The 121348-nt window shown below is 39.8% G+C and overlaps 5 protein-coding genes and 1 pseudogene across 22 annotated transcripts; all 6 read right to left on the reverse strand.

Moving 5' to 3' along the window:
* Nucleotides 1-46066: 46066 nt before the first annotated feature.
* Nucleotides 46067-108341, reverse strand: LOC114276329 (arginine--tRNA ligase, cytoplasmic-like). Of its 17 annotated transcripts, none has more exons than XM_082915597.1 (18): nucleotides 108202-108341; nucleotides 107725-107903; nucleotides 105870-105996; nucleotides 103668-103731; nucleotides 99518-103534; nucleotides 99310-99386; nucleotides 98162-98209; nucleotides 60191-60227; nucleotides 55692-55767; nucleotides 55450-55551; nucleotides 55121-55336; nucleotides 54590-54670; nucleotides 54251-54334; nucleotides 53893-53997; nucleotides 51420-51606; nucleotides 51187-51256; nucleotides 50327-50440; nucleotides 46067-46519 (listed from the first exon to the last, which is right to left on the reverse strand). In XM_082915597.1, the coding sequence occupies exons 9-17, from the start codon at nucleotides 55755-55757 to the stop codon at nucleotides 50401-50403; spliced, it is 951 nt and encodes a 316-aa protein (XP_082771723.1). In that variant the 5' UTR covers nucleotides 55758-55767; nucleotides 60191-60227; nucleotides 98162-98209; nucleotides 99310-99386; nucleotides 99518-103534; nucleotides 103668-103731; nucleotides 105870-105996; nucleotides 107725-107903; nucleotides 108202-108341; the 3' UTR covers nucleotides 46067-46519; nucleotides 50327-50400. The 17 variants fall into 17 exon arrangements, with proteins under 17 accessions (XP_082771723.1, XP_082771721.1, XP_082771724.1 ...); XM_082915595.1 differs by lacking the exon at nucleotides 50327-50440 and adding an exon at nucleotides 52175-52353; XM_082915598.1 differs by lacking the exon at nucleotides 50327-50440.
* Nucleotides 56786-63044, reverse strand: LOC145819034 (fatty acid elongase 3-like; annotated as a pseudogene).
* LOC145819035 (uncharacterized) lies at nucleotides 69553-70050 on the reverse strand. Its single transcript, XM_082913016.1, has one exon. It carries the CDS (start codon nucleotides 70048-70050, stop codon nucleotides 69553-69555), a length of 498 nt encoding a protein of 165 aa, XP_082769142.1.
* Nucleotides 78817-79404, reverse strand: LOC145819036 (uncharacterized). Its single transcript, XM_082913017.1, has one exon. It carries the CDS (start codon nucleotides 79402-79404, stop codon nucleotides 78817-78819), a length of 588 nt encoding a protein of 195 aa, XP_082769143.1.
* LOC145819037 (uncharacterized) lies at nucleotides 80328-81011 on the reverse strand. The gene has a single exon (XM_082913018.1). The coding sequence runs from the start codon at nucleotides 81009-81011 to the stop codon at nucleotides 80328-80330; it is 684 nt and encodes a 227-aa protein (XP_082769144.1).
* Nucleotides 108342-109464: 1123 nt separating the features above from the next.
* On the reverse strand, nucleotides 109465-112456 carry LOC145820331 (uncharacterized). 2 transcript variants are annotated; one of them, XM_082915608.1, is made up of 4 exons: nucleotides 111448-112456; nucleotides 110399-110547; nucleotides 109703-109848; nucleotides 109465-109603 (listed from the first exon to the last, which is right to left on the reverse strand). In XM_082915608.1, exons 1-2 carry the CDS (start codon nucleotides 111809-111811, stop codon nucleotides 110462-110464), a joined length of 450 nt encoding a protein of 149 aa, XP_082771734.1. In that variant the 5' UTR covers nucleotides 111812-112456; the 3' UTR covers nucleotides 109465-109603; nucleotides 109703-109848; nucleotides 110399-110461. The 2 variants fall into 2 exon arrangements, with proteins under 2 accessions (XP_082771734.1, XP_082771733.1); XM_082915607.1 differs by having other exon boundaries at nucleotides 110292-110547; nucleotides 111448-112455.
* Between the last annotated feature and the right edge of the window lie 8892 nt (nucleotides 112457-121348).

A 121348-nucleotide genomic window follows, 5' to 3' on the forward strand; every position in this document is an offset into this window, starting at 1 on the left:
AGGAACTTTTTTTTTGGGTGAATAAGTTCCAGGAACTTCGCCTTCCTTCTTTCTTTTGTTCTAGGAACTAATTTGCTTAGGCAACTAATTGTTTCATAAGCTTAAGTGGCCAAGTTTAACTTCAACTAATCTTGCTTGGCCTCTAATAAAGAGATTTTTCTGAGTAATTCTAGTTTAACGATATTAGTTTAATCTAAGCACCTCATTTAAGGTTTCCAAAATCATCTAAGTCTTCAATTCTCAAGTCCAAAAGGATGAATTTGAATTTCTTTTGATTTTCTTCCTCTTTCTCTTCCATTTCCCTGACTTTCTCTTCTAGCTCTCAAGAAGAAATTTTTTTTTTTTGGGTGAATAAGACATAAAACAAAAAAACAGAGATTACATAGCTACAAGGGGCATACCCCAGGACCTAACGAAACTATACAAGAACAAATGAAATAAGCCAAAACACCCAACCAGCAAATAGAGCCGAAATAAATACAGGACAAGAACAGCTATCAAGACTCAAAAGAAAAGGAGAAAGGAAAACATAACATGGGAAAAATTATAAGCCCCCAAAAATATGTTCATAAGCCACATACGTGCGAATGAGGACCATGAACACATCCAATCAACAGCCCATATTTGAAACATAACCAAACAGCCCACAACACGAGCAAACTAGTAGAAATCACAAAGCTAAAAAAAAAACATGTACATCCCACACGATTAGGCCAAAAGAAATGACAGCCAAACAAAACATCCATAGTCCAAACACAGTGCTTTAAAATAAAAATAAAATAAAGACAAGCATCCACAAAGGCGCTACAAGCAGCCATCACCAAGTGCCAGTAAACTCGCAAACCCAAACTGTCCAACATCTTAGTGCCATCAAACCCGCAGCAAGCAAGGAAGGTACGAATCTGTCTTGTAAACCCAGTGGGCATCAAACACAATCTGCCCAGTAATGGAGTTCCAACACAGCACCAGCCATCAAACGAATAACAAATATCCCTTTCCATGCAACCATCGCAGAGCTTAAACATTGTAGTAAACCCTGTAGAAACAGTGATGAATGAGTATTTCCAGCAATAACAACAAGGACATAACATAGAAATAGTGCACTCAATGTAGGGTCTCTCATCACTCGGCCCATAATTTAGGGGCTCACACCACTCAAAAAAAGCATCCTTAACCTGCACATAAAAATTTACAATATATATAGGCATTAGCAAAAATATGATGGCTAAAATCACTCGACCCACATGTAAACTGAAAGATATGATAATAACTCTCATCACTCAACCCTCAAATATAGATAGCTCCACATAAACCACTGGATTACACCTGCAAAAAACCAAATACATTAAAACCCTCCTTTAAGCTCACCATCACCCAACCCACTTATAGTGAACTCACATCACTCAGCAGCCCTCCCATATTTGATGCTATGGGGCTTCAAAATTGTCTCTGGCAAATTCCATTGAGCTAGAAACCAGCTGTCACCAGTGGATCTAGGAATATTCTTAACAGACAACATTCTATTTCTAACCATTTGGATAACAGATTTAATGACCACCTCTTCAGGTTTAAATTCTTTGTTAAAAATTCTGTTATTTCTTTCAATCTAGATAAAGTAAACAGAACATAAGAATGCATTACTAATGATGTTGACCCTCAATGAGTTACCCTTGGTCTCCTTAGTAGCATAAGTGACAATGTCAGGCCAACCTAAAACAGGCCACTTAATGTTACAAATAGCTTCAATGGCACACCAAACTCTGCTAGAGAAGATGCACTTAAAGAATAGATGCGAATGGCTTTCCTCAGGGATGAGGCAAAAAGGACATTGAGAGCTTGTGGCCAGGCCAAACATACGAAGTCTATCACCAGTATAAAGTCTATTGTGAAGAGCAACCCAGACAATAAAACTGACTTTAGGAATCCTATTAGGGCCCCACACAAGCTTATGCCAAGTCACTTTATCAAATTTCTTGCGCCAATGATTCCAAGCTGATTGAATGGAAAACTGACCATCAGTAGTAAGTTTCCAAAGAGCTGTATCACTACTAGAAGGGTTGGGTTTACAGCCCACAGGAGTAGAGGATATTAACTCCTGAATTTCCCAAGAATTGGGAATAGGCCACTTCCAGGAAGAACCATCAATGATTTGACTGACTTTTGTTTCATTATTAAGGGCAAAATCATAAATAATTCTATCCCCGAATTTACTCCACAGCGGACCAAGAGGATGCCAATTATCATACCAAAGGAAAGTAGCATCCCCACAACCAATTTTATGATTGATCAAAGGGGAAACCCAATCTCTAAGAGACAATAATTTCCTCTACACCCAAGAGGGATCATTTGGAACCTTGACTTTCCAAAAACTCTTTCCCTTTAATAAGTAGGATTTGACCCATTGACACCACATCGAACCCTCGCCCCCAGAGAACAAAAACCAAATGTGTTTAGCAATGGCCGCTCTATTCCAAATATCTAAAGATTTAAAGCCCATGCCCCCCTCATTTTTAGGAGCACAAACAGAATCCCAAGCAATCTTGGCACTATGTGTTTTAAGATCAGTACCAGACCAAAGAAAAGCTCTAAGAATACTATCAATCTCCCTAATAACCTTCTTAGGAAGAATAAAGAGGGAAGACCAATATACTTGCATAGAGAAGAGAATGGATTGAATGAGCTGACTTCTACCAGCGTAAGTCAATGCTCTATTGGTCCAATTCTTCACTCTTTTGGTGATCCTATCAATGAGAGGGACACAATCAAATGCCCTCAACTTAGTGGTAATCAGGCGGACACCAAGATACTTAACAGGAAGAGTACCTTCCGTAAATTTAGCAATCTCAAGAATAGAAGCTCTCAACCCATAGAAGCTCTATAAATTTAGCAACCTGTTAAATGAGAGTAGTATTTGTGTTAAATGTTTTGGTCAATGGTCTATGCTCTCTAATTCACAACCAACTAAAACTGGTAGAGTCTGGGTGTGCTGGAACAATGATTTTTGTGATGTTCAAATGCTTTCTATGTCTAATCAGCATATTTTGTGTAAAGTTGTTGAATTGGCTTCCAATGAAATATTTTATGCAACTTTTGTCTATGCTGAAAATAAGCACACTCTGAGAAAGGTTTTTTTTGAATCTATGTATGATATCTCCCGTGTTAAATCCAAAGCTCCTTGTGTTTTTCTGGGTGATTTTAATGCCATTAGATACCAGTAGGAAAAAATTGGGGGGTCTTCTAATTGGACAAATGAAAATGAGGAATTTAATTCTTATGTGAATGCCTCTGAGTTGGCTGACCTATCTTATGGTGGTTGCCAATTCACCTGGGCTAACAAGAGAAGCTAGGGGGCTTATATTGCTACTAAAATTGATAGAGTCATGGTTAATGAGGCTTGGCTGGACAAATTTCCAGAGGCTACTGCCAATTTTCTTCCTTCTGGCATTTCTGATCATTCCCCTGCTGTGGTCAATATCAGTGCTACCAAGAGTTCCTTTAAGAAACCTTTCAAATATTTTGATTTCTGGTCTCAACATCCAGATTTTCTGAGTACTGTTTCTAACACTTGGGGCCAGTATATTCGGGGCGTTCCTATGTTTAGGGCCTGTCAAAAACTTAGGCAACTTAAAGTTAGCCTTAAGCTTTTGAACAAGAAGGATTTTAGTGACATATCTACTCGTGTTCAAATTGCTAAGGCTAATTTGGATCTTATTCAATATAAGCTGGATAAAGATCCTGTCAGGAGAGAGAGGATTTGAAAAAATACATTGAGCTTAGTAAATTAGAAGAAAGTCTTGCTCTTCAAAAATCCAGAGTGCAATGGCTTGGCCTTGGGGACAGAAATAGCAAATTTTTTTTTAGGTCTGTGAAGAGTAATATCAATAGAGGGAAAATTTTGAGTGTTGACATGGGTGATGGTACTAGGTCTACCAATAGTTCTGATATCCACACCTCTTTTATCAATTTTTATACCAATTTATTTGGTACACCCTCTGTGGATCAGTATAATGGTTTTGAGAGAATCCAATCTTTGGTGCATAAAAAAGTCTCTCTTTCTCAATATGCTTTGATGTCCCAACCTGTTTCTGAGACTGAAATTAAGGAGGTTTTTTGGTCTTTGAAGGCCAACAAAGCCCCTGGTCCTGATGGGTATTCAGCTGGTTTCTTTAAAAGTTCTTGGGATATAGTTGGTAAGGATGTCATCTTAGCCATTAAGTCATTCTTTGACACTGGTAAACTTCTTTCTGAGGTCAATAGTAGCTCTCATTCCTAAAGTTCCCAATCCTACGCATGTTGGTGACTACAGACCCATTTCTTGTTGTAATACCATCTACAAATGTATTGCTAAGATCATAGCTAATAGACTTAAATTGGCTCTCCCTGATCTGATTGATTCTGTGCAATCTGCATTTGTCCAAGGTAGAAGGATCTCGGACAATATTTTCCTGTCCCAAGAAATTATGAGAGGTTACCATAGAAGTTCTCTTACTCCTAAGTGTGCCATGAAAGTGGACATTATGAAGGCTTATGATACTGTGAGGTGGGATTTTATCATTGATATTCGTACAGCTATGGCTTTCCCTCCTTGCATGATCACCTGGATAAAGGCTTGTATCACAAGCCCTTCTTTTTCGATCTGTATTAATGGGAGCCTTCAGGGGTATTTTAAAGGGGCTCGGGGGTTAAGACAAGGGGACCCCTTGTCCCCGTATCTTTTTGTGGTGGCTATGGAGATCCTTGCTAGGATATTGGCTAAGAAATCTAGGAGTCCTTTGTTCAAATTCCACTGGAGATGTGAGAAAACTAAAATTGTCAATTTATGTTTTGCTAATGATCTGATGATCTTTAGCAAAGGGGACCCTGGTACTGTTACTCTTATCATGCAGGGTTTGGAGGAATTTAGGAATCTGTCGGGCCTAACTCCTAATCCTAGTAAGAGTAACATTTTTTTCTCGGGGTGTAGTATAGAGCTTAGAGAGGAAATCCTTCAGATTGCAAATTTTCTGAGGGCTCCCTCCCGGTGAGATACCTTGGTGTGCCTTTAATCATTACTAAGCTCAAAGTGTCTGATTGCCATATTCTGGTTGAGAGAATTACCATGAGGATTAAAAGTTGGACCAATAAACTGCTCTCTTATGCTAGTAGAGTCCAACTCATCAAGTCTATCCTGTTTTCAATGCAGGTGTATTGGTCCTCTCTTTTTATCCTTCCTAAGAAGATCATTAGCGACATTGAGAGTATTCTTAGATCTTTTCTTAGGTCTGGGGATGAGCTGAAAAAAACATAGTGCTAAGATTGCTTGGAAGTATATCTGCAGACATAAAAATGAAGGTGACCTTGGCTTTAAGGACTTGGAAATCTGGAACAAGGCTGCTATAGCCAAACATGTTTGGTATTTGTTTTCGGGTGGGGATTGCTCTATGTGGTGCCAATGGGTTAAGTCTTACTTGCTCAAAGGCAGAAGTTTTTGGTCCGTTAAGACTCCTAGTGATCCTTCTTGGGTTTGGAAGAAACTCTTGTCACTCAGGAACTTAATCTATCCTCTCATCAAATTCAAGATTGGTAATGGGGAAAATGTGTTTCTTTGGCATGACAATTGGCACCCTCTTGGTTCGCTTTGGCATAGGTTTGGGCCTAGGATCCTTTATGATACTAATCTTCCTGACAGTTCCAAGGTTAGCTCTATAGTCTCTAATTGTTCTTGGAAGTGGCCTATTTCTAACTCTTGGGAGATAAAGGAGTGGATCTCTTCCACTCCCTCATCTCTTTTACTTTCCCCTGGCTCTTCTGATACTCCGGTGTGGAGCTTGACTGCTAATGGTACCTTTTCTATCCAGTCAGTTTGGGATTGGTGGAGGGAAAAGGGGCCAAAAGTCCCTTGGTCCAAACTTATCTGGGGGCCCCCTTTAATCCCTAGGGTTAGCTTTATTGTTTGGTTGGCCATTAATGAGAGACTTAATACTGGTGATAGACTTCGAACTTTTGGTCTTGTCCCTAATCCTTGTTGCCCTTTCTGTCAAACACCTGAGGAGAATCACTCCCATTTCTTTTTTAGGTGTATATTTTCTTCTAGGATTTGGGGTGGCATGCTTGCCAAATGTAATGCTATCTGGCCTTCTTTGCCTTGGTTGGATACTGTTGAGTTTGCTATTAGATCTACCAGTGGTAATTCTTTGAAAATGGTGATTCTGAAGTTTTTTTTTTTTTTTTTGATTGAATATGATTCTGAAGTTGTTTTTTCTCTGCACTATCTACCACATTTGGATGGAGAGGAATAGTAGAATTTTTAGTAAGGTCCATAAACCTGAAGAGGTTGTTACTAACTCTATTATCCAAATGGTTAGGGGGAGGCTTCTTTCTATGGAAAATATTAAATCTTCTGCAGGTGATAATTGGCTTTTGGAGAAATGGAATCTACCTTACAAAATCATGCAGCAGACCCATGCTGTTGCAGATGGCAGAAGAATGAGTGGTGTGAGCTTACCTACAATTAGGGTCGAGTGATGGTGAGCATATACTGTGGGGTTTTACTAATTGGGTGTTCTTTTGTAGGTTCTTCCCTCTCTTATCAAGTTATGATGGATCCTATATCATCTCCCAAATTGAAGTGGTCGAATGGAGGGTTGAGTGATGTGAGCAAGCAAAATATATTCTGCCATTGTGGATTGAGTGATGAGAGACAGTATACATGTTTTGTTCTAACATTTATTATATATTATATATGTTTTGTGCAGGTTTATGGAGCTTTCCAGTATACTGTCTATCTTGTTCTCTTGAGAAATCATGTGAGGTGTGGGTCAAGTGATGTGAGGTTCTATATGGAGTGGAATGACTTGCTTTATTGTGGGCTGAGTGTGGGGAGGTCCTATACTGTCACGCCCCACTTTTTATTACTCGAAGTATTACCAATTTCATATACTTAATTCCATTTCAGAGATAACATGCGGAAATAAATTCGTATATTCAACTTGTAGAAGTGAATAACATTGCTCTCATTCGTATGCAAGTAAATACAACATGAGAACACTAAATAAATTGCCCTTGGGCTTACATCATTAAAAGTCAAGAAGAAGGGTATAACCCTTTTACATAAATGGCATTCCGCCAACACAAAAGAGGCCCCGTGGCCAACAAATAAGAAGATCCAAAACCTTGTAGCACATCCTAGCTATCACCTGAAAAAGATTCAACAACATGCGATGAACATATAGTCCAGTAGAGATCTCAACATGATCCTCAACAATAACAACTTACAGATAGCTATGATCATGAATGTTCAATCTCATACTAGAATAGTAATGTGGCAGTTTATACAAAATATACATAAGTATGAACTTTTCTCGAAAACAGCCATTTCATTCGACGCTATAAGCGACCTTTTTTTCCTTTCCTTTTTATTACCCATTTTTCCAAACTTTCATGACTATAACAGTTTTAGAAAAAACAATTTCACCAAGCCCATTACTCTTCCCCCATTTTCTGTACCTACAACAAAATGACCTTTTTTGAAAACATGTTCACAAATACCCCATTTTCCTTCACACTTTCCAAAATCTCAAAATGGCATTTTGGTTTGTTCCCAATACATTCATATCAATACATGCATGCCTTAAATAAAAGGGAAATAACAAATCATCAACATGTATATAATCCACAAATGATGCAGCTCGGCCTTTCAACACTGTAACCATCGCAACCCATAACATACTTAGATACACTGACGATAACAATTAAAACTCTGCTTTACCGGCTATATGCACAGTAAGCTAAGGATATGCCAAAGCGATAAGCGAGATAATAACTCATTTTAAACATTTCATACCTCATAATAGATACACATTTTAGTACTGTATCAATCTCAGACAAAAACACTTCCATACTTCACAAATGATACACATTTTAGTGTTGTATCAATATCAAACAAAAACACTTCTATACTTCACAAATGATACACATTGTAGTGCTGTATCAATATCAAACAGTTTCCGGTTTAGAGGTCCATCCCCTATCTTCCCCTAAACCGTGGAGTACATCCCCTATCTCCTCCCACACAACACAATGTATATAAACAATTATCATATACAAATTCCTCAATACAACAAAGCATCAATAACAAGTGTAATACATACACATAAACTATTCAATAATGTTTAACCAACACAAGTGTAACGCATACATCACAATTCAACACACCAATATCACAATAGTGAATGACTGGTGCTGTTCTGGCCAGCTTGTTTAGCTCCTCTACCCAGATTCTGCGGGTGAGTGAGTTTGATTATGATCTATTAAGCCCTGGTTTTGGGTCTTGAGGATCTATGTTCATGGTTTTTAATTTTGTTTGGAGTTCTTCGGTTGTTTCTGGAGGTATTCTTGTCCCAGTTAACTTCGGCCTCCATGGATGAGTTTCTTTTGCCATAGTTGGGTTCTATCTAGCTGTGGTGAAATGTATCCTTGTTGTCAACATGTGCACTATTTCGTTTGTGTTTCCGGTGACTGTATTCTGGATTCTAGCCTGATTTCCGGCGTAGTCCTCTGGTTTTGCGTTGCCGGGGTCGTGGTCATCTCTGGCTTTTTCAAATGTGTAGTTGCATGGGTTGTAAGTTTTCAGAGTGGATGCCTTCTGGATTGCTTGTGTAGATGGTGCTGGTTTCATTTTCCGGAGCTGGGTCTACCACTTGCTGGCAAGTCCGTTTGGTTATATTGGTGTGTTGTTTGTGGTTGGTACTCCAAGTTCTGGGAGTCCAACGACGGTGGCGGAGCTAGCCTAGCTTTTGTTGTTAATGTTGGCTCCTGCCAGACCTGTGTATTTGCTACATCTGTTTGTAGCTGGGTGTATCGTGTGCTCTCGTCGGCGATGGCTTATTCGGCGTGTGCTGGTTCTTTTCTGGTCCACCGATGATGGTTTACTCCGGCGTGAGATGGTTTATTCCGATGCAGGTCTTCATTTCCGGCGTCGTTGCTACTGTGTGTAAGGAGGTGATTTTCTGTCCGTGAGCGTGTGTTTCTTTGGTTCTGCAGTTGGCGCGTTTACCTCACAGTATGGAAGACGCGTTGGTGCAATTTTGAGGCCCTGCAAAAGATGTGTTCATCGGCATGGGCTGCACAGACCTAGTGAAAGGTGATAGTGCATGATGTGTATTGGGAAGGTAATTGCTTGATTAGCATTATATATTTTATATATATATTTTGGTTTGAGTTGTGTTTTTGCCGCAAATTTGGAAATTGGTGGTGTTGGTGGGCCCCGCGTGGTTCTCTTTTCTATCACCTATGTTTGGCAGCACATGGGCATGTGGGACCGTGGGCTGTCTTTGTTAGCCGTTGGTCTTTCTGTAGCCTTCTACATATATAAATATCTTAATATATATTAATATATTGGCTGGGCATGTTTAAGTGGCTTTTGATGATGTCATTCGGTGAGAAGCATGTGGGATGGCCAACTTTTCAGTGGCTTTTCGTTGACTTGGGCTGGCTATTATCTTGCTAATGGGCGGTGGGCCCCTTGGTTCCCACTATGGGCAGTCCGTGGCCTTCTCTTGGGCGATATTAGTGGCCATTTTTGGGCTACTATATTTGGGGCAGATGCGCTCTATTATTGGGTTAATTTTGGTTATTATTTTGTTTAGACTCTTGGCAGCGAATCATTTATAGTTCGTGATTTTATGATGATTGATTGTGTGATCTTCATGTGACTCGATATGAGGGTGGTTTTGAGCCATCTCCGCCAAGAGTGATTGGGGAGTCACTGCTATGGGGAACAGTGGTTTGATAACCAACCGAGTTAGAGACTGGGAAATGAGCGGGAGGATAGCTACCGGTTTTCTGGTTGCTTCTTATTTTCATGTGACCCGTCCTAATTGATCGTACTGCCACGCCTGACATGGAGTGTGGGCCCACTGCCGTGGGGTTTGAGGCTTGTGATCTACTAAGGATGGGACTGGGGGATGTGATGATTGATCTCATGATTTTGCTGGCTGTGTATTGGTTTTGTTGCTGAGGGGCTACTGTCTTTTCACTTCAACTCCCTGGTCCGTGGCTTATGGTTTTTATGATCGTGCTAGTTTCATGTGACTCTGCTGGGATGTCTCATGGGGTAGATCTTATCCTCCGTCATGGCTTGGGATTAGTGGCTTGGATGTCACGGCTGTGAGGAGTGGGTTGCTTATTGGATTCCATGTTTTATCTGCAACAGAGACTGGGGGCTTGTGGGGTTGATTATTATCTTTGACTCGGCTTGAGGGTTGTTGTTTGGTCTATATCTGCTTTTGTTTATTAGCTTAGTGGTGTTATTTTGTGTGTATCTCTGCCCATATATCCACCTCAAGTTCCCATCTATTATCTCTGATGGTAGGGGTTACTTGAGGATAAAGAGGATATATGGGCAGAGTTGGGGTTTTTTCTGTATTTTTATTGTTCTTGCTTGTCCTCCCTATTTTTAGGGGTTGCAGTGGTAGTTTATATTGGTTATATTTGTTTTTTTTATTTGTTGTTGGGCGTGCCTGGGGTATGCCCCTTGTAAACGTGTAAATTTCATTGTCTTTATTTTATGACTTACTTACCCAAAAAAAAAAAAAAAAAAATCCTCCACCGATGACCAAGGACAAAACCTCTAGATGCATGTATTCAGTACACCCAATAAAAGAGACTCAACTCTCAAGCAAACCTTAAACCCAACAACGACACTAGTACGATAGGTAAGGATAAAACCCCCAAATATGTGTATTCGACCCTCATGATACAATAGTTTAATTCTCAAATTTATTCTCCGAGACTCACATAGAGTTAACATTTCATTTACCATTTTCAAGATCAACTACATAATTTTCTTAAGTCAACATGTTCCATCACTTATTCCAAAAACACTTTTCCCTTTTCACAAAACCAATTACATTTTCTTCATTTTACAAAATCAATTCCATGGATAATAAGCCATAACCCAACTTGATTCAATACGTTCATTTCAAAATAATCCCAATACCATAATTACTCCCTTAACTGTTAACACCTTCTACACAACTCATATTAACAATAGAAATTTACCAACATTGTTCAACCGTAAATCCTTTTTATTTTACCAAATCAAAATCCGTAAATCCTTTTTATTTTACCAAATCAAAATATAATTTAGGGCTTTCTCTTCTTTCAACAATAACATACTAATTTTATTCTCTAATTAGTCCAAACCACAATCAATGATAACAAAACCATTCTCAAACAACCAACCCTAGGTTCCCCTTATGATTTTCAAACAAATCCAACACGGATATGATTTTCATGCAATACAAAATTACCACATGTCTATCTATAGACGGAGTATTGAAAAGGAACAAAGAAATCCCTACCTCAAATGGTGAAGATGATGGCCAAAAACCAAAGTGCTCCAAATCGCCAAACTTTCAGATTAAAATGAAGCCCTCAACCCACTCTACCTTTCTTACAAAGGACTTAGTCTAGATTTACACTAGAGGGAGATGAAAACCTAGAGAGAAGGTGTGTAGAGAGAGAAGATGGTTCTAGGGTTTTGAAATCAAAAGGGAGATGAACAAGTGATATTGAAAGGTTGTTATTAAAGCCCATTAATTGGAAAATGAAAGGACAAGTTAGAATTAAATGAACACTAACTAGCATTAAATGAACACTAACTAGAATTAAATGAACACAAGTTACAAATATGAATGGACCACTAATAAGGGTAGTAACTGAACTACTAATAAGGATATTAAATGAACAAGTTTGTAACCACTAATAAGGATATTAAATGAACCATTATGAAAATTTAATGGACACTAACCCTTGGTTTCCAAACACAACCAACGTGTTTTAAACCTACCCAACACGACCCAAGACTCATATACAAAGAGTAAAGGATGGAAACTAGAAAAAAACAACAACACATCCACGGAACCGAGTCTAAAATACCATTAAACAATGAAGGGAAAACTGGGATCGCTATATATACAGTGTGCTTGTTATTTCTGCTCCTTTACGATCTTCGTTACGGTGGTGGTACTTCCAATCCATGGCTGGTAGTGGCTTACGTAATGGTGCGGAGGTGTGGTGATTCCTTAATTCGCAGTTACATGAGGCTGTTGCCAGTGCATTCATATCACGCAGTGGAGGGGTGGTGGCTGATTGCTGCACAGATTCGGGTGGCAGTTGGCAGGGTGTGTGTGTACCATAGCGATGGCTGCTTCAAGCGCCTTGCTATGCTACATAAGAGGGATAATCAGTGGTTTTTCTTATTATTTTTACATAGTTTTAGTATGCATTTTGCCTACCCCTACGGGCTGTGTAGGAGGTTTTGTGTGCATTTTGGTGTATCGTGTACTATTTTGAGCAACTTCGGTAGGATGGGCCTCTCTTGGCTCCTCCTTACGGTCCTTTTTGGGATGTTATTTTTGTATGATATTTATTTTGTTACAGGTACCTATCCCTACGGGTTGTGTAGGGAGGTTTTTGTTGTTGTGGTGGTGCTATTTTGGCTGCTAGCTTTGTCATTTGTACAAAGCCCCTATCCATCATAGGATATGGCTTTTGTACAGACTGATTGGCTAGTAATCAACTTGCTCCCTTGATCTCCAGATGTAGCTTCCTAGGCTTGGTATAGTGTTTATTTTTCTTGTGCTTTCTTGGGCTTTGGTGGCTTTGTGCCGAGGTTCGTGCTGTTGTTTTGTTGTTAGGGCCTGGGGTATGCCCCTTGTATTCTTGTAAATCTTTCTGTTTTATTTATTTCTTATTCACCCAAAAAAAAAAAAAAAAAAAGCTCTCAACCCCATATCACAACCCGAAAAGTAGATGTTACTTTTGCTGGGATTAGGAATTAGGCCAGACAGGGATGAAAATTCCTCAAGGCCTTCCATAATAAGCTTAACAGTAGAGGCATCTCCTCTGCTAAAGATCATGAGATCATCAGCAAAGCAAAGATTGATGATTTTTGTTTTCTCACACTTCCAATGAAACTTAAAGAGTGGATGCTTAGCTTTCTCAGCCAAGATTTTGGCCAGAATTTCCATGGCCAAAACGAATAAATAAGGGGACATAAGATCACCTTGTCTTAAACCTCTAGCCCTTTTAAAATAGCCATGAAGGCTCCCATTGATGCAAATTGAAAATGAAGGGCTGGTGATGCAGGCCTTGATCCAAGAGACCATGACAGGAGGAAAGGCCATAGCCTTGAGAATATCGATGATAAATTCCCATCTCACACTATCATAAGCTTTCATGATATCCACTTTCATGGCACACTTCAGATTAGCGGACTTTCTATGATACCCCTTCATGAGCTCTTGGGATAGGAAAATATTGTCAGAAATTCTCCTACCCTGAACAAAGCTGACTGGACAGGGTCTATAAGATCAAGGAGAACAGATTTAATCCTGTTAGCTATGATCTTGGCAATGCATTTGTAAATAGTGTTGCAGCAGGAAATGGGTCTAAAATCACCCACTCTGACAGGGTTAGGGACTTTGGGGATGAGAGCAATAATGGTACTATTGACTTCAGACAAAAGCTTACCAGACTCAAAAAAAGTTTTAATGGCTTGAATGACATCTCTCCCCACAATATCCCAGGATGTCTTAAAAAAACCAGTAGAGAAGCCATCAGGGCCAGGGGCCTTATTAGCTTTAAGAGACCAAAAGGTGTCCTTGATCTCTTTATCAGTCACAGGGCTAGCAAGAACTAGAGATTGATCAGGAGAGATTTTGGACTTAACAAAGGACTGAATTCTGTCATAACCATTATACTGGTCATCCAAAGAGGTACCAAATAAGCCTGAGAAAAAGCTAGTGAAAGCAGTCTGGATGTCCTCAGATTTAGAAGATTTTTGGCCATCCATCATCTCAAGATTTAAAATTTTACCCCTATTGATATTACCCTTAATAGTTTTGAAGAAAAAACTGTTATTTCTATCCCACTGACTAAGCCACTGGACCCTAGATTTCTGGTGAGCCAAACTCTCTTCAACAGCCAGGAGGTCAACATGCTGTTTATAGATATTGCGCTCAAGTTTTTGCAAATCATTATTACTAGGGTCCTTGTCCAACTTACACTGAGCAGAGAAGAGCTCAGATTTTGAAGTTTGGACTCTAGTAGTAATATCACTAAAGTCTTTCTTGTTCAGAGCCTTGAAGGCTTCAAATATTTCAATTTTTGACACACCCTGAACATAGGAACACCATGAATATACTGATTCCACACTCTAGAAACCATAGAGCTAAAGTCCTTATAGTCAGCCCAAAAGTCAAAATATTTAAAGGGTTTCTTAAAAGAAGTCACCTTATTAGAGACATTGACCACAGCAGGAGAGTGATCAGATATACCAGAGGGTAAAAAGGTAGCAAAAGAGGCAGGAAAGGTATCCAGCCAAGCCTCATTAACCAACACTCTATCTATTTTGGTTGCAATATAGTCCCCACTAGTCCTCTTATTAGCCCAAGTAAATTGGCAACCCCCATAGGAGAGATCAACCAGTTCAGATTTCAAAATGTATGAATTGAACTCCTCTTTATCCTTAGACCAGCTAACAGAACCCCCAAATTTCTCATAAGGGTATCTGATAGCATTAAAATCCCCAAGTATCACAATAGGAGTTTTGTACTACAAAAGGGATATAGTAGCCATATACTCAAAAAGGCATTTTCGAATATCAGGTTTATTATCAGCATAAACAAAACAGACTTTTAACATATTGTCGAAAGGTCATGAACTTCACAAAAAATATATTGATCAGAGGCAGATAACAAAGTAACCTTACAAAAAGCTGGGTCCCAGCAGACACAGATCTGCCCAGATTTAGGAGGTTGTGAGTTTGTCAAAAAGGGCCAATTGTTTATACCAGAAAAAATCTGCTGTTCATTTAAAGCTTTTATTTTCGTTTCCAAAATGCCCAAAATTTTAATGTCTTCATTCAACAAAAATTTCCGAACTTCTTTATGTCTATGAGGATTATTAAAACCTCTGACATTCCAAGATGCAATTTTTAAAGACATTAGAAATAACAAAAATTTTGAAACCCAAAAACCAGCTAAACTGGGATTTACCTGCATTTCTTCCTCGGGCTTTTGTTACCTTTGCCAGAGGAGTTACCTTTTGCCTTAGTGCCAAGTTGGGCCTGCATGGTGGCTGAACTACTAGGAGTGGTTTCCACTAGTTTCTCCACTTTAGCCATCAATTCTGCATCATTGGGAAGAACTCCAAACCATCCATTTTGGGGACCTCTATCTCCCCCCCAGTTGGACTAGACGCTGCTATAAGGACTGGATTAGCCAAGTTTTCCTCAGGCTCCTCCTGAAGAGACTCTTGCTGTTGACTCTGCCCCATATCAGGCTCCTGCAGACCATCCTCCTTCGAAGTTGCAAAATTTTCTGTCACTGTAGGGGTTTCTGGGACATCCACCTTCCTCTTGCCCTTGGCCTTGACAGTTTCCCATCCAGGATCTGGGTTGTCTTCTGTTTGTTTCTGGAGATTGATCAAGGCAGCCACTTGAGTTTTAACGCATTTAGTAGTGTCATGCCCAAAGACTACATAGTGGTCACACTTAGGGGGTAAACCTTGATATTCAACCCTAACTACAGCAACTTCATCCTCACAATTGACACTGAACATCGATGGAAGGTTAGATGTTGCTTCAACCTCCACACAGACCCTAGCAAAGGACACTTTACTACCCTGTTCAGTAAGTTGGTCCATAAATAACGGAGTACCTACAGCACTTGCAATCCGGCTGAGCCCATCACTATCCCAATACTCAAAAGGCACATTGAAAAACTTAGCCCATACTGGAACCGTAGTAGCCTTTTCCTTTGACAGCTTCATCATCCGAGTCCATTTTTTCAGAAATAGGTTTGAACCACCAATGTACCAGGGCCCTCCTTCAAGGACGGAACTACAACAATCAGGGCTCTCAAAAATGAAGAAGCTAAAGCCTTCTGCATTTGCTAGGACTTCCTTCAAACCCTTGTTTTTCCATAAAGCAAAAGCACTATTTTTCAGGTAGTTATAAGATACCCCCTTATCCAGAAAATACCCTACCAAACATGAGTCCCACTTCTCTAAGGGGTTGGGCCTTGGGGGAAGACTCACGCTAACATAGCCATCACTACAAATAGGTGGAACATACCTCAAAGGAATGGTAGATCGAGATGAGGACGCTGCAATATCAGCCCAAGATTTCGTATTGCCCTACCTCCCCCTGATCCTCTACCACCTCTAGCACCTCTGAAATTTGAAAGCCCTCCCCTTCGAGAAGCCAAATCCTCGCGACCAACATCACCGAAGTCAGACGTCTACAAAGGGGTCTCTTCAGTACCTTGAGCAACCTCTACAGAGACAGGATTCCCTTCCTTCTCTGTTTCTATAGGTAGATCTAACGGGTTAACGCCATGACGCTTACCATCCAACCTGTTTCGAGCAACCAGGATACTATCAGAGAGGTTTTGAAACATAGGAGTTTCAAAATCCGTACGCTCAAACCATCGCGTTGAGGATATAGAATCATCGATAGATGGCGATGTCATTATCGATGAAGATGGGTCTTTTAATCTCGCCAAACGATCTACTACTCTCTGAAGATCTGCGGGTTGTACCATTAGAGTCCTCGGTTCTACCTGATTCAGGGCTTTCCCCACAACATCAGTGTCGTTAGAGTGCCCTAGATTCAAAACAACCTCGTCGATGTTATCCGTAATCGGATCCATGTTAGCTTCACTCAAAATTCCAAATCTATTACTCACAAACCCTAATTTATCACTCACTTTTCCCACCTTAGGGACTACCACATCTGTAACCCTTTCCCGTGAACCCAAAGGACTCTCAGGATTAGGCAACGCATTAACTCTGAGCATCATTATCAATGAGGAATTGAAACCCTAGAAACACAGGTTTTTAGAGAGATGCGGGAGCTTCTCACTCTAACCCAAGAAAGTTTCTCTATAACTTTCTCCGTCCTTCTCTCTTTTGTTCTAGAAACTAATCAGCTTAGCTAACTAATTGTTTTATAAGCTTAAGTGGCCAAGTTTAACTCAGACTAACCTTGCTTAGCCTCTAAGAAATAGAATTTTATGTGTAATTGTAGCTTAACGATATTTAAGGTTTTCTAAATAACCTAAGTGTTCAATTCTCAAGTCAAAAATGATGAAGTTGAATTTCCTTTGTTTTTTTCCTATTTCTCTTTCTTTTCTCTAACTCTCTCTTCTAGCTCTCAAGAACAAAGTTTCGCTGTAACTTTCTCTGTCCTTCTTTCTTTTTTTCTAGAAACTAATTAGCTTAGGTCACTAATTGTTTCGTAAGCTTAATAATTGGCCAAGTTTAACTCAAACTAATCTTGCCTAGCCTGTAAGAAAGGGAATCTTCTGTGTAACTATAGCTTAATCATGTTAGTTTAGCTTAAGCAACCCATTAAATATTTTCTAAATCACCTTAGTGTTCAATTCTCACGTCCAAAATGATGAATTTGAATTCCCTTTGATTCTTTTTTGTTTTCTTTTCCTTTTTTTTTCTCATTCTTTTCGCTAACTTTCTCTTCTAGCTCTCAAGAAGACAGTTTATCTGTATCTTTCTCTGTCCATCTTCTTCCTTCTCCCTTTTGTTCTAGAAACTAATTAGCTTACGTAACTAACTGTTTCATCAGCTTATGTGGCCAAGTTTAAATCAAACTAATTTTCCTTAGCCTCTAACGAAGAGAATTGTCTGAGTAATTGTAGGAACCTACTCCCTATGTTTTGTCATTCCTATAAGGAAATTGTTATGGGCTTGGTAGGGATCTCCCGTAAGGCTCATGGAAGATTTCTATTTTTGTATGCTACAGGCTTAGGAACCTACTCCTACGGGTTGTGTAGGAAGAATCCTAGAAGGCTCTGCACGTTTGCTTTATATTGGTCTAGGCTGGCTGCTGATTTTATCTATTGTACAAGATCCCTATCTTTTTTTTTGGGTGAATAAGAAATAATATAAAACAGAAAGATTTACAAAAATACAAGGGGCATACCCCAGGCCCTAACAACAGAAAACAACACGAGCCTCAGCCCACAGACACCGAAGCCCAAAAACACAACAAAGAACTAGACCAAACCTAGGAGCTACATCCGAAAATTAGGAGAGCCAAAAGAAACTTAGCCAATAAAATTGTACAAAGGCCATATCCTATGATGAATAGGGACCTTGTACAAAATAAAAAACCAGCAGCCAACAAGCACCACAACACAGTCAGAAAACCCCCTACACAACCTGTAGGGATGGGCACCATCACACCCACAAAACCTCCCTACACAGCCCGTAGGGATAGGCACAACAAGAACAAGATCCCTATCTATTATAGGATATGGCTTTTGTACAATCAGTTGGATTATTACCACCCTTTGACTCTTGTTTTGTTTGTAGCTTCGTTTCTTGTGGTCTTGTTGTTGTTAGGGCCTAGGGCATTCCCCTTGTAATCGTGTAAATTCTTTGTCTTTTATATATTTCTTACTCACCCAAAAAAAAAAAATTGTAGTTCAACGATATTAATTTATAACTTAAACACCTCATTTAAGGCTTTCTAAATCACCTAAGTGTTCAATTGTCAAGTCCGAAAGGATGATTTTGAATTCCGGTTGATTTTCTTCCAATTTCTCTTTCTTTTCTATGACTTTCTCTTCTTGCTCTCAAGAAGAAAGCTTCTCTGTAACTTCCTCCGTCCCACTCCTTCTTTCTCTCTTTTGTTCTAAGAACTAATTAGGCATGGTAAATAATTGTTTCATAAGCTTAAGTGACCGAGTTTAACTGAAACTAATCTTGCTTAGCTTCTAAGATACAGAATTTTCTAAGCAATTGTAACTTAACGATACTCGTTTAAGTTAAGTACCTCATTTATGGTTTTCTAAATCAACTGAGTGTTCAATTCTCAAGTCAGAAGGACGAATTTGAATTTCTTTCGATTTTCTTCATATTTCCCCTTCTTTGCACTAACATTTTTTTTTTTCCCAGCTCCGAAGAAGGAAGTTTCTCTGTAACTTTCTCCGTCCCTCTCCTTCCTCCTCTCTTTTGTTCTACGTACTCATTAGCTTAGGTAACAAATTGTTTCATAAGCTTAAGTGGCCAAGTTTAACTCAAGCTAATCTTGCTTAGCCATTAAGATAGCGAACTTTCTGAATAATTGTAGCTTAACGATATTAGTTTAACATAAGCACCTCATTTAAGATTTTCTAAATCACCAAGGTATTCAATTCTCAATTTCACAAAAATTGAATTTGAATTCTCTTTGAATTTCCTCCTATTTCTCTTTCTTTTCTCTAACTTCTCTTCTAGCTCTCAAGAAGGAAAGTTTCTCTGTAACTCTCTCCGTCCTTCTGCTTCCTTCTCTCTTTTGTCCTAGAAACTAATTAGCTTAGGTGAGTAATTGTTTCATAACCCTAAGTGGCGAAGTTTAACTCAAACTATCCTTACTTGGGCACTAAGAAAGAGAATTTTCTGAGTAATTGTAGCTCAACGATATTAGTTTAATATAAGAACTTCATTTAAGGTTTTTGAAATCGCCTAAGTGTTTAATTCTCGAGTCCAAAAGGTTGAATTTGAATTCTTTTTTTGGGGGAATAATGAATTTGAATTCCCTTTGATTTTCTTTCTATTTCTCTTTCTTTGCTCTAACTTTCTTTTCGACCTCTCAAGAAGAAAGTTTCTCTGTAACTCTTTCCTCCCTTCTCCTTCTTTCTCCTTTGGTTCCAGAAACAAATTAGTTGTGGTAACTAATTGTTTCATAAGCTTAAGTGGCCAAGTTTAACACAAACTAATCTTGCTTACCCTCTAAGAAAGAGAATTTTCTTAGTAATTTTAGCTTGACGATATTAGTTTTACTTCAGAAACTCATTTAACGATTTCTAAATCACCTGAGTGTTCAATTCTCAAGTCCAAAAGGTTGAATTTGAATTTCCATTTTATTCTAATTTCTCTTTCTTTGCTCTTACTTTCTCTTCTGGCTCTCAAGAAAATAGTTTCTCCGTAACTTTCTCCGTCCTTCTCCTTCATTCTCTCTTTTGTTCTAGAAACTAATTAGCTTAGGTAACTAATTGTTTCATAAGATTAAGTGGCCAATTTTAACTCAAACTAAGGCCTCTAAGAAATGGAATTTTTTGAGTAATTGTAGTTTAACGATACTAGTTTCACTTAAGCACCACATATAAGGTTTTCTAAATCACCTACGTGTTCAAATCTCAAGCCAGAAAATGATGAATTTGAATTCCTTTTGATTTTCTTCATATTTCTCTTTCTTTTCTATAACTTTCTCTACTAGCCCACAAGAAGAAATTTCTCTGCAACTTTCTCCGTCCTTCTCCTACCTTCTTTCTTTTGTTCTACAAACTAATTAGGTTTGGTAACTAATTGTTTCATAAGCTTAAGTGGCCAAGTTTAACTCAAACTAATCTTGCTTAGCCTCTAAGAAAGTTTCTCTGTACCATACTCTTTGATAAAGAATAATGCATTCAACATGTAGAAAAGTAAAGGTCTTCTTGAGGTCCTAATGAATGGCAACGGTTTTGTCTTCTTTATTTTTGAAAATCAAGACTGTTGCCGTAATGTGTTGGATGGAGGTCCATGGTATATTGGGGGTTTTCTGATCATCCTCAAATTATGGCACCAGATGATGAAATTATCCAAAGAAGATATGAAAACCATTCCAATTTGGGTGAAATTCTTTAATGTCCCCATGGAATACTGTGATGGTAATGGTCTTAGTAGGATAGCAAGTGCAGTTGGTGTACCTTTGTTTATGGACCAATTGACTTCTTCAGGAGACAGAAGCTCCTTTGCTAGAGTTTGTGTTAACATTGAAGCTGATTCTTATCTTCCTGAGAGTTTTAGGATTACAAGTGAAGGAGAATGTGTGGATATCAGAGTTGAATATCAAGGAGTCCCAACGAGATGTGCACATTGCAATGTTTTTGGCCACGAGACCAAGAGTTGTTTGTCTGCTTAGGTGACCAAACTTATTGAACTACAAAAGATCACGGAGGAGAAATCTGTTGAGGATGATGGATAGACTAAAGTGAAAGATAAGGGTAAAAGGAAAGTTGGAGAACCTCTTCGTGAGAGTGACCATGTTGAAGTGACAGAGGTTTCTAGCTCCTCTGTTGAAGGGGCAGCTAAAGTTAGGGTAGAAGTAGTGGGTGATATCATCACCAAAGCTACTGATCAAGTGGCTAATTTCCATTCTGAAGTGCTGGATATTGTGCAACTTATTCACCCGGAAGCTGAGGAAACCATCAAAGAAGCAAAATTGGGTGGCGAAAGGGAGGCAGAGTCACCTCCAGTTGCTGGGAACATCTTGAAAAGTAATGTTGAATCTAGGAGTTCTGCAAAAAATAAGTCTTCTGGCAAATCAGCTAGGTAGAGGAAGAAAAAGAAGTAAGTTTTGTCGGGATCTGGTTGTGTTTTATTTTGTAATTTCTTATGTCTATTAAAATTGCATCTTGGAATGTTCGAGGGTTCAATGACCCTTCGAAACACAAAGAGATTTTTGGTCTTGTGCATAAAGTGGACATCAAAATCATGAGTATTTTGGAGACAAAAATTAAAGCTGAAAAGAAGGAAAGCACTTTTGCAAATTGTTTTAAAATTTGGAATTTTTTGTCTAATTCACAACCAAATTTACATGCTAGGATATGGGTCTACTGGGACCCAAATTTTTGTGAAATCCTTTGTATTAAGATGTCTAATTAGTTTTTGTTTTGTAAAATAACTGTGTTTGAGGATACTGTGTTTTTGCCATCTTTGTTTATGCTGAAAATAAAAATGAGTTAAGAGTCCCTTTTTTTGATGAGATGAGTACCATTGCTAAACTTCACCACAGATCCCCTGTTATCTCTTTAGGGGATTTTAATGCTATTAGGCTTTCCCATGAAAAAATAGGGGGTAGCTCTGTCTGGAATAATTCTAAGGAAATCTTCAATGTGAAGATTCTGGATGCTGAGTTGGACGATTTGTCATATAAAGGCTGTCAATTTACTTGGTCCAACAAAAGAGGGGAAGGAGATTACATCTCCTCTAAATTGGATAGGGTTTTGGTCAATGAATCTTGGCTTGAGTTTTATCCTAATTCTTTTGCTAATTTCCTGCCTTCTGGTGTGTCTGATCATTCTCCTGCTATCGTGACTCTGAGTCCTAATCTCCCAAGCTCCAAAAAACCTTTAAAATTTTTTGATTTCTAGGCTGACCATGGGGATTTTATTCCTAAGGTTGATGAGGTTTGGAGACAATATATAAAGGGCTCTCCCATGTTTAGAATTTGTCAGAAGTTGAAAATGCTGAAACCTATCCTCAAAGGTCTTAATAAGAGAGATTTTAGTGACATCTCTACCAGAGTTGCTCACGCTAAATCTCATTTAGAGTCCACCCAAACCAAACTTGATAGAAATCCTTTGAATCCTGGTCTTCAGGGTGAGGAGAGGATTGCCTATGCTAAGTGGCCGAGTTTAACTCAAACAAATCTTGCTTAGCCTCTAAGAAAGAGAAGTTATTGAGTAATTGTAGCTGAATGATATTAGTTTAACTTAAACACCTCATTTATGATTTTCGAAATCACCTAAGTGTTCAATTCTCAAATCGAAAATGATTTTTTTTTTCCTGTTTCTCTTTCTTTTCTCTAACTATCTCTTCTATCTCTCAAGAAAAAAGTTTCTCTCTAACTTTCTCTGCGCTTCTCCATCCTTCTCTCTTTTATTCCAGGAACTAATTAGCTTGAGCCCCTAATTGTTCCATTAGTTTAAGTGGCCAAGTTTAACTCAAACTAATATTGCTTAGCCTTTGAGAAAGAGAATTTACTAAGTAACTGTAGCTAAACGATATTAGTTTAACTTAAACACCTCATTTATGATTTTCGAAATCACCTAAGTGTTCAATTCTCAACTCCAAAAGGATGAATGTGAATTCCCTTCCTACTTCTCTTTCTTTTCTCTAACTTTCTCTTCTTCTAGCTCTCAAGATAAAAGTGTCTCTCAAACTTTCTCTGTGCTTCTCCATCCTTCTCTCTTTCGTTCAAGGAACTAATTAGCTTGGGACCCTAATTGTTCCATTAGCTTAAGTGGCCAAATTTAAGTCAAACTAATCTTTCTTAGCCTCAAAATAGAGAATTTACTGAGTAATTATCGATATTAGTTTGACTTAAGCACCTCATTTAAGGTTTTCTAAATCACCTAAGTGTTCAATTCTCAAATCCAAAAGGATGAATTTGAATTCCCATTGATTTTCTTCCTCTTTCTGTTTATTTTCTTTAACTGTCTCTTCTAGCTCTCAAGAAAAAGGTTTCTCTCTAATTTCTCGGCGCTTGTCCATCCTTCTCTCTTTTTTGTTCTAGAAACTAATTAGCCTTGGCCCCCTAATTGTTTCATTTGTTCAAGTGGCGAAGTTTAAATCAAACTAATCTTGCTTAGCCTCTAACAAAGAGAATTTACTGAGTAATTGTAACTTAACAACATTAGTTTAACTTAAACACCTCATTTAAGGTTTTTGAAATCTCCTAAGTGTTCAATTCTGATGTCCAAAAAGTTGAATTTGAATTCCGATTGACTTTCTTCCTATTTCTCTTTCTTTTCTCTAACTTTCTTGTCTAACTCTCAAGAAGATAGTTTCTCTCTAACTTTCTCTGTGTTTCTCCATCCTTCTCTCTTTCGTTCTAGAAACTAATTAGCTTGGGCCCCCTAATTGTTTCATTTGTTCAAGTGGCGAAGTTTAAATCAAACTAATCTTGCTTAGCCTCTAACAAAGAGAACTTACTGAGTAATTGTAACTTAACAATATTAGTTTAACTTAAACACCTCATTTAAGGATTTTGAAATCTCCTAAGTGTTCAATTCTCATGTCCAAAAGGTTGAATTTGAATTTTGTTTGATTTTCTTCCTATTTCTCTTTCTTTTCTCTAACTTCTTGTCTAGCTCTCAAGAAGATAGTTTCTCTCTAACTTTCTCTGTGCTTCTCCATCCTTCCCTCTTTCGTTCTAGGAACTAATTAGCTTGGGCCCCTAATTGTTTCATTAGCTTAAGTGGCCAGGTTTAAATCAAATTAATCTTGCTTAGCCTCTAAGAAAACGAATTTACGGAGTAACTGTAGCTTAAAGATATTAGTTCAATTTAAACATCTCATCTGAGGTTTTCAAAATCACCTTAGTGTTCAATTCTCAAGTCCAAAAGGATTAATTTGAATTTCCTGTAATTTTCTTCGTATTTCTCTTTCATTTTCTCTAACTTTGTCTTCTAGCTCTCAAGAATAAAGTTTCTCTCTAACTTTATCTGTGCTTCTCCATGCTTCTCCATTCTGTTCTAGTAACTAATTAGCTTGGGTCCCGTAAATGTGTCATTCGCTTAATTGGCTAAGTTTTACTCAACCTAATCTTGCATAGCCACTAAGCAATAGAATTTGCTGAATATTTGTAGCTTAACGATATCAGTCTAACTTAAGCACCACATTTATGGTTTCTTAAATCATTTAAGTGTTAAATTCTCAAGCCCAGAAGGATGAATTTGAATTCCCTTTTACTTTCTTCCAATTCCTCTTTCTTTTCTCTTACTTTCTCTTCTGGCTTTCAAAGCAGAAAGTTTCTATCTTTCTCTGTGCCTCTCCATCCTTCTCTCTTTTGTTTCAGGAGCAAATTAGCTTACGCCCCTAATTGTTTCATTTGCTAAAGTGGCCAAGTTTAACTTAAACTAATCTTGCTTAGCCTCTTAGAAAAAGAATTTACTGAGTCATTATAGCATAACGATCTTAGTTTAACATTAAACACCTCATTTAAGTTTTCTAAAATCACTTAAGCGTTCAATTCTCAAGTCTAAAATGATGAATTTGAATTTTCCTTTAATTTTCTTCCTATTTCTCTTTATTTTCTTTTAACTTTCTCGTCTAGCTCTTAGGAAAATAGTTTCTCTCCAACTCTCTCTGCGCTTCTCCATCCTTCTATCTTTTGTTCTAGAAAACTAATTCGCTTGGGACCCTAATTGTTCCATTAGCTTAAGTGGCCAAGTTTAACTCAAACAAATCTTGCTTAGCATCTAAGAAAGAGAATTTACTGAGTAATTGCAACTTAACGATATTAGTTTAAAGTAATAAAATACTACAAGTATGCCCAATCACTCAATGCGTAGAACAAAAGATTACCATGCGTAAGCAAGTTGTGACTCCTTATATTCGTTCTGAACATCAATTGGCTGATATTCTCACCAAACCTTTGGCTCGGTCTTTATTTCATCGCTTATCTGTTAAGCTTGGCATGTTTGATCTCTATGCTCCAGCTTGAGGGGAAGTGTTAGAATAGTTATTTATGTTTTTTTTTTTTTTTTGGGTAAGTAAGTCATAAAATAAAGACAATGAAATTTACAAGTTTACAAGGGGCATACCCCAGGCACTGGGTAAGTAAGTCATAAAATAAAGACAATGAAATTTACAAGTTTACAAGGGGCATACCCCAGGCACTGGGTAAGTAAGTCATAAAATAAAGACAATGAAATTTACAAGTTTACAAGGGGCATACCCCAGGCACACCCAACAACAAATAATTAAACGAATACATAAACGACCATAAACTACCACTGCACCCCCTTAAGATAGGAGGAGAAACACAAAAAACAACAGGAAACAAAATAGCCCAACTTTGCCCATATATCCTTTTGTCCCCAAGTAACCCCTACCATCATAAATAATAGATGGAAACTTGGGATGGATATATGGGCAAATATACAAACAAACACCAAGAAGCTTAAAAAACCACAACAAACATTCTCACAAAGCAACCACCCTCAAGACAAATCAAAAAATGATAACCAACCACATTCGCCCCCAGTCTCTATCGTAGATCAACACATGGAATCCAGTAAGCATCCCACTCCTCACAGCCGTGACATCCTAGCCACTCAACAAAAGCCATGACAGAGGAAAAAAATTACCCCATGAGAAATCCCGACAGAGTCACATGAAGCTAACACGATCAGTAACCATAAGCAACAGTCTTGTGAGTCATAGCGAAATCCCGGTTATTTATGTTCTGTTGTTAATATTTACTTAAGTTGAGGGTACGACGATCATATTGCAATATTAGGGTTTGTATATATATTTTGCTAATGTATTAATGTAAGATATATAAAAATTCCTTCCTCTTCTCTTTTCTCTTATTCTTCCTAATCCTAATAAATTTCCTCATTTTACATTCTAACTACAGTGTTTACATTCAGCTCGACCATTTTAGGTAAGTGTATCAGTACTAGAAGTTTGGTGAATGGTACCCAAATTGGCTAAATATTTACAAAACTCAAGTGTAACGGGTGCAGTCATCAACAAATGAAACATAGTATGCAGAACCCCGTTCAGTGAGAATAGGAGAAGGATCCCAGACATCAGTATGAACTAAAGAAAATGATGTATCAGATATAAAGGTACTTTTACGGAAAGGTAAGGATGTCATTTTGGCAAGTTTACGCCTTCGACACTCGGTAAGTTGACTAGAAGAGCGTTTACCCAATACACCTGACTGAGCTAAAGACTGTAACCGGTCAGCAGACAAATGCCCCAATCTGGAATGCCACAAATAGAAAGGACTTGACGAAGAATCTAACTGAAAAGAGAAAAAAGCAGTCGGAGAGGTAGTCATAGGCAGATGTAGGCTCTCTCCACCGCATACAGGTCTCTAACTCCATAACCAGTCCCAATCCGCTTCTTGGACATCCAATCCTGCATAGAATAGATAGAAGAAGATAAGATAAAGACGAAATCATAGGCATCAAGCTGACTGATAGGTAATAAACTAAAAGATAATTAAGGAACATAAAGGACAGATGGAATAGAAACATTAGACATAGCAGACAGCAAGACAAACCCAACAGATATAACAAACATACCAGACCAGACCTTTTACCCACCCAAAAAAAAAAACAAACATACCAGACCTATTAGCAGCATTAACAGTACTAGGAAAGGGAGGGGGAGTACAATTTTAAAGTAAGGAGAGATGGGGAGTCATATGATGAGAAGCACTAGAGTCAAAAACCCTGATAGACGAAGAGATGCCTGAAGAAGACCCAAGCAAACTTGAATGAAAAGAGAAAACAATGGAGGCAGATGGAGATGGTTGTGAGGTAGACAATATATGCTGAAGCAGACTAATATGAGCATTCAATGAAGCCAAGTCAAGATCAGAAGCCAGAGCAAATGCAACATCAGCAGCGGGAGGAGCTCGGAATTGGTTCTAAGACTGCTAAAAAGATGAGGCAGACAGACATCCCTTCTTGGGACAGTGGTACTTCCCATGGCCCCACTGATGGCAAAATGCACACTCGTCAAAAGCCAGAGACATCGTAATAACCAGAAAGTTGAGGCCTAAGTGTACTAAAGCAAAATAGCCAAACCAGATATCAAAGGCTAATAACTAGAAAACTGAGGGGTTCAAACTATAATAAACCCAAAATAGACCACAATAACCAACCCAGGTGTCAGAGTATACTAAACAGGAAACTAAGGGGAATCTAGTGTAATGAACCTGAAAGGGTTTTAAGTGTAAATACCTAAGAAGTAAAATCACAGAACCAGCCACGTAACAAATAACCAGTGATATGAGGCTCGGACGAAAGAGATCAAAGAACCTCGTGAGCGAGAAAGAATCGAACTAGAGAAAGAGATCGACGGACGGAGACGAGAGACTCTTCGCAATCGCGATCAAACTAAGACTAGAATGTCACGACTTTAGACCACCAGTTAGAGGACCTTCGCTACTTCAAACCAGATAACCAGAGAGAGAGACAGAGAGATCACAAACTAGAGTTAGCGAGAATGAACCAGAGCCACACAAAGCCTTGCGAGCCGAAAATCGAACCAGATAAGGGGCGAAATAACGATCGTGAATAAACGAACCAGATGAGAGAGAAAGATTTGATCGAATCAGACAAGAGAACCAGTTGAGTTCGAGAGACAGAGGAATTGTTCGAACCAGACAGGTCGACAGATCAACTTTGAACGAGATGGGTTGATGTCGAACCTAGGGTTTTGAACCAAGCTCTGATACCATGTACGTTTTTTGAGAGAATTCGTACATTCCGTTGTGTTTTTTATACAAGAATACATCAGTATATATAACAATCCAAACCCTAGAACTAAGAAAGGAAACAAAATTATATGCTTAATCCCTAATATATACAGAATATATACTACTATATATACACATACCTAATATTCTCATAGGTCAACCTTAATAGGTGAATCAACTGGTTTGTAGCCTAACATGCCTATTTCTTCAAGAAGATCTATAACATACTTCCTTTGAGAAATAAAGATGTCTTTGTCAGATACGGCAACTTTAATTCCAAGAATATACCTCAACGGGCCGAGATCTTTGATCTGAAAGTCCTTGGCCAACTGCATCTTCAGATGTGTCATATCATCTTCATTATTCCGTATCACAACTTTATCATCCACATATACAATAAGCATAGTTACCTTATTTGCATTGTCTTTGACAAACATGGTATGATCTGCATTGCTTTGCTTATACCCAAACCTCAACATTGCTTTCACAAATCTGTCAAACCAAGCCTGAGGAGACAGTTTCAAACCATATAACACTTTCTTCAACTTGCAGACTTTCCCAACTGTAGATTGAGAGGAGAATCTTGGTGGCACATCCATATAAACCTCCTCCTCTAAGAAAGGCATTCTGCACATCTAGTTGTTGCAAAGGCCACTCCAGGTTAGCTGCACATGAAAGGATGGCTCGAATGAAATTCATCTTTGCTACAGGAGCAAAGGTTTCTTGATAATCCATTTCATATGTCTGAGTATATCCCTTGGCCCCTAGTCTTGTTTTGCCTTCTGCTTAATGGTGAACACCCACTTACATCCCACTGATTTTTTTTCCACTTGGAAGAGAGACTAACTCCCAGGTATTATTCTTGCTTAGGGCTTGCATCTCTTCTACCATAGCTCCTTTCCACTTAGGATCATTTACAACTTCCTTCCAACCCCATGGGATACGCACAGAAGATAGAGACAAAACAAAAGCACGATATACACAGGAGACAATGAATCATAGGAAACAAATTTAGAAATAGCGTGTTGAGTACAAGCCTTAACCCCATTTCTAATAGCAATAGGAAGACTCAAATCATCAATAACAGGATTGTCAACTACTGATGAAGAAATAGAATGAGGTAAATTACCTGTAGAATCAGTGATGGTGATTGAATTGGTGGCACAAGGGATGGTTGCTTTTTCTGGCGTCGTGAATAAGTCTTAAAATCAACCTTGTCCAAATGGCCCCCAATGTCAAGCTTAACACCAAAACCACTCTTAGGCTTCCCCTTACCACAAATAACAGCTCGCTGACTAGGAGTGAAAAAAGATAACTCATGTTGATATGACATCATTTCATTCGTAATCTCATCTATAACACTCTCCCCCGGAGGAGATGGCAGAGAATAAGTAAAAAATGACTCAAATTCACAGAAGGTGACATCCATACTGACATACACTTTTTGAGTGTGAGGTGCATAGCATTTGTAATCCTTCTGAGTAGCAGAATAGCTAAGAAAGGCACAATACACAGCTTTAGGATCAAGCTTTCCACGAGTACAAGGTTGCAAATGAACAAAACAGACACACCCAAAAACCCGAGGGGGAAAGGAAGACGTGAGATAATAAAGAAGTGTAAGAGGAATTTGGAATTGGAGGACACTGGAAGGCATACGATTGATGAGACAAGCATCAGTAAGAACAACATCATCACAAAAACAATTAGGAACTTTCATGGTAAACAAAAGGGAGCGAGTAACTTCAAGAAGATGCCCATTCTTGCGTTCAACAACTTCATTCTGCTCAGGAGTGCCAACACAACTAGTCTGAAAAAGAATGCCATGCTTCTCATGGCATGCTCGGAAAGCTCCATCAACATACTCAATCTCATTATCACTCTTAAGAATTTTAATGGTAGCATTAAAGAGATTGCGTACCATTTATGAAAAAGGCTAAAACTAGAAGGAAAAAAAAAACCTCACTTTTAGTTCGAAGAAGATAGACCCAAGTCACACGGGAATAACAATCAATAAAAGTGACAAACCAACGATATCGAGATATAGACACTACGGGAGAAAGCCCCGACACATCAGTATGAACAAGCATAAAAGGAAAGGTACTACTTTTATTAACTGAAGGATAACAAGCACGTTTATGCTTAGCAAGTTCACAAGCATCACAAACTTTCCTAGAACAATCTCGAACTAAGAAAGGAAAAAGTCTTTTCTAAAATACTAAAGGATGGATGACCTAAACAACAATGCCATTGATGAAGGAGGGGAAGAGGAGAACCAGTAGTGCACTGAATAGCATGAGTGTTGGACAATGGTAATGGAGAAGGAACAACATCCAGAAAGTATAATCCACCATTTGCTTTACCACTGCCAATCGTTTTTCCTGTAGCCAATTCCTGAAAGACACAATAAGTAGGAAAAAAATGTCATTGAGCAGTTTAGGGAAATAGTAAGGTTACTAACAGAAAGTAAGTTGGTAGAAAAATTAGGAACATGAAGTACAGATTATAACGCCCTCAAAATAATAACAATAAACCCATCTAATAAGACATACATTTACATTTAAACTAACCGCATTCCTTTCATTCATTAGAATTCCATTACATAAGTATTACATGTTAACCTCATAACAAAATGCCCTACGGGCTTACAGCTTTCCAAGTTAACACTTGGTTACAACAAAGAGTTCTAACTCGTTTACACATTAAGCCCTTGGCTTGAAATTACACGTAATACATCAAAAGTAAAACGACAAAACTATGCCCGCCACTAGCCTCCCAGCTAAGTCCTTGGAGGTGGCATGCTTCCTGTACCTGAAAATGATATTCCCATATAGGGTGAGCCACAGCCCAGTAGAAATACACTAAACCAACCATGGACAATGACTAAAACATTAGCAATTGATAGTTGGTCAACACTGATACAATCACATAAATTACATATTTATGTCAACGACTTACAAGTCCCAATTACTTTTCATTTTCCCTTTTTCAACAGATAAGCATGCTAGCTCTATCATTATTTCCACAGATATGTATAAAAACTATATCTCACATTCAGATAAGCATAAAAGTTATATCCACATTCTCAACAGATATGTATATCAACAATATCCACAGATAAGCATACAAGCTGTATCCACATTCTACAACAGATATGTATATCAACAATATCCACAGATAAGCATACAAGCTGTACCCACACTTCACAAAGATAAGCATATGAGCTCTATCTTCACTTCTCTAGACAAGCATATGAGCTCTGTCTACGGAGTTCATCCCCTATCTCCTCCCAATACCTATCCGGTTTAGAGGTACATCCCCTATCTTCCCCTAAACCGCGAAGTACATCCCCTATCTCCTCCTCTACACATAACGTATATAAACACATTGGTTCTATATACAATCACACAATACATACAATTAATGTATTCAATTAACCGTCAAGTTCCATGACACATTTCATTGATTAGTTTCAGTTTACCTAATCATCATGCATTGTCTACAACAATCACGACCATCCTCCACCGATAGCCCAAAGCAGTTATTTCTAAACAGAAAATAAACGCACAATGGATATTCAATCAACATTTCATTCTTCATTCTTCTCAATTAATTATCCCAATTAATTAAACAATGTAATTAGGTCAATTCCCATAATTAACATTTCAACCCTTAGGTTCCATTTTCATCAATGATTCAACAATCATTCCATTTTTCTATGCCAAACATGCATCTAGGTTTATTATGAATAAAACCCCAACTTTTGTAAAATTACACAAAAGCCCCAAACTTTTACAAAATTACCAAACCAAGCCCAACATCTCAAAATACCAAAATTTAAAGACAAAACCCATAGAGAGGAGTAGGATATCCCTACCTTGAAGTTTAAGCCACAAAGGAGATGAAGACTCCAAGATCAACTTGCTCCAAATCCAAACTTTTTCAGATTAAATTGAAGCTCTCAACACCCTCTATCTTTTTAACAAAGGCCCTAGGCTAGATTCACACTCTAGGGAGATGAAATCTTAGAGAGAGTGTAAGTTTAGAGTGAGAGAGGCTCGGATTTAGGTTTTGCTCAAAGAAAAGAGGTGAAAAAGTGATGTTTTAGACGCTGCTGTCCGCTGATATAAAACACTCTCGCTCGAGCGAAGGATTGGTCGCTCGAGCGACCAGACACAGAAAACTCTCGCTCGAGCCAAGAAGTTCTCGATCGAGCGAAGAAAAACCCAGACCGCTCGAGCCACGAAAAGCTCGCTCGAGCCAGAAACTACAACTCTCAGGTCCAGAACCGGGGCAGCACTACTCTCGCTCGAGCGACAAACTCCTCGCTCGAGCGAAGGACCAGAAATCTGGGCAGCAACACTAGGCTCCCAAGCACAACCAACCTGTAACAAACCTGCCCAACACATCCCATAACTCAAAATACAAAGTAAAGAGGATGCAAACTAGGAAAGAAACAACTACCAACATTCACGGACACATGTCCGGATCACTGTACAACAAGGGTAAACCCGGGATCGCTATAACCTCCCCCCCTTAAAGAATTTCGCCCCCGAAATTAAGCACAAGTTTTCAAAAACAGGTTTTCCTCCATTTTAAACAATGTTACAATTTAACATTCAACAATTCGACCCATTACTGGTCATCCCATCCCTTTAACAAGAGACATATCACAATATGTAAACAATATATGTATTATTAACATGCATCAACATTATGCACTAACTTTCCAATGTCAACAATATACTAAACACCTATAATGTTACATTCAACTTCCATATGAGGCAAGTTCCAAACATACTTCCAATAACCAAAACATTTTCAATGTTTCACAACTTAAGACATATATAAAAGCTCTTAAGTTCAACAAAATGTAAAATTTAAATACAAAATTACATATCAATAAACAAGTCCGGATATTTCTCTCGGACTTCCAACTCACGTTCCCAAGTGGCTTCCTCCACTCCGTGATGTTTCCACAAGACTTTCACCAAAGGAATGGTCTTGCCACGCAGGACCTGATCCCGCCTATCCAAGACCCGAACCGGTCTCTCCTCATACGAGGCATCCTCATCTACCTCTAAATCGGTCCAATCCAACACATGTGATGGATCTGGCTCATACTTCCGAAGCATACTCACATGAAACACGTCATGTACTCCGGACAACTGCGGCGGTAAGGCTAACCGATAAGCAACCTCACCTATCCTCTCAAGGATCTCAAAAGGACCAATAAACCGAGGGGATAACTTCCCACTCTTCCCAAACCTCATCAAGCCTCGCCTAGGTGATATCTTCAGAAAGACATGATCACCTACCTCAACGCCAAAGGCCTCCTCCTACGGTCGGCATAACTCTTTTGTCGACTCTGGGCTGTAACAAGCCTCCTACGGATAAGTTCAACTTTCTCCGTCGTCTCCCTCACCAACTCCGGACCCAACAAAGGTGCATCACCCACCTCGGCCCAACAAACTGGAGACCTACACGGTCGGCCATACAAGGCCTCAAACGGTGCCATACCGATGCTAGACTGAAAACTGTTGTTGTAGGCAAACTCTACCAATGGCAAGTGCCTCTCCCACGTCCCACAGAAGTCCAGGACACAACCCCGAAGCATATCCTCGAGGATCTGAATAGTACGCTCGGACTGCCCGTCAGTCTGAGGATGATAAGCCGTACTAAAGGTCAACTTAGTGCCCAAGGCACTCTGCAAACTCTGCCACAACCTAGCAGTAAAACGAGGATCTCTATCTGAGACGATCGTCACTGGGACCCCGTGCAATCTCACTACGTCCCGAATATACAAATCGGCAAGATGATCTACCGAATCTCTCACACGCATAGGAATAAAGTGCGCCGACTTAGTCAACCGGTCTACAACCACCCAAATAGCATCACTACCCCGTTGAGTCCTCGGAAGACCTACAACGAAGTCCATAGTGACATGCTCCCATTTCCACTCGGCAATAGGCAAGGGTTGCAACAAACCCGCTGGCCTCTGATGCTCGGCCTTCACCTGCTGGCAAGTAAGGCATTTCGATACGAAAACAGCCACATCTCTTTTCATACCCCGCCACCAAAACTGGCGACCCAAATCCTGATACATCTTAGTACCTCCCGGATGCACCGCAAGGCGCGAATGGTGAAACTCTCGGAGTACTTCCTCTCGGCAAGCCTCCGGTACAAACAAACGGTCTCGGTATCTCACACTCAGGTCGGGATACACCGTCAAACCCTTCTCAACTTTCCCACTGGAGATCTTCTCGCGGAGGGATTCTACCTCAAGGTCACCTCTCTGTGCCTCTAACACTCTAGTCACAAGTGTAGGCTGCGCAACAACAGAAAATAAGGCCGCAGCCTCAACAGATTCGCCCAGTAGCAAATCGAACTCGCCAAGTGCTCCCAACATCTCCCATTCCCGGATGGCTATACAAGCTACATCACTAATGGTTTTCCTACTAAGGGCATCGGCCACAACATTGGCCTTTCCCGGATGATAATGCAACTCAAAATCATAATCCTCGATGAACTCCATCCATCTCCTCTGCCTCAGATTCAAGTCTCTCTGTGTAAACAGATACTTCAAACTCTTGTGGTCCGAGAACACCTCGAACTTCTCACCATAAAGGTAGTGCCTCCAGATTTTCAAGGCAAAGATCACAGCCGCTAATTCTAGGTCGTGTGTGGGGTAATTCTTCTCGTGTATTTTCAACTGACGTGAGCCATAAGCTACCACTTTCCCCTCTTGCATCAACACACAACCCAAACCCTCTCGTGAGGCATCACAATAAACCGCATAACCCAACCCTCTTTCCGGAATAATCAACACCGGAGCGGTGGTCAATCTAACTTTCAGCTCTTGGAACGACTTTTCACAAGTCTCACTCCACACAAACTTGACTCCCTTCCTAGTCAGTCTAGTCAATGGTGACGCTAACCTGGAGAAATCTTTCACAAACCGACGGTAATACCCAGCTAACCCCAGAAAACTGCGGATCTCAAACACACTCTTAGGCTGTGCCCAATCTTGCACTGCCTCAACCTTGGATGTATCAACAGACACCCCTTCCCCGGATACCACGTGGCCTAAGAATTTGACTTCCCTCAGCCAGAACTCACACTTCCCAAACTTGGCATACAGCCTATGGGCTCTAAGTAACTCAAGCACCACTCTCAAGTGTGCCTCGTGCTCCTCCTCAGAAGACGAATAGATAAGAATGTCGTCCACGAAGACAACCACAAATCGGTCTAAGAACTCCCGGAAAATCCGGTTCATCAAGTCCATAAAGACTGCCGGTGCATTGGTAAGCCCAAATGGCATCACCAGAAACTCATAATGGCCATACCGCGTACGGAATGCTGTCTTAGAAACATCCTCCTCCCTGACCCTCAACTGATGGTAACCCGATCTCAAGTCTATCTTAGAGAAACAACGGGAACCCTTCAACTGGTCAAACAAATCATCTATACGGGGCATAGGATACTTATTCTTAACCGTAGCCCGATTCAACTTCCGATAGTCAATACACAGTCTCAAGGCACCATCTTTCTTTTTAACAAAGAGGGCCGGTGCTCCCCACGGCGAAACACTAGGGCAAACAAAACCCTTATCTAGCAATTCCTGGAGCTGAACTTTCAACTCAACCAACTCTGCTGGAGCAAAACGGTAAGGTGCCATAGAAATCGGCGCCGTACCAGGCACTAAATCAATAGAGAACTCTATCTCTCGGTGAGGTGGCAAACTAACAAGATCTTCGGGAAAGACATCTGAATACTCACAAACCACCCTCGGTAACACAACCAGGGTCTCACCACACTCGCTACTCTCAAGGCTAGCAAGTAAACCACTAAGCTCACTTCGCCCTCGCGAATCATACCCCGGTGGCAAAACACTACCAACCCGGTCTCCCAAGAAATGGAACCACTCCCCGCTCAAGGTACATAACGTGACCCTCTGGCGGTAGCAATCAATAACAGCCCGGTATGACGATAACCAGTCCATACCCAAAATAACATCAAAGCCCTTCATGGGCATGACAACAAATGGAAAAGGAAGCCTATAGTCGGCGACCTCTATATCACATCCTCTAACACCCTGTTTCAGGATCAACTCACCACCCAAAGGCGATACCACACAAATAGGAGATGCTAACTGTGCTAACTCCAATTTCAAAACAGATGTAAATGCAGCAGATACAAAGGAATGAGAGGCACCTGTGTCTATCAACACATTAGCAACCGAGTTGCAAAACAGAAAAGTACCTCTCACTACTGATGGAGCCGGTACTAAATCCTGCGCGGTAACGGCATACACGCGCCCTGTAGGCCCCTGGTCTACCTGCTCACCTCTCGGAGCAAAAGACTGCTGCACAGACTGGGATGACGAAACTCCCGGATTGGCCCTCGAGGCCTGCACAGACTGAGCTGGCTGAAAACCCTGCGTCTGCCTAGAACCAGACGCTCCCGAAGTGGCACTCAACTGTGGGCAAAACCTTTTTAGGTGCCCAGGTTGTCCACACTAATAACAAGTCAAGAGCTGCCCCCTGCCCAAACTCTGACTCTGCGGTCTAGCTGAAGAAGAAGCAGCTTTCTGACCCCCACCCTTCTGCGGGCAAACAGATACCTTGTGACCCAGCTGGCCACACTTGTAACAGGTGAAATCCCCCTGACCACCTCTCCCGGAGCCTGCACTCGGCACTGGGAAGGTCGATCTAGCAACACCACCCTGCGACTGCTGAGGGTTAGAACCCCTCTGCCTCCTGCCATCACTCTGACTATCTTGGCTCCTCTTGGAGCCTCTCTGCCCCTCATCCTCCTCCTGCATCATAAGCTCCATATGAGCTGCAGCATCTACCAAGTGTCTATACTCCCGGATATAGGACCCACCAACTCTCAACTTGAGGCCCCGCCTCAACTTCCGCTCAAACTCATAACAACGGCGTTCCTCAGACACCACCAGTTCAGGTGCAAACCTAGACAGACTGGTAAAAGTAGCCTCAAACTCGGCCACTGACAAGCCCTGCTGATTAAGCCGGCTAAACTGATCCCTCAGCTTCTCCCTAGCTACTGCAGACAAAAACCTCTCCTGAAAAGCATTTATAAACGCCTCCCAAGTACCACCAACACGAGCTTTCTCGTACTTCCACCATTGACCCGCATCTCCCTTCAGCTGGAAGGATGCCAAGGTCACTTTCAATGCTCCGTCCTCGATGCCAAGCATCTCAAACGTCTTCGTTGTCTGTTCGAGCCATTCATCTGCCTTAAGCGGCTCTTTAGGATCCCCGATAAACTCGTCCGGATTACACCGGAAGAACTCCCTCTTCAAGAAAGAAGGCCCTGCCTCAGCTGCCTGATTCCCAGCTCTAAGAATACCCAAAGCTCCTGCTATCTCTCTGGCCAAGGCACCCATAGCCTGCTGACCCACTGGTTCGGCCACATTGGCCTGACCAACTCCCTCCTGCACTGCTGGAACCTCACCCTGTGACGGTACTTCCTGCCTCGCAGGTCTACCACGCCTAGCACCTCTTCCTCGTCCTGACATCCTAATAAAGGTAACACAGAACGTTAGCACATTCATAGGTGTGCCGAAACTAAACACTCACATCCTAATGCATGGACAAGTGTAATTCACTCCACATAAGCACATAAACACATAAGCACTTACGAATTTCATTTCCGGATAATGATAGTCCCAAGACGTTACTAGAGTTCCGGTTAGAAACAGCATTGATCAAGTGCTTTTCCAACAAGACTCCCAGAAACTCAAGGATCCAATCAACATCCCAGAAATTAAATCCCATACCCACATAGTCACATAAGCATGTTATCACTTAAGCACATAGCATATGATACCACATCTAAGTCTCTATCAAGCGAGACAAACCCATTGTGATCCTAATCACTTCCCACGTACCCAAAGTATTCGAACCCGGTAAGCTCTGATACCAAGTTGTAACGCCCTCAAAATAATAACAATAAACCCATCTAATAAGACATACATTTACATTTAAACTAACCGCATTCCTTTCATTCATTAGAATTCCATTACATAAGTATTACATGTTAACCTCATAACAAAATGCCCTACGGGCTTACAGCTTTCCAAGTTAACACTTGGTTACAACAAAGAGTTCTAACTCGTTTACACATTAAGCCCTTGGCTTGAAATTACACGTAATACATCAAAAGTAAAACGACATAACTATGCCCGCCACTAGCCTCCCAGCTAAGTCCTTGGAGGTGGCATGCTTCCTGTACCTGAAAATGATATTCCCATATAGGGTGAGCCACAGCCCAGTAGAAATACACTAAACCAACCATGGACAATGACTAAAACATTAGCAATTGATAGTTGGTCAACACTGATACAATCACATAAATTACATATTTATGTCAACGACTTACAAGTCCCAATTACTTTTCATTTTCCCTTTTTCAACAGATAAGCATGCTAGCTCTATCATTATTTCCACAGATATGTATAAAAACTATATCTCACATTCAGATAAGCATAAAAGTTATATCCACATTCTCAACAGATATGTATATCAACAATATCCACAGATAAGCATACAAGCTGTATCCACATTCTACAACAGATATGTATATCAACAATATCCACAGATAAGCATACAAGCTGTACCCACACTTCACAAAGATAAGCATATGAGCTCTATCTTCACTTCTCTAGACAAGCATATGAGCTCTGTCTACGGAGTTCATCCCCTATCTCCTCCCAATACCTATCCGGTTTAGAGGTACATCCCCTATCTTCCCCTAAACCGCGGAGTACATCCCCTATCTCCTCCTCTACACATAACGTATATAAACACATTGGTTCTATATACAATCACACAATACATACAATTAATGTATTCAATTAACCGTCAAGTTCCATGACACATTTCATTGATTAATTTCAGTTTACCTAATCATCATGCATTGTCTACAACAATCACGACCATCCTCCACCGATAGCCCAAAGCAGTTATTTCTAAATAGAAAATAAACGCACAATGGATATTCAATCAACATTTCATTCTTCATTCTTCTCAATTAATTATCCCAATTAATTAAACAATGTAATTAGGTCAATTCCCATAATTAACATTTCAACCCTTAGGTTCCATTTTCATCAATGATTCAACAATCATTCCATTTTTCTATGCCAAACATGCATCTAGGTTTATTATGAATAAAACCCCAACTTTTGTAAAATTACACAAAAGCCCCAAACTTTTACAAAATTACCAAACCAAGCCCAACATCTCAAAATACCAAAATTTAAAGACAAAACCCATAGAGAGGAGTAGGATATCCCTACCTTGAAGTTTAAGCCACAAAGGAGATGAAGACTCCAAGATCAACTTGCTCCAAATCCAAACTTTTTCAGATTAAATTGAAGCTCTCAACACCCTCTATCTTTTTAACAAAGGCCCTAGGCTAGATTCACACTCTAGGGAGATGAAATCTTAGAGAGAGTGTAAGTTTAGAGTGAGAGAGGCTCGGATTTAGGTTTTGCTCAAAGAAAAGAGGTGAAAAAGTGATGTTTTAGACGCTGCTGTCCGCTGATATAAAACACTCTCGCTCGAGCGAAGGATTGGTCGCTCGAGCGACCAGACACAGAAAACTCTCGCTCGAGCCAAGAAGTTCTCGATCGAGCGAAGAAAAACCCAGACCGCTCGAGCCACGAAAAGCTCGCTCGAGCCAGAAACTACAACTCTCAGGTCCAGAACCGGGGCAGCACTACTCTCGCTCGAGCGACAAACTCCTCGCTCGAGCGAAGGACCAGAAATCTGGGCAGCAACACTAGGCTCCCAAGCACAACCAACCTGTAACAAACCTGCCCAACACATCCCATAACTCAAAATACAAAGTAAAGAGGATGCAAACTAGGAAAGAAACAACTACCAACATTCACGGACACATGTCCGGATCACTGTACAACAAGGGTAAACCCGGGATCGCTATACAGATGAAAGAGAAAGTAAAGATGAGCAATGAACAAAACCCTTGCAGAATACAGAAGATAAAGTGTCATTGGCCACTCTAACCTTATCCCGTCCAGAACAAGGAGAATAAGTAGAGAAAAGACTAGTAGCACCTGTCATGTGGTCTGTAGCACCATAATCAATAATCCAAGAAGGCGACAAGGATGTACTAAGAGCACTAGCAGGAGTACCTGTGCAGGAAAAATTAGAAGAAGCAGGAGTCGAAGGAACTGTAACAGATGGAGAATCAAGCTGAGCCATCAAACGCCTGAGAGTGTAACTCATCCTGGGAAAGAGTACTGGGCACACAGGAAGTACTAGTTGCAATCTCGACACACATGCTTGTGGACGAGCTGTACTACCACGGCCACGACCCCGTGTAGGGCGACCATTCAATTTTTAACAATGCTCACAATCATGTCGATCTTTTCCATAATAATCACACTTCAAATGATCCTGATCACCTATGATACCCTTACTACCAAATTGAATTGAACTAGGCTTAGTATCATGAGTGGTAGGAGCCACAACCAAAGTAGATCGATCTTGAATAGAGGGATGTACCTATGTTACCTAGAACGTGGATCGTTCCAATACATGGAACGGAACGGGAACGTGGTATGCCATATGTTCTAAAATATGGTGCGATAGGAGTAGGCTTATATATATTACATTTAAGAATTTAAGATACTTCTAGAGTAATTTTCTTTTAACTATTAGGTATCCAAATTTTTTATTTTATTTTATTTTATTTTTTTTATTTTTTTGTGTAGCAAACCCATTTCTATGAAAATTATGACTAATTTTTTATTTTTTTTGTCTTGTCAAAACTTAACTCACCTTAGATTTTAGTTCATATATTTGATTGTATTTTCTCCGAAAGTAACATTTAAAGAAATAGATAGGAAAAAACTTTTAGGATCGCTTCAGATCACTAAATTTACTGTTTTGGAACGAAAGTGTACCATGTTTCGATACCATGTCAAAATATAGATAAAGAAGAAGAAGAAGAGAGAGAGAGAGAGAGAGAAGATTTTATTGATATACAGAATTGTGTTTTACAATGAGATGACGTAGCAGTAGATCAAGGCTTATGTCATGGATTACATCATAAAATAGGGTTGATGTCACGGATAACATTAGGATAGAGCTGATGTCATGGATGACATCAGAGTAGGGCTGATGTCATGGTGTGTCACTGATGACATAGACACTAACACTTAACAGTTACCAGAAATGAAAATATGTTATTAGATTAGGCCTGGTGGCAAAACATAATTTTCAATATATTTTGTCGTATATTAGGTCTGTAACCAACCTATCTCTCCCAGACTCCCCAATTCAATGGAGATTAAATTGGGCGCTAGTTTTTTTTTTCTCCATGTATCCTTTTTGATGTTGTGATGCAGAGCTTGATGCTTTGGAGCACATAGGCATAGAGACAAAAGGTGATGGGGGTGCCTGCATATCCTCAACCTGATCTGGAAACAGAGCTCATCTTGCCTCCAACACCAATAGGGTATGCAGCACTAGCAGTCCGGCTGGCGGAGTCAACAAACCTTAATCTGGAAACAGAGCTCGCCTTGCCTCTGGCACCAATAGGGCATGTAGCACCAGCTGTCCAGTTGGTAGAGTCAACAACTAGGTATTTTTTTATTCTCAGTTATCGGGAGGAAGTATAACATAAGCAAACGCTTCCTAAAGGGAATGGAGAACATCCATCCCAAGGACATAACTTCGAACAGGATCAAACTCCACATTGAGACCCTCCAAAAATTTGAAGACCCTCTCCACTCAATAAATTTGTGGTACCCCACAGAATCGATCGAGCAGACTAGTTTGTAGTCTTAAAGGTGATCTAAGTGTTTCCAGCCATTATTGAGGGAGGTAAAGTACTGAAGGATGGTCATCTCGCTCTATACTTAGCGCTTAATTGAGCGGCACAACTCAAAGGTTTGCGAAAAAATGCTTTTCTGGGAAAAGGTAGCAGCCACAGCATCCTAAATTTCCTGAGTTGTAGCGATAGATAAGTTACCCTTACCAATATCAGGAACCATTGAGTAGATGAACCACCCCATAATCAAAGAAATTGTAATCTCCCATCATAACTTGGATCAGTGGTACTAGGTGCTTGGATTCACCCATCAACACAATCCATCTTTCCTCGGCTTTTCAAGAAGAGTGTCAAACACTACGACCATGGAGATATACAATCAGTCAAGGCTGAGTATTAAGGCCATATATTGACTCAAAAAATTAAACAAAAAAATAGAGAAAAGGTACCGTCAATCAGAATAGAGATTGAAATACTCTCAGTAATAAAGTGAAGACTTGTAGCAAGAGAGAAACAAAAAACAAGATGGGTCAATCAAAACATAGACTGGAATGAAGAGAGGCTGTCAAAACCCTAATCTAGCATCAAGGGAGGTGCCAAAATTGTCCTGTTCAAGTCATGAGGCCTAGACAAGGTTGTAGAAGAGTCGAAATAGGCTCTGGTGGTGTCAGCTCGTCTTGGTGGCTGTTGACTGGATCTAGGTGGCTTAGTGGTGTGTCATGGTTCAACGATGTAACGTGGTGGTACTATGGTGGTTGGGTATAGGTGGATGATGACCGTAGCTCTGTTACCATGTTTATTTTAGGAGAAATCAAACTTAGGGAATGATGAGACTATCACAACTAATGACAGCTAAGTAGAATCACAATCACAAAGATATTATTCTAACACAATCACAAAGATTTTATTCTAACATAAAACTGGTCTATGCAATTGGAGGATGATATATTTAAGGTTTTTTTTTTAATGACTCCACTGTTTATTGATGACAATCAAAAGATTGGGGTGAGAAGCTAGAGGTAATGAATATTGCATTACCAAATTATCTTTGCTTTTTCCTGAATTCATTTGACTACTTAGAATATTGGTTTTGCAGTTGGACTGTAACATTTTCTTGTTTTCACAGGGTTATGATGGTATCCCAAAGGAGGTTCTAGATCCTGATGCCAAGAAGGTTATCATTTAAAATTTTCTAGCTATACTTTGCATTCAGATTTTCTTTTACTTTGTTTATTAGCAAAATGCTATCAAATTGGTCTATGCATTTGGAGGATGATATATTTAAGGTTGATCAATCAAAGGACTTTTTTTTTTTTTTTTTACTTTCTCTATTGGTATTATGGGTGAGTACTTCTACTTATAGTTTCTTGGAAGACCTATGAATCCTTTCTGGATTTATGCTCTTGTTCTCAATTTAAAGCCCTCAATTCCAATCATTTTGGTAGAATCGTTATTGATTTTATGCTTTTAGTTTTTAGAGTTTTTTAGTTTGATAGAATCTATTTTTTTTTAATAAAAAAAATCATTAAAAGAAAGCAATTGTCACAACTCAAATTCAAACATGACCATAAAAGAAAGGCTGTCAAGTTGGCAGAGATGGTAATTGGAGATGTGTTATGCATGTGTATATATAGGCATGAATTTTAGTTTGATAAATTGTTTTGTGTTGTCTTGGCCATGGTTTGAACTTAATTAACTACTATGGTCTATAATCAAATACATGTAAACTTGGAGGCCAATCATGATTTTATTTTATTTTTTTATATTAACAAGCTTTCATGGTCTGTGGTTTGCTTGATTAGCAATCTACCAGAGCTGTTACAAGAGTAACAAGTCTTCCAATTGCAATAGTAGACCACCAATTCATGGTCACTTCAGATTTTTAATCGTCTCCCTGTCCTTTCTTTATGAATCCCCCAAACCTCTCCCCCTCTCTCCTTGTTTGAGAGAAGGAACAAACAACCTCAGTTATACACTTCCCTAAGATTTTATTCTTCAAATAGAATCAACATATCGCTTTCAGAGCTTGTGATGCACTCTCTCTCTCTCTCTCCCATTTTTTTGTTGTTGTTCCATGAATAATTGCTTTTTAATTATTTGGTTTTATTGTGTTCACAGAGTTAGTTAATAAGCAATCCTCTAGTTATATCAACTGTTAATAATTATAATTCTTATGAATGTGTCTATGTATGTTTGAGATATTTGTCTGTATAGAAAGGTCTATAGTATAGAATCAGGTGTTATCCTTGTTGGGCGAACTTAGCGAAATCATTCCAAACCACCTTCTTTCAAGAACTGGATTGGCTAATAATGAGTTTGCTCAGTTCATCACTTTAGTCAAATATCTGTAATAATTTCTGCAATTGTTAGGGTTAATTTTGAAATTTTTCAAACCCTTTTGTGGGTCAATAACAACAAATTTTGGTATGCTTTTGCAGCCTAGCATGTGAATCCAAGATTTAAACTTTAAGAAGAACCATTGAAGTTAATTGTTGGAAGAATTGTATAAAATGGAAACCGACAATCTATACCCCTCCTCCAATTTTCTCACATTCCAAAGCATAATTGGTTTTTATGGCGTTAACAACATAATCAATCATTAGATATTGACCATACTTGTTCCGCTGAGCTCGATTATTCATTGTTATTTTATTTTATTTTATTTTTATTTTACTATGGATCTATTTGATTCCCTTGAAAATTGCTTTCTAGTAAAGATTGGTTTATTTTGTATGGATATTGTTGTTCACCTGATGTTGATGGAGCAAAGTTTATATATGCTTATTTGTTTTTTTTTTTTTTGGTAAGGTCGCCTTTCAAGTGAACCCAAAAGGCCTTGCTTCGTCCTTTTATCTTGCTCTCCCTTTTTAGTTGAAATGTTTGAATATTCAATAGCATTAGTTTACATTCTATATTGTTTCTTTATGTTGAATTTCTTTCTTTTTGCTTTTGTACTTGGTTTGCTTAAGAAGCACATTGCTTCCCGTAGCTTGTATGAGACACAAGATGCATTTGGTTTTTTCTTTTCTGTTAATAATTGAAAATCAGGCAGATGACTGCCATATTATCTTTTTTGATAGACCTTTAAACTAAATGATGGATCTATTGGAACAGCAGCCAAGGTTGGACATGTTTTGGAAATTCTTTGAAAAACCAGATGTACAAGTATGTATGTATAATTGCTATGTGCGTACTGTATGTATGTGTAAGTATTCAATTACTGAAGCTTGAACTTAACAGAATTGCAAGGAATTGTTTACAAGTTTCTAGGGTAGGTATACTTTTATGATTTACCTACTTAAGTCCATCGTCACAAGTTTGCAGCCAAGTATTTAAGTTATTTATTATCACTATAAAAAATTTCACTTTTAGCGACTAAATTTTTAGTCGCCAAAAGTCAATTTTTAGTTGTCAAAGGACTTTAACGACTAAATTTTTTGGTCGCAAAATTAGTAGCCAAAGAGTAGTTGGAAAAGCTAATTGGCGACTCAAATAATTTTAGTCGCCAAATATATTCATTTGTCGACTAAATATTTAGTCACCAAAAGGTTGGACATTAAATTAAATTAGACCATTTTCGACGACCAAACTTTTAGTCGCCTAAAATCCCACCTTTTTAGCTACTGAAATTTTAGTCGACAAAGAGTTCTTTTTTGGCTACTAAAAAATTAGTCACCGAAAGTCCCCATCTTTGGCTACTAAATGTTTAGTCGGCAAAGAGTTACCCTTTTGGCTACTAAATATTTGGTCGCCTAAAGTTCTACATTTTTTGCTACTAAAATTTTAGTCGACAAAAGTGTGTTTATAATTTAATTTTTTGTTTTTAGCTACAAAATATTTTAGTTGCCAAATGTTTGATTTTTTTTTAACTACTAAAGTTTTAGTCGCCAAATGTCTATTTTTTTATATTTTTTTGACTACTAAACTTTTAATCACTAAATGTTCTTTTTTTTTTTTTTTTGCTACAACTTTTAGTCGCCAAATGTCTTTTTTTTTTTTTTGCTACAAAACAGTTGGTCGCCAAATGTCTTTTCCCAATTTCTTTTTAGTTACTAATTGTTTAGTCGCCAAAAACATGATACTATGTTTTATCGCGAAATTATAATTTCTCCACAACCTGTCTATATACAATACAACCTATAATACGTATAAAAATAAAATGATACATCCTATCAATCATTCCACAATCTACATCCATATACCAAAAATAAATAACATTAAATATCAAAGTCCATACAAATCAACTATTATCCAAACTAAAATAATAATTCTATACAAAATATATCATACAAAAATCAAAGTCCTTCGTATACAGAAAAATACATTTACTACCAAGCGAAATTATCATTTGACATGGTACAAATTACCATCATAATATGTACCACAACAAAAGGTGATATATGTACTACGACAAAAGTTTTCTATTGACCATGACAAAACGTCCTACATGTACGTCGACAAACGGTATATATGTACCACAATAAAAAGTGATTTATGTACCACGACAGTCATTTTCTGTTGATTGTCAAAAGTTTTCTGTATCAGTAATAATAAACTACACAAAAGATGAGGACGACAAAAGTATTATATTAGTCCACCACAAAAGTGAAAATTCTTCTCCATACACCAATATGGATTATCCACAAGTCCACGCAACAAAGCCATCTACAAATAAAAACAAAAAATGAAACATTAAAATTGGTTACAAAATATCAATTCAGTCAGCCATATGGAACATGTTCTAACATGCATTTAAGGTAGAACAATCGAGAAATATCTTCTTGGAAATAAAAGAAAAGTATATATATATATATATACATGTATCATCCAATATTTATTCCAACCAACTGTACAAACAATATAATATGCAATTTCTTCGTCCTATAAATATATAAAGGCAATTATTAAAATATGTAGATGTTATTTTAATAAAGTTGTTGCTTTTTTAACTAAGTGTTGCAAGTTTTTCGACTAAGTGTAAGGCATATTCGAGGCTGTTTTGAACTTTCGCCTTCGAAATGCCTTTCTTCGACTAAGTTTAGGGCGTATTCGGCTTTAACTCCCAACCTACGAGTCCGAATTACGTTCCGTCAGTTTTCACAAGTCCTATTTGTCATGGGGGACCTGTCCGTGTAAGCCATATGGTGGTTCGGTGGCTATTATGAATTTTTGCCCCGAAACGCCATTTTTCGACTAAATTTAGGGCATTTTCGACTTATCATGGCGAAGCTATCCGTGCAAGCCACACGGTCGTTCAGGAGTTGTTTTGATTTTTCGCCCCCAGAAAACCCTTTTTCGACTAAGTTTAGGGCATATTCAGCTCTAACTCCCAACCTACGGGTCCGAATTACGTTCCGTAAGTTCTCACAAGTCCTATTTGTCATGGAGGAACTGTCCGTGTGAGCCACACGGTGGTTCGGGGGCTGTTATGAATTTTCGGCCCCCGAAAAGTCCTTTTTCGACTAAGTTTATGGCGTATTCGGCTCTAACTCCCAACCTACGGGTCTGGTTTACGTTCCGTCAGTTGTCACAAGTCCTATTTGTCATGGAGGAACTGTCCGTGTTAGCCACATAGTGGTTCGGGGGCTATTTTGAATTTTCGGCCCCGAAACACCCTTTTTCGACTAAGTTTAGGGCGTACTCGGCTCTAACTCCCAACCTACGAATCTGAATTATGTTCCGTCAGTTCTCACAAGTCCTATTTATCATGGCGAAGCTATCTGTGAGAGCCACACGGTCGTTCGGGGGCTATTTTGAATTTTCGCCCACACACGACCCTTTTTCGACTAAGTGTAGGGCATATTCGGCTCTAACTCCCAACCTACGGGTCCGAATTACGTTCCGTCAGTTCTCACAAGTCCTATTTGTTATGGGGGAACCGTCTGTGTGAGCCACACGGTGGTTCGGAGGCTGTTATGAATTTTTGCCCCCGGAAAGTCCTTTTTCGACTAAGTTTAGGGCATATTCGGCTCTAACTCCCAACCTACAGGTCCGGATTACGTTCCGTCCGTTTGTCATGGGGGAATTGTGCGTGTGAGCCACGCGGTGGTTCGGGGGTTGTTATGAATTTTCGCCCCTGAAAGGTCCTTTTTCGACAAAGTTTAGGGTGTATTCAGCTCTAACTCCCAACCTACGGGTTCGGTTTACGTTCCGTCAGTTGTCACAAGTCCTATTTGTCATGGCGAAGCTATCCGTGCGAGCCACACGGTCAAGGTTTCGAAAAGCGGTTGCGGTCGCCGTAACGGTAGCAGTGGCGCGGTTGCGGTTGCGGTTGCGGGGTGTAAAGGCCGTAACGTAACGGTTGCGGTAACCGAAACCGTGAATTTTTTTATTTTTCGCACAATTTGAAAAAAACTTACCAATACGCATATTTTTTTTCCATGATCATATTTATTGGGTTTAAAATAAATATTGATCAATTTTTATAAATTTTTAAGTATGATCCAATATATTTCATATTTTTAAATCACTATAAACTGAGTTTTTTACATTTTATTTTAATAATTAATGACTTTATATTATACAAAAAATTAATCACTAACTATTATATATAAGATAAACAATGACAAAAATAAGAAAATAAATAAGAGCCTAAATATATATATATATATATATTAACCAAACCAAATAAATAATGACCACACTTGTTATTATTATTATTATTTTCAAACAATATATAGATAGACAAACAAAATGGTTGAGTGATAGCAGCTGAATAAATAGCATAGGTCTCACACCCTCAACAAATCAATAACATGTTCTTCATCTTCCCTCTTCTCTCTATATCTCTTGCTCCTCTATTTTCTCTCTTTATCTTCCCTCTTCTCTCTATCCCTTTCCCCATTTTCAGCTTTTTTTTGTGTGTTTTTTCGAAAGAAACAGTTCGAAACCGTTACGTAACGGTGCATAACAGGCCATTACGGCTATTACGGCATTGTTACGACCACTACGACAGGCGCTGCAGCCGACACACCTGTGAATCTCAATCACACTACAAAAGCGGCCGTAACGGGTGGCGGTAACCACCAAAACCCTTACGTAACGGCGTTAAGTAACGGTTGCGGCCGCTTTTTAAAACCTTGCACACTGTCCGTTTTGAATTTTCTTCCCCCAACTAAGTTTAGGACGTATTCGGCTCTAACTCCCAACCTACAGGTCCGAATTACGTTCTATCAGTTCTCACAAGTCCTATTTGTCATGAGGGAACTGTCCATGTGAGCCATACGGTGGTTCGGGGACTATTATGAATTTTCGCCCCCGAAAAGTTCTTTTTCGACTAAGTTTAGGGCATATTCGGCTCTAACTCCCAACCTACGGGTCCAATTTACGTTCCGTCAATTGTCACAAGTCCTATTTGTTATGGGGGAATTGTCCGTGTGCATCACACGGTAGTTTGGGGGCTATTTTGAATTTTCACCTATGAAATGGCCTTTTTCGACTAAGTTTAAGGCGTACTCGACTCTAACTCGCAACCTACGGGTCCGAATTACGTTCCGTCAGTTCTCACGAGTCCTATTTGTCATGGCGAAGCTATCCGTGCGAGTCACAAGGTCGTTCGGGGGCTGTTTTGAATTTTCGCCCCCGAAACGCCCTTTTTCGACTAAGTTGAGAGCGTATTCGGCTCTAACTCCCAACCTACGGGCCCGAATTACGTTTCATCAATTATCACAAGTCCTAGTTATCACGGTGAAGCTATCCGTGTGAGCCACACGTTAGTTCAAGGACTGTTTTGAATTTTTGCCCCCAAAACGCCCTTTTTCAACTAAGTTTAGAGCTTATTCGACTCTATCTCCCAACCTACAGGCCCGAATTACATTCTGTCAGTTGTCACAAGTCCTATTTGTCATAGGGAAGCTGTCCGTGAGAGCCACACGGTGGTTCGGGAGCTGTTTTGAATTTTCTCTCCCGAAAGCCCTATTTCGACTAAGTTTAGGCAAAGCCGTAAACATTCCTAGTGGGCTGATTGAGTGCCAAATGAGAAGTTAATATATGTGAAATCTGATTCAGAATTTCTGAAAGAAAATTTTCATTCTCCAAGTTAAGGGAGCTCCTAGTTGGTAGTGAAAGCTATAGAGAAAGAGCACCACATAAACAGACAGCTAAATGATTTCTTACAAAAAAAGTTGGCTAACATAAAGTAAAAAGTGATTTTAGTTCAAATAAGAATCTTAAAGGAATTATAAAAATAACCAAAACTGACCCAAAAACGCTAAAGAAAATTGTCAAAGTAAATAGATAAGTTTGAATAAAAATGAACACATGCACGCACGCACAGATTAACTACATGGACCAAACACGTGACAAAGTACATAAACTATCTTAAAAGGCTTCAAAATTGCATATGGTTTATGAAAGATTAATCGCAAGGACCAAACATGTGACGAAGTATCACATAAACTAAATAGCCAATAACAACTATCTTCATTTTCATTTCTCCTTCAGAATGTTTAAGATGATGCAGTTGAAACTTACATTAAGTGACCAAAGTATAAGGTTCTTTCTGTGCCAGTAATGTTGATTTCCAGTTCCACAACAAAAACTCATCTCTAAACCATAAGGATGCTCAACCTCCTAATACTTACATTACTGTGATTAATAACAAAAAATTACCAAAAAGATGTATAATTATCTGCACAAAAATAAGGAAAAGATTTTCTCACCTTTATATTTGAACAAGGCAACTTTGTGTCAATTTTGATCAAATTGATAACACCGATTACATTTTAATCAATCGAAAATTACTAACAACTTAATCAATGAGACAAAATCATGAATCCTGAGTCAATTGAGCCAATTGAAATTATAAAGACTGAAATTTTAAACATCAAAATGACATAAGGACCGAAATATAAAAAATATCAACGTAATTTACACAATTAAGTATTATTATAACTTTAGAGGAAAATATTTCATCAATATACTTGAGATGAATATAAAACTACTATTTTCATGTGCTTTTTCCTATCCTAATCATAATTTAACATGCATTAACATATTAATGCATATATTTAAAGTGTTTTTGAATAAAAGACTTGTAGGAAGAGTTAGATTAAAGATTTGAAGAAGAATTTGGGAGGCAAGGACAAATTGTCACAGAACATTTTTTAGGATACACCACATCCACATATAATATATTAACATTGTTTTACCCCAAACATTGCAACTGTCAGTTTACAAAGACAAAATCCAACAACAGCAACACAGTCAACATTTTTTTTAACAGCAACAAAAGAAAGATTTTATTAAAATGGAAAAGAGAAGTACAAAAGGAGGACAAGCAACACACATTCAACATTGCCAAGTGAAAAATTAACGAGGATAGAGGATCTTACTAAAGAGCCCCATAACCAACTGCCTCAGCTGTTTGATCAAGCTCCTCCGCTGTCCATTTATTAGCTTTACCTAATCAAGATTTGAAGAGATTATATCAAAACTTCAGTTTTAACTAATGTATCAAAATTTGATGAGATGCTATGTCATGCATGAGTTCATAGATATGAGGAACATAAAAAGCGCTACCTTGCTATAGGAAAACAACTAGAGTGCAGATCATTCATTATTATACCTCGTTCTACAAGAGCTGCTTTACAACGACTCTTTGCTTCATCCAACAAATCAATTAATCGAACCACTTCAGTACTACGAGTTCGAAATCGTTTCCCATCCTCTCCAAGAACAAGACCAAAACCCACATGGTTAGTTTTAGGATACATATTCTCACCAGCTGGAAGCCAACCAGTATGTTTCGCAGCCTAACAGAAGGAGAGATAGAAAGGAAGGCTGTCAAACTCACAGTGGTATGTTACCCATCTCTCTACAAAGCATGAAAAGTCATGAAGCACAGGACATGACATTTGATACTTATAGTGAAAAACATTTCAAAGTGCTCTCGCTGGCCAACATCAATTACATAGATTATCCATTCAGCTTTTTCTTCATTAAGACGATACCTAATTATTGAAAGCAGCTGGTTTAACTGAAATGCACTCATTCCGCTACCACTCCAACAAAAGGTGCACAAGCAATGCATGTCCAGCCATGACATTTAAGTTCAAATAGCAGTCACATATTACCCAGGTAAACTTTAAAAATGGGTCATAAAATTCCATCTAGCAAATCTCTTTTCAATCACATGAACCACAAGATGATTCTATCATATAATTTATATCTTTAAGGAAGAAACATGGAGAGATACATTATATAAATCATGCAGATCAGATGCTAGATTAAACATATATAAGTATAGATGCAAGAATGAATGACATATTGAAGGGTCATATAATTTACACTTTAATCAACTCCAAATTTTAAAACACTAACCAAAGAGCCGCAAGATCAGTGGAAGCATAGTTGAAACCACCATCCTTCTTCACAACAATTAAAGGTATATTTTTCCCCTCAATAAAGATCACAGGAGCACCTTCACTTTCTTCAATTAATCCTTGCTTATCCAATTCCTCTAAAACTCCAGGTATATATGGATTGTAAAAGCTTTCTCCCTGACGGGAAGGCAAAAAACAAAATAATTACAAGTGATTTTGCCACTCAATCATAGGAACAGTTGATTTCATGAGTACGATATGTTCATTACTCATTTGAAATTCAAGGGCGGGCAAATCATGCCACCATCTGACACTCCTTGCAACTTCACTTCCAAATAGGGTTTTAAATAGCATGTGTAACAATAATCAAATTCAGGAATAAGCATAATGTAAGACTTATGAGAGAGAGAGAGAGAGAGAGAGAGAGAGTTGCTATATATCACAAAAAGTCTTCACCCCCTATGTGTTTCCCATGTGTCATGGTAAGTCCCACTATGTTTTAATATGGTGGATCCTACACATATACTACACATACACATTGCTTTTATTGCATGGAAAACATGGGAAGTGAAATAAAATGGTGAAAAAAGAATCTGGTGATAAATAGCATTTCTCTATCAGAAAACATTAAATATATAGATATATGCCATCATAGTGCACTGTTCTGCTGAACACTTGACCTGTATCAGATGTGCAGAAGAATTTCTCAATGTCAAAGACAATATCACTGGGCAAACACACAACTTTGACTTCATACTGATGAGACATTTTATGGTTAACATAACCACAAATCAGCATTAACCAACTTAGTCACTCTAGCCTGAACATGTTCTGATGCATTCCTCACTCGTTACACATCCACCATTCAAGAATGAGAATCCAATAATTATAAATATATATATATATATATATGTATAACATTTTCCATAAAGTTTCAATTTTACAATTGTTCAAAATCCATTGTAAAAGAATCATCGTCTACAACACCAAATGCCACCTCAAACCCATCACCTATCTATATCTTTACTTTTAATTTTCCTAATTGAAACTAGCATATAAAGAATAAAAAAGAATGCCAGTTCACACGAGCACCTATAAAGATCACACGAGCACCTATCTATCACCAAATGCCAGTTCTATTGAATTGAGTAATTTGCTTGAGTCCAAAATAAAAAAGAATAAACAATGATAAATTACATTTATGGGCCTCTGGCCTCCCATACTCTAAGCCTGTACCATACTAATGTCCTCATTGCATATGCAATAATGTAATTCAACTAAGATTCATAGTCTAGTCTTGCCACAGTTCTTGTGCCCACTAATTTAAAGTAATCTTTTAGTTATTACAGCTATACAAGAAGTAACTAAGATGACGAAATAACAATGTTTTGCCTTTGTAGAATTGTGGTCTTAGATATCAAGCTACCATCAGTTCAAGTAGTCATACAAAATGGCCAACCTGATAACATCAGTCAAAATATAAAGTGACAATGATTTAAAGCAGATACATTTGAATCGGATGAAATATACAATTGGTGGGGCAGGGGGCTGTGAACCATAAACCAAGAATGTTCTATTTTCAGCATGCACGCTATAGATTGAAATCAAAAGTTGGTGTCTTTTTTACGTGGCTCCATGGCGCATAAAACAGGTGTGGAAAATACAATCAATGTTTGACATTGTCATTAGTTAGAAAGAAAAATATCAGTTAAGTACCTTCTCCTCTATCTTAATTCCTACGCGTTGATAAACTCTTTGATATCCCCTTTGACTGATTTCACAGATTTGTGCCCATGCCTTTCGATACTTCTCTTCCCCACCCTGTGATACAAGTTATGCCATAGGAAATGAAACCAAATAAGATGAATGATGAAGCATAATGAAACCTCAAGATAAAATCATTAATCAAATTTTCTTCCTAAACGAAGAAACAAAATTTATAGTATATAAATCAGATTTCCTCCAAAATAGAAAATTGAAATTTATAGCTTTTAAGTTCTTTTACAAATGAGAAATTTAATTATTACTATAATCAACCTCACAAGTCTTTAAGGCATAAAGGTAAGTGATTCACCTGGAGACTGACCACCGCTTGTTGTGCCCTCTCCTTGAATCCAGGATCACTGTCAAGTCTTTGCTTTGATGCCTTATAGAATGCCTAATAACAGCATTCAAGTTAAATCAATAATACCCACTTTCATTGAATTTCATGATTCATTTCAATGAAAAAAAATTGAATCAAAGGCATAAGTTGCTCAAAGCAGCACAAGCAACTAGTTACTTGAATTGTTTGCTAATCTAAGCAAGGGACTTTGTTGCTTGGATGGCATAAAAAATATTCAAGTGACATGAAGAAGTATTATGTCTGTACCAATTCAGGAAATGGACCTAATTTCCAAAATTTTTATCTCACCTCAAGATCTCCGATAGCTTGATCATTGACAACCTCCACGTTTGGAAATTTTTCGAAAAGAAATTCAATTAGCATACCAAACTGCAAAACATAAATAATATCTTTAAGACATAATAGGAAAGTAACAAAAAAATTATCGAAATAGACTTTCATAATTCAGACAGCAAAGAGGCCATAATATTATCACCTTCTAGAGCAGCAATAATCAACAAAAAATTTAAAAGAGCACAATTTTTCCACTTAATACAATTATACAAGAAGGGTCTGTTGGAGTTCCTTCTTCCACCACATATTAGGGAAGGAAAAGGCACCGAAGAACTTCAAACTACTGTTGTTCACCCAAGAAATTATTTTGATCCAAATGAAAAAGTTAACTCATAAAATAGGACAACCCATGACTGAAACCCTCATCAAAAAATAAATAATTTTAACAGAACTTAAATAAAATTTCAAGATAAAAGAGAGAAAACAAACACACATACAGAATGCATGTGCTCACACACACACACACACACACACACACACACTTACCTGTGTACCCCAGTCACCAACATGGTTTCTCCAAAGAACCTCAACATTTGAAAACTCTAGCATACGGGCTAGAGTGTCTCTAATAATTGTAGATCTCAAGTGGCCGACATGCATTTCTTTAGCAATGTTGGGTGAGGAAAAGTCAACCACTGCCCTTTTGACTGTAAGTTTCGGCGACCGTGTTTCAACACCATTTATTAGCATCTTTTGGATGCTCTGCAGTGGCAACAATATATTTTAGTAAACAAGACATTCACACTGAGTGAAGAAACCAAGATAGCTCATGATCCTATCATTCCTATCCATTGCTGTCAAAAATTAACTAATACCTTTGCTATCCAATCCTTTGATAACACAACATTCACAAACCTAGGTCCAGCTATACTACATTTGTCTACCATTTCTGATTTTGGTAGATTGTTCATAATGGCCTTAAAGAAGAAAAACGCACAAACTATCATTTAATAGTATCAATTCAATATTGAATACAAAAATCATAGCATTACTGATGAACAAAGTTATTAGAGACAGGAAGTACAACATAGAGAATATGGAGTGATCAATGCAATACCTTTCCAATAGGTTGGGGACCTGTCAATTCGGAACCCTTGCCTTTTATTTTTGTCCATAAGCTCATGGCATTGTTGCTGCACCAAAAGAATTCCCAATATAACAATTAGAAAAAAAAAAAAGGCATACAAGAGTTTCCATTGCTATAAAAGCCTGAGAAATTTTAGAGGTGATCACCTCTAAAATTTGAGGATTCAAGCATTCTATATCTTTTGCTGAAGTTAGGTGCGTGTAGTTGTATTGTATGCGCACACATGCATGTGTGAGAGTCTTCAATTCCTCTAACATGTCACATTTACTAGATATGTTACATAGACTTCTCTAAAAGCATGAAGTAGCTGTGTTAGACATGCAACACTTGGATAAGGTACATGTGTTCGACATGACTAACTGGACATGCCCCGAGCAAACATGTCAAGTACACATAAAACTCTATAGTGCAACTCATAAACTAATAAGGGGGCTTTTAGTTATGATTTAACTCAATATTCTATGGTTGCTATCCTGACTTGTAGAAACACTAACTAATAATCTAGGAAGTTCAAATTTTAATGTCTGAATGACTTTTTCAACAGCCAATGAATTTGATTAGCTTTCAAAAAATATACTATACTTACTCATATCAAATTGCTAGTATTATTCTTAAAATAAAATACATACAACTAATTGAATTTTTTTTTATTATATGTACCCTTCTTTTTTTTTTCCTTTTTTGTTTGTTGAAAATTTGGTTGAAACTAAGCACCATCAAGTCTACTGAAGCTGAAATAAATAAACCAAACAATAAAAAACAAAAATTTCTCCAAAGATTGAACTAGCAAAGAATTTGACTATGAATTCAGTAATCAATATGCACAAATTTTTAAAAGAATACTATGAACTAGCACTAGTTTTCTTCCTGGAAACAAGAAGTCAAAAGAAAAATTACTAAGAATTATTGTATATAATCTGTCTATCTCCTAACAATTCATGTGTATAACATATATATACTGATAAAATTCGTCACTTTATTATTACCCCTGAATCCAAAGTCAAAGAGTGAGAGAGAGAGAGAGAGAGAGAGACAAAGAGAGAGAGAGAAGAAAAACCCACCACTCAAATATCCTTGCTTTTGGCCATGTCCGTGTCTACATCTCCATCTTTAATGGCATCAAAATCAGTAACCTTTCTCCTCCGAAGATGCATCTTGACATAGAAATTAAGAAACAGCAAGAGAATCCGCATTGAGAACCGAATTGAAGCCCCAAGCCCCAATTCCATTACACCCACCTTTCAAAAAATGAAGCAAAAGCACACCCGCATGGCACAAAACATTACAACCGAGAAGAACAATCTGACAAGTAACCACAAAGGGGAAACAAGCACCGGGCAAACCAATGGCAATCCAAAATCTGTAGCCATAAACAAGAGAGTAAACAGAGGTGGCAATGAGAATGGCAAGAACTTGAAAAGATTGAGAGAATTCGAGCCAGAGGAAGGACATGAAGATGAGAATGGAGTGGTTGAAGAGGCGGAAGAAAGAGAGGTGGCGGCCGCGGAGGATGGAGAAGAAGGTGCGGAAAGTGTGAAGGAAGCAGGAGAGGTAGAAGAGCTACTAGAAGAAGACGCGGCCGGAAGGGCGGGTGCCGAGGGGGAAACAGAGGAAGCCATTGGAAAGGGGTTTTGGAGCTAGCCCAGAACCAGCGGGCGTCGCAGATCTCGGAGGCGGAGGAGAAGAGGAGGCCGGTGAGCTGCGGTGGCGATGTTCGACGGTGGAAGATTGACAAACACTAGTCGTGTGCAATGCTGAGAAGAGGGGCGGTGATGATTGATTCTCTGTGTGACAGAGAGAGACAAAGGGAGAGCAAGAGAGAGAAAGAACCGTGTGAAGAAGTAATAGATTTGGGCAAAAATTTAGGCGCCAATATGAAATATTTCCCAGTAAAATTTTGAACACATCTGCGACTAAATTTTAGTCGTTGAAGATAGGTTACCAAAGATAAAAAATAAAAAATAAAAAATTTATTTGGCGACTAAAATAATTTTTTGTCGCTGAAAGTAAGTTGACTAAAACTTTAGTCGCCAAAGAGAAAAAATAATTTTTTATTTTCCATTCGGCGACTAAATATTTTAGTAGCCAAAAATAAATATACGGCGACTAAATTTAAATTTGTCACCGAAAGTAAGTTTTTTGCGACTAAAACTTTAGTCGCCAAAGAGAAAAAATAATTTTTTTATTTTCCATTCGGCGACTAAATATTTTAGTAGCCAAAAGTCAATATACAGCGACTAATTTTTTTTTTTTGTCGCTGAAAGTAAGTTCTTAGTCGCCAAAGAGAAAAAATAATTTTTTTATTTCCCATTCGGCGACTAAATATTTTAGTAGTCAAAAGTCAATATACAACGACTAAGTTTTTTTTGTCGCCAATTCTGGCATTTTTAACGACTAAATTTTTTTTTAGTCGCCAATAATGAATATACCCCGACTAAAAAAAATTAGTAGCTAAATATTTTACTTTTGGCGACTAAAAAAAATGTTGGTCGCCAATTCCTTAACTTTTGGCGACTAAATTTTTTTTAGTCGCCAATTTTGGTCGCCCAAGGTGCATTTTGTTGTAGTGTATTACTCTTTAGTTTTCTAGTGTAAAATGGTGGGGCTATGCTATTTTAGCTTGATTTATAGGAAATTTCTTTAAGCTTATATCAATCTAACCCTAAAACACTACCTTTTTTTTCCCACCGTTGATGTGAGCTCTTCGTGCCTCTCAATCTCTATATTTTAGATTATATCGATCTAACCCTAAAACCCTAACAATGACAATGATGGAGAAGAAACAAAGACGAATTGCAAGGATTGATTGTTCAAAATCTCGCAACATTTGCTTCACAAAGTGCCGTCAACAGTGGTGGAGGGAAGTGAGGACCAGGGGGGTCACGGGCCCCCCTGGATCTTGGGCTTCTTCTTCTTCTTCTTCTTCTTCTTTTGTTGCAAATATAAAGAAAATATTTTAAATAAAAAAAATTACAAAAATATTATTAGAGTAAAATGTTAATGACATTTTAAAAATTATGAGAATAATAATGATTATTTTGATTGAAAATGAAGAGACTATTATAAATCATATTATCTATGAAATTTTTTGAATGTAACGGTGAGTTCATTATTATTGACATGCAAGCATAAGTAATCTCACTATAAAGATATGAAATTTATTAGATTATTAGTTACATTTGACATGTGAGGTTCACTCTCTATGTGTTTATTTACTATTAGTTGGTGATATCGCATACTAATAATGACGTGGTATTACCATTATATTGAATTTTTAATCAAATTTTGCATAAAAAAATAATTTATCATTATATAATTTATTTTAAGACTTACATCTATATTTTTTTATATTGTCCATGATACAATTGTTAACATTATTTTTTTTGATGTTTCTCGAAATCAATCGTAAAAACTTGCATGAAATATTTTTGTAAAAATTTTCGATATTGTAATTAAGAAGTGCCTCCTCTAATTTAATTTTCTGGCTCCGCCACAGGCCGTCAAAGCCTTTTTCAGAAAGCTGTGGAACTCTTCTGTCTCCACATCGCCGGCGTCGCTTTCTCTCCCGTCAGCACTCCTTCCGATTTCGCGGCGGCGCTTTGCAAATTGAATTGGCATCCTGTGGATGTTTCGAAGTTTAACTTGTCGGATCTGAAACAATATGCGAGTAATTTGGAGAAATAGCAATCCTATTTATTGATGTCTCTTGAAAAGATGAAGAGTAAGACAATTCATGGAAAGGAAATGATGAGGAAGTCGAATTCACTTTTGAGGAACTCATGTCAAATGATTTGGATGTTGTTGTTCAGTCGTCTGAAGCAACAAAAAATAATGAAGATTTTAGATGCACTTAATTTAAACGTATTTTGTTTGGATTTAAATTTGTGTAGATGAAAGACGCAAAGTGCTTGATAAAATGAACGATTCAAATTATCGAAAAGCGGCATGTTGTAGGCCTCATGGGCCAAAATAATGCTCTCCAATCCAAATTTTGAAATGGAAGGAATCTTCCTCTTAATTCGATAATAATGCTCTCCAATCCAAATTTTGAAATGGAAGGAATCTTCCTCTTAATTCAATTCCCTACTCCCTATGAAACCTCTTAAATTAGAGAGAGAAAAAAAAGAATCACTAATGTAGTTATTTTATATGAGGGAATTCTCTCCGATCCACTCCTGAATTAGAGAGAGAAAAAAACACAACCACTAATGTAGTTATTTTATATGAGAAAATTCTCTCCGGTCCATAATTTGAACTGAAGAGCGCTATTTAGTCTTATGAGGTCTGTCATAGATCTCGTTTTGATAATTCGAACTATTAAAGATGTTGGACATTTCATTTTTTATTTCGTGAACACAGAAAAATTATATTGATTTAATAATCATAACCTATTTAATTTATTGCATTTGTCACAACGAAAAAAAAAGAAGACAATTGTAATCTATTCAATTTAAATTAATTTTACAAACCTATATCTCAGCTCTCCGAAAGCGAGCTATGCTCCTTCCTCATGCTTCAATGCGTAATATTAGAGTACATAATATTTTAATTATTAAAGTTTTGTAATAAGTGAAATATTGTTATATATTTTTATGTATGTTGGAACGTTATATTGGAGGACTTTTTAATACAATTTTATTTTATAGAAATTAGTTTGCTCGCATTTAAAATATGTACAATTTTATTTTTATATATATTTTATAAAAATTAGTTTGCTCGCATTTAAACCATCATCAGCAACAAGCATTCCAACAAAAAACCAACAACCAACCAGCAACTGACCAACAACACAAGTGCACTAGAAAACCAATTGCAGTAGCCCAAGTTTACAATGGTTGTAATAGATTTAGTGTGTGTTGTTGGAGAGAAGGAAAGAGAGATTTTCAAAAGAGACTATATAAGAGAGTTGTCGCCATCTCCTCCCTACTCCAGGTTTTGCTCCCACTGTGAAATGTGGTGGTGTTGCCAATGGAGAAGGAATGGGAGGAAGATGGAAGAAAACAGTCGAAGATAAGGGGGTGTTTGCTTGTTATGCTAACATTAATGTGGCTTGTTTGGTTGCAAGGATAGATTCAGTTTTTTTTTTGGGTCAAAGATAGAATGTTAGTATGTTAGTAAAATTAGATTGAAGTTAGGAGAGAAGAAAGTCGTAGGAATGTGATGCTTGGGAAAAAGGGAGTTGCTACACCTGTGGAAAACTCAACCATGATCGCATCAAATGCAAGTGCAAACAAGGTTTTTAAACCATGGAAGAATGAAAAATCTCGAGTATGGTGTGATTATTGCAATAAACCACACCATACTCGAGAAAACTGTTAGAAGATCCATGGGAAGCCTGCAACTTGGAAGAGTTGCAAATCAAGTGACAAACCAATTCGTGCATCCTTCTATCCCAATGAGGTTGAAGTAAGTCTGTTCAGTAAGGAGTAGATGGATTATCTTCTTAAACTGCTAAAATCCAATTCTTTATCCAGCACTCCTAGTGGTTCTCTTGCACAGACAGGTAGCAACCCTTATGGCTCTATCTTGTAGTCAAAATTCTGTCCCTTGGATCATTGATTCGGGGGCATCTGATCACATGACTTCTTTCTCTTCTTTGTTCAATACTTATTTATTTTGTTCTGAAAGTAAAAGAGTTAGGATTGCCGATGGCAATTTCTCACCCATTGTAGGAAAAGTTCAAACAAAAATTTTAGAAAATATTACTCTTCACTCTGTCCTTCATGTTCCTAAACTGGCCTGCAAGTTGTTGTCTGTCAGTAAATTATCCAAAAACTCACACTGTCGTGTTGTTTTCTTTGACTCTCATTGTGAATTTCAGGACCGAAACTTGGGGAGGTTGATTGGCAGTGCTAGAATGGTCAATGGTCTTTACTACTTTGATGATGACATATCCAGCAATAAAACAACTCAATGCTATGGTTGTAGTATTAGTTCACTTTCGGCTCGCGAGCAAATAATGCTTTGGCATTTTAGACTAGGACATCCTAGTTTTTCATATCATAAACATTTGTTTCCTAACTTGTTTAAAAATTTGGATTGTTTGTCTTTTCAATGTGAAAGTTGTTATTTATCTAAAAGTCATCGAACTACTTATCTTACAAAACCCTACTGTGCCTCTAAACCATTCTACTTAATTCATAGTGATGTGGGGTTTCTCCAAGGTTACCATCATGACTGGTGTAAAGTGGTTTGTAACTTTTATAGATGATCACACTCGGCTTTGCTAGGTTTATTTGATGAAAGACAAATCTGAAGTAAAAAACGTGTTTCAAGATTTTTACAAAATGGTTGACAATCAATTTCATTCAAAAATTAGTATTTTTCGAGCTAATAATGGAAAAGAGTACTTCAATGAATATCTAGGGAATTTTTTAAGGGAAAAAGGTATTTTTCATCAATCTATATGTCGTGACACTCCTCAACAAAATGGTATTGCCGAAAGAAAAAATAAGCATTTACTGGAAGTAGCTCGAGCCATAATGTTCTCTATGTATGTTCCCAAATATCTATGGAGAGATGCCATTTTGACAGCCTCTTATTTAATTAAAAGAATGCCTACCCAGGTTTTGCAATATGTCACACCCCTAGAATATTTCAAAAAAACCTTTCCTGATTGCAGAATTAATTCAGATTTGCCTTTAAAAAATTTTTGCTATACTATTTTCGTCCACATACCCAGCCAAATTCGATCCACACTTGATCTTAGAACAGAAAAATGTGTTTTCATCGGGTATGCTCCAAACAAAAGAGGTTACAAGTGCTATAATCCTCAAACAAAAAACATTTGGGTGATTATGGATGTCTCCTTTCTTGAAACTCAATCCTATTTTACCAAAAATTCTATTCAAGGGGAGAAAGAGAGAGGAAGAAAATTTTTGGCAAACAACTTTAGATCCCTTACCAAATCCTATTCGATCTCCATCCCTTGTTTTCTGAAAATCAAGAACAGAAACAGGGTATTCAAGATATAGAGAACGAAGGAAATCCCAGTCCAACTTCTCCAAACATAGAAGGCTCACAAGCAAGGGGAGAAATACTACAATTGGAACAAACTGTTCCTGAACCTGAGTTTTTGGTTTATGCTCGGAAAAATACTCAAAGAAAAAGTAAAGACTAGCCAACCACTCTACCACAAAGCCAATCAGAATCTCTTAAAAAAGGTCCCTCAAGTAGTTCAGGTACTCCTAATCTGGTTCCTCCATCATCTATCTCTACTTCATCCCCATTTTCTTCAGCGGTTTTACCTAATGTTATACCCACAAATTGTGATCTTCCTCTAGCCATTAGGAAAGGAATTCGAAAATGTACCCAACATTCCATTGCGAAATATTTATCTTATGATAAACTATCCAAAAGTCTAGAGCATTTACTTCAAAAATATCTAACTTGTTTGTTCCTAGAATTATTAAACAAGCCTTGGATGATCTTAATTGGAAATCAACAGTTATGGAAGAGATGAATGCTCTAGAAAAGAACGGTACTTGGATGTTAGTGAATCTGCCTAAGGACAAAAAGACAGTAGGGTGCCAATGGGTATTTACAGTGAAGTGCAAAGTTGATGGTAGCGTGGAAAGACATAAGGTGAGACTCGTGGCAAAAGGGTTTACACAAACCCTCGGGATTGACTACCAAGAAACCTTTGCTCCAGTTGCCAGGATGAACTCAATTCGGGTTTTACTGTCACTAGCCGTTAATTCTAACTGGCCTGTACATCAATTAAATGTAAAAAATGCCTTCTTAAATGGAAATCTAGAAGTCTATATGAACCTACCTCCAGGTTTTGAAAAGAAGTTTGGTATAGAAGTCTATATGAACCTACCTCCAGGTTTTGAAAAGAAGTTTGGTATAGATAAAGTCTGCAAATTAAACAAGTCTCTATACGGCCTCAAACAATCCCCAAGGGCGTGGTTTGAACGCTTTGGGAAGGTTGTAAAAAACCTTTGATACAGTTAAAGCTAAGCAGACCATACTATGTTCTATAAACACTCAAGAGAAGGTAAAGTAGCTATCTTGATTGTTTATGTAGATGACATAATTCTAACAAGTAATGATAGTGCCGAATCAGAAAAGTTAAAGAAGGGGCTTGCTAAAGATTTCGAGATAAAGGTCCTGGAGCACTAAGATACTTTCTTGGAATGGAGTTCACTAGATCTAAGGAGGGCATTTTTGTCACTCAGTGCAAGTACACAATTGACTTGCTCAAAGAAACAGACTTGCTTGGATGTAAAGCTGCTGAAACATCAACCGAGCTCAACTTGAGGCTACAACATGCTAGAATTGAAGATATGGTGAATATAGACTAGTTTCAGAGACTTGTTGGAAGACTGATACACTAATCTCACACACGTCCCGACATAGCATTCGCAGTAAGCAGAGTAAGCCAATTCATGCATTCACCAGGAAAGGAGCACTTTGAAGAAGCATACAAGATCCTAAGGTATCTAAAGGGAACTCCTGATAAAGGCTTCATATTTAAAAAACAAGGACATCTTCAAGTGGAAGTACATACAGATGCAGATTGGGCTGGAAGCATCACTAACCGGAAATCTACCTCAGGCTACTGTACCTTTGTTAGAGGAAATTTCGTTACTTGGCAACGTAAAAAACTGTAGGGGGGGAGAAGGTGATTAGAGAGGCAAAAATATGCTAATGGTCCAAGAATGGTGGAAGTGGCTTGAGAATGAGCAGCAGCAACTATCTGGAAGTTGGAGAGTGTGCAGCTAGGTGAGGGTGAAGCAAGTAGTACAAGAAGAAATGTATGGCACTGCCAAAATGGGCAGCATCTCCCCTAAATCCCCAAAATTCCTCTTGTTGAATCTTGGGAAATGGGTCCTATTTATAGGCTTTTCTTTGGTACCAAGAGGACACCAAGTGGCCAAATAGAGAGAGGGCATGTGTCCCAAAGGATCACATGGAATATTCTGCCTTGAGCCACCAGGCTGAAGGTACCACGTGTCCTTCTGCATGTACTGTGTACTATCTGTTTGCCTCCGCAACTACCTTTTTGAGCCTCTGCAAGTGTAGTTGCGATGGGAGTGTTTGGCGCTGCAACTCCCTCTTGAGCCTCAGCAAGTGCAGTTGCGACGGGAGCGTTTGCCGCTGCACTTGCCTTCTCAACTCGAACCTCAACAAGTGCACTTGCAACGGTAAACCTTGCTACTGCACTTGCCTTCTCAGTTCTACTTGGCCAGTACACGCATTCTCAGGACTCCATTAGTCTGCTATCGACTGTGTTCGTACTCACCGCAGCGAAGCCTTCACCCTTAGCCACCTAACCACAAACTCCCCAGCTTCCCAGGGCGAAGGCCACAGCAAAGCCTGCTATCAGTCGTGCTGTGCCTTAGTACCAAGCCTAAGGGGCTTCCTTAGTCCTGCCTGTGCGACTAAGGCAAGTCTATGACCTGGGTAATGGAAAAGGAGTCCCTTATGATTGGGCTACCCTGCTCCCATCTTCACGGGATCACCGCGGTAAACTAGTACCCTGGACCTGCTATCAACTCCAACCTAGCCATGGGGCCTGCTATCAGCGCCAAGTTAAATGAATTTTGGGGCCTGCTATCAGCCATGGGCTAGTAATGCCTTGGGGCCTGCTATCAACACCAAGCATTAGCCTCTACTTGCAGAGGGGAAACTTTTCCCAAAGGCTACTATCACCTTGGCGGGATGTTCCCTCCGCAAGTTAGTTGCGGCGGCCATAGTTATTGCGGTAGTCATTTCCCGTGGCAAGTTCAAATGGCATAACCGACAATATTGGAGATGGTGGCGCCAATAAAGTGCCTCTGCAACTTGGGCGCTGCAAGTAATGTCTCTGCAACTTAGTTGCTTCGCTTCTCTCTTTCCCTCAGCAAATCCAGGTGGCTGCAGAACCGAGAATACATGGAATGGCAGCGTTGAGACAAAGTGCCTCCACAACTTGGTCGTCGCAAGTGTCGCTTCTGCAACTTAGTTGCTTCGGCTTTCTCTTTCCCTCATTAATTTTGGATGGCGGCGGAGCCGAAGATATTAAGAATGGCGGCGCTGAGGCAAAGTACCTCAGCAACTTCCCCGCTGCATGTGTTCCCTCTGCAACTTAACCGTCGCATGTGTTCCCGTTGCAACTTGACTTTCTGGAATTTTCCTTCGTGGAGTTCGTTTAGACCCTTGGCGGTCGGACCAACTTGACTTTCTGGAAAGCCGTTGACTCCTTCGTTCCTGATGCCCTTCCTTTGAAGGAGCTTCTCCTTTGAAGGAATTTTCCTCCAACAGCCTGGTCCCTCTGGACTGATGACATCATTGCAGATGGTGGCTTCGAGCAGCGAATGCGGGATGTTCGTCTCTACAATGCCGTTTCAATTTCGAGGGAGTTATCAGCGCGCAAAGTACAGACCAACACTGATATGGTTGTCTCCCACTGAAACCGCGACACTCACACTTTTTCTTTGGCATGGAGGGAGATAACTCCAACCCTCGAAGATGTTACCGTCCTTTTGCACTTGAGCACTCGTGGAGATACCCCTTCGATCCAGCGTCCCTGACTCCGGCAGAACAAGTTGCTGTCACTGCCCTCCAAGGTGCCTTTCGAGAGGCGCGGAAGTATGGCTCTTGATATGATCTTAAGACTGGGGAACTACTCCAGGAGAGGCCCAAGAGGGACAAAACCACTTATCTTTCCTGGCTGAAGCATTTCTTCAAGGACCTACAACCAGTTGTGGGCGACATCACAGAGGAGAGTCGCAACTCCGTAGTTGGGCCGGGCTACCGCGGCGACTTGTACTTGGCCGCCTTCATCAGTTACTTCATTTTTTTTTTTTGTTCTCCCCAACAACCCTACTGAGAGTATTAACCCTCTTGTGTTCCCTTTGGCTGTCAAACTTTGCAGCGGCAACTAGATCCTTCTGGCCCCCCTCTTCTTTGGGAACTTATACTTCCGCCTTGACCTCATCCATTTAGACACGGAGCGATCCATAAGCCCACTATGATGTGTGGAGCTTTGTACACACTCAGTTCCTGACCGCTTTCTTCTATGAAAGATTCCCTGCCACGGGCCCCGTCACTAAAGAACATGAGCCTTTCTTCACAGCCGAAGTCCTTGATGCAGAGGGTCGTCCTGTCACGAGGCAAGTGTGCCACTCCCTCCCTCGCATCTCTCGGTGGTCTAGTCTTGGCACCAACAGACCCTTTGCAGATTATGTATACCGCATGGAGGAGTGTGTGTTCCGCCCTTTCCCTCAGCTTCTTCCAGGCATTTCTGTGGTTCCATTCTATTTTTCCGAGGCTCGCCATGTTGATTTCTCCCTCGACAGTGTCGAGGCCAACTCTCTTCTTATTGCTACCACGATACGACCCGGATTACTACCCGTGTGGAACGAGGAGGGCATGTCCAGCGTCATCTATTGACCGAACAAGGTCCTTGAGCAGTTCGGCATGGATCAGGGCATCCCACATGCCCCTCCGCTTCAGACTGATTACCACCAGAGCTTTCAGCAGTTTGCCCGTGATTAAACCGCTCTACTTGTGGAGGCCTTAGGCTTCATGGAGCTTCCCTCACTTGGAAGAGAGGGCGCCTTTACTCTCAGTAAAAGGCCGTTCTGGCACCGTAACCTCAATCCTTTCTTCAACTTTTGCAACAGTGCTCTCGTAGTCCCTGCGATAGAACCCATCCCGCAGCCTGACTTATCTCTTCGTCTGCCCTCTGGCCGAGGGAAACAGACCAGTATATTCTGTCGCTTCAAGCTTCTATCCCTGCCTGCCGTGGAGAAGCCTCACCCGTATGGGGCAAATTGCTCCCCCTCAAGTCGGCACGACAGTACGGATGACCTGCTCCAGACTAAGGGCAGCCCAAGAGGCAGCGGCATCAGTTGCCGAGGCACGTGCCTCACCAAGTAAGAAGAGACTCCGAAAGAAAGCCATACTTAGAAAATATTTTGCATTGCTTCCTTGGACTTCTTACATTTACTTTGGTAATCACAAACTTTTTTCTTTTCAGGGCCCACCGGCCATACCACCGACCCTGGAGGTTTTTCTACTGCCATCGGAATTTCCTCAGATTCAGACGACGACAATGACGACGACATTCCCATTGCTACAAGGGTCACAAGGTTCAGGACCCGCAGGGCAGTACTTCCAGATCTTGAAGAAGAACCAAGTGCTGGGGCCGCACCAACTACTAAGGCTAAGCCAATTGTGAAGGCTGTAGAAAATGAAGTTCCCCTCGCTGTGGAAGTTATTGTGGGCGGCCTAGTTGCTGAGGATGCAGAGCCTCCAAACCCCGCTGATTCTGTGCACTCCGACCGTTCCTCTGTCGGCAGAGATGATTTTTTCCCTGAGACCCCAAGAGAAGATAACGGCATGAGAGAGCCGCTGGAAGTTGCACCACCTCCCTTTGGAGCTGCATCTAGTGGTCCCTCCCAGTCTACTGAGTCTCCATTGGTTCAGCAGGCCCCACTTCTGCCCAAGTGGCTGAGGTGAGTGTAAGTGTAGCGGCTGCTTCCACTATTCCTGCTGTGGCCCCCTCAAAATTTGGACTGACTTGCAGAGGTAGCTGTCATTTTAGCCACCCACACTGTTACTATTGTCTCTGGGACCTCTGACCCAGTTGCTTCGGCAACCTCTGAACAACTGGCAGACTTGTACCCCACTCACTTTCCGGAAGTGCCAGCTGACCTTGGGGTATCCCAAGATTTTTATACTAAGATAGATACCACTGCTGTTCCAAATCTGAACATTGGAGACTACTAGATGGATGACCTCTTTTCGGAGCGACATGACGGAGCAGGCAGCTTTAGTCTTTCTCGCGAGGCTAGTTCACCCGGTTGCCAACGCTGCATCTACCCATTCCAATGCTACAGGGCAATCATCTTCAGGAGAAATGCGTCGTCCTCAGACCTTTGGTCCCTCCACCAGTCTCCCTCCAGTGATTAAAGCTAGCGGGGGTGTGAGGGAGTCCCCTCAGCCCTTAGAGAAAGTTTCTTTTCTAACTTACTGGGTCTCCTCCGTAGCTGCTCCCACTCTCGCCCCGCTTCCAGGCGCTGCATCCCGGCATCTTTGCTGCTTTTAACATTCCTGGATCTATGATGCACATAGCACTGCTGGAGTCACTCGCCAGCTTCATTCGTGACCTTGCTACTAAGAAGATTCTGACAACCCCTAGCATGTTCGTGGAAAGTGCTGAGGCACACCTGAGCGGCTTTGAGAGGAACGGTTTGGACCTATCGTGGATAAGGGATAGGCTTCAGGCAATCGATGGTTTCCTCGAGCATGCAGACAACGTGGCGATGATTGCGCCCTTGGAGGAGACTATCAAAGAGTGTGAGGGTGCCTTGGAGCAGCATCGGCAGAACCTGGCTCGATTCAGGGAGAAAGACTCTGCGTTGGTTGCCCGGCTACCTTGGGATGTGACCCTGATGGACTCCCTCATTAAGGGTTTGATTTGATTTAGCGTGACTCTGTTATGACTTCCTCTATCTTCTTTTCTTTATTTTGTTATTTCATTGCGCCTGCGGCGCCTTTTCTTTTCTTCTCCTCTGTCATAACTTCTTTTCAAACATTGTAATCATGTTCTGGAAGTTCGACTTTAATGAAATGTGTGGATGGTTTGTAGTACTTTGAATTTCATTTCTTCGCCCTCCTTACATTGCTTTTATACAGTTTTTTTAAAGATAAGAAAAAACTCTTGCAATGAACAAAACTTCATTTTGCAAGGATAAAATTTCACTAAGTATGGAAAACTTTCCTCACACTAAGTGTCTATGAGAGTAACAAGTTTACTAAGTGTGTTACACTTTCTTCACACTTTGCTTTGGAAGTATTGACAAAGAAACTTACAACTCTTTTTCCTGGACAAAAGAAGTTAAGGAAAATATTCTTTGACATACTTGGCGTTCATAAGGCCAGTTCTGAACCCATCATTTACTCTTGTCAACTTGTAGTACCCACTGCTGCTTGCCTCAGCAACTTTGTAGGGGCCTTCCCATCTTGGTGAGAACTTGGGAATTGGTTGCCCCCGCATGATTACGTCCACTGTCTTCCATACCAAGTCCCTTTTATTGAACTTCTTGTACTGAACAGATTGATTGTAGGCACGAGCTATGGATTGATGATACTTTTCCATTGCCTGCGACGCCCGATCTCTTCTTTCTTCAGCTGCCTCTATGTCATTCTTTCTACTGTCTGGAACTAAGTGTGCTAACATAGCCATTCTGGCTGAGGGTACTGCCAACTCAACTGGTAACACAGCTTCGGACCCGTACACTAGGGAAAATGGGGTTGCCTGAGTTGGCTTTCTCTTTGACGCTCTATACGCCCTGAGTTGGCTGCATGTATTCCCTCTGCAACTTGACTCGGTCATTTTCCTTCGTGGAGTCTGTTTGGACCCTTAGCGGGTCGGACCTACTCCGGCCCACTGTTAGCCCACTTCCATTGGACTTTAGCCCATGCTCATTTTTCATTCCTGGTCACCTCTTTAGGGCGACCTCAGTACTTAGGCCCATACTTAATTTGGGGTTTAATTTCTGACCCTCTACATTTGCCCCCTGCCCCAGTGGGGGACACGTTCCTGGTTTCCCGTGCGTGCATGACGACAGAAACTAACCCAAGGGTTGCGTCGGTTCGGCCAGAAGTTGTGTTGGCTCTTAAAAGGATTACCCTCTTGACTGACGGGTCATAATGGTCCTAGGGAAGCGTGTCGGCGCCCTTTTGCTACTTTCATTATAAATAGCGCCCTTGGGTTCACTGGTCCCCCACTTCCGCCCAAACACACTTTCTGTCTCCTTGTCTTCTTCTCTTCCGTGTCCCCACTTTCCAAAGTCTTCTTTACTTTTCTTTTTACTTCCTTATGGCCAGCACAAGGTTTTTACCCGACAGGGCTAACCCACCCCCTACTGAGTGGAAGGGGGCCTCACACTTCAGAGGGCTAGCTGACCCTTTCTGGAAGGCCGTTGATGCTTCGTTCCCGATGCCCTTCCTTTGGAGGAGCCTCTGCTTCCTTTTGGTGAGGCAGCTTTGGATGATGCTAACATAGTGAACCTAGTCTCTGTGCTGCGGTTTCGCGTGGAGCGTGGCGACTTTCCCCATTCATACATCTACTATCGCACTCACTCAGGCCCTTCAACAGGTTGGTCCCTCTGGGTTGATGACATCATTGAAGTCTGTAGGTTCAAGCAGCAATTCCGGGATATTCTTCTCTACAATGCCGTTTCGATTTCAGGGAAGTTATCAGTGCGCAAAGTACAGACCAACACTGATATGGTTGTCTACTGGGTCTCCTCCATAGCTGCTGCCACTTTCGCCCAGCATCCAGGCACTGCACCCCGACACCTTTACTGCTTTTAACGTTCCTGGATCTATGGTTCAAACAGCATTGCTGGAGTCACTCGCCAGCTTCATTCGCGACCTTGCTTCTAAGAAGAATCTGACAACCCCTAGCAAGTTCGTGGAAAGTGCCGAGGCAAACTTGAGCGGCTTTCAGAGGAACGGTTTGGACCAATCGTGATGAGGGATAGGCTTCAGGCAATCGATGGTTTCCTCGAGCATGCAGACAACGTGGCGATGATAGGGCCAGTTTTGTACCCATCATCTACACTTGTCAACTTGTAATACCCGCTGCTGCTTGCATCAGCAACTTTGTGCGGGCCTTCCCATCTCGGTGAGAACTTGGGAATTGGTTGCCCCCACATGATTGCGTCCACTGTCTTCCATACCAAGTTCCCTTTACTGAACTTCTTGTGCTGAACAGATTGATTGTAGGCACGAGCTATGGATTGATGATACTTTTCCATTGCCCGCGAGGCCCGATCTCTTCTTTCTTCAGCTGCCTCTATGTCATTCTTTCTGCTGTCTGGAACTAACTGTGCTGACATAGCCATTCTTGCTGAGGGTACTGCCAACTCAACTAGTAACACAGCTTCGGACACGTACACTAAGGAAAATGGGGTTGCATGAGTTGGCTTTCTCTTTGACGTTCTATATGCCCAGAGTGCTACGAGGAGTCGTTCAAACCATGTGCCCCCTGCTTCATCCATCATTTTACTCAATATTCGGATGATGGTTTTGTTGGTCGCCCCAGCTTGTCCATTCCCTTGGGGGTAGTATGGAATGGACTTGTGCTGCTTGATCTGGAAGGCGTTCAGCAATCTTCCCACATGACGATTTACAAAGGGAGTTCCATTGTCGGACAACATTACTTTTGGTATGCCAAAACCTACAGATTATGCTTTCTCTGATGAAGTTGGCTACTCCTGCCCCGTCTGCCTTCCTCATCGGTATAGCCTCCACCCCCACTTGGTACTAACTTCAGTTGTTGCAATCTGTGGCCTTTTGATTACTGCGCTGTCAAATGCCCAAGTATGGAACAAGTAAGGGGTCTTGATGTTGTGCAACTCAACCGCCGCTGCATGTATCAAGTTCCGAAACTTCTTGCAGGATTGGCATCTCCTTACAAAGTTTTTAGCATCTTCTTCCATTGTCGGCCAGTAGTAGCCGAGGTGAATGAGATATCCAGATAATCGCTGCCCTCTTTGATGTTTTGTCTTGTGGGCTTCCCTCAGCACCTCATTTGCCTCGACCTTTGGTCAAAGAAGAAGCGGAGGGCCCGCCTCTTAACTCTGATTGCATCGGCTTTGTTCTCAGGCAGTGTGCTATTTCCAAGATAGTCGACATATGGCTGCCTCCACTCTTCACTGCTTAAGAAATGGGCTTCCTCTTCCTTAAGATGGGATTGACATTTTGCACATTGCCTCTACAACTCAGTACTTTCCTTTTCCATCTCTGGCCAGTAATACCCTTGCCTCTATATCCGTCAGTATAGACTGATATCTCCATCTCCACAAGACTTAGCATGGATCTGCATAACTCTCTAAGTTGCTTCTTGCCAACCGACGCACCTAGCCAGCAAGTTGTTGGTACCGCGAAAATACAACTCTCCTCTGAAGAGCATAAATTATGCAAGTTCTGCTGGTCTGATTGTTCCCTGGCCCGTTTTAAACTGTTCTGTTGGATTATATCGGCTTTCCATCCCTTAGCATCTTGCACTGTATGTTCTTCGGCTAACACTGCTGGTGTTGTCCTTTTCTCGATGACAATGGCTATACTATCATCTAGTATATCCACCTTTGCCCCCAGTGTAGCCAAGGCATCAGGGAAACAGTTGTGTGTTCAAGGGATATGCTGGATTTAGACATCATCAAATTGAGTGAGCAACCCTTGAACCACGGTGCGATACGGGCCCAACAGAGGCTCCTTTAAGGCGAAATCACCGATTGTTTGCCTGACAATTAATGGAGATCGCACCTTCAATCCAGCGTCCCTGACTCCTTCAGAACAAGTTGTTGCCACCGCCCTCCAAGGAGACTTTCAAGAGGCGCGGAAGTATGGCTCTTGGTCTGATCTTAGGACTGGGAAACTACTCCAAGAGAGGCCCAAAAGGGACAAAACCACTTATCTTTCTGGCTGAAGCATTTCTTCAAGGACCTGCGACCAGTTGTGGGCGACATCACAGAGGAGAGTCGCAACCCCGTAGTTGGGCCCGGCTACCGCGGCGACTTGTACTTGGCCTCCTTCGTCAGTTACTTCATTTTTTTTTTTTATTCTCCCCAGCAATCCTGCTAAGAGTATTAACCCCCTGGTGTTCCCTTTGGCTGTCAAACTTTACAGCGGCAGCCAGATCCCTCTGGCCCCCCTCTTCTTGGGGAACTTATACTTCCGCCTTGACCTCATCCATTCAGAGATGGAGCGATCCATGGGCCCGCTATGATGTGTAGAGCTTTGTACACACTTAGTTCCTGACCGCTTTATTCTATGAGAGATTCCCTGCCAGGGGCCACGTCCCTAAAGAACATGAGCCTTTCTTTACAGACGAAGTCCTTCATGCAGAGGGTCGTCCTGTTCTAGATGCAAAGGGTCGACCTGTCACGAGATAAGTGCGCCACTCCCTCCCTTGCATCTCACGGTGGTCTGGTCTTGGCACCAACAGACCCTTTGCAGATTATGTAGACCGCATGGAGGAGTGTGTGTTCCGCCCTTTCACTCAGCTTCTTCCAGGCATTTCTATGGTTCCATTCTATTTTTCCGAAGCTCACCATGTTGATTTCTCCCTCGACAGTGTCCAGGCTAACTCCCTTCTTATTGCTGCCATGATACGCCCCGGATTTCTACCCGTGTGGAACGAGGAGGGCATGTCCAGCGTCATCTATTGACCGGACAAGGCCCCTTAGCAATTCGGCATGGATCAGGGCGTCCCACATGCCCTTCCGCTTCAGATTGATTACCATCAAAGCTTTTAGCGATTTGCCCGTGATTGTACCGCCCTACTTGTGGAGGGTTTAGGCCTCATTGAACTTCCCTCACTTGGAAAAGAGGGCGCCTTTACTCTCAGTAAAAGGCTGTTCTGGCACCGCAACCTCAATTCTTTCTTCAACTTTTGCAACAGTGCTCCCGTAATCCCTGCGATGGAACCATCCCGCAACCAAACTTATCTCTTCGTCTGCCCTCTGGCCGAGGGAAACAGACTAATATATTCCGTTGCTTCAAGCTTTTATCCCTGCCTACCGTGGAGAAGCCTCACCCGTCTGGGGCAAATTGCTCCCTCTCAAGTCGGCACGACAATACGAATGAACCGCTCCAGACAAAGGGCAGCCCAAGAGGCAGCGGCATTAGTTGCTGAGGCACGTGCCTCACCAAGTAGGAAGAGACTCCGAAAGGTACCTATACTTAGAAAATTTTTTGCATTGCTTCCTCGAACTTCTTACATTTACTTTGGTAATCACATAACCATTTTACTTTTAGGGCCCACCGGCCATACCACCGGCCCCGGATGTTATTCTACTGCCATCGGAATTTCCTCAAATTCAGACGACGACGACGACCTTCCCATTGCTACAAGGGTCAGTACTTCCAGATGTTAAAGAAGAACCAAGTGCTGGGGTCGCACCAACTACTGAGGCTAAGCCAGTTGTGGAGGCTGCAGAAAATGAAGTACTCCCTGCTGTGGAAGTTGTTGCGGGCGGCCTAGTTGTTGAGGGTGCAAAGCCTCAACCCCGCTGATTCTGTGCACTCCAATCGCTCCTTTGTCGGCGGAGATGATTTTTTCCCTAAGACCCCAAGGGAGATAGCGGCATGAGAGAGCCGCTGGAAGTTGCAACATCTCCCTTTGGAGCTGCATCTGGTGGTTCCTCCCAGTCCACTGAGTCTCCATTGGTTCAGCAGACCCCACTTCAGAACGCCCAAGTGGATGAGGAGAGTGCAAGTATAGCGGCTGCTTCCACTGTTCTGCTGTGACCCCTCTAAATTTGGACCGACTTGCAGAGGTAACTGTCACTTTAACCACCCACACTGTTACTACTGTCGCTGGGACCTCTGACCCAGTTGCTTCGGCAACCTCTGAACAGCTGGCAGACTTGTACCCCACTCACTTTTCGGAAGTGCCAACTGACCTTGGGGTATCCCAAGATTTTCATACTGGCATGGATACCACTGCGGTCCTAGATCTGAACGTTGGAGACTACCAAATGGATAAGCTCTTTTCGGAGCGACATGACAGTGCAGGCAGCTTTAGTCTTTCTCGCGAGGCTAGTTCACCCGCTCGCCAACGCAACATCAACCCATTCCAATACTGCTGGGCAATCATCTTCAGTGAAACTGCGTCGTCCTTAGACCTTTGGTCGCTCCACCAGTCTCCCTCCAGTGATTGAAGCTGGGGGGGAGGGGGGTGTGAGGGAATCCCCTCAGCCCTCAGAGAAAGTTTCTTTTCTAAGTTACTGGGTCTCCTCCGTAGCTGCTCCCACTCTCGCCCCGCATCCAGGCGCCGCACCCCGGCACCTTTATTGATTTTAACGTTCCTGGATCTATGGTGCAGACACCACTGCTGGAGTCACTCCCCAGCTTCATTCGTGACCTTGCTACTAAGAAGATTCTAATAACCCCAAGCAAGTTCGTGGAAAGTGCCAAGGCAAACCTGAGCGGCTTTCAGAGGAACGGTTTGGACCTAACGTGGATGAGGGATAGGCCACAGGCAGTCGATGGTTTCCTCGAGCATGCAAACAACGTGGCGATGATAGGACCAGTTCTGAACCCATCATCTATTCTTGTCAACTTGTAGTACCCGCTGCTGCTTGCCTCAACAACTTTGCAGGGGCCTTCTCATCTTGGTGAGAACTTGGGAATTGGTTGCCCCCGCATGATTGCATCCACTGTCTTCACACCAAGTCCCCTTTATTGAACTTCATGTGCTGAACAGATTGATTATAGGCACGAGCTATGGATTGATGATACTTTTCCATTGCCCGCGAGGCCCGATCTCTTCTTTCTTCAGTTGTCTGGAACTAAGTGTGCTGACATAGCCATTCTTGCTGAGGGTACTGCCAACTCAACTGGTAACACAGCTTCAGACCCGTACACTAGGGAAAATAGGGTTGCCTGAGTTGGCTTTCTCTTTGACGTTCTATACGCCTAGAGTGCCATCAGTGCGCAAAGTACAGACCAACACTGATAGGGTTGTCTCCCGCTGGAGCCGCGACACTCACACTTTTTCTATGGCATGGGAGGAGATAACTCCAACCCTCGAAGATGTTACCATCCTTCTGTGCTTGAGCACTCGTGGAGATCACTCATTTGATCCAACGTCCCTGACTCCTGCAAAACAAGTTTCTGTCACTGCCCTTCAAAGAGCCTTTCGAGAGGGGTGGAAGTATTGCTCTTGGTCTGATCGTAAGACTGGGGAGCCACTCCAGGAGAGGCCCAAGAGGGACAAAACCACTTATCTTTCTAGCTGAAGCATTTCTTCAAGGACCTGCATCCAGTTGTAGGCGACATCATAGAGGAGAGTCGCAACTCCGTAGTTGAGCCGGGCTACCGCGGCGACACGAATCATCGAAATGACAGAATCTATAAAAATTATTCAACAGGCTCTGTCTTGGAATCTAGGTTTGGATCAAAATAAAGTAATCATGTAATAACTTTTTTCTTCTCATTCATTCAAGATATTATGTAAATGAACCTAGGATAAATCAATGCAATTTAGGAGGAATCAATGAAAGGACATCAATTCAAATCCTGGATTTTCGAATTGAGAGAGATATTGAGAGAGACTCCGAAAAATGGACAAATTCCTTTTCTTAGGAACACATACAAGATGCGTCACTACAAAAAGGATAATGGTAACCCCACCATGGCCGCCTTCGTCAGTTACTTCATTTTTTTTTTTTGTTCTCCCCAGCAACCCTGCTGAGAGTATTAACGCTCTGGTGTTCCCTTTGGCTGTCAAACTTTGTAGCGGTAGTCAGATCCCTCTGGCCCCCCTCTTCTTGGGGAACTTATACTTCCGCCTTGACCTCATCCATTCGGAGATGGAGAGATCCATGGGCCCGCTATGATGTGTAAAGCTCTTTGTACACACTCAGTTCCTGACCGCTTTCTTCTATGAAAGATTCCCTGCCACGGGCCCCGTCCCTAAAGAACATGAGCCTTTCTTCACAGACGAAGTCCTTGATGCAGAGCGTCGTCCAGTTCTAGATGCATAGGGTCAACCTGTCACAAGGCAAGGGCGCCACTCCCTCCCTCCCTTGCATCTCTCGATGGTCTGGTCTTGGCACCAACAGACCCTTTGCAGATTATGTAGACCGCATGGAGGAGTGTGTGTTCTGCCCTTTCACTCAGCTTCTTCCAGGCATTTCTGTGGTTCCATTCTACTTTTTCGAGGCGCGCCATGTTGATTTCTCCCTCGACAGTGTCCAGGCCAACTCCCTTCTTCTTGCTGCAATGATACGCCCCGGATTTCTACCCGAGTGGAACGAGGAGGGCATGTCCAGCGTCATCTATCGACCGGACAGGGTCCTTGAGTAGTTCGGCATTTATCAAGGCATCCCACATGCCCCTCCACTTCAGACTGATTACCACAAGAGCTTTCAGCGGTTTGCCCGTGATTATAACGCTCTACTTGTGGAGAGCTTAGGCTTCATGGAGCTTTCCTCACTTGGAAGAGAGGGCGTTTTTAGACCGACTAAAAGGCTGTTCTGGCACCGTAACCTCAACTCTTTCTTCCACTTTTGCAACAGTGCTCCCGTAGTCCCTGCGATGGAACCCATCCCGCAGCCTGACTTATCTCTTCGTCTGTCGTCTGGCCGAGGGAAACAGACCAGTATATTCTGTCGCTTCAAGCTTCTATCCCTCCCTACCATGGAGAAGCCTCACCCGTCTAGGCAAATTGCTCCCACTAAAGTCGGCACGACAGTTACGGATGACCCGCTCCAGACTAAGGGCAGCCCAAGAGGCAGCGGCATCAGTTACCGAGGCACGTGCCTCACCAAGTAGGAAGAGACTTCGAAAGGTACCCATACTTCAAAAATATTTTGCATTGCTTCCTTGGACTTCTTACATTTACTTTGGTAATCACATAACCTTTTTTCTTCTCAGGGCCCACCGGCCCCGAATGTTCTTCTACTGCCATCAGAATTTCCTCAGATTCAGACGACGACAACGACGACGACATTCCCATTGCTACAAGGGTCACAAGGTTTAGGACCAGCAGGGCAGTACTTCCAGATGTTGAAGAAGAACCAAGTGCTGGGGCCGCACCAACTACTGAGGCTGAGCCAATTGTGGAGGCTGCAGAAAATGAAGTTCCCCCTGCTGTGAAAGTTGTTGCGGGCGGCCTAGTCGCTGAGGGTGCAGAGCCATCAAACCGCTGATTCTGTGCACTTCGATCGTTCCTCTATCGGCGGAGATGATTTTTTCCCTGAGACCCCAAGGGAAGATAACGGCATGAGAGAGCCGCTGGAAGTTGCACCACCTCCCTTTGGAGCTGCATCTGGTGGTTCCTCCCAGTCCACTGAGTCTCCATTGGTTCAGCAGACCCCACTTCAGAACGCCCAAATGGATGAGGAGAGTGCAAGTGGGCTGCTTCCACTGTTCTGCTGTGACCCCTCTAAATTTGGACCGACTTACAAAGGTAACTGTCACTTTAGCCACCCACACTGTTACTGCTGTCGCTGGGACCTCTGCCCCAATTGCTTCAACAACCTCTGAACAGCTGGCAGACTTGTACCCCACTCACTTTTCGGAAGTGCCAACTGACCTTGGGGTATCCCAAGATTTTCATACTGGCATGGATACCACTGCGGTTCTAGATCTGAACGTTGGAGACTACCAGATGGATAAGCTCTTTTCGGAGCGACATAACAGTGCAGGTAGCTTTAGAGGCAGTCGATGGTTTCCTCGAGCATGCAGACAACGTGGCGATGATAGGGCCAATTCTGAACCCATCATCTACTCTTGTCAACTTGTAGTACCCGCTGCTGCTTGCCTCAGCAACTTTGCAGGGGCCTTCCCATCTTGGTGAGAACTTGGGAATTGGTTGCCCCCGCATGATTGCGTCCACTGTCTTCCATACCAAGTCCCCTTTATTGAACTTCTTGTGCTGAACAGATTGATTGTAGGCACGAGCTACAGATTGATAATACTTTTCCATTGCCCGCGAGGCCCGATCTCTTCTTTCTTCAGCTGCCTCTATGTCATTCTTTCTGTTGTCTGGAACTAACTGTGCTGACATAGCCATTCTTGCTGAGGGTACTGCTAACTCAACTCGTAACACAGCTTCGGACCCGTACACTAGGGAAAATGGGGTTGCCTGAGTTGGCTTTCTCTTTGATGTTCTATATGCCCAGAGTCCTACGAGGAGTCGTTCAGACCATGTGCCCCTTGCTTCATCCATCATTTTACTCAATATTCGGATGATGGTTTTGTTGGTCGCCTCAGCTTGTCCATTCCCTTAGGGGTAGGCGTTCAGCAGTCTTCCCACATGACGATTTACAAAGGGAGTTCCATTGTCGCACAGCATTACTTTTGGTATGCCAAACCTACAGATTATGCTTTCTCTGATGAAGTTGGCTACTCCTGCCCCATCTACCTTCCTCATCGGTATAGCCTCCACCCCCACTTGGTAGTAACTTCAGTCGCTGTAATCTGTGGCCACTCGATTGCTGCGCTGTCAAATGCCCAAGCATGGAACACGTAAGGGGTCTTGATGTTGTGCAGCTCAACCGCCGGTGCATGTATCAAGTTCCGAAACTTCTAGCAGGATTGGCATCTCCTTACAAAGTTTTTAGCATCTTTTACCATTGTCGGCAGTAGTAGCCGAGGTGAATAAGATGTCCACATAATCGCTGCCCTCTTTGATGTTCTGTCTTGTGGGCTTCCCTCAGCACCTCATTTGCCTCATCCTTTGGTCAAGGAAGAAGTGGAGGGCCCGCCTCTTAACTCTGATTGCATCGGCTTTGTTCTTAGGCCGTGTGCCATTTCCAAGGTAGTCGACATATGGCTGCCTCCATTCTTCACTGCATAAAAAATGGGCTTCCTTTTCCTTAGGATGCGATTGGCATTTTGCACATTGCCTCTATAACTCAGTACTTTCCTTTTCCATCTCTGGCCAGTAATACCCTTGCCTCTATATCCGTCAGTATAGACTGATATCTCCATCTCCACAAGACTTAGCATGGATCTGCTTAACTCTCTAAGTTGCTTCTTGTCTACCGACGCACCTTGCCAGCAAGTTATTGGCACCTCGAAAGTACAACTCTCCTCTGAAGAGCATAAATTATGCAAGTTCTGCTGGTCTGATTGTTCCCTGGCCCGTTTTCAACTATTCTGTTGGATTATATCGGTTTTCCATCTCGTAGCATCTTGCACGGTATGTTCTTCGGCTAACACTGCTGGTGCTGTTCTTTTCTTGATGACGATGGCTATACTATCATCTAATATATCCACCTTTGCCCCCAGTGTAGCCAAGGCATCGGGGAAACGATTTTGTGTTCGAGGGGTATGTTGGATTTGGACATCATCAAATTGAGTGAGCAACCCTTGAACCCCGGTGCGATACGGGCCCAACAGAGGCTCCTTTAAGGCGAAATCACCCATTGTTTGCCTGACAACTAACTCGGAGTCGCCCCAAATTTTCAACTTGCGGAGGCCCTTCTTTTGGGCAGCGATTAGACCCAATATCAACGTCTCATATTCAACCTCGTTGTTTGAACATTCAAAATCAAGCTTATATGATAGATGAAACTTCTCTCCTTCCGCACTGGTTAGTGTTATGCCAGCTCCGCCTTTCCCAGATCCCGAAGCTCCATCAAATTTTAAGTCCCAATAAGCCTCAACTGCAGCTGCTGAGACATGGACCTCACTTGGTAGAGATACCTCAGCAGGTTCATGTTCACCAGATGGGAATTGGGCCAGTAAGTCTGCAACTGTTTGGCTCTTAATAGCCTTGGGATTAACATAAGTGATGTCATATTCTGCTAGAGCCAAAAGCCATCTTGCCATTCTTCCAGTCAGAGCGGGTTTGCTTAGCAAATAGCGGACCAGATCACTCCAGGGTCACAACATGGATCGGGTGTGCCAAAAAATAGTGGCGCAACTTCCGCGCTGTGAAGATTAAGGCTAAACAATGCCTCTTAATTGGGGTATATCGCGACTTAACACCATTGACTTTGCGACTGATGTAATAGACTGGCTTCTAAATGCCATCTATGTCTTGGACAAGTAGAGCTCCAATAGACCGAGGTGTAGACGTCAGGTACAGTAACAGAGGCTTGTTGGGTTGTAGGGCAATCATTGTAAGTGCTTTCTTCACCATATCAAATGCCTGCTGGTATTCTTGCAACCATTCAAACTTGCGATTCCCTTTCAGCAGTGTCTCAAAGGAAAAAGTTTTCTCAGCAAGGGCTGGAATGAACCCCCTGAGGTATGACACTTTGCCTAGGAATTTCTTCAAAGCCTTTTGAGAGTGTGGTGGTGGCATCTCCATGATTGATTTAATCTTATTATCCCTATCTACTTCAATCCCCCGCCGGAGTACAAAAAAGCCAAGGAACTTGCCGGCGGTAACTCCTAAGGCACACTTGAGAGGGTTCATCTTTAGGCAGAATTTGCGACACCGCTGAAAAACTTTTTCCAAGTCACAGAGGTGCCGGTTTGCCTCGATAGACTTGACCACCAGATCATCCACATATACTTCCACTTCATGCTGCAATATGTCATGGAACACTGCAATCATAGCCCGTTGGTAGGCTGCCCCCGCGTTTTTCAAGCCGAAGGGCATCACCGTATAGAAAAAATTTCCCAAGGGTGTTCTAAATGCTGTTTTTTCTGCATTTTCTGATGCCATTTTGAACTGGTTATAACCACTGAACCCATCCATAAAGGAGAACATCTTATGGCCCGCAGTAGAATCGACAAGTGTGTCAACATTGGGCAATGGAAACTCATCTTTCGGGCAGGCCTCATTCATTCAGGTCGAGAGAGTCTACGCAGACCCTGATCTGGCCGTTCTTCTCTACAAGCACAATATTTGCTAACCAAGTTGGGTACTGTATAGGCTCAATGAACTTGGCCCTCGACAACTTTTCTACCTCTTCCTTAATCTTTGCCTCAAGGTCAGGGTGATACTTTCGAGCATGCAGCTTTATTGGCTTAGAGTTGGGAAAAGCATCCAGGTGATGTGTGACAAAAGATGGGTCAGGACCAGGCATCTCATCGTATGCCCAAGCAAAGACGTCACTGTACCGCTTCAGTAGTGTTATCAATTCTGCCTTAGCTGTTGGAGCCATTGCGTCGCTGATGAACACGGGGCCTACTCTGCCTTGGTAAGTCGCTGAGGTTGACCTCAGCAAGCACCTCCTGCTGCGGTTTGGGTCTATCTTGCACGCATTCAAGGGCGGGCTCAGGCGTCTCCACCAACTCTTCTTAGGACTCGTAGTCGTCACATTTATTTGTCTCAGGGCCATCCTCCCAAGGTATGAAGCCTGGCCTCCAAGACCCGTCATAGGTAGTAAACTGTCTTACCGCCCTCATGTACCTTAACAATCCTGGGCGGAGGACTTGTGGACTTGCTGCTCCTCTTCTGCCCACTACTTTCTAGAGCAGCCTCTACATCCCGAATGCCTTCCCATTTTGGCAATTTTACTCCTGCAACTTTACCGGTCCTTGGAGTTTCACCCGTTGACAACTTAGTAAAGAAAACTGCATCCGAATAGTGTGTCTCCTCAACCCCAAATGGTTGTTCAGACGCATTTATATGGTTACTGTGCGCTTTCCTAACTTTGCCTTCACGCATTGGTGATAACTCGACGGGATAGCTCCATATCAGTGCGTCCAAGCTCTGTTAAGTATCATGTGGCAATTTGTGTCCGCTTCAATCACATGAAACTTGGTTGCGGAACGGATATCACCGACTGCTAAGTCCACGACCACATGGCCCTTGGTATCTTTTTTCTCGCCGCCAAAACCCCTCACAGTGATGGGTTGGCAAACCATCCTGGACTCTGGGATACCAGCCTTCACAAAGGTGTCAGTAGTGAGGATGTTTATGGACGCCCCCGCCATCAAGGAAAGCACGCTTGAACTCTACATCATTGATGTATGGTGTGACAAAAAGAGGACGATTATGGGGAAATGAGTATGCTCTGTGCCTCTGAAAAAGTAATGGCCCCATAAGCTTCCTAGATGCACCGAGGAGCATACTCCTTACCCTCAGCAACTTCATCATGGTGCACTTCAAAGATATTAATAAGGGCTTTTGTTGCTTCCAACCTGGCGGCTTAGCTCAGTCCCAACTGGTCAGAGAAGGCACAAAACTTAACAGAGTTTTGCAAGGCCTGGGCATTAGCATCCTCTGCGAATTTTGCCTCTACAGGTACTGTCTCAGGGAGCAGGCCGGTTGCAATATCTTCTAACTCATCATAGTAAGACGCCATATGCACTTGATCACGCACAGGCCTGAGATAGCCAATCATATATGTACATTCTTCCCCTTCCCCTTGTGGTTAGGATAAGCGTTCTTCCGCACATCACGGTTACCGGCATCTTTGAACTTTAGCTCATTAGCGTCAACTTTCTTCTTGAAGATACTTTTCAAGGTCCAAAAGTCCCTAGTAGGGTGTCTAGTGCTTCTGTGATAGACACAATAATCCGAGCTTTTTTTGTCCTTCTTGGTTGGAGGGACATCAACTGGAGGCAAGGTAAGTTTACCATCAGCTACCCATTCTTTAACCAGAGCCTTAACATTCTCAAGGCTGCAAGGACATGGATTTCTGTCCTCATAACTCTTTCTCTTCCGAGAGGACGTCGTCTCCCCTTGCGAGCGGCTCCCTCCTGCAGAGGTTACCGCAGCAACTCTGCTACTGCGAGGGTAGCGGTGGCTGTCACAAGATCTGTGCAAGGGACCAGTGGTACTAAGATTCCTAGCTGCCTCAATCAAGGCTGAAATCGTAGGCTCTTCACCCTCTTTTCGGACATCTCGCCCAAGGGTGAGGGTTGTAACTTTCTCTTGGACTTGGAAGAACTTCGTATGGAACTTGTTCACCATCTCCTCCTAACTCTTGATCGAGTGGGGAGCCAAGTTCACATACCAACTGCAAACCCTTTCAGTAAGTGGACTGGGAGAACACCCGAAGGCGCAGAGAGTGGTCACTGCCATGGACACCAAGAGTTTTAATGAACCTCACCACCTGTTCTATCGCATTGCCTTGTTTCCCATCAAACTTAATAAACTTGGACACTGTATACCCAGTTGGGTATGGCATGGTTAATATCTCCTAAGAGTATGGGGCCCTCACATCTGAGTCAGGGAGAGATGGGAGTTGCTTCTTGCTACGCTCTTGCTCGAGCATAGCTTGTACATCGGCTAGAGTAACAAAGTGAGTAAGTTGGAATGGTCCAGTCTACTCCGGGGTAGCTGAACCAGCGGCCACACCGTTTGCCTAAAGTACTACCGAAGGCACCTGGATCGGAGCCCGAACCTCAGGGAACAGGTTAGGAACTGGGTTTGGGACTGCTACGGGCAGAGGTGCTTGCGCTGGAGCTGGTCGAGAAGCCATGGCCATAATAGCCTCAGTGAGAGTTTGCAAAGCTGCCAGGATCTCCCTCTGTGTATCCTGGAGTGACTGAACTGCCTCAATCACAACACTGTGGTCACGGTCCTCTGCATGTGCTGCTCCGCCATTTGAAGAACCTTGCTGAACTTCATCCTCTGCCATTTTTTCCAGTGAGGTGAGTAAACCACTGCGGGTATGAACCATCAACAAAGCAACCTCCCCAGCGGAGTCGCCAGAAATGTAAGGGGGTTCAAGGTTAGCGAAGGTGATTAGAGAGGCAAAACTATGCTAATGGTCCAAGAATGGTGGAAGTGGCTTGAGAATGAGCAGCAGCAACGGTTTGGAAGTTGGAGAGTGTGCAGCTAGGTGAGGGTGAAGCAAGTAGCTCAAGAAAAAATGTATGGCAGTGCCAAAATGGGCAACATCTCTCCCAAATCCCCAAAATTCCTGTTGTTGAACCTTGGGAAATGGGTCGTATTTATATAGGCTTTCCCTTGGCACCAAGAATACACCAAGTGGCCAAATAGAGAGAGGACATGTGTCCTAGATGATCACATGGAATATTATGCCTTGAGCCACCAAGCTGAAGGTGCCACGTGTCCTTCTGCATGTACTGTGCACTATCTGTTTGCCTCCACAACTACCTTTTTGAGCCTCAGCAAGTGTAGTTGCGACGGGAGCGTTAGGCACTGCAACTCCCTCCTGAGCCTCAGCAAGTGCAATTGCGACAGGAGCGTTTGCCGCTGCACTTGCCTTCTCAGCTCGAACCTCAGAAAGTGCACTTGCAACGATAAACCTTGCTACTGCACTTGCCTTCTCAGTTCTACTTGGCCACTGCATGCATTCTCAGGACTCCATTAGTCTGCTATCAACTATGTTCGTGCTCACTGCAGCGAAGCCTTCACCCTTAGCCACCTAACCACAAACTCCCCATCTTCCCAGGCGAAGGCCACAGCCAAGCTTGCTATTAGCCGTGCTGTGCCTTAGTACCAAGCCCAAGGAGCTTCCTTAGTCCTGCCAGTGCGACTAAGGCAGGTCTATGACCTGGGTAATGGAAAGGGAGTCCCTTATGATTGGGCTACCCTGCTCCCATCTTCGCAGGATCGTCGCGGTAAACTGGTGCCATGGGCCTGCCATCAGCTCCAACCAGTAAGTCTTGGGGCTTGCTATCAGTGCCAAGTTAAGTGAATTTTGGGGCCTGCCATCAGCCCAGGGCTAGTAATGCCTTGAGGCCTGGTATCAGCGCTAGGCAATACCCTCTACTTGCAGAGGGGAAGCTTTTCCCAGAGACTGCTATCACCTTGGCGGGATGTTCCCTCCACATGTTGGTTGCTGCGTTAGTCATTTCCCGTGACAAGTTCAAATGGCATAACCGACAATATTGGAGATGGCGGCGCCGACAAAATGCCTATGCAACTTGGGCGCCTCTGCAACTTGGTTGCTTTGGTTCTCTCCTTCCCTTAGCAACTCCAGGTGGCGACGGAACCGAGAATACTTGGAATGGCGACGCTAAGACAAAATGCTTCCGCAACTTGGTCATCGCAACTGTTGCCTCTGCAACTTAGTTGTTTCGGCTTTCTCTTTCCCTCGTCAACTTTGGATGGCGGCAGGGCCGAAGATATTAAGAATGGCAGCGCTGAGGCAAAGTACCTCGGTAACTTCCCCGCTGCATGTATTCCCTCTGCAACTTGACCGTCGCATGTGTTCCCGCTGCAACTTGACTCGGTCATTTTCCTTCGTGGAGTCTGTTTGGACCCTTGGCAGGTTGGACCTACACCGACCCACTGTTGGCCCACTTCCCTCGGCCTTTAGCCCATGCTCCTTTTTCATTCCTGGTCGCCTCTTTGGGGCGACCTCAGTACTTAGGCCCATACTTAATTTGGGGTTTAATTTCTGACCCTCTACATTTGCCCCCTGCCCCAGTGGAGGACACGTTCCTGGTTTCCCGCCAGCAAGTAACCTCAGGGTTCGTCGGTTCGGTCAGAAGTTGTGTCGGCTCTTAAAAGGATCACCCTTTCGACTGACGGGTCATAATGGGCCAAGGGAAGCGTGTCGACGCCCTTTTGCTACTTTCTTTATAAACAGCATCCTTGGGACCACTGGTTCCCACTTCCGCCCAAACACACTTTCTGTCTCCTTGTCTTCTTCTCTTCCTTGTCCCCACTTTTCAAAGTCTTTTTTACTTTTCTTTATACTTCCTTATGGCCAGAACAAGGTTTCTACCCGACAGGACTGACCCACCCCCTACTGAGTGGAGGAGGGCCTCACACTTTGGAGGGCTAGCTGACCTTTTCTGGAAGGCCGTTGACACCTTCGTTCCTGATGCCCTTCCTTTGGAGGAGCCTCTACTTCCGTTTGGTGAGGCAGCTTTGGATGATGCTAACATGGTGAACCCAGTCTCTGTGCTGCGGTTTCGCGTAGAGCGTGGTGACTTCCCCCATTCACACATCGACTATCGCACTCACTCGGGCCTTTCAACAGGCTGGTCCCTCTGGGTTGATGACATCATTGCAGATGGTGGCTTCGAGCAGCGATTACGGGATGTTCGTCTCTACAATGCCGTTTCGATTTCAAGGGAGTTATCAGTGCGCAAAGTACAGACCAACATTGATATAGTTGTCTCCTGCTGGAGCTGTGACACTCACACTTTTTCTATGGCATGGGTGGAGATAACTCCAACCCTCGAAGATGTTGTCGTCCTTCTGTACTTGAGCACTCGTGGAGATCGCCCCTTCGATCCAGCATCACTGACTCCTACAGAACAAGTTGTTGTCACTGCCCTCCAAGGTGCCTTTCAAGAGGCGCGGAAGTATAGCTCTTGGTCTGATCTTAGGACCGGGGAACTACTCTAGGAGAGGCCCAAGAGGGACAAAACCACTTATCTTTCTGGCTGAAGCATTTCTTCAAGGACCTACAACCAGTTGTGGGCGACATCACAGAGGAGAGTTGCAACTCCGTAGTTGGGACGGCTACCGTGTCGACTTGTACTTGGCCGCCTTCGTCAGTAACTTCATTTTGATTTTTTTTGTTCTCCCCAGCAACCCTATGACAGATTCCCTGCCACGGGGCCCGTCCCTAAAGAACATGAGCATTTCTTCATAGACGAAGTCCTTGATGCAGAGGGTCGTCCTGTTCTAGATGCAAAGGGTCGACTTGTCACGAGCCAAGTGTGCCACTCCCTCCCTTGCATCCCTCAGTGGTCTGGTCTTGGCACCAACAGACCCTTTGCAGATTATGTAGACCACATGGAGGAGTGTGTGTTCCGCCATTTCACTCAGCTTCTTCCAGGCATTTTTGTGGTTCAATTCTCTTTTTTCGAGGCTTGCCATGTTGATTTCTCCCTCGACAGTGTCCAGGCTAACTCCCTTCTTATTGCTGCCATGATACGCACCGATTTCTACCCGTGTGGAACGAGGAGGGCATGTCCAGCGTCATCTATCGACCGGACAAGGTCCCTGAGCAGTTCGACATGGATTAGGGCGTCCCACAAGCCCCTCCACTTCAGATTGATTACCACTAGAGCTTTCAACGGTTTTTCCGTGATTATACCGCTCTACTTGTGGAGGGTTTAGGCCTCATGGAGCTTTCCTCACTTGGAAGAGTGGGCGCCTTTACTCCCAGTAAAAGGGTGTTCTGGCACCACAACCTCAATTCTTTCTTCAACTTTTGCAACAATGCTCCCGTAGTCCCTGCTAGGGGTGGGCGCGGATCGGTTGCGGCCACGAAACCTCTAATCCGCCATCCGTCCGCCAGATTGGCGGATTGGAGAAAATCAATCCACATCCGTCCGCCAATCCGGCGGATGCGGATTGAGCGGATGAGCGGATTGGCGGATGGATACGAATCGGTTTGGCGGTTTAAAAGTTTACAAATTTTCAACATAATTTAATTGTGTGCGCACTTCCTTAAAAAAAAAAAAAAAAGGCATAATTCAAGTTTGCATAATTCAATATTCAAGTGTGCATAATTCTGGTAGTGGCATAATTCAAGTGTGCTGTGCATAATTCCAGTGGGCATTTCTTAAACAACTTGGGCAATGCAAAAATAACCTGGGCAATTCAAGTGTGCTGTGCATAATTCTAGTGAGCATTTCTTGAACAACCTGGGCAATTCAAGTCAGCTGTGCATAATTCAAGTGTGTTGTGCATAATTCCAGTGACATTTCTTAAACAACTTGGGCAAAAACAACTGCCAAAAACCAATAAAAAAAAACATTGAAAATATGCTTTTGAAATCCATGCTATGTTGTTCCCTATAATTTCAAACAAGATGAAATCATCTAAATAAACTCTGTTGTATGAGAAAGAAATTGTGGCACAACAGACAAGAAAATGTTCTCAAGTAATACAGGGAAATAGGACAATATAAAGAGCAGAGCAATAAGAATGAGAAAGAAGGTCGTGAGGTTTCTGTTTGGTTAGACATATCTTGGAAGTGCTTCCACTGCATCAAAGTTCCAAAAAAAAAAATGTTTCCAGGATGCCAACCAATTAGCACATGTAAAGAAGGATAATTGATAATGTAGTCAAAAATGTGTTTAGATCTTTAATTTGTGAAAAGAAAAGGAAATTGGTAATAAAAAGTAAAACAATAAAAAAGGTAATTTATACTTTATTCACTTTTTGTTACTCCATTCTTTCCAAACACAGCAGAAAGACACAAAAGCACACGAAATAAACTGGTTGGCCTTTGATTTCATAACTTGAGAGAAGCAGAGAATTATTTACAGCAGCTAGAAGTAAGAAGCACAAACATGCTTCACATATTCACAGAAGCAGTATTTACAATAAAGAATCTGCATTTTACATGTAAAGCAACCTGATCACGTCACGGTTTGACACAAGCCTAACCCTAACAACCTGAAGAACCTAACATAATGACCTGAAAACTTCAAGATACATGTCTTCTTCCCCGTCATTAGTACTCCAAGGCGCAATTAACAACATTACCCACAATTTTGCCAGATTGCAGAGAAAGAAGGCACCTTTCTTTGTTTTAATTTCCTTTTCTCTTTTCTTTTTTTTGTCGGTAAATTTTAACTATTTTTCTTCCCCTTCTAAATATTTAATCTATATCATAACATACTCTATTCAAATATTTGCCTCAGAACTAGTACAGTAACCAATCAGTATGCTTCAGCGATATGGAAGAGAAGAAAGCCACTGCTCTGCATACTTCTTATATATTTCAATGAAGTTCTTATCTTTTTCCAAAACAAACAAATAAACTAACAAACCCTTAACAAACAAAATTAAGTTCCATTCAAGGTATAACACATTAATGCACACAATTTCAACATGTGATGAACTGAGAGACATAAAAGGTTGCTCACAAGGCAATCTTAACCATGGAGTCTAGGTCATCAATTTGGGCTGTCATTGATCAAATACTCAGACACAAGAAATAAGCATATCTGTAACTTAATTTAACACATGATTAATTTAATACTCAGAAATAAGGCAACCTTAAACATGATTAAATACTCAGAAACAAGGCAACCTGAAACATGATTAATTTGACACAGTGAAAGCCCTAAGTAATTAGCAGAACACAGTCGAAGCCCTATCAGAACACAGTCGAAGCCCTGAAAAAATAAGCAAATCTCTACAAAGACAAGAAGAGAAGAGAAGAGAAGAGAAGAAGCTGAAGCCCTAATTACTAAAAAAATAACAAAATAAAAACACAGAACACAGTTTCTGATCACCGATCGAAGACAAAAAGCGAAGAGAAGAGAAGAGAAGAGAAGAAGAGAAGAGAAGAGAAGATTACCTTCGAATCGATGCTTCGATCGCTGCTCACCACCACCACTGTCGCCGATCGCCGATCGTCGATAGCCACCATTGTCACCGACGCCGATTGTTTCTCGTCTCCTCCGTTCAAGTGTGTGTGTGTGTGAGAGAGAGAGAGAGAGAAGAGAGAGAGAGAGACATACATAGTCGTTGAACAAACCTAGGGCTACAAACCTCAAATGAAAACAACAGGGGCAAGGCAAGATTGGGGGGGGGGAAAAAAGGGAAAATTAGTGTGGGCGGACGGGTCGGGTAAATCAATAGAATTGGCGGATTACCCGTGACCCGACCCGCACCCGCGAAATTGGTATTTCTAGACCCGCATCCGTCCGCCAGGTGTCACGCATCCGTCCGTTGTGCCTCGGGTCGGGTCGGGTCGGGCGGGTGAGGCGGGTCGGCAGATCCGTTGCACACCCCTAGTCCCTGCGATGAAACCCATCCCGCAGCCTCACTTATCTCTTCGTCTGCCCTCCGGCCGAGGGAAACAGACCAGTATATTCTGTCGCTTCAAGCCTCTATCCCTGCCTACCGTGGAGAAGCCTCACCCGTCTGGGGCAAATTGCTCCCCCTCAAGTCGGCACGACAGTACGGATGAACCGCTCCAGATAAAGGGCAGCCCAAGAGGCAGCGGTATCAGTTGCCGAGGCACGTGCCTCACCAAGTAGGAACAAACTCCGAAAGGTACCCATACTTAGAAAATATTTTGCATTGCTTCCTCGGACTTCTTACATTTACTTTGGTAATCACATAACCTTTTTACTTTTAGGGCCCACCGACCATACCACCGGCCCCGGACGTTCTTATACTGCCAACGGAATTTTCTCAGATTCAGACGACGACGACCTTCCCATTGCTACAAGGGTCACAAGGTTCAAGACCTGCACTTCCAGATGTTGAAGAAGAACCAAGTGCTGGGGTGGCACCAACTACTGAGGCTGAGCCAATTGTGGAGGCTGCAGAAAATGAAGTTCCCCTGCTGTGGAAGTTGTTGCGGGCGACCTAGTTGCTGAGGGTGCAGAGCCTCCAAACCCCGCTGATTCTGTGCACTCCGACCATTCCTCTATCGGCGGAGATGATTTTTTCCATGAGACCCCAAGGGAAGATAGCAGCATGAGAGAGCCGATGGAAGTTGCACCACTTCCCTTTGGAGCTGCTTCTGGTGGTTCCTCCCAGTCCACTGAGTCTCCATTGGTTCAGCAGACCCCACTTCTGAACGCCCAAGTGGCTGAGGAGAGTGCAAGTGTAGCGGCTGCTTCCACTGTTCCTACTGTGACCCCTCTAAATTTGGACCGACTTGCAGAGGTAACTGTCACTTTGGCCACCCACACTGTTATTGCTGTCGTTAGGACCTCTAACCCAGTTGCTTCGGCAATCTCTGAACAGCTAGCAGACTTATACCCCACTCACTTTCCGGAAGTGCCAGCTGGCCTTGGGGTATCCCAAGATTTTTATACTGGGATTGATACCACTGCTGTTCCAGATCTGAACGCTGGAGACTACCAGATGGATGACCTCTTTTCGGCGCAACAAGACGGTGCAGGCAGCTTTAGTCTTTCTCGCGAGGCTAGTTCACCCGGACGCCAACACAGCATCTACCCATTCCAATGCTGCTGGGCAATCATCTTCAGTGGAACTACGTCGTCCTTAGACCTTTGGTCGCTCCACCAGTCTCCGTCCTATGATTGAAGCTGGGGGCGGTGTGAGGGAATCCCCTCAGCCCTCAGAGAAAGTTTCCTAAGTTACTGGATCTCCTCCGTAGCTGCTCCCACTTTCGCCCTGCATCCAGGCACCGCACCCCGGCACCTTTATTGATTTTAACGTTCCTGGATATGTGGTGCAAACAGCACTGCTGGAGTCACTCGCCAGCTTCATTCGTGACCTTGCTACTCAGAAGATTCTGACAACCCCGAGCAAGTTCGTGGAAAGTGCCGAGGCAAACCTAAGCAGCTTTGAGAGGAACGGTTTTGACCTAACGTGGATGAGGGATAGGCCACAGGCAGTCGATGGTTTCCTCGAGCATGCAGACAATGTGGCGATGATAGGGCCAATTCTGAACCCATCATCTACTCTTGTCAACTTGTAGTACCCGCTGCTGCTTGCCTCAGCAACTTTGCAGGGGCCTTCCCATCTTGGTGAGAACTTGGGAATTGGTTGCCCCCGCATGATTACGTCCACTATCTTCCATACCAAGTCCCCTTTATTGAACTTCTTGTACTGAACAGATTGATTGTAGGCACGAGCTATGGATTAATGATACTTTTCCATTGCCCGCGAGGCCCGATCTCTTCTTTCTTCAGCTGCCTCTATGTCATTCTTTCTGCTGTCTGGAACCAAATGTGCTGACATAGCCATTCTTGCTGAGGGTACTGCCAACTCAACTGGTAACACAGCTTCGGACCCATACACTTGGGAAAATGGGGTTGCCTGAGTTGGCTATCTCTTTGACGTTCTATACACCCAGAGTGCTATCAGTGCGCAAAGTACAGACCAACACTGATACGGTTGTCTCCCGCTGGAGCAGCGACACTCGGACTTTTTTTTTGACATGGTAGGAGATAACTCCAACCCTCGAAGATGTTGCCATCCTTTTGCGCTTGAGCACTCGTAGAGGTCACCCCTTCGATCCAGCGTCCCTGACTCCTGCAGAACAAGTTTCTGTCACTGCCCCCTCCAAGGAGCCTTTCGAGAGGCACGGAAGTATTGCTCTTAGTCTGATCTTAGGACTGGGGAACTACTCCAGGAGAGGCCCAAGAGGGACAAAACCACTTATCTTTCTGGCTGAAGCATTTCTTCAAGGACCTGCAGCCAGTTGTGGGCGACATCACAGAGGAGAGTCGCAACTCCGTAGTTGGGCCGGGCAACCGCGGCGACTTGTACTTGGCCGCATTCGTCAGTTACTTCATTTTTTTTTTTTTTTGTTCTCCCCAGCAACCCTGCTGAGAGTATCAACCCTCTGGTGTTCCCTTTGGCTGTCAAACTTTACAGCAGCAGCCAGATCCCTCTGGCCCCCCTCTTCTTGGGGAACTTATACTTCTGCCTTGACCTCATCCATTCGGAGATGGGGGGATCCATGGGCCCGCTATGATGTATAGAGCTCTTTGTACACACTCAGTTCCTGACCGCTTTCTTCTATGAGGGATTCCCTGCCACGAGCCCCGTCCCTAAAGAATATGAGCCTTTCTTCACAGACGAAGTCCTTGATGCAGAGCGTCGTCCAGTTCTAGATGCAAAGGGTCGACCTGTCACGAGGCAAGTGCGCCACTCCCCCCCTCCCTCGCATCTCTCGGTGGTCTGGTCTTGGCACCAACAGACCCTTTGCAGATTATGTAGACCGCATGGAGGAGTGTGTGTTCCGCCCTTTCACTCAGCTTCTTCCAGGCATTTTTGTGGTTCCATTCTATTTTTCCGAGGCTCGCCATGTTGATTTCTCCCTCGACAGTGTCCAGGCCAACTCCCTACTTATTGCTGCCATGATACGCCCCGGATTTCTACCGGAGTGGAACGAGGAGGGCATGTCCAGCGTCATCTATCGACCGAACAGGGTCCTTGAGCAGTTTGGAATGGATCAGGGCGTCCCACATGCCCCTCCGCTTCAGACTGATTACCACCAGAGCTTTCAGCGGTTTGCCAGTGATTATACCGCTCTACTTGTGGAGGGCTTAGGCTTCATGAAGCTTTCCTCACTTGGAAAAGAGGGCGTTTTTACTCCGACTAAAAGGTTGTTCTGGCACCACAACCTCAACTCTTTCTTCCACTTTTGCAACAGTGCTCCCGTAGTCCCTACGATGGAACCCATCCCGCAACCTGACTTACCTCTTCGTCTGCCCTCTGACCGAGGGAAACAGACCAGTATATTCTGTCCCTTCAAGCTTCTATCCCTCCCTACCGTGGAGAAGCCTCACCCGTCTGGGGCAAATTGCTCCCACTCAAGTCGGCACGACAGTTACGGACGACCCGCTCCAGACTAAGGACAGCCCAAGAGGCAACGGCATCAGTTGCCGAGGAACGTGCCTCACCAAGTAAGAAAAGACTCCGAAAGGTACCCATACTTAGAAAATATTTTGCATTGCTTCCTTGGACTTCTTACATTTACTTTGGTAATCACAAAACCTTTTTTCTTTTCAGGGCCCACCGGCCATACCACTGGCCCTGGATGTTCTTCTACTACCATCTGAATTTCCTCAAATTCAGACGACGACAACGACCTTCCCATTGCTACAAGGGTCACAAGGTTCAGGACCCGCAGGACAGTACTTCCAGATGTTGAAGAAGAACCAAGTGCTGGGGCGGCACCAACTACTGAGGCTGAGCCAGTTGTGGAAGCTGCAGAAAATGAAGTTCCTCCTGCTGTGGAAGTTGTTACGGGCGGGCCTAGTTGCTGAGGGTGCAGAGCCATCAAACCCCGCTGATTCTATGCACTCCGGCCGTTCCTCTGTCGGTAGAGATGATTTTTTTCCTGAGACCCCAAGGGAAGATAGCAGCATGAGAGAGCCGCTGGAAGTTGCACCACCTCCCTTTGGAGCTGCATCTGGTGGTTCCTCCCAGTCCACTGAGGGGTGGTTTGGGATGATCTAAATAAACGTACTTTTTGACTTTTTAAGAAATATGGGTTAGGTATGGGTTGGGTTTAAAGTGATGTGGTAGAGAGGTGATGTGACTTAAATAAGATGATGTGACTTAAATAAGATAATGACTTTTTGATTTTGTCTTTTTTCGTGTACCCCAAACCAAGCCTGAGTCTCCATTGGTTCAGCAGACCCCACTTCTGAACACCCAAGTGGCTAAGGAGAGTGCAAGTGTAGCGGCTGCTTCCACTATTCCTGCTTTGACCCCTCTAAATTTGGACCGACTTGAAAAGGTAACTTTCACTTTAGCCACCCACACTGTTACTGCAGTCGCTGGGACCTCTGACCGAATTGCTTCGGCAACCTCTAAACAGCTGGCAAACTTATACCCTACTCACTTTTCGGAAGGGCCAACTGACCATGGGGTATCCCAAGATTTTTATACTGGGATGGATACCACTGCTGTTCCAGATCTGAACGTTGGAGACTACCAGATGGATAACCTCTTTTCGGATCTACATGACGGTGCAGGCAGCTTCAGTCTTTCTCACGAGGCTAGTTCACTGGCTCGCCAACGTTGCATCTACCCATTCCAAATCTTCAGCAGAAGTGCGTCGTCCTCAGACCTCAGGGAACAGGTTAGGCACTGGGTTTGGGACTGCTACGGGCAGAGGTGCTTATGCTGGAGCTAGTCGAGAAGCCATGGCCATAATAGCCTCAGCGAGAGTTTGCAAAGCTGCCAGGATCTCCCTCTGCGTATCCTAGAGTGACTGAACTGCCTCAATCACAACACTCTAGTTACGGTCCTCTGCATGTGCTGCTCCACCATTTGATGAGCCTTGCTGAACTTCATCCTCTGCCATTTTTTTCCAGTGAGTTGTGTAAATCACAGCGGGTATGAACCATCAACAAAGCAGCCTCCCCAGCGGAGTCGCCAGAAATGTAAGGTGGTTCGAGGTTAGAGAAGGTAGTTAAAGAGGCAAAACTATGCTAATGGTCCAAGAATGGTGGAAGTGGCTTGAGAATGAGCAACAGCAACTGTCTGGAAGTTGGAGTGTGCAGCTGGGTGAGGGTGAAGCAAGTAGCTCAAGAAGAAATGTATGACAGTGCCAAAATGGGCAACATATTCGCCAAATCCCCAAAATTCCTCTTATTGAACCATGAGAAATGGGTCCTATTTATATAGGCTTTTCCTTGGCACCAAGAGAACACCAAGTGGCCAAATAGAGAGAGGACATGTGTCCTAGAGGATCACATGGAATATTCTGCCTTGAACCACCATGCTGAAGGTGCCACGTGTCCTTCTGCATGTACTGTGTACTATCTGTTTGCCTCCGCAACTACCTTTTCGAGCCTCGGCAAGTGTAGTTGCGACGAAAGTGTTTGGCGCTGCAACTTCCTCTTGAGCCTCAGCAAGTGCAGTTGCGACGGGAGCGTTTGCCGCTGCACTTGCCTTCTCAGCTCGAACCTCAACAAGTGCCGTTGCAGCGGTAAACTTTGCTACTGCACTTGCCTTCTCAGTTCTACTTGGCCACTGCATGCATTCTCAGGACTCCATTAGTCTGCTGTCGACAATGATCGTGCTCACCGCAACGAAGCCTTCACCCTTAGCCACCTAACCACAAACTCCCCAGCTTTCCCGGGCGAAGGCCACAGCCAAGCCTGCTATCAGCCGTGCTGTGCCTTAGTACCAAGCCCAAGGGGCTTCCTTAGTCCTACCGGTGCGACTAAGGCAGGTCTATGACCTGGGTAATGGAAAGGGAGTCCCTTATGCTAGGGCTACTCTGCTCTCATCTTCGCGGGATCATCGCGGTAAACTGGTACCCTGGGCCTGCTATCAGCTCCAACCAATAAGTCTCGGGGCTTGCTATCAGCCCTGGGCTAGTAATGCCTTGAGGCCTGCTATCAGCGCCAGGCATTACCCTCTCCTTGCAGAGGGTAAGCTTTTCAAAGAAGCTGCTATCACCTTGGCGGGATGTTGCCTCCGTAAGTTGGTTGCGGCGGCAGTAGTTGCTGCGGTAGTCATTACCCTCAACTTATATCTATATTTTTTTTATATTGTCCATGATACACTTGTTATAAATAACATTATTTTTTTGATATTTCTCGAAATCAATCCTAAAAACTTCCATGAAATATTTTTGTAAAAATTTTCGATATTGTAATTAATAAGTGCCTCTAATTTAATTTTCTGGCTTCGTCACTGGCCGTCAAAGCCTTTTTAAGAAAGCTGTGGAACTCTCTCGTCTCCACGTCACCGGTGTCACTTTTTCTCCCGTCGGCACTCCTTCCGATTTGGCGACGGCGCTCTGCAAATTGAATTGGCATCCTGTGGATGTTTCGAAGTTTAACTTGTCGGATCTGAAAGAATATGCGAGTAATTTCGAGAAATAGCAGTCCTATTTATTGATGTCTCTTGAAGAGATGAAGAGTAAGAGAGACAATTCATGGAAAGAAGATGATGAGGAAGTTGAATTCACTTTTGAAGAGCTCATGTCAGATGATTTGGATGTTGTTGTTCAGTTGTCTAAAGCAACGAAAAATAATGAAGAATGTGAAGCGATGGTGAGAGAATTGCTAGTTCATGATCATAACTTGTTTACATTTCAGATGCACTTAAATGTATTTTTTAGATGCACTTAATTTAAATATATTTCGTTTGGATTTAAATTTTTTTGTGTAGATGAAATACGCAAAATGCTTGATAAAATAAACGATTCAGATTACCGAAACGCGGCATGTTGTAGGCCTCATGGGCCAAAATAATGCTCTCTAATCCAAATTTTGAAATGAAAGGGATCTTCCTCTTAATTCGATAACCTACTCCCTATGAAACCTCTTAAATTAGAGAGAGAGAAAAAAAAAAGAATCACTAATGTAGTTATTTTATATGAGGGAATTCTCTCCGATCCACTCTTAAATTAGAGAGTGAAAAAAAAACACAACCACTAATGTAGTTATTTTATATAAGGAAATTCTCTCCGATCCATAATTTAAATTGAAGAGCACTATTTAGTCTTATGAGGTCTGTCATAGATCTCGTTTTGATAATTCGAACTATTAAAGATGTTGGACATTTCATTTTTTATTTCGTGAACACAGAAAAATTATATCGATTTAATAATCATAACCTATTTAATTTATTGCATTTGTCACAACGAAAAAAAAAAAGACAATTGTAATCTATTCAATTTAAATTAATTTTACAAACCTGTATCTCAGCTCTCCGAAAGCGAGCTATGCTCCTTCATGCTCCAAAATAAAGAAAAAATAGACGAATTTCCTGAGTAAAACTGTAGAATAAAATAACAATGCTTTCATTAGCACATATGTAAGCATAATGATGGGGGAAGAACTAGGAGAAAGGCAAATATCAAGCACCAAAAATACTTCAACATTCCAAATAAATAGTAACTGTAAGTTAATAACACGTGCAATAAATTTATGGTTATTTTTTTCCATGTTTTGTTTGATTCTGTTTTGAATGAGAACCATCATGGCTCGAGCTTTGACAGCTTCTTAAGCTAGACAATGTCTCTTCTTTTTTTTTAATAACAAAACAACCAACTCATTGTAGCAAGCAAACATATAAATTCTCTCAAAGAAAGTATTTTCTCCGTCCAACCTAAACGATGCATTGTCCTCAATGTAAAAAACAAAATCACAAAGGTTAGGAGATTACCTTAAATAATGAACCATGTCCATATATATATATATATATATATTTTTTTTTTTTTGAGCGTCAACAAAAATTTTATTAAAAAAGAAAAGATGAACCATGAACTTGTAAGGGATTATCGCCAAAAACACAAGGGAAAAAAATTACAAACGAAAAACTAACAACTCCTAAAAGTAACATTGCTTTTATTATTATGTTTATGGGTCTCGATAAATAGGGTCTTTTAATTCAATGGACTCCTCTCCTCTTCAGGTGGGAAATTCTCCAAAACTGGTTTAAGACGTTGGCCAGTCACTTTAAAAACATTACCATTCCTGGGATTTTCAATCTCAACGACCCCATGAGAAAAAACAGTTTTAACTATGAAAGGGCCGGTCCATCTAGATCTCAATTTACCGGGAAACAAATCTAGTCTAATTTTATACAAAAGAACCTTTTTGTGAAGGCTCAACAATTCATTTGAGTACAAACAATATTAACATTAAAAACATATCATATACAATGACACGGGGAGGACAAGTCAATCAACTGGCGGCCCTTTTTTCTTTCAAAACAGCACCACTTTTCTACTCCCTTATCTACAAAAATATGAAATATTGCCCTTAGGCAATAGCAATATTATCTTTTATTCGATGAAAAGCTACAACACAAGACCGTTGTGAGTAAAAAGGTATATATATTATGTAGAGGTTAGAAAATTAAGATAAAAATTACCATCTTGTTGCACCAAATTCGAGCAGCCCAAGAACCCCTGACAACATTGCGGTCAGATCTAGTGTTCTTGCTATTATCTAAGTCAGCCAATATATATTACATAAAAGGAACAAAAGATGAGTAGTAATTAAAAGGAAAAACAAATAAATATTTGAACAGCAAAATCAAAATATAAAAGGACTGGAGGTACAATGAAATCTTGTCTAACCTTTGAGAGAGGTTTTGTGGATGTTATGAGATGATTTCAAAGCAAACAGAGTCTTATGGGCCTGGTTGAGCAATTTATATTGTTGATAGCTCAAATGTAGTTTTTCTAAAAATTTAAATTAAATACATTAAATCACAATTAAATATAAATTGAGAGAATGAATATAATATCCAAAATTCCTAGAATAACTACGTAATTTTAAGCATTCATCACACCTCCCAACCAGCTTTAATTTTAGAACCTAGCAATTAATGCAACTAAAATAAAATCAAAAAGAAAAATAAAAGCAACTACTCTAAACCACTTCCGCAAGAAATCACAATTGAATTTAGCACATGCAGCAAGCCCTTAATCCAATAGATTACCCCTCATGGACGAGTTAAAGTCTCGTGTTTCCAAAGATGTTACCCACAAACATCCAAAAATTTCTTTACTAAAACGACTTCTTTCATTCTCATGCCAAGGTTAAAGAACCAATCATGAATTTCACAACCTTAACAAGATAATCAATCAAAGTTCAAAAGACTAGCAGCAAGTAAAGATATCGCATGACATTCAAAATTTGGAGTGTGTGAAAAAAGTTCAACCAGCACAGACACAACCTTAGCCTTAAAGTGAAATATAACCCAAATCTCTTTTTGAAACATGCTTTGACTCAAATCTCCCCAGTTATTGCACTCAACAAATAAATCACTCAGAATATGGTGCAAAAATTGCTCTCAATATATGCGAGTAGAACAATGTAAATCAAAGGCAAAATATCCCGCATACTAATTTTTTGAAAAACGCTAATATGAAAGAGTAAATAAATAGTCTCATGAATGGAATATCAAATACTGAGAAATAAAATTTCTAGAAATGTTACCCACAAACGTCAAAAATTTTCTTTACTCGAAGTATTTCTTTCATTCTCATGCTAAAGTTCAAGAACAAGTCATGAATTTCACAACCTTAACAAGATAATCAATCAAAGTTCAAGACACTAGCGGCAAGTAAAGATCTCATGACATTCAGAATTTGGCGTGTGTGAAAAAGTTTAGCCAACACATACACAACCTTAGCCTTAAAGTGAAACATAACCCAAATCTCTTCTGAAACATGCTTCGACTCAAATCTCACCAGTTATTGCACTCAACAAATAAATCACTCAGAATATGGTGTAAAAATTACTCTCAATATATGCGAGTAGAATAATGTAAATCAAAGGCAAAATATCCCGCATACTAATTTTTTGGAAAAACGCTATAATGAAAGAATAAATAAATAGTCTCATGAATGGAATATCAAATACTGAGAATTAAAATTACCACACCATCACCCCAATCCATCATGTCCACTTGTAAACTATACCACACTCAAGATCAAATAGGACTTTTGTTTGGTTGTAATGCTTGGGTTGAAGAATTACAAAAAAATAATAAAAAGCCAAAGCTGAATAAAAAAAAAAAGGACGTCTGAGAGACAATTGGCATAAAAATAAACACAATTAGAGCATTATTCCAAATGCCTTGCTCTTTCTATTACTTTTCTTTTTGTCTTTTTCAACTTCCTCCTTCTGCCTTTTTTTTTTTCTTCTTTTTGTTTTTTTTTTTTCCCTTCGTTGAACACAATTTATTTCTTCTTTTTTTCAGCTTTTCTCCTTTTTTTTTCTTTTTTTTTCTTTTTTTTTTCCAAACAAATTTGCCATTGTCAAACTCAAATAATCCCAACATATCTACAAAAGTAAAAAGAAAGTATGGGTTGTGGGGTTAAACAAAGAAAGGCTAACATAAAGGCTCAAATTGGTTTCTAATGGTTCATGAAGTAATAATAAAAGAAAGAAAAATAAATAAAAGGCTCAAAAAAACAAAGATGGCCTAAAATCATCTCTCAAGAATTAGTATGGTCCTTCAACTTTCATGATCTCAAGGGAATAAAAGTGTCATAACAAATTGATTTATTCTCAGCATTCAACCAAAATAAAGAAATAATGAGACTAAACAACAAATTAATGTCCTTCCAAAGAAAATTAAGAGTAGATGTCTAGTAACCCTCCAATAAATGATTGGCACAAAACTCACAAGGTTAAAAGTCTCCACTATCATTCTTCAAGATTTTCAAGTCATATCCACTTATCAACTAAAAATCATATTCATGTGGCTAAAGTGCAGTGCAATTATTTCCAAATACGAACGCATGAAATACTTTAACAAAGTAGCTAGCATATCAAACTTCAACACAATTTCTCAAGTTAAAGCAATAAAATACTACAAGTATGCCGAATCACTCAATGCATAGAACAATACATTACCATGCACACCTTTTTTTCTTTTTTTAAACAAAACAACTAACTCATTGTAGCAAGCAAACATATAAATTCTTCCCAAAATAAGTATTTTCTCCCCCCAACCTAAACGATGCATCATCCTCGAGGGAGTAAAAAGTGTGATAACAAATTGATTTGTTCTCAGCATTCAACCAAAAATGAAAAAAAATAATGAGACTAAACAACAAATTAATGCGCTTCCAAAGAAAAATTAAGAGTAGATGTATAATGACCCTCCAATAAATGATTGGCACAAAACTCACAGGGTTAAAAGTCTCCACTATCATTCCTCAAGATTTTCAAGTCATACCCACTTATCAACTAAAAATCATATTCATGTGGCTGAAGTGCAGTGCAATGATTTCCAAATATGAACACACGAAATACTTTAACAAAGTAGCTGGCATATCAAACTTCAAAACAATTCTCGAGTTAAAGCAATTAAATACCACAAGTATGCCCAATCACTCAATGTATAGAACAAAAGAATACCATGAGCACTAAATTTTTATTTTTTTTTAACAAAATAACTAACTCATAGCTGCAAGCAAATATATAAATTCTTCTCAAAATAAGTATTTTCTCCCCCCAAACTAAACAATGCATTGTCCTGAATGTAAAAAATAAAATCAAAAAGTTAAGGAGATTACCTTAAATGATTAACCATGTCTATATGTGCCATTGCCTGCAAGGGGTTAGCGCCAAAAACACAAAGGAAAAAAAATACAAACGAAAAACTAACAACTCCTAAAAGTAACATTATTTTAAATAACATGCACAAACCGGATCATTGGAAATTTTGATCAATTATTTTGAAAAACTTATTGAATGGAATAAAGGAAGTTGAAATCGTCAATCTCTAATTATCTAAAAACCACGAAAAGGGTGTTTTTGGTTTCTATAACGCGCCACAACAAATGAAACACAAAATTCCAACAAAATCTCCACAAAAGAAGAGATAAAATTGCATAAGATAATACGTGTATTAGCAGTTCACTCTTTGCATGTTTTTTCCACATAAAACTATTAACAAAGTTTTTTTGTCCCACTTTTCCTTCCATTTCTTTTTCCCTTCTCATACAAGATCCTCCGGATGCTTATCATGAAATATAGCCCAAATTATTGGAAAGGAATTTCCAAACCTCACACATATGTTGGAACACTATAGTAATTGCAATCAAATACTTCACAGGATCAATATAAATAAATTACATATTACATATATATATATATATATAACACCACGTATATCAGTATAACCAATTGCCCTATTTTTGTTTCATCAGAGTAGTTGAAAAAGGCGTCATTTCAATACATTATGTAAACAAAAACCTATGAACTACTCAATTCTCAATTCAACAGCACACCCAATTATTCAAATAATTTTGGTTGAAACTCATATTAAATTGTATGAATCGAATCGTGCATCATACAATTCTAACACCATACTAGTTGGAACCTATAAAAGCCGTGTCAATAGAATTATTTTGATCAATTACTCATGAAATAAAATATCCATTTCCAAGGAATTGTAGCAATGTAAGTGAATTTATTCTTCAGTGATAACTGAGAGTAGAAATTACACGGTTGTCAACTCTGCTAGCTGCTACCGGAGGCAAGACGAGATCTGCTTCCAGATCAGGTTGAAGATATGCATGCACCCCCATCACCTTCTATCTCCATGCCCATGTTAGCTTCCCAAGAATCACGCTCTGCATCACAACATCAAAAAGGATAAATGAAAAAAATAAAAACTAAAAAAAACTAGGGCCCAATTTAGTCTCCATTTCCAAGCAATGGCAGCAACATAAGTGAAGGAATTCTTGAGTGATAACTGAGAATTACATGGTTGTTGACTCACTGCTCAACTGAGGAATTCTTTAGTCTTAATCACTTGTGTTACTACTCACTGCTCAGTTGCCATTGAATAAAAAAAGGTCTACATTAATCGCCCAAAAAACACATGGATTTATTATATATAGCCCAACAGACATTAATTATGTAGCAACTACCACAAATAAACTACTAAGTGAATTTTTAGACCATGTTGTTGTAGAAACTACACTGAAATTTCGAAATCTTAACAAGAGAAAACTTCTAACTAATTTCCCTACATTACTCCCTCAGGTATGATTTGAGATTGGCATGATTCTTTGCTTAGGATTTAGTTTCTTTATTTGACTGAATTTTCAGATTTAGAAGTAGAAAAGAAGAAATATGAAACATGGATATCAAATATTTTGGTAACTTATCCTCCTATAACATCAGTCTTGCATTTGTAGTTTTCTCCATTATTGCTAAAGCTCCTGAAATGTAGAGAAGCAAGTTCCTCATGTCATCTTTTTGTTCTCTTCTTAATAGATATATGTAATTTATTTTATTGGAATGGTCTTAGTTATAATTCGTGTAATTGTTGTGACCTCAAGATATTTGTATATGACAAATGCTAAAAGTGCTGGATATTGGGATTGAAATAAAGAAGTGTCTTGAAAATAGGTCAAACAGTTAAAAGAAGTGCATTAATTTCAATAAAAACTGCATTGAATTTAATAAAAAGTCTTGTGTTTTCAAATTTATTTTTTGGTCTACTTTTCGTGTCCTCGAGGCACTTGTTAACAAGACCCTTCATATATTGGTATTCATAATTATAGTTTTATTTTATTTTTGTCCTGTCAATGCTACTTCAGAAATAAGTTTTCTTCCTTATGTGATGCCACATCTTATTTTGTATGTTTAAAGTTATTATGCACCTTCCCGACCTTGTTGGAACAAAATATGGCATAGTAATTTCGTACTGAAACTAATTGAGCTTAATGGAGATTTTGACAACTAAACACATATGTTTAATTTCAAAAAGGAGGATCTAAAAGAATCCTTAGAGCCTGGTGTCAAGAGAAAATTGAGAAACTAATTGGCATGAGTAGTATTTTATTTTTGAGTTACGACTTGTGTCTACAAATTGGCTTTCCTACTTAACAAAAAAAATAAAAATAGAATCATCTTTACTGACTCAAACATGAATGAATGAAGGTCCTCATACTAGGACCAACATCATGTAGAACCACCTCTCCAAAATAAAGAAAAAATAGATGAATTTCCTGAGTAAAACTATAGAATAGAACAATGGTTACATCATCACATATGTAAGCATAATGATGAGGGGAAGAACTAGGAGAGAGGCAAATATCAAACAACAAAAATACTTCAACATTCCAAATAAATAGTAACTACAAGTTAATAACACCTGCAATCAATTCATGGCCATTTTTTTTCAAGTTTTGTTTGTTTCTTGTTTGGTTGAAGGGCTATTTTTTATAAAATTAAACTTCTAAATAACTGAAAATCTCGGCAGTTGCCTCGCCCTCAATCTCCATCAACATCTCCAAATTACATGGACTACACTAACAGAAATTGCAATGTATATAGAACTTTGAACATGAAGTAAAAGCAAAATTAAATAAGATGAGACAAAAACAATACACATTTTTTAACAATGGAAAAGTGGGGACATGCAAAAAAAAAAGCAACAACATTATTTGATGGGAACTGCATTTTTTTAACTAAAATCTATGGCAGTAGTGATGGAAAATTATTGGTACATCCACAAGCAAAGATGTAGGCAAGTTGCACCCTGTCATGACACAATATACATTGAATGCTTTGATTTTCAAGCTTTTCCAATAGAAGCCTTAGAGTAATACCAAAACAAAACTTGTCTCAATTCTACTAAAATAACTTTTTTACCTCATAAGAGAAAATTTGGTCTATAAATAGAGTAGAAGTTTTCACTGTAAGTAGGGGAACCAATGCATATATTAAAGCTGAAACACATATTAAAGCTAAAACAGAACATGAATTTCAACATTACTATACAGAGTGAAAATATGGTGACATGCATCAAGAATAGAGTCAAAGTGAAAATATTGACATCATGCAATGCTATAGCAAAATACACATCGAGAGAGAGAAGAGATAGTGATAGTGGTGATTAAGAGTTTGATGAGGGTGTGTGGTCATAAAGCAATCAATGGATAGAGAAATCAATACCAGTAAAAGAAGACCACTAGAGGTTTGAGATTGAGAAATCGAAGCCACTGAGCATTGAAAAATCTTGTTAAGTTGCAGATAAACCCTAGCTATGAAATCTTCAACACACTTCATGAAGCTTGTTCGCCTAATCATATTGAAATCACATAAACAAAAATAATCACAAGAATAATCAAGCAATTTATACAAATTTCAATTAATCTCAAGCAATTTGAAGCAAAATTTAAGCAATTCTCCATCATCAGAAAGACGATTTCAGAAAAATAAATAACTAGATTTCAAGATGCGTGATGGATTTCAGACAATCTCACACTTCTTCTTTGTCTACTTCGTCTTAGGGTTTGAGTGTGGTTTAGGGGGTTTCTGCTGCTTCGTCTAAGGGTTTTTTTGTGCTTCGTCTTCATGTTCTCCATCAGAAAGACGATTTGAATGGGTCAATTTGAAAGGTTTTGGGTTTCTCAGATGGATAGAAGCTAGAGAGATCGAAAGGGTTTAGGTTTATGGAGACAGAGAGCAGCGATGGAAGATAATAGAGAGAGAGAGAGGCGTCAATAAACAAAGGAGTGAAGAGAGAGGAGACCGTTATAAAACCCTAATTTTGAAGCGGTGGAAGATTAGCGAGAGAGAGGGGTCTAGAAACAAAGGAGGGAAAAGAGAGTGAAAGTTGTGAAACCCTAATTTTTAACACGTTACCTTGGGGGTAAGTGGAAGCAAGCTTCAACCAACCAAGCTACCTTAAAATGTTGATATGGAACTGAAATTAATAATTTATATATGTTTATATACTAGTGTATGCCCGTACCTAAAGGCACAGTATAAATATTGTTGAGATCAAAATGCAGTTATAATTTATACGTATCATGCTAAAATTTGTAAAATCTATAACTTTTTTTGATAAAAATACTAAAAAAATATAAAAAAATATTCATCTTATGGATTAAAATATAATTTATCTAATTTGTTGCGCAAAAAAAAAATTTGAGGTCAAATATAAATAGATGGTCCGTTTGGTTTGGATTTTCAAATAATTTTATAATTAGAGTTTGGTTGTATATTTTGAAAATAATTTTTAAAATTTGAAATTCAAAACTTATTTGGTTTACAGCTTTCAAAAATAATTTTTAAAATTTTCAATCTGTATTTTGTTACTTTTAGTAAACTTTTTAAATATTTTAATCAACATTTTTTACTTTTTCAGATCCATTCAATCTGAATACACTTAAAAATTATAAAATTTAGATTAATATTATAAAATTTACACTTAAAAATTTTTTAAATAATTTTTACAAATTTAAAATAAAATTTTATAATTTTTCATGATTTATGTATTTTAAGTATTTGAACTCAAATTATAGTAAATAATACATTTTAATTACTTTTTTATATTTTGTATAAAATAAATACTAACAGAAACAAAAACATAATTTGTTCCCAAGAGAGTGAGGCGACGATGGCCGTGGCCACGATGGACAACAAAACACACTTTGTGTCCAAGAGCCACAACAGCCCAAAAAAACAAAAAACAAAAAAAACTCTTCACCCCCACCCACCCATCCATCCTTTCTCGCTCCTCTCACTTTTTCAAATTTCAAATTTTAAAACACACACTCACTCTCTCTCTCTCTCCCCTCAAAACACACTTCGCTACCCCAAGAAGAAGAGGCCAAATCTATAAAGGCCAAAAAAATTATCTTGCCATATTAAGGGTTTGAGGCGTGAGAGAGAAAGAGAGGAGTATTTGGGCGGGAATCAAGGATTGATCTTAACCATTGATACACACTTAGAATTAATTTAGACCAACAAAAATCATTTTGGACATTTTTAAAAATCATCCTGCCATATTATATAAATTTACCTTTGCCATTGTCACTATGTCAGGCGCAATGCCTTGGGTCTCAAATCCCCAAAAATAGCTCCCAGTGTGAGCAAACCCAGATTGAACCTCATCGGCACTACAAAGCCCTCCTGCTTTCTTAATACTGATGTATACGGCAGGGAAGTAACCTGGGGCCAATTCAATAATTCCACCCACTCCTTGCCATTTTAGAGAGTAGTTCAAATTAGACAGTAACTCAGAAGAGGTTGTATTCATAGGAAAATGATATTCTCACACAATTTTCGTACAGAATTTAAGACAAAAATAATGTGGCAATGACACTCTTGCAATTATGAACCATAGTGATGGGCATTTGACTATCAATGCAGGGATATAAATGCGACACATCATTTTGCATAAATTTTTTTGTGTTAAATCCTGTGTGTACATCATTACCCTAATCAATATAGCCACAAAAAGAAACAATAAAAACAAATTTACCTAGACGATGCTTACCTTTATGGCTTCAGAAATAAAACCAACTACACGCCCTAAAGTTCCAAAGGTAATGAGATCTTCAACATCTCTTGCATACTTCTCCCTGTCTGAACCAAAGACTCCACTGTATGGATCTGGGTTAAGGGCATGGTGAACTCCGCTCTGTTGACCAATCCAAAAAGAATGCCAGGATTACGGAACTGGATTATCTTTAATAATAATTTGGTTGCATTGCATTTGTGAATGCTAATTTATGATTACTTGGTTCTTTAGTTAAGGATAAATGCAGTATAAGGTAAGATTGGAAGCTTCACAAAATAATTATTCTTCAATATGTTTAGTATCTTCAGCAATATCAACTGTAAAGTGTAAATGTTAACATAAAGCTGCCAATGATAAAATAAGAAAGTAAACAACACAACAATCATGCAAATAACAAACTAAATTACGATATCCTCTGTGTTAACCTGTAAGTCTGTATTGGCCACCGAATTCTAAAAAAAACAGGAAATCGAACCCCAAATTACATATGTATTAATGAAATGATGAAGAAGAACAGAGTGAGAAGGGGAAAAAAATAACAAATAAACAACTCTAAAAATGTATGTATTCATGAAATAAAGGAGAAGAACAGGGAGAGAAGGAAAAAAATATCAAACCCACATCACACCAATCAACAAAATGTACATAACCTTGAAGCGAATGTACAATAAAGAGCTTCAGGAAGCCCAAAATTGGGGTAAAATACCTCTGTTCTTGAAGACGACAGTGGGGTTTGAACTCTAGCAAGCCAAATCAATCAAAAACAAAAACAGAGAGAGAAGGGGAGGGGCAGAAATCAAGTGAAAAGACTCAATCTTACCTTGTGAGAGCACCGTCGGTAGCGAAGGGAGCCGAATTGAGCAACGTAGCGAAGAGCCTGCAGAAGATTGTCTATTCGGCACCAAAACAACGGCACCATCGAGCGGTAACACAGAAGATCATCCTTCATGTCTGAAAATAAACAGGGTGCATAGTAATTCAGTACATTTCGTGAATTTAATTATCTTAGTTTGTAACAACCATGGTGCATATTGGTTTAATATTTTCACACAATGAAACAAGTGCAACACAGTGAAATTATGAAGTCTGCTAAATGAGAAATTATGCAGTCTGCTAAATGAGAGGATATGAGTCAACTGAATTCCAAGAAAGTTAATTTTCCACAAACTCAGTAACCAGCTGGAAACCCACCCTTTCTTGGGTCGTTAGCTGCCACGAGCATCCCCGAGTTTGGACCCTCCAACTTTTGAGCAACGAGCTGGCAAATAGTCCTACCGTCCACGGAGTGTAGGGCATGGCATGGCCCTTCTTCTTGAGCATTGACAATGGCTGCATACTGGTCACCAAGATGTCCATAATACAGCGCATTGGGAATTAACTGCACAAACCGTATTCTACCATATTAGAAGGGGTTCAATGGCTAGTCACTGTAATGTTTTATAAAATGTATCGAAAGTAAGTGGTTTTGATAACTGACCGTATGAAAGTATCTCAGAGCCATTATAGAGGAGAGTGGATTCAAACCCATGACAAAATGATTTAAGAAAACCTGAGTCGTTGCAGTAGGAATGTTGTCATGTTGATTCCTCCAGCTCCACCTAAAACTGCTTTCAGTTTTTTACCCTGCAAAGGCACAATAAGTAATCATGATTGCCAAGTCAGACAATTAATACTTCAAAATGCTTCTCCTCTTTATATATTGTGCAAAATAACAGTTTTATGAGACATTTCTATGCTAAATTTGAAAGAACAAGATTGGTATCTTTTTCATTTTTAAGGTTCTAGTTTTCTTGTTTCAGAAAAATAAATAAATAAATAAATTGAAAGCATCTCTACTCTTCGCATTGTTTTAATTTTTGTGTGCAAAACAACTTTTAAAAATTCAAAAAGAAAATTTAAATAAGTTTTTTTATTTTTATAAAGGGGGTGTAACTGAATTCTTACACCCCCCCAAAAAAAAAAGCAATTTGACAAACAAATTTTTCATGTCAGCTTTCATTTTTTTCTCAGGAAAAGAAAAAAATTTGGTACAAAATGCATGCAAAGTGTGCAAGCAATACGACGACCTTTAGGACAATGGTGGGTGTCATTGATGGCAATGCCCTTTTGAATGGTTGGATATAATTGGAAGGTGCGGGTGGTAGAGAAAAACTTCTAGGACTGGAGAAATCACCCATTTCATTGTTAAGTACTATCCCTGTACTTTGTTATTGAAATCTTGAGCCGTAGTAATCATTCAGAGAAGTGTTCGTGGAAACAGCATTTTGTGCACTATCAACAACGCAAAGGGGAGTAGTTCCATGGTCATGGACTTGATTCCACCTAATAAAAGAACGGTATGATTAGAACAATAACCAACAACTAGCGGTTAGGCACAACAAATATAGCTTTCATAGGAATACAATAATCAAAAGAACATAACATATGGTCATTGAATAGAGCACGAAGAAAGATAAACATATACAAACAAATGGAAAGATCATCAAGCTTCTAAATTACAATAACTTTTTTAGTCTGTAATACTAACAGAAGTAAATTTACAAATAGATATTCATTACAATATTTTTAATTAACTAATTTCTTTTTAGCATTTCTTTTTAGCATCAACTAGATAATAAGAGGACTTGAGCCTCTGAAACTAAAGGTTTACAAGTACTTGTGTGAGATTAGTGAATTGCAAATCACAAAGCTACACATGCCCACTGTATTATACTGAATCCCATTCAATTGTTTTTTGGTACTCTATCAGGATATGAATCTAAAAGTCTAATTAATCGGACAATTTTCACCAGCCGTGTTCACTTCAACAAAATGATTAACAACGCACATATATCATTGTTCTTTATCTTCTTTTCTTCCCTTCCTGTCAAAATTCTTTTGTTTTCTGTGCTATCTACAGAATCATATGGAAAAGTTACTTATATAATGGCAATCAAAAATTTATTTATATAGCCATTATGTTGATTTAACTTGAGTACTTCGTAATATTACACCATTGCCTTATACATGGAAGCAACCAAATGGCTTAATGGGAGTGGACTCTCTTCAGTTTAATTGAAGGACTTTTTAATCTAAAATCTAAACTCTACGGACGTAATATACTGATACAAACAAATACTCATTTCCAGAGAGTCTTAATAAGTAGATAGGACAAATTTAAATAAATATATCACAGGTACCATAATCTATCACAACAGTGAAAACAATTACTGAAATGCTTACTTGCTGCCGTAAAACTTGCTGCAAACTTAGGAGACAGCATGTTGGATACAGCACTTGAAACATTAACAAAATCAGGGTCACCAAGATTCAGCCTCACAGCATACGCATGTTTGAAAGCTTTAACCGTTGGATGAACTTGAAGGGAATAACGTGTACGTGAATAAAATCCAAATTGGGAAATTATACGCTCCAACCGTTGGCTGACCTTCAAAATCGATACAATACGCTCTTGCTCATCGACTTCGCTGAAATGCTTCCGCCACCGGTCCCAATCCCAGTCTTCATTATCAACCACTTCACTTCCTCTCTCGAAAGCATCAACACTCTTCACAACACCTTTCGACTGGTTACGGTACGAGTTCATAAAATCATTGAACTTCCTAACCGCGTTCCTCAACACCTCCTGAATCACCGAGTCCCACCGACGGTTAACGGAGGATGAGTTATCCGATGGAGAAGCTGAGGCCGAGTCATCGTTGTTGCTGTGGCACCGACAGAGTGCAGAATCGGAAACCCTAGATCGAGTGAGGGCTTGATGAGAGAGAGTAGGAGTGCAAAGATGATCGTCTCAATCGGGAGGAGATTTTAGGGTTTTGGAAGGCGAATTTGTGGGGCTTTGGATCGGAGCGAGGGGATGGAGAAGGGAATGTTGGCGGAGAGTCGACGCCATGAGAGAGGGATTAGAGAGAGAAAACGGTGAAGGACTGTTATGAATGTAGGGATATGGATGAATTTCAGAGAGGCCAAGCTCAGCATTGAATCCCAGCCGAGTATTTTTCAGAGAGCGTCAGATGCGGACTACGGCGCTGCTGCAGAAGAGGGGCGTCGTTGATGTGGCTGTGAAGGAGGCGGTGGTTCTGGTAACGGTAGTGCGACGGCGGCATTAGGGATCGAGAGAGAGAATCCTAGAGACAGAAAGAGAGAGAAAGTGTGAACACAACACCCATCTCATCTCTCTCTGAACGTGAGAGAGCACGTGGAGAGAGGGAGTTAAGAGACGTTTGGCAGACGTGGGAGAAAGAGTAGAGAGTCTTTGGCCGGGAAAAAAATTAATCTCAACTGCATATATTGATTAGAAATTATTTCGGTCATTCAATTAAAATGTAATATATTTTTAAAAATTGTTCAAATAAAAACATTTTAACATATTTTTAAAAGCTATTTTGTTTTATAATATAGACTAGTATATATCCGTGCCTTATGACACAGTGTAAATAAAAATAAGTGAACAAAAAGAAAAAAATAAAAAATAAATAAATAGGGAGGAAAAAAAGGGAGAGGGGAAATAAAAAAATAAAAAGAAAATGAGGAAGGTGAGATCATAGAATCATTCATGGATTATTTATGAGGTCATAGGATAAGTGGGTGAGAAAAAGAAAAAAGTAAGAGAAAAAAGTGGGAAAGTAAAAAATGTACACGTAGGATACATCACAGCCGTTTTGTAATTTGAACAGATCTGCCCCGTTCAAATATCCTAGTAGAACAAAAATATATTGAAAATTCAAAAACCCTCATGTTCAGGAATAATGTAAATAATTGCACTTATTTGATGAGTATATTTATTTATGTCTCATCCCTTTTCTATTTTTCTACACATATTTTTACAAAAAAAATTAAAAAAATACACTAAATAAGCAAATCTCAAACAACTCTTTAATATTTATTTTTCTCATGTGAGTTGTTATTCCAAAAATGTTTTCATTCATTTGTTAGTAACTTTTTTATCTCATTTCCGCTCATAAGTTATTTTCTCAAAAATAAATGGCAAATGCATAATTTCAAAATTTTCCCTATAATTCAATTTTGTAAATATTTTTTAAAAGACTAATGTTGTACAAATAGAAAAAAATTATATATAATAATAGAATTGATTGTGAATTTCTTATTTCAAAATAAAATAATATAAAAAATAAATTTATTTATAATAATCACATTATCGTATTATTGTCAAAATTTATTTTTTATTTTTTATTTTTTATTTTTGGGTATGAATTAGAATAGAGATCAGATTGAGAAGTTTTTTTCTTCTACAGGACTAATAAAAAAATTAAAGAAATCAAACACAAACACAAACACAAGAAGCCTTCAAATTGGTCCCAGATTTGAAACGTTCAATTGCGATCGAGATCTCGCCTACTTTTCTCTACCAAACTCTGTAATTCACTTCTCTCCAATACGTAGATCGACTGATATATACATATATATATACACATTTTCAAAGACACATGGTTTTCATTTTTCTTCTTCTTTCTCTCCTCTAGGATCTTCAAATTCCTCATATACACACACATTTGCAGAGATATATATATACACATAGATACAGATCAATCACAATCTGTATCATTATCAAAAACCCACACACACTCTCTCTCTCTCTGCAAAAATGGCTTCAGCGAGGGTTTTTCTTTGCATTGCTAGTCTCGTCTGGGCCCTCGCGGCAGCGGTGGAAGCTCAAATCCCAGGAGTTTACATCGGCGGGCCGAGGCAGAGTGCTCATGCCGCCTTCTACAGTGACAGCGACGCATTCCAAAACAATCCCCAAAAACCGACCCTCTATGTAAAGAATCAGTAAAACTTGTATATATACACAAACATATTGAGAGAGATAAATATATACGTGGGTGAGAAACGTGGGTTGCTTGTGCAGAGCTAGGGTTTCGGTCTTTGAGAGAGAGAGAGAGAGAAGCGTGGACGTGGGTGAGAAGCGTAGAAGAGGGAGGGATAGAGAGAGAGAGAGAGTGGACGTGGTTTAACACATGGACGTGGGTATGGGCGGGAATCTAAAGTTCTTAAATTAGTTCATACATTTTTTAGCGTTGGATGTTATTATTAAAAGTCATCTCAGTTGTTCAAATGTCCTAATAGGACAATTGTCTCTAGGATAAATTCAAAAACCCTATTCCCTTATTATATAGATATTAGTTTTATCTTTACGCTTTTGTATATATATAAGTTGTTTTCATTTTTTTTAAAATAAGTTTTTATTTTCTCATATCACTCATCACTTTTAGCCACCATTCACCACAACTATCAATGAATAGCGAGTTCCGACTAAACTCCAACAACTCTCTAGCAAGTGGGTGATCGCCGTTGTGATTTTCAATTATCAATTGGTATTTTTCAGGTCATCTCATATCCTTCGACATCATCCAACTACTAAATTCGGCAAATAAGTTCGACTACTCATTACTAACAGCCACCACATCTGTCCACCCTTCATTTTTGTCCATTAAATTTGGCAACTAATCATCACACTGTTAATTTTTTTATTTAAACCCTCTCATTATATTTCAATGTGATGTTCAAACTTTTTTATGTAAATTTAAAATTATTTTATTTAAGCCTTTCAACTTCATAATCAAGTTTGTGTAATCTAATTTATAATTAAGGCCTTACACTTTTTTTGTCTTTAACATTTTTTTTAATTTATATATAAAAAAAATTACCTTTTCAATTAAAATAATTTAAAAACAAAAGAAAGTTGAAAATATTGAAAGCAAAAATAAATAAATAAGATAAAAAATAAATAAATAATAAAAACTGTATATTCTTAATCTTTGATGAAGTCCCTTTCATTCACTTTCTGCTCTTATTAATTTTTTTTTTCTTTTTATCTTTTTGTTCGTTATGGGGATATAAACTGAAGCAACGTAACTTTGAATAGATCACAGAAGTGAAATGATTTATTATCGAATTTGTCATCACTCAAATCGTTTGAATTTGTGCCAACTGGACGATTGGTTTCACCTTCGTCTACCGCAGTTGTCATCCTGTCATCTAGATGACTAGTGTGAACAAATTCATGCAATTCATACAGCACCAAATTAGATGAATGTAACATTCCTGATCACGAAAAATGGGTCAGGGATTTGTGGGGCGGGAAAAACCGAACCCCATTAGAGGCGAGACAGTGGAATAAAAATGGTCTTCGTTAGGGATGAGGAATGGAAATGGAAAAAAATAATAATAATTGGAGATTGGGAACAAAGAGTGTAAAACTCACCCTTCTTGTCTCATTGCCATTCCTATTTATAACTTCTCCAACTGGTCGGGTAGGAGTTGGGCATTGACCGGGTCGGACCGGGTCAAAATTTTATCACTTTATAAGCAATTGGTGTTGAGCTGATGTAATCAATTTAAGTCAAATCTAAAATCAATAGTATAATATAATTTTGAATTCCAATTATTATATATATATATATATTTTAAATGTGAGCGAACTAATTTTTATGAAATAAAAATTGTATTAAAAAGTCATCCAATCTAACGTTCCAACATACATAAAAATATATAATAATATTTCGCTTATTACAAATACTTTAGTAATTAAAATATCATGTACTATAATATTATGCATTAAAGCATGAGGAAGGAGCATAGCTCGCTTTCGGAGAGTTGAGATACAGGTTTGTAAAATTAATTTAAATTAAATAGATTACAATTATCCTTCGACATCGTCCAACTACTAAATTTGGCAAATAAATTCGACTACCCATTACTAATAGCCACCACATCTGTCCACCCTTCATTTCTGTCCATTAAATTTGGCAACTAATCATCACACTGTTAATTTTTTTATTTAAACCCTCTCGTTATATTTCAATGCGATGTTCAAACTTTTTTATGTAAATTTAAAATTATTTTATTTAAGCCTTTCAACTTCATAATCAAATTTGTGTAATCTAATTTATAATTAAGGCCTTACACTTTTTTTGTCTTTAACATTTTTTTTAATTTATATATGAAAAAAATTACTTTTTCAGTTAAAATAATTTAAAAATAAAAGAAAGTTGAAAATATTGAAAGCAAAAATAAATAAATAAGATAAAAAATAAATAAATAATAAAAATTGTATATTTTTAATCTTTGATGAAGTCCCTTTCATTCACTTTCTGCTCTTATTAATTTTTTTTTTCTTTTTGTCTTTTTTGTTCGTTATGGGGATATAAATTGAAGCAATGTAACTTTGAATAGATCACAGAAGTGAAATGATTTATTATTCGAATTTGTTGTCACTCGAATCGTTTGAATTTGTGCCAGTTGGGCGATTGGTTTCACCTTCGTCTACCGCAGTTGTCATCCTGTCATCTAGATGACTAGTGTGAACAAATTCATGCAATTCATACGGCACCAAATTAGATGAATGTAACATTCCTGATCACGAAAAATGGGTCAGGGATTTGTGGGGCGGGAAAAACCGAACCCCATTTGAGGCGAGACGGTGGAATAAAAATGGTCTTTGTTAGGGATGAGGAATGGAAATGGAAAAAAATAATAATAATTGGAGACTGGGAACAGAGAGTGTAAAACTCACCCTTCTTGTCTCGTAGCCATTCCTATTTGTAACTTCTCCAACTAGTCGGGTAGGGGTTGGGCATTGGCCGGGTCGGACTGGATCAAAATTTTATCACTTTATAAGCAATTGGTGTTGAGTTGATGTAATCAATTTAAGTCAAATCTAAAATTAATAGTATAATATAATTTTGAATTCCAGTTATTATATATATATATGTTTTAAATGTGAGCGAACTAATTTTTATGAAATAAAAATTGTATTAAAAAGTCATCCAATCTAACGTTCCAACATACATAAAAATATATAATAATATTTCACTTATTACAAATACTTTAATAATTAAAATATTATGTACTATAATATTATGCATTGAAGCATGAGGATGGAGCATAGCTCGCTTTCGGAGAGTTGAGATACAGGTTTGTAAAATTAATTTAAATTGAATAGATTACAATTGTCCTTTTTTTTTTTTGCGACAAATGCAAATTAAATAGGTTATGATTATTGAATCGATATAATTTTTCTATGTTCACGAAATAAAAAAATGAAATGTCCAACATACTTAATAGTTCGAAATATCAAAACGATATCTATGATAGACATCACAAGACTAAACAGCGCTCTTCAGCTCAAATTATGGACCGAAAAGAATTTCCTCATATAAAATAACTACATTGTGATCGAGTTTTTTGTTTCTCTCTCTAATTTAAGAGTGGCCCGGAGAGAATTCCCTCATATAAAATAACTACATTAGTGATTGCATTTCTTTTTCTTTTTATTTTTCTCTCTAATTTAAGAGGTTTCATAGGGCATAGGGAATCGAATTAAGAGGAAGATCCGTTCCAGTTAAAAAATTGGATTAGAGAGCATTGTTTTGGCCCATGAGGCCTACCATATGCCCCGTTTCGATAATTTGAATCATTCATTTTCTCAAGCACTTTGTGTATTTTATCTACACAAAAAATTAAGTCCATTTGATAACTATAACTTATTTAATTTATTGCTTTTTCACCAACAAAATTGACGACAATTGTGTTCTTATCCGACATGACTCCAACACTTATTTTGAAGTGTCAATACTTCACAGCACCTAGGTCTTTGCAACAACTTTCTAAAAGTTCTTATTGACTAGTATCCGGTTTTGATCGAATAAACTTTACCATTGCCAAAAACTTTACAATGCATAAGGTTCATTCTATCTTTTGATGATTATCGATTTTTATATTTTCTTCTCATTATGTGTTTTTTATTGATATTTTTTCATTTTATTTACATATTTTTATTGCTTAAGAGTTTTGTGGTCCAAACATTACAATGCATACATATGATATTAGGATAGTTAATTATTATTATTTATTTTATTTTATTTTTATCAAACTAAACTAAGCCTTGTATTTCAAACCGATCCAACCCAATAATTTGTCTGTGTATTGTCCCCCACAGTTACTGATCCCAACCACATCGATTTTTGTTATATGTTCTTCTTATTATGTGTTTTTTATTGACATTTTTCATTTTTATTTACATACTTTTATTGTTTGAGAGTTCTCTGGTCCAAACATTACAATGCATACATATGATATTAGAATAGTTTATTTTTTATTTTTTATCAAACTAGACTAAGCCTTGTATTTCAAACTGTTCCAACCCAATAATTTGCCTTTGTATTGTCTCCCAGAACCACTGATCCCAACTACCCAATTTTGCTAAATTTAATGTCATTTTTATTAAGTTTAGTAATTAAAATGCTTTTTTGTTGTTGTTGTTAATTTTACTTAAGAAAAATAGATAAATAATTTAGATTGAAAACTAATCAAAATATTAAGGTTTAAATTGATCAAATTAAAAATTCAAGATTTATTTTGTTATAAGGATCATTTTTTTCTTTTCTTTTGGATAATTTCTCCTAACTAATATTGTTGGAATGAAATAAAATAGAGTGATCAATTTATTTTATACATTATAAATATTCATTATTGACTATTACGAAACAAGATTCAATACAAAATTAAGAGACATTTATTTTAATTAAAGAGACAACACTATAATTTAAAATTAGAAAATTGGAGAGATATGTTTCACTAATTTTCCTTTTTATTATTGTATGGTAAATCAATAAGGAATTTTATTTTTTTATTATTCTATCGAATAAAATATTTTGATAAGTGGGCATTTGTAATTTTTTAAAGTACAGAGAATAATCTATATTTTAAGCAAATCATAAGGGATGTATTTATAATTTATCCATTATGGAAATGACAAATTAGTTTCATTGAATTTTTTTATTTTTTTTAATTAAAAATATAGAAAAAAATTCAAAAAAAAAAAAATGGTTTAACCATTCTAATAAAATAAATTATGAGTTTTTAATTGTGTCAATTTAAACTTTAATTTTTTAATTTAAATTATTTGTCTATTTATGTCAAATAAAATTGATGAAAGATTAACATTTAAGTCATTATATTCAATATATTTCAAACCAATTCCAAATTATTTCTATTTCCAAAACTATTTCAAATCAACTTTAGCTCTATTACCAAAGCTGCATTAATTGAGCCAATATCTAAGTTGAAGTATGCAGTACATCATATTTTCAAATTAATCAATTTTTTTTTTAAAAAAAATTTGTATGAAACTTTTCAAAAAAGTTATTTGTTACTAATTCATATAAAAATTTAAAATACAATAAATTTGTATATCGAATTAATAAAGAAAATATTTATGAAAATTGTGAAAAAAATGTGTTAAATTTAAACTTGGATGATCAATATAGAATGAGTAACTAATTTTTAAAATTTTGGTTGGTTTAAAATTATTCAAAAATAATTTTTAAATTTTTAATTCATATATATATTTTTATATTTATAATGAAATTTTTTCATATATAGCCACTTGTTTTTCAGATACATATACTTAAAAAGTTAAAAAAAAACAATTGGAGAAATCTTTAAAAAATTTAATAAATACAAAAAATATATATTAATTTTTGTTTTGTATATTTGTTAATATTTAGTGATTTTTTATTTATAAAAAAAAGATCATAAATTTTATACGTTTTAAGTGTATTTAAATTGAGTGAATCTAAAAAGAGCTCTGCTACGTAGCTCAAATTTGAGCTTGACCCCGAATTTCATCTTAACTGTCGTCCGTGTAACACCCTGTATTTTATTAGTCGGATAACATTACCAATATTCATTAATTTAGTCCATTTACAAATGACTATTCATCTTTTGATGAATAAATAAATATACATGTTCCCTCTCGCTACACAACAATGTTATTTATATACAAATAAAAGAAATGCCCTGAGGCTTACATCCATATTACATACAATGAAAAAAAATACTGATCTCTGAACTACGAGTATATCTTGCAACCTTAAAATAAAATCACAAGATTGTGCCATGTCCTAATATTTGAAATCTTCAATTACTTGTGAAGTTCAATACCGTGGGATGAGCACTAATGCCTAGTAGAAATCTTACAGTTCTAAAACAATAACTAACACATAAATAGAAATGATCATGCATGCAGGGAGATACTATACAGTAAGGTGACGTTTTGTATGCCCAAAATATCATAAGTAGAGTATCATTTTCTCAAAATTCATTTAAACATTCAAGAGAACTTTATAAACATTTATCACCGAACATTCAAAGACGACCGTCGTACACTCTATTCCCACTTATCTATCCGTTACATCATATCAACATTTATCATCACTAGTAATTCAACTTGAATCAAGAATATAAACCCCTTTCAATTCAATTTCTCAAATATTTACAATTGATTTCAAATCCCTCTTTCAAACAAACATTTGTTTTCAATCTATTAAATAAATCCTCAACCTAATTAAAAACCCACTTAGACCAAAATTTCGAATCTAGGATTTTTAAGAAGACTAATCATGGATTCAGCCATCATAAGATCATTCTTCACAAATTCACACAAGATTCTTCATTTTTACTTAAACTTCCAACCCAATTATACCACAATTACCATAAATCCATAGTCCTTAACTCAAATTGATATTACTATTACTCACAAAATAAACACTCATAATCTTCAGGTCACAAAACAACCCAATGAGTTCATCATCATCAACCCCTTACCCAATTACCATTTCTTTCAAGTAATTTCTATATGCATTTCTCCTCTGTACAAAATCACACAACACATTGAAATTTCATAAGTTCATTACGAGTCATACACATTCTCTGACTCAATACATTTCTCAACACATTCCATTTTTTGCTAGCTTGATATGGCGGAATAGCGGGCACCCAACTCACAACACCTTCCATGTTTTGCCGACTTAATACGGCGAGATAATGGGCACCCAAAAATATTTTATACAATCCCCACATTTACTGACTATTACACAACAAGATGCGGGCACCCAAAAACATTTAATATAATCCCCACATTTACCGACTATTATACGGCAAGACGTGGGCACCTAAAAAGCATTTAATACAATCCCTACATTTACCGACTATTATACGACAGGATGTGGGCACCCAGAAACATTTAATACAATCCGCACATTTACCGACTACTATACGGCAGGACGTAAGCATGCCTCTTCCTAATATCTTCAAAGAA

This window comes from Camellia sinensis, chromosome 2 (genome assembly GCF_055761805.1).
Source record: "Camellia sinensis isolate YWXY chromosome 2, ASM5576180v1, whole genome shotgun sequence".
Taxonomy (NCBI): Eukaryota; Viridiplantae; Streptophyta; class Magnoliopsida; order Ericales; family Theaceae; genus Camellia; species Camellia sinensis.

Coding starts and splice junctions, on each gene's coding strand:
- LOC114276329 (XM_082915590.1), bottom strand. CDS start 55,757: ATGAGCTTATGGACAAAAATAAAAGGCAAGGGTTCCGAATTGACAGGT. Junction 55,337..55,449: donor CAAAGGATTGGATAGCAAAG/GTATTAGTTAAT, acceptor TTGCCACTGCAG/AGCATCCAAAAGATGCTAAT. Junction 53,998..54,250: donor AAGCGGTGGTCAGTCTCCAG/GTGAATCACTTA, acceptor CTTGTATCACAG/GGTGGGGAAGAGAAGTATCG.
- LOC145820331 (XM_082915608.1), bottom strand. CDS start 111,811: ATGAACTCGTACCGTAACCAGTCGAAAGGTGTTGTGAAGAGTGTTGAT. Junction 110,548..111,447: donor AGCAAGTTTTACGGCAGCAA/GTAAGCATTTCA, acceptor TTCTTTTATTAG/GTGGAATCAAGTCCATGACC.
- LOC145819036 (XM_082913017.1), bottom strand. CDS start 79,404: ATGGATGAAGCAAGGGGCACATGGTCTGAACGACTCCTCGTAGGACTC.
- LOC145819035 (XM_082913016.1), bottom strand. CDS start 70,050: ATGACCGAGTCAAGTTGCAGAGGGAATACATGCAGCCAACTCAGGGCG.
- LOC145819037 (XM_082913018.1), bottom strand. CDS start 81,011: ATGGCAAGATGGCTTTTGGCTCTAGCAGAATATGACATCACTTATGTT.